Source organism: Miscanthus floridulus, chromosome 6, assembly GCF_019320115.1.
Source record: "Miscanthus floridulus cultivar M001 chromosome 6, ASM1932011v1, whole genome shotgun sequence".
Lineage (NCBI taxonomy): Eukaryota > Viridiplantae > Streptophyta > Magnoliopsida > Poales > Poaceae > Miscanthus > Miscanthus floridulus.
Genome location: NC_089585.1, coordinates 65,937,865 through 66,082,043, shown reverse-complemented (window position 1 = coordinate 66,082,043; position 144,179 = coordinate 65,937,865). Strand labels below are relative to the sequence as shown.

The 144,179-nt window shown below is 43.1% G+C and overlaps 1 long non-coding RNA gene across 1 annotated transcript; it reads left to right on the top strand.

The window, feature by feature from the left end:
* Window positions 1-116,045: 116,045 nt before the first annotated feature.
* Window positions 116,046-118,771, top strand: LOC136458319 (uncharacterized). The gene is made up of 3 exons (XR_010759968.1): window positions 116,046-116,348; window positions 116,766-116,850; window positions 118,713-118,771. It is a non-coding gene; the product is annotated as an uncharacterized lncRNA (long non-coding RNA).
* The last annotated feature ends 25,408 nt before the right edge of the window (window positions 118,772-144,179 follow it).

The following is a 144,179-nucleotide window of genomic DNA, read 5'->3' as shown; positions in this document are numbered from 1 at the left end:
TGCCTAGAACTCCTGACCATCGGAACTCCCGACTTACATCAGAACTCCCAATGAACCAACCCTAAGAACATCAAGAATTTTATCGTGGCTGGGCACATACCGGACACGTCCTATTGCCAAACCTACAAAAAACAAGTTAGCTCTTTTGTCTCTCAAACACTCTAAAACTCACATGGATTGGCATGAGCACTTATAAATGATTATCTATCAACATGATGCATCCCTCTTAATAGTATGACATACCTATTAAACTCAAGATCAAAGGAAAATGAATTTATACCGCTTGAGTTGATCTCGTTTGAATTAATGCCGTCTCTTTCAATCTTCATCAAGTAAGGTTGCCAACATGTTGATATTGATCTTTACACTTGAGCATAGCCATCTTCAGCACGTGACTAGATTCCATTCATCAAATATGAATAACTCCAAATGCATCAAGTCACTTTCAACACTTTGTCCAATATAGATTTGATCCTCCCCATCAATATGACTCAAAAGCTTAACTAAATGCAAGTACTTTCTTCTTCACCCTAAGCTAGGTTCTTCGGCCACCAAGCCGTCACTTGCTCTTCACCCTTGCTTAGTACCTCGAAGCCTTTCCTTGCTATTTTCACCATCTCAAGCCATCAAGTCACATCTTCTATTGAATCATCCTGTTTACACCAAAATTTGGAAGAAGAGTCACAGGGACTCGAAAGCTCCCAAGATCGTGTCAGCAGGGAATCAATTGTGTGCGGATCGAGATTAGCCTGATTCGAATGCAGCACTGGAATCGGCTTTCTTTAGGCAGCTGCTGGTAGATAATGACAAAGGCTACGATCGGTGCCAGGACTGAAACATGATGGACTCTACAAAAAGGGAAATATTAGAGTCCAAGTTATCTTAAATTAGGAATGTTTTCTCTAGGGTCAAAAATTATGATGAGTCGTGCTTAGACAGGAGTCATGCACAGGTCCCTGAGTATAAATACCAAACCCCGGCTATTGTAAAAAGACAACAATCAATCCAATATACAAGTCATTTACTTTTTTGGCTCTAGCCACCCCTTAGGAGTAGGAGCAGAGTAGATCTCAGTGAGTTCTTTAGCAAGTATGGCTACATCGATCCGGTCGACCTCCACTGCGACTCTGGTATAAGTTAGTTATCGATTCTTGCCTAGTTCAAGTACGGCTGCATCGATCTGGACGACCCCCAGTGCATGAACTAGATCAAGGTCAAGTTATCGGCTCTACCTTAGAATGGTAGTCTTTGGTAGATTCATTAAGTTACCAATAATACTTATTGCTTTCATTATTTATCTAAATTACAGCAATATTAGTCTGTCCGATTGAGATTGATCTAGATCGGCCTTATATATTATTTAGCCCATTGTTTGTTAATCTAAAACTAATCTAATCTATGCATTAAACGATGAGTTCACATTTTATCGGTTGTTTTACATCAATCTTGATCGTGCATAGCGTGCGGTTAGAGCATGTTGCAGTCTTGAGTAGATTTATTGGCTAGCGAAAACCGTTCCATGGCCTGTTATCACTGCATGTGTGATTCTACCTCACACCCCACTATTAGCACCGTGGAGTGGGGATCGTTGTTCGGTTGATCTATTCCTAATAAGGCATGACTTTAACTATGCGCTATGCCTGAATCAGCTGTTTTAGCCGATATCGAGTGCTTTCACGAAAAGTTCGCATCACGAGACCATTGAAGTAGAGATAGGTTGAAAGATGTGTTAGCCCCATGATCTTATTATTGTATTATGACCTGCATGATTCTGCCTCATGGCCCCACTAATATTAGTAATGAGTTAGGGTTATTGAGTCTATTGTTATTTCTACGGCCTACTTGATTCTACCGCATGCCCCACTGGTCATAGCGATAGATGAGATCTAACATATTCATTAGATTTATCTTTATTAAATGGTTAAATGGTGTTGAATTGTTTCTTTATATAAAAGGGGTTCGGTTGCTTGTAATCATTGGCTCAGCATAAACCAATTATTGTTGACATCTTATTGTCCATTGATTAATATCTGCTCAAATAATGACATTTATCTTGAATGATAACCGATTCTTCTTATACAACCCAATGAGCTTTAACCGATTTATTCTCATGAATATGCTGGAATCGACTATTTAGTCGATCTTCTTTCATATCGGCTCTCAAAGCCGCACATTCAAGACTATCTGGCAACACTAGCAAGTTCTGCCTCTTAATTACTGATAAGCTTTCTCTCCTTGTCAATTACAGGGTCAAATTGACTGGCATGTCTCGGGAGGAGTACATAGGATTGACTATCCCTACGCTGAAGCTAGGCAGATCTACAGCTCCATCAAGCAGACCCTTCTAGCTTGCTACATGTGTCCTCAACACGAGACGAAAATTATGTGTCGACACATCCATTCATTCGTATTGTTATCTTTTTCATTTCAATTTAGGGAAGCTTCAAATATGAGACCATTCCATATGCAATCCCTCATATCTCATCAACTAATTTTTACCGAGCTTGCTTTCACATAGTATATGAAAATCCCACAATAAATAAGCCTTTGCATGAATTCCATTTGTATTGTTGTCTTGTGCTTGAACTAGATTGTTTATACAACAACACATCATTTTGGCTTTCATTAAGTACCTATGAGATAACCTATTACCTGTCCATACTTAGCAAATGGGTTAGACATTTAATCACGTTGTCATTCAATCATCCAAAATCCACTAAAGGGCTAGATGCACTTTCACGTGGGTTGTGCTCGAGATGCGCGACGGTAGGGGCTACGGTGGTGCGGGCAGGTGGCACGGGTGCACACGGGTGTGGTGGAGTAGAGTAGCACGGCGACTGATGTAGTGGTGGCATGACAGCGGGGAGCAGTGCGGTGTGGGCAGTGGTTGGCTGCACGTGGCACGGTAGCAGTGGACATCGGGCATGGGAGCATGGGCACGGATGCGGTGGTGGAGGCACGATTAGGGCAGCAACGTAGAGGAGGCTGGTGGTTAGGGTGGCGGCAAGGCAGTACGAAGGAATATATAGTGGCCCCCCGTGACAGACAAGGAAAAGGAGTATTAGATCAACTTGATTTCAACTGACCGGACGCACCGGTTACAATAACCGGCCGCTGCCACCCGGAGTCTGGTCAACAACAGAAAGGTCCAAAAGCCCTCAAGTCGTAACTGGACGCATCTAATTTCTCTAGACCAGATGCTGGACTAGAGTCTAGTCGGTCCTGATAGCTCCTTCATTTGACCGGACGTAGGATCACCTTCACACTAGACGCTGGATGAGCACTGTGCAGTGTCCTGATCACTCCTGTGCTGCATCGGTTCACCTCCTATGAACTGATTGGACGCTGAAGGCAGAGTCCAGTGCAGCATTCGATCGCCATTTTCTAGTGAATCTTCAATATTGCTTCGTGCTACCTTTTCCCAATCAAGTCCCAACTTCAATAAGACGCAAATAAACACCAATTGGGACTAATATGAGAGACCTCTCTCAAACCCTCAAAATTTTCAAAATATTTTGCCTTGGGCTATAATTGTTTTTAAGAAAATAGGCAATAAAAGGATAATTGAAAGGAAACGACAAAGCAACACACATGTATATGTAATGCAATACTTGAAAGTAATTCTAGTTCCATGTCAAGTTTGATACAAGGTTAAGCTTCTTCACATGCTTTTCGACGGTTATCTTAACCATCTTAGACAAGCCCTAAGTGCATTACCAAAAATTAAACATGTTTTATATTACAATGTAATGCAAGGGACAACACAAGCTCATTTTTAGTGAAGTTACTAAAATCAAGCACATTGAGCTCATTCCTCAACCGACAAAATGTAGCCTCATCTAGCGGTTTAGTGAAGATATCCGCCAATTGATCCTCGGTCCTTACACCTTCTAGTGATATATCATTTTTGGCAACATGATCTCTAAGAAAGTGAGGACAGATATCTATGTGCTTGGTGTGAGAGTGTTGAACAAGATTATTAGCAAGCTTTACCGCACTCTCAGTGTCACACAAAAGAGGTACATTTTCTAGAACTACACCATAGTCTAGCAAAGTTTGCTTCATATAAAGAATTTGTGCACAACAAGCACCCGCGGCAATGTATTCCGCTTCAGCGGTGGACAAAGCCACACTATTTTGCTTCTTGGAGGACCAAGATACTAGTGATCTACCAAGCAAATGGCACCCTCCGGATGTGCTTTTTCAATCAACTTTGCAACCGGCAAAATCCGAATTGGAATAGCGAACTAGTTGGAATCTAGCTCCTTTGGGATACCAAAGACCAATGCTTGGTGTGTGCTTAAGGTACCTAAGGATTTTTTTAATGGCAATCAAAAGAGCTTCCTTAGGATTAGCTTAAAATCTAGCACACATATACACACTAAACATGATGTCGGGCCTAGATGCGGTCAAATATAACAAGCTACCAATCATAGAGCGGTAGAGTTTGATCAACCATTTTACCTCCCTCATCAAGGTTGAGATGTCCATTTGATGGCATAGGTGTCTTGATTGGCTTACATTAATCCATTTTGAACCTCTTGAGAAGGTCCTTGGTATACTTTTCTTGAGAGATGAAAATCCCTTGTGTCATTTGCTTGACTTAAAAACCAAGAAAGAATGTAAGCTCTCCAATCATTGACATCTCAAATTCATTCAACATCAATTCACCAAACTCTTTGCAATAATCTTCATTTGATGAGCCAAATATGATATCATCAACATATACTTGACAAATGAAGATTTCTCCATCAAGCTTCTTGGTGAATAGTGTGGTGTCGACCTTCCCAATGGTGAAGCCCTTCTCAATGAGGAAATCATAAAGGCATTCATACCAAGCTCTTGGGGCTTGCTTACGCCCATATAGCACCTTGGACAACCTATAAACATGATTAGGATATCTAGGGTCTTCAAACTTGGGAGGTTGATCAACATAGACTAGTTCATTTATGAAGCCATTTAAAAATGCACTTTTAACATCAATTTGATATAATTTCATTTCATGATGCGATGCATATGCAAGGAGGATACGAATGGCTTCAAGTCTTGAAAACCGGTGCAAAGGTCTCTCCAAAATCCAATCCTTCAACTTGAGAGAACCCCTTTGTAACTAGTCTTGCCTTGTTCCTCACTACAACACCTTGATCATCTTGCTTGTTGTGGAACACCCACTTTGTTCCAATGACTGTTGCACCATGTGGTCGCTCTTCAAGAGTCCAAACTTCATTGTGGGTGAAGTTGTTCAACTCTTCATGCATGGCACTTATCCAATCAGAATCTTGAAGAGCTTCTTCTACATTCTTAGGTTCAACACAAGAGACAAAAGAGTGATGTTCAATAAATGAAGCAAGTTTTTGAGATCGAGTCATTACACCCTTTGAAGGACTCCCTATGATGAGATCTTGTGGATGAGCTTGTAGTAGAGGTGAATTTCTTCTATTAACCACTTGAGGGGGAGGTTGTGGAGAAGTCAACATCTTGAGCTTGTGGCCCCATTTGATCATGGGAGACATAGGTATCTTCATTTTCTACTCTCCCATCTTTATCACCATCTTGTGGCACATTTGATGAAGAAGGCGGATCAATCACTTATACATCATCTTCATCATCTTTAGGCTTGATGTCTCCAACCAAAATATTCTTCATAGCCTCCCTCAATGGTTCATCACCTACATCATTAAGATTCTCATATGCTCCTTGGGAGCCAGTTAGATTCATCAAATTCCACATCATATGTTTCTTCAACCAAGCCAGTGGCATGATTAAATACATGATATGATTTAGACTTTGATGAGTAACCAACAAGAAAACCAATATCACAACATCTTTGAAACTTCCCTAGGTGTTGTCGCTTCTTGTAGATGTAGCATTTGCATCCAAACATCCAAAAGAAAGATACGTCTGGCTTCTTCCCATTGAGCAACTCATAAGGTGTCTTGCCAAGAAACTTTTGAAGAAATAGGTGGTTGGATGCATAACGTGCGGTGTTGATAGCTTCCTCTCATAGAGCTTCGGGTGTATTGTACTCATCAAGCATTGTTCTTGCAAGTGTGATAAGTGTCTAGTTCTTTCTCTCTACTACACCATTTTGTTGAGGAGTATATGTTACAGAGACCTCATGCTTGATTCCAACTTCATCACAATATGCTTCAATGTTTGTGTTGTCAAATTCTTTTCCATTATCACTTCTTATCTTCTTAAGCTTCACTTCAAATTCATTTTATGCTCTCTTGGCAAATTCTTGAAACATGATGCAACTTTGGTCTTGTCATGAAGGAAGAACACCCAAGTGTATCTAGAGTAGTCATCAACAATCATAAGACAATAGAGATTGCCTCCCAAACTCTTATAAGTTGTAGGTCCAAATAGATCCATGTGGAGAAGCTCTAGTACTCTTGTTGTTGACATGTAAGCTTTGGTTGGATGAGTGTTTGCAACTTGCTTGCCAGCTTGACATGCACTACAAAGCTTGTCCTTCTCAAATTTCACATTCTTCAACCCTCTCACCAATTCATTCTTCATTAGCTTCTTGAGTGAGCTCATCGCAAAATATGCAAGTCTTCTATGCCATAGCCACCCAAGTGAAGTTTTGGTGAATAAGCATGTCTTCAAGTTTGCATCTTCGGAGGTGAAATCCACTAGATATAGGTTGTTGTATCAAAAGCCCTTGAATATCACTTGATCATCATCTTTCTTAGACACAACCACTTCCTTGTTAGTGAACAAGCATTGAAAGTCAAGATCACACAATTGACCAATGGATAGCAAGTTGAAGCTCAAAGAAGCAACATATAGCACATTTGATATTGAATGATCATTTTATATTGTAACTTTGCCCAATCCTTGAACTTTGCCCTTTGAATTATCACTAAATGTTATCCTTTCTTGACCATCTACTTCTTCATCTAGTGAGGTGAACATACGAGGATCACCGGTCATATGTTGAGTGCAACCACTATCAATAACCCAATGGCTTCGACCGGTCTTGTAGTTCACCTACACACAAGAGATCAAGCTTGTTGTATAGGGACCCAAACTTGATGAGGGCCCTTGACTTTCTCAACAAGTGACTTTGCAACCCAAATTTTCTTAGGCCTATTCTTGTTGGGTAGACCTAAGAACATGACTTTCATTTTTCCACTAGAATCCTTTCTAAGCATGTAATGAGCATTGAAGGCAAAGGGTCTAGCATGCTTGGGCAAGGGTTGTGCTGGTGGAGCTTGACACTCATGGGAAAAGTGACCTTCTTGTCCACACTCAAAACATCTCTTTGGCTTAGGCTTTGACTTGTGTTGTTGTTGATGTTGAGCTTGAACCTTCTTCTCTTGATTTGCCAAATACCTAATACCACGTCTATCCATCTTCATGATGGTGTTCATGGGTAGCTCACTTTGGAGATATTGGCCTCTTGTGAACTTGCTCAAGCCGGTCTTGAGATGTTCTTTCTCCAACTTGAGCTTCTTGTTCTCCTCTCTAAGTTCATCATGATTTTTCTCCATCTTGAGTCTCTTGTTCTCTTCTTTAAGCTTCTCATTCTCAAGAGCTATGTCACAATCATGGTCAAGATTCTCTATCACAATTGTGTTGGTGGTTGAGAGCTTTCCAATATCTTTCTTGAGCTTTTCATTCTCATTCTTGAGCTTGACATACTCATCATAGTTGTTGGCCTCAACCACCTTCTTGCCTTTGCTACTAGAAACTTGCTCAATGCTCTCAACAATCAAATCATCACATGATGTAGCTATATCAATCTTAACAACATGGTTAGTAGAATCATGTGGCTCATTGGATAATAACTCATGAGAAACAACAAGATTATTATGATTAACTTTGAGATTAGGTATACTCATCTTTTAGCAAATTGTAGCTAATGGTGAGCTCATTATGTATCCCCTCAAGTTTATCATATTTTTCTTTAAGCTCCTTTTAGAGGATTTGAGCTCCTTGAGTTTGGATGACATAGTTATATTTTCTTCTCTAAGCTCAACACTAGCTTTTTTGGCTATGTCACATTTTGCTAAGAGTGAGTCATTCTCAAGTTACTAGCTTTTCATTTTTCGCTCTTGTCTTCCTAATGATTTTAGTATATTGGTTTAACAACTTGACAAGATCATATAAGAAGGTGATTCAAATTCATCATCACTATCACTACCACTTTCATCATTGCTAGCATTATCATCACCACTACTATGATCATCCTTTTGTACCTTTTGTTCACCCTTAGCCATAAAGGCCATAGGTGTATATAGGATGATGGCGGCAGGTGTCAATGAAGATAGTGAAGAATCAATTACAATAGTGGCCACCTTCTTGTTCTCACTTTCATCATCGGATGAGTCACTTGATGACTTAATATCCGTGAGCCAATCACCAACAATGTATGCCTTGCCATTCTTCTTCTTCTTGTGGAATTCTTTCTTCTTGCCATCCTTCTTCTTATATGGCTTGTTCTTTTTCTTCTCATCATTATCTTCATCACTTGAGTCATCTTTCTTGCCCTTGTACTTCTTGTATTTGTCTTTCTTGGGTTTGGGGAATTGATGAGCTAGATGACCAAGTTCTCCACAATTATAACAATCCATCTCAGAGATGGGCTTCCTTCTATTGCTAGTGAAGAATTTCTTCTTCTTGCCATCAAACATGACACCGTTCTTGTTGAGCTTCTTGAGCATCTTGGCGGTTTTTCTCACCATGAGAGCAAGACTTGCATCATCAATTTCGTCATCACTTGAGCTATCATGATCAACTCTTGCTTTGCCCTTCTTCTCTTAGCTAGCCTTGAATGCCAAGTCATTCTTCTTGGTGGAAGAAGAGCCATCTTGTGGTGTGATGTGCATGTACATCTCATGTGCATTGATCTTTCCCAATATTTGAGTTGGTGTAGCGGTGGAAAGATCACCTTAATGAAGCACCATCACAATATGCCCATATTTGTCAATGGGGAGGACACTCAAGATCTTTCTTACAATATCGGTGGGTTGCATTTGTGTGAGTCCAAGCCCATTGACTTCCTCTACAAGAACGTTTAAGCGTGAATACATCTCATTAGCACTTTCTCTAGGAAGCATCTCAAATGAATTAAGCTTTTTCATAACAAGGTGGTAGCGTTCCTCACTCTCACTCTTAGTTCCCTCATAGAGCGCACAAATGTCTAACCATAGTGCATGGGCGTCCTTGTTGTTCTGCACACGGTTAAAAACATCTTTGCAAAGGCCTCTAAAGAGGGTGTTTCTAGCCTTTGCATTCTATTTCTCATAATTAACTTCACCGCCTTGAAGGTGTGAGGGATCCTTAGGTTTTGGGAAGCCTTGTGAGGTGGCTCTAAGAACTCCAACATCAAGAGCTTCTAGATATGCCTCCATGTGAATTTTCTAATAAGGAAAATCATCTCCTTCAAAGAAAGGAGGAGGTCTATCCCCATGGGACATCTTTCTCTAGGCGGTTAAGCCTAATTAAGCGAACATGAGGCTCCGATATCAATTGAAAGGATCAAGATGCCCAAGAGGGGGGTGAATTGGGCTAATTCTAAATTTTAGCAATAATTAAACCCTACACTTAGCCCACTTCACCCCTTGTGCCTAGAATGTGATTCTATTGTTCTACCGCACAAAAGTTTTGCACCCTAGGTTCCAATCCTACTCTAGCATGGTAATTCTAGGAATGTAAAGATAAGAAATGAATTGCTCAAATGTGCTCAAAGTAAAGTGAGAGAAAGGAATGCGGCGATGTTTTCCCGAGGTATCAGAGAGTTGCCACTCCCCACTAGTCCTTGTTGGAGCACCCATGCAAGGGTGTAGCTCCCCCTTGATCTGCGTAAGGATCAAGTGCTCTCTACGGGCTGATTCTTCAATACTCCATCATGGTGAATCACCCACAACCGCTCACAACTTGAGTTGGGGCATCCACAAGCTTTGTCGGATGATCACCAAGCTCCCAATCACCACCAAGCCATCTAGGTGATGGCGACCGCCAACAGTAACAAGCACAAACTCTCACTTGACCACGACAAGCCTAATGAGAAGGGTGGATGCACACTTGCTACTCTCTTTGCACTAATGAGGACCTTAATCTTAGATTCTCAAATCTCAATCACCTCACTAGGCTCTTGCTCTCTCTTGCACTCTCAAGGTGTTTATCAGCTAAACAAATGGGCAAGAAACCTCCCTTGGACGAGTGGAGTAAGTATTTATACCCCCTCATTCAAAACATAATGTTTGGAGGTTGAGTCAGCATTATGCGGGGTGATCGGATGCTCCGGTCAGTTATACCCACCACTGTGTCAGAAAGAGCCATTAAGTTCTGACCAGACTCTGACCAGCATTCGGTCAGCACTGACTAGACATGTCTGGTCAAGAAAAACGCTCTCCAGAACCTTACTGATGTTGACCGAACACTAGCACCCTAGAGTCTGGGCACTTCACTATTCAGCGTCTGGTCAGTTACTGGATCCTGACCAGTGTCCGGTCAGCACTGACCAGATGTGTCTGGTCAAGAAAATCCTTCCCTAGAATCTCTCTGGAGTTGACCGGACGCTGGCACCCAGCATCCAGTCCACTTTGACTCAGCGTCCAGTCAGTACCAGATGACTTCAGTTGATCAAATGAACTGATCGGACTCACCCTCCAGCGTCTGGTCATAACCAGACCAGCGTCCAGTCAATCATTTGACCCTCCATTCACTTCCAACTCAAAATTCTATGTGAATGAAGTTTGCTCCAATTGATCTTAGGGTTACTCCTGAGCTACCTAGTGCTAGGTTTGATAAGTGTGCACCACACCTAACCCACTAGACTCACCTAGGTCAAGCTACTAGTCCATACCCCCTTAATAGTATGGCCAAAGGAAAAACAAAGTCCTAAACTACTCTAAGTGTCTCTTCAACACCAAACAACACTTAGAACTAGTCCGTCCTTAACCTTGTCGTCCATCCTTTAAAAATTGAAACAATTTCCATCGACGGGGGCATGACAACCATGATTGCCCAATCAATTGCCATTACCATGACCTAACTCAAATTGCATCTACAAAACACACGTTAGTCATAGTAATCTAGTGCCATCATTAATCACTGAAACCCAACTGGGGGCCTAGATGCTTTCAATGTCCATGCCAGACCTTCCCTATGGTAAAAATATAAATAATGATACCTGGAATACTCCCAGGTGAAGTGCTACAATGGTATATTATTTGTGCGCTTGTAGATTACTTTCATTCATATATATCTATATATTCTTCCAAGTCACATAAAATAATACAGAACTACTTAGTGTCATTCTAGTAGTGATACTATGTAGTACCAACAAGCATCTCTAGTATCATCACTAGGGATGACAACCTAGTAAAGTAACGTTAAGAGAAATAGACATACATTAGGTGACTACTAAAACAAGTGACAAATTAATAAATACCAACAGAGGCGGAGAGGAGCGAGGGTGTCCCCGACGTGAATATTCACGTGAGATGCGGGGCAACCTCATCCCCCAAAATTTCACAGACAGGGTCCATCCTAGGTGGGACGAGTGAGCAGCGGAGGTGCCAGATGCAGATGAGGTCACGGAGAGGAGCTACGCTGAACTAGACATGGAGGAGAAGAGGAGAGAGGAGCCGTGTGCTCAAGCGACTTGTACTACCATGCTCGGTCATGGTGAGCTTCACCTACGGCCTTGCTGTGCATCACCATGCCCTGTGCCTAGCCCTGGTGAGCTCCAGTGGAGGAGGCAACGGCGGAGGAGGCCTGGGCCATAGGCTAGAGGAGACACGGGGTGGACGGTGGAGAAGGCGCAAGGAGGTTACCGGTGGAGGAGCACAGGGAGGTCACTGGCGGATCAGGAGGTGTGAGGGCTCACCGGTGGATGTTGCGTGGCCACGCAGGGAGCTTGCAAGCAGAGGTGGCGCGATCACGAGCGAAAGAGGCAATGAACGGAAGAGATAAGTAGAATAGAAAGAAAAGGAAAAAGAAAAATAAACTGACAAATGGGCTCTAGGTGTCAGTAGCTTATCCCACTTTTGATGTCTCCTGGACAAAATAGAAAACGGGTTCGTCCCATCCCATTTCAACCAAATAGAAAATAGAGTCTTTCCATCCCACAAAATAGAGACAAGACCAACCCACCACCCCACCCCACCTTGCCTCCAACCAAACGCTATCTTATTATCGATACAACCATGCTGATTTTACTCGGAAGGAGTATGAGGACATGTCAAAGCAGGTAATTGAGCTAGCCGCCCAAGCTTGGGTTCCATATATATAAGGAAACATAGCTTTGGCACCTAGGCTAGGCGCTCACTTTAGTCTGGCATCATCCAAACAGCTGAAAAAGAGAGTCGGCGTTGCTCGCAACCCACCCTCATTCCTACTGTCCTAGTATATGTACACCCACACCGACTGCCATAAATTCATCGTCATCTCAGCTGAATGAAGCAGGGACGGATCTAGTAGTGGGGTGGGATGGGGGCTCAAGCCCCCCTACCACCACTGATACCATGGAGCACCCTCCAAGAATTTTTTGCTAGGGTTGCTTTGAGGAGGAGAGGCTAGAGGCTGAAGATGAATTTTGAGCCCCCCAAACTTTCAACCTAAATCCATCACTCGCTGAAGCGATCGAGCTAGTGTGTGTGAGCTTCCAATCAAGGTAGCATCCATTTCCCTGATCTCTCTCTCCTGATCATTTGATCAAACTAGCGGTGAAACGTTTGCCCGGTCGACGCTCCAAATCCAAACATTTGCAGGTTGCATTTGTAGGGTCGAGATGGCGGACTAGAGGGGGGTGAATAGTCCTTTCTAAAACTTAATCGCATCGGCTAACCGAAACAACTGCGGAATTAAAACTATCGGTCTAGCCAAGACTACACCCCTTTATCTATGTTCTCTAGTACCTTGCAAAGATCCTAATTAAGCAACAAAGGTGCCAAGATAGCTAGAGCTCACCTATCCAATTCTAGGAGCAAGGTCACACAAACCTATGCCACTAGTATTTTGCACAATGGGGAGCTCCTACACAATTCTAGTAAGCAAAAGCACAAAAGCTCCTAAGCTCACTAGCAATGCTAAATAACAAGGCAACCAATGACAAATTAGAGAGCACAAATACTTAGCTATACAAACAAAGCAATGTGACTAACAAGGTTACACAAACCAAATTAGCCACGCAAGGGAGCTACTTTTATGCTACACAAGCAAGAAGGTAAACTAGTGAGCTACACAAGCTAACTAATTACAAGAGCAACTACACAAGCATAATGTATATGAAAGTAATTACAAGCTTGTGTAAGGGGATTGCAAACCAATGGGAAGAACAATGTTGACACAGTGATTTTTCTCCCGAGGTTTACGTGCTAGCCAAAATGCTACATCCCCATTGTGTAGACCGCTCACTTGGTGGTTCGGCGGCTAATTGGCATCACCCGCCAAGCCCACACATCGGGCACCACAAGAACCTACCCTAAAAGTGAGGGTAGCTCAATGACACTCAACTAGAGTTGCTCTTCACAGCTCCTGTGGGGCGAGCACAATGCCCCTCACAAAGCTCTTCTCCAGAGCACCGCATAAGCTTCTTGCGGCCTTTGACGAAGACCACCACCAAACCATCTAGGAGGTGCCAAACTCCAAGAGTAACAAGCACCATCAGCTTGCAAGACGACTACCTAGTGCCACTTGATGCAACCTCATAATGCAATTGCACTAGAATCGCTCACTCACTTGATCGGATGAACACTATCAACCTCAAGTGAGTTAGAGGGCTCCCAAGCACACCTACATAAGCCACCAAGGCTCAAGGGTGCTTAGCTTTCAGCAAAATGCCAACCAACACTTCTATTTATAACCCCATGGGCTAAAATAGCCGTTACCCCTTCACTAGGTAGACTGCGCATCGACCTGACGCGTAGGTCCACTTGGCCTGATGCGCCAATCCCTGCGTCTGGTCACTGTCGCGCTTCCACATGTCACTAGCCGTTTGAACTAACTATTGCCACCAATGGCTATCTCCTACGCACACCAGTAGCCATTGATCAGACACGTTGCTCGGCTTGACCTGATGCTGCCCCAAGCCATGTCCGATCGCTGCCAGTAATGGTCTAGAGAACCTTTTATGCGATCAGACGCATCCGCTCCTACACGACCAGACATAGACCAGTGTCCGATCAGCTCTGCGCCCACATGCCAACTCCAGTGTCGCCTACATCACCTGTACATCACATGTGACTAGATGCGCTACCTCCTAAGTCCGGTCATTTCTAGTGAGATCCATGAGCCTCTGTTTTATGATCGGACGCATCAAGTGAGTCACGATCGGACTGTAGCACCTAAGTCCAGTCCTTCACTGCCCGCCATGTGTCAATGCTACACCCGTGCCACCGCATCAGCATACGTCAGAGACGATGGGACATGGCCCTGCGTGTCAGGTCACTCTTCACGCCAGTGTCCGGTCATAAGACCAAGACCGTGCGCTCTTTGCTTGCCACTAGACTAGACATGCTGGTCCTACCGAGGCCAACGTCCGATCACTTATAGTGACCTATTTCACCTCTGTTTCTTCGTTGAGTTGATCTATTTCAACTCCAACTTCTTCTCCTTTGCAAATGTGCCAACACCACAAAGTGTACACCACCATGTGCATGTGTGTTAGCATTTTCACAATCATTTTCAAAGGATTAGCCACTCAACTTGCCATGCCACTCGATCCTAGCAACGATGCAAAGTTGGTTCACTCAAGTGGAACTAGATGACCAATATGCAAACAAGTTTACCCCTCTTGATAGTACGGCTATCTATCCTAAACCCGGTCATCAACTTCTCTACACACCTATGACCGGTGAAATGAAATGCCCTAGGTTATATCCTTGCCTTGCACATTCCATTCCATCTCCTCCAATGTAGATGCAACACATGCACCAACACGATCAATAATGATATGATCCACGTCATATCATCATGTGATCATATTGGTTCATCGATCTTGACTTCACTTGCTCTTCACCGTTGCCTCGGTCCATCGGCACCGAGTCATCACTCAACTTGCCCTTCACACTTGCAACCGGTCCGTCGAGCCAAGTCATGTCTTGATCTTCTCCACTTTGATCACATGACTCAATGTCATGTCTCATGTGCAATGAGCTCCTTCATCATCACATGTGTGAGCTTTGCAACATCTCTGAGCCATTTCCACCTCCATGGCATATGTTGCTCACACACATGTACCTGTGGACTAATCACCTATGTATCTCACATAAACACAATTAGTCCACCTAGGGTTGTCACTCAATTACTAAAACCAAACAAGGACCTTTCAATCTCCCCCTTTTTGGTAATTGATGACAACTCTACAAAGATATGGAAATTAAGCTTTTTTGGATTCATGCTGCTTGCCCAAGCAATTTTACCATGTGTAAATGATTTTGGACAAGTACCACAAACCTAAAATGGTAGTATTAGCTCCCCCTACATATGTGCTAGAGTGTTTGGTTTGAAGATCGCACATATGCATAGATTGGAATTGTGGGAGAGTAATTACTACCAAATGATGCTAAGGTGTATAGAATAAATCTTTAAAGTGTGATACCAATCGGAGTTGCACTTTTAACACCATCCTTAGCACCATGAGTAGCTAGACAACAAAAATACTAGAAACCCCATGAGATCAACATTATAAGCAATGTTCTAGTACCACGTGTAAAATTACAAGTTTAGCTACCATCCTATGCATGCTAGTTATCAAATCATCATTCAAGTTCTACAACTAGCATACACCACACAAGCATGCAATCAAATTTAAAAAATTTATGCAATGCAAGCAAGCACATGACTATGCATATATCAAATGCAACCAATCAAAGTTCATGAGCTTGCTCCCCCTACTTGTGTGCTTCTCTTGTCCAAGAATTTTGATCCTTTCACATCCTTCAATGTTGCTCCCCCTCTTTGTTTATGTCCATGTCCAACCTCTACTCCTTTGTCTCAATCTTTCCTAAAGCTTTCATATCTTTGTACAATCTCTCCCCCTTTGGCAACAATTTCCATAAAAGGTGTGCTTCTCATTGATGCAAAGGTTTGCATTTGGGGTAGATGGTTGAAGCTTGAATCTTGCATTTTTTATGGACATCACTTGATTGTTGGAATGACACCACTTGTAACCCTTGAGATACCACACATAGGATCTTTGACCTTGATACCAATTTGTGGGACACCTCCCCCTATGTCATAGCATGGGTCATCCATTTGAAAAACTTGAGCTCTTGTAGGTAAGGGATGCATTCTTTATTTGATGATCACTTAAAGTTGAGGATCACTTGTGGTACTATCGTCTTGCATGATTGATACCACATGTAGATGTGATACCACTTGAAAGAATTTTCTAGTATGGAACCAGTTGTTGGATTTATCAATAAAAACCATTTCTTGAATATTTGCTATCTTCATGAGTACCACTTATAGGATATCACTTGAAAGTTGATCTAGACACCACTTGTGAATTCTTGATGAAATACTTGAGTCTAGATGCCACTTGAAACAAACAAACTAGATATCCATTTGCATTGTTGTCTTCTGCTTGTACTCTTATCACTATCATGAGCTTCTATGGTTGACTTGAACTACATTGATTTGCCTAAGCTTCCAAGTCTGGTTTGAACCAATGACAAGCTTCTGCACACCTCTTGCAAGGGTTATCTTGCCAATGTTGTACTTGTCACTCATTGGCAATCCAAATTAAATCAAATACTTGGGTTCAGTAGCTCATGAACAAATTCATATACTAACCACTAGATCAACTAATCATTCAAGTAATAGTGGTAGGCTATGAATTTAAACATTTCATTTGTTATGCATGATCCTATGAAGCATGTACTATATGCACTAATCGCATACTAGTAAGGGATGAAATGATCATGCACATTACAATAATACCTTTGCTATGTTGGAGTAGATGATAGTCACATAGATTCTAATTCATTACTCCAATAGCAATATGAAGTCCAATTATAAACTTGGTGAAGACCAATCATGAATAATAAAATCCATTCTTCACCCATATGATTTGAGAACCACTAATATGATCAAGTGCACTGTCTTGTTGTGGTTGGCTTGCTTCATCTTTTGATCAATGTTTGCATGAGAGAACTATTTGGAATACCACTTGAATTTGCATGACTAGCTCTCTTTTGGGTGTTGCTTGCTTTTCTTGATCAAACCTATTGATTGCTTCAACTAAGCATCTCAAATGTTTCTCAGATCACCACTTCCATGTTAGTCTTCTAAGTACCACACTTGGTTTACCTACACATAGGCGGCAAGCCCCTACACTAGGGAGAAGTGACCTCTCTCCAAGAACCATTCTTGACACTTACTTGAAATAACTTGATTGATTGATCCAAGTGATGGACTTAACTTGATGAATAACCTTAAATCCTTCTTTAAGTCCTTTTCTTTCTAATTGTTTAAGTCTTTTTCTTTCTTCCAAATGATCTCCAATCATCACTTAGAACTTAAACTTCATCTCCATCTTGAGTTTGATCTTGATCTTCCAATTTGAGTACCAAATGTATGCCAAGTACACTTCCATAATCAAATGGCCTTTTACTCTTTTCTTGTCATGCTTCTAGATCATCTCAAAACAAAACTTAGCTGCCTCAATTACTTATAAACATGTTTCAACTTGAGGACCTTTCAATCAAAGTGACTCCAAATAAATTCAATAATTGTCACTTTTCTAGCAGATTCTATACTCTTCAAAGAAAAATGCATATCTCCCAAAGTACAAATCAAAATACCATAAAATTTGTTGGAGATCTTATTTACTAAGTTATCTAGCAGCTGTAAAAATTTGAGCTTCATTTGACTTCTAGATTGCTACCAGAGTCAATTCTTCCATCACTGTTATATGCTGAAAACTGCTGCACTATAGCTGACAAGATCCACTCTAAAACCGAAGCATCTCTTATCCAATTCTCATGAAATTTGTACAACATTTTATACCATAAGTTTAAAGCATGTACACTAATTTTTATGCCAATCAAATAAGTTTGGTCACTCAAACATGGCTAAGATTACAGCTCACTTAGATTTTCAATATAGGACAGATTTCAATCACTTGAGCTATACTTCATCAAATATGAATTAAATTTGAAATCAACTTTTTTGAATACTTTCACAAGACATAAATCCATTCAATCCACTTACTAAATGTCATCTTATGAAATTATCCAACACAAATCAATCCAAACTTGATTACTAAGCTATTTATCTATCCAAACATCTCATAGCAAGCAACATTGCATATTTATCCAATTCAATCAACTCATATGTACCCAAATGAAATGATCAATAAGAGATATACCTTGGTTAGATCATGATCATCCAACTAGCAAGCTTCAACTCAAATAATTTTTCAAGCCATCAAATAATCCAATAAATCACCACAACTTGAATATGACACTTGTATGTTGATAGCACTTGGACTTCACTTAATTTTCACTTGGCATTGGGTTTGGATGTGCGCTAAGCTTTATAACTTGACTCAATATGTGATGAACAATGTGAGATCAATTAAATCAAGCCTCCAATGCCATGGTACCTATAATCATTCATCCACTTTTTGATGGTACCCAAATTAGTTTGGGTCCTCTCAAGTTAGGTGCAACATACTTAGGCATATCCTTAGTATGATTAGCGGGATGTTTTGCAATTGCAACTAATGAGGTACCATTTCCATCATTTCTAAGCACATTATTATCAACAATTGAAATAGGCTTAGAATTGTTACCTAGGAGACATGAATATACCATGTGTCCTCTTTCCCAGCATGAGTAGCACTTTCTCTTTGATTGAGCCTTCTCTTCCTTGCTCCTATGGTACTTCCCATTGCCTTGCCTCTCATGGATTGCTTGAGCCTTCTTCTCAAGCTTGGTAGGACAATTAGAGGCAAAGTGTCCCGTATTTCCACACTTGAAGCACTTGATGTGAGCATAATCTTTCTTCTCATCTTCATTCTTGCTCATCATCTTAGCATCTTGAGTTTGCATTGGATGCCTTGCCTTTCTGTCCCTTCTTGTTTTCTTCTTCTTTGTCATCAAGGCACCACCATCTTCATGATAGATCTTGACTTGCTCTTGGGGTGTCTTCTCTTGCTCAACTTGTGCCTTTGGTTGAGGCTTCACTTGTTCCTTCACCAATTGCTTGGTTAGGCCCATTGAGGTAAGATGACCCCAAGTGCGGCACTTGAAGCACTTCACATACTTGAGCCTCTCTTCTTCTTTCTTCAACTTAAGCTTTTATTCATTGGGGCAACCATTTGCAAGATGTCCCACTTCATGGCATTTGAAGCACATGAAATGAGAGAGCCTCTCCTTTTCTTGCTTCTTTATCTTTCTTTCTCTTTTTCTTTCGCCCTTGGTCATGCTCTTCTTGTTGAAGCTGATGCCACACTTGTCACCATAGCTTCTTTGAGTCTTCAACATGTGCTCAAAGGTGACTTTTGAGTTGCAGCACCTCTCTAACTTGTTGCTCAAATTCTTCACTTCATTTTTGAGCTCATTGTTCTCCTTCAAAAGGTTAGTCTCACAAGACATAGAAGTATAACAAGCATCTATATGTGAAGAGCATGGCATATCTAATAAATCATCACAAGAGGCAGATACATGCTTCTTGCCTACATCACAAGGGTTAGCAACAATTTGTGATTGATCAATTGACCCATGTGATGAGCTCTCACTAGTTTTAGATTTTTCATTTGAAAGTTCTTTAGTGAGAAAAGCTTGGTCTTGTACCAAGTTATCATGAGTAACACTAAGTTCCTCATGAGCCAATTTTAGCTCCTCATGTGAACAAGTAGTAACATAGAGTAGATGCTTTTGTTGTTCACATGTGTTCTGTAGAAAAGAGTTTTCAATTTTCAATTTCTCAGTTTTAGCCATCTCTTCTTCTAAAGCTTTGATCATGCAACCATATCAATCTAGAAGCTCCTCATATGAATTAAGATCAATCACATTTGCATTAGATACCTTAGTGTCACCTTGTGACATGAAGCAATGTGATGTAGTTGGAGAGCTTGAAGAAACATCACTCTCATAGCTCGAGCATGATCCATCATTATCACCATCAAGTGTGCATGGAGTAGCATCATCATTGGCATCACTTGTAGCATCATCATCAATCATGTCAAGTGATCTTGTGGTATGATCATCATCATCATCACTTGACCATGAGGTGGAGCAATCTTCCACAATCACCAAATCGTGGTCATGCTCAACACACTCATGCGCCTCCTTCTTGGGCTCATCCTCATCGTGGGAAACCATCCCATATTTCTCATTGAGATAACTCCAAATCTCATGGGCGGTCTTCATGTCAATGATCTCTCTAAATATGCAATCATCCAAAGATCTATCCATGATGTTAGTAGTTTGGATGTGGAGATCTAGGCATTTCTCTTGTGCTTGAGTTAGATTATCTTCATTAAACACATAAGAAAAGCCTACATCTACCATCCACCACATTGGAGGGCAAATAAACTTAAAATTGCATATCATCCAATTTTTCCATTGTGTAAAGTGTGTGCCATAAAAAATATGTGGACAATCAATATCTAGCCCATAAGTTGCCATCCTCTCGGGTCGGTGAAGACCACAAATGAGAGACCTGCTCTGATACCACATGTAGGATCAAGATGGTGGACTAGAGAGGTTGGTGAATAGTCCTTTCTAAAACTTAATCGCGCCGGCTAGCCAAAATATATGCGGAATTAAAACTATAGGTCTAGCCAAGACTATACCCCTCTATCTATGTTCTCTAGCACCTTGCAAAGATCCTAATTAAGCAACAAAGGTGCCAAGCTTGCTAGAGCTCACCTATCCAATTCTAGGAGCAAGGTCACACAAACCTATGCCACTAGTATTTTGCATACCGGGGAGCTCCTTCACAATTCTAGTAAGCAAAAGCACAAAGCTCCTAAGCTCACTAGCAATGCTCAATAAAAAGGCAACCAATGCCAAATTAGTGATGAGGACATCAACACCGATCATACATCCACGCCATCCATGCCGACACCTGCTGGTCCTATTACTCATGCTCGTGCTCGAAAAGTTAATCATCAAGTGAGTTCCTTCTTGAGCTCTTGTCCATCCTATTTAGATCTTGGAGACACGTGCACTCTTGTTTTGATTAGGAATCAAGGAGAAGACCGAAAGGGAAAAGGACTCGCGTAGGCTGGATTCGGACTGCAGCACACCTCCAACTTGCGACGGTCGCCACGGTTACATACGGAGTCGGATTGGGGTGATTCTGGACTTGTTGGAAAGCTAATAAAGTCTACTTTCATACGGATCTGACCTCGTACTCATACCTGCTCAGAAGCGGCATCAACAGTCCAAAAATCACCGAGAGGTCTATTCTGTCCAGGGTGCTGCGCCACCTTAAGTTAGCCCAATGGGCTTGTATCGTTTAGAGTCCAGTAGGGACGCGTCCTAGGGTTGGAGCACGACCCAAACTCTCTTGTGGTCATCCTCCACATGTCATATACCCCTTAGCCGCCACCAGGAACACTTGGGTTTTGTTTAGATCAAGTTTAGCCTTTGCTACTTGCTTGTAGGCGCGCATGCTGATCCAGCCGCCCGTCTCCTTGTCTTCGGAACCCCACTCATAATAAGATTCAGTTTGAGGCTTTCAATTTCATCTTGCAAATTCAGCGCTTGTTTCGTTGTTCTTGCTAGTTCTTCGATTGCTTGCAGGACGGGAGCCCTAGTGGCTGGTTGTTGCGCTCCACAAGATCGTGACGGCCTTTGGAGGTGGTGTATCGGTTGCTAAGGCGCAGTCTTGGAAGGCTGTAGTCGGGCCGTGAACGTCATCTCCATCCACCAAATCGAGTTGTCTCACGCCTCTCATCGAAAGATCACCCATAAACCCTAGCGGGTTCATATCAGTTGGTAATCAGAGCAAGGTTGATCGGTGAGAGACTTCTAGTTCTTTATTGTTTTTAATCTCCTATAGTCCAGAAAAAGCCAAAACAAAATTAGTAGATTAGTTCTCCATAATCCCAAAAACCCTTTGTGCTTAATACTATTACTGCTTAGTTAGGGCTTATTGAATTAACGGGTGCATCGTCATGTTAAGTTGCTGGTCTTAGTTTATTCCCTTAGAGTTTCGAGTTCTTGTCACTTTCCTATCACAACACGCGCTATCATATAGTCTCTCTATTGGCCGAATCCAAGTAGGGTTTGAAGTTTGAATCGGACAAGGAATCGGCTGTTCCTCTCTATTGGCCGAATCTAAGTAGGTTTTCAAGTTTGAGTCGGATCAAGGAATTGGTTATTCCTCGCTGTTGGCCAAGTCCGAGTAGAATTGGAAGTTCCAATCGGACGAGGAATCAGTTCACCCTGTGGTACAAATATCAAACTAACCACGCAGCAAGTATTCATATCTAAACGAGTGGCTTACTCTAGAGAGAGAGAGAGAGACTCCCGTGCCCTTTCGGAAAAAGTGTGTGTGTTGAGTTACTCTTTGGGAGTGTTCTTGTTCATATAATCAGTTTTGAGTGCCCCCTGAAAAAAAAATATATTCAAAAAAAAGAAAAAAAAAGAAAGAAAAAAAAGAGAAAGAAGCAAAAGAAAAGAAGAGAAAGGGGGGCTGATCTTAGAGATTTTTCGTTCACTTTGGGTGGTGTGTTGTGCTCTCCTTTGTGTCTAGGCTCGCGTCTCTAGCACAGTCTAGACTAGGACCAGCACAGTACCGCTGGTTGAATGATTATTCAGCTTGCTTTTTGTAACTAACGTGGTGCTAGTTCGTTCCTTGTTTCAGCCCACCTATAGCTCCACATATTCTACAGCTTGACAGGCCTCGTGCTGTGGCACCGATACACTTCATCCATTGCTGCAGACTTGTTGGTAGACGACCCCTCCTATCGAGCAAGGTAAGAACTGGTAAGAACTTGTGTAATAGGTGGAGAGTGAGCGACTTGCTATAGCTACATCCTAGTAGTTGTAGGGCTTTTATTTCTTCACTTGTCTTCTTGTTGTCTTTGTCTTTGAACCATGCCAGGGTCCGATGGAGATAACCAAATTCCACATTCATCTCGCACAAAGGGCATCATACAACATTTTGAAAGGAAAGTGAAGCTGCACACGGAGGGACTTGATAATGACTTGCAGGTGACAAATGACAAACTTGGGCAGTTGGAGGCTACGCAGATTGCCGCAAACAACAAGCTTGCAGGTTTGGAGAAGTCCATTGCTAGTGTGGACAAAAGCCTTGCTGCTCTGCTGAGGCGTTTTGATGACCTCCACAACAATGATAAAGACCAGCATAAAGAAGAAAAGAAGGAGGAAGATCGAGAGGATGGTAGTTATGATGAAGAATACACAAGTGATACTGAACATGATGATCGAGACACTCGTGATCGACATCGCCTATGTCACAACCGTAGAGGTATGGGTGGCCGCCGCCGACGCGAGGTACACAATAATGATGATGCTTTCAGTAAGATTAAATTTAAAATACCTCCTTTTGATGGTAAATATGACCCTGATGCATACATTACTTGGGAGATTGCTGTTGATCAAAAGTTTGCATGCCATGAATTTCCTGAGAACACACGTGTTAGGGCTGCTACTAGTGAGTTCACAGATTTTGCTTCTGTTTGGTGGATCGAATATGGCAAGAAAAATCCTAATAACATACCTAAAACTTGGGATGCGCTGAAACGAGCCATGAGAGCTAGATTTGTTCCATCTTACTATGCCCGTGATATGATAAATAAGTTGCAGCATTTGAGACAAGGTTCTAAAAGTGTAGAAGAATACTATCAGGAATTACAAACGGGTATGTTGCGTTGTAAATTAGAGGAGGATGAGGAACCTGCTATGGCTAGATTTTTAGGTGGGTTAAATCGGGAAATTCAGGATATCCTCGCTTACAAAGAATACAATAACGTAACCAAACTATTTCATCTTGCTTGTAAAGCTAAACGAGAAGTGCAGGGACGACGTGCTAGCGTAAGGACTAATGTTTCTGTAGGGAAAGCTAGTTCATGGCAGCAGCGCACGTCTACAACTCCGTCTACACATACTCCTACGCCATCATCTAGTGACAAGACTCGAGCTGCCCCCACCAAATCAGTAGCGAAGACAGCGCAAAAGCCGGCTGCGAGTACTTCATCCGTGGCATCGACAGGTAGAACAAGAAACATACAATGTCATCGGTGCAAGGGATATGGCCATATGATGCGTGACTGCCCAAACAAGCATGTTATGATTGTCAAAGATGATGGTGAGTGTTCATTTGCTAGTGATTTTGATGAAGATACACTTGCATTGCTTGCGGCTGACTATGCAGGTAGTGAGGAACACATAGAAGAACACATTAATGCAGGTGACGCGGAGCACTATGAGAGCTTGATTGTACAGCGAGTGCTTAGTGCACAAATGGAGAAGGCGAAGCAAAATCAGCGACACACTTTATTCCAAACAAAGTGTGTCATCAAGGAGTGTTCGTGCCGCATGATCATTGATGGAGGTAGCTGCAACAACTTGGCAAGTAGCGACATGGTACAGAAGCTCGCCCTCACCACCAAACCACACCCCCATCCCTACTACATCCAATGGCTGAACAACAGTGGTAAGGCAAAGGTAACAAGACTTGTGCGAATCGATTTTGCCATCGGGTCATACAAAGATATTGTTGAATGTGATGTTGTGCCTATGCAAGCTTGCAATATTCTACTAGGTAGACCATGGCAATTTGATAGAGATTCGATGCATCATGGTAGATCAAATCAATATTCGTTTCTATACCATGATCGAAAAATTGTGTTGCATCCTATGTCTCCTAAAGCTATTATGCAATCTGATGTTACTAAGGCTGCAAAAGCAAAGAGCGAGAGCAATAAAAATGACAAATCTGTTGTTGATGACAAAGATGAGATAAAATTGAAAGGATGTTGTATGCTTGCTACAAAATCTGATATTAATGAGTTCAATGCATCCACCTCTGTTGCTTATGCTTTGGTATGCAAGGATGCTTTGATTTCATTTGAGGATATGCAACGTTCTTTGCCCCCTGCTGTTGCTAACATTTTGCAGGAGTATTCTGATGTGTTCCCCATTGAGATACCAGCGGGGCTGCCACCAATACGCGGGATTAAGCACCAAATTGATCTTATCCCTGGAGCATCTTTGCCAAACCGTGCGCCATACAGGACCAATCCGAAAGAAACGAAGGAAATTCAGCGATAAGTGCAAGAACTACTAGACAAAGGTTATGTGCATGAGTCTCTTAGTCCTTGTGCTGTTCTTGTGATTTTAGTGCCTAAGAAAGATGGAACATGGCGCATGTGTGTTGATTGTAGGGCTATTAATAATATCACTATTCAATATCGACACCCTATTCCACGATTAGATGATATGCTTGATGAATTGAGTGGTGCTGTTGTGTTTTCAAAGGTTGATTTGCGTAGTGGGTACCACTAGATTCGTATGAAATTGGGAGATGAATGGAAAACTGCTTTCAAAACTAAGTTCGGTCTATATGAGTGGTTAGTCATGCCTTTTGGGTTAACTAATGCACCTAGTACTTTCATGAGATTAATGAACGAGGTTTTGCGTGCTTTCATTGGGAAATTTGTTGTCGTCTACTTTGATGATATACTGATTTATAGTAAATCCATAGATGAACACCTTGATCACTTACGTGCTGTTTTCAATGCTCTACGTGATGCACTTTTGTTTGGTAACCTTGAGAAGTGCACTTTCTGCACCGATCGAGTATCGTTTCTTGGCTATGTTGTCACTCCACAGGGAATTGAGGTTGATAAAGCCAAGGTGGAAGCTATACAAGGATGGCCTGTACCCACGACGGTCACGCAAGTGCGGAGTTTCCTAGGACTTGCTGGTTTCTATCGCCATTTTGTGAAGGACTTCAGCACCATTGCTGCACCATTGAATGAGCTTACAAAGAAGGGAGTGCCCTTTTCTTGGGGCAAAGCACAAGAGCACGCCTTCCATGTGCTGAAAGATAAGTTAACACATGCACCTCTACTCCAACTCCCTGATTTTAATAAGACTTTCGAGCTTGAATGTGATGCGAGTGGAATTGGATTGGGTGGTGTTTTGTTATAAGAAGGCAAACCTGTTGCATACTTTAGTGAGAAATTGAGCGGGCCTATTCTTAATTATTCTACATATGATAAGGAATTATATGCTCTAGTACAGACATTAGAAACATGGCAGCATTATTTGTGGCCCAAAGAATTTGTTATACATTCTGATCATGAATCTTTGAAGCATATTCGTAGTCAAGGAAAACTGAATCGTAGACATGCAAAATGGGTTGAATATATTGAATCTTTTCCTTATGTTATCAAACACAAGAAAGGGAAGGATAATATCATTGCAGATGCATTGTCTAGGAGATATACTTTGCTGAATCAACTTGATTACAAGATCTTTGGGTTAGAAACAATTAAAGACTGATATGCTCATGATGCTAATTTTAAAGAAGTGCTGCTGCATTGTAAAGATGGGAAAACGTGGAACAAATTCATCGTCAATGATGGGTTTGTGTTTAGAGCTAACAAGCTATGCATTCCAGCTAGCTCCGTTCGCTTGTTGTTGCTGCAGGAAGCGCATGGAGGTGGCTTGATGGGGCATTTTGGAGCGAAGAAGACGAAGGACATTCTTGCTGGTCATTTCTTTTGGCCAAAGATGCGACGAGATGTGGAGAGATTTGTTGCTCGCTGCACAACATGTCAAAAGGCTAAGTCCCGGTTGAATCCACACGGTTTGTATATGCCTCTTCCTGTTCCTAGTGCTCCTTGGGAGAATATTTCTATGGATTTTGTGTTGGGATTGCCACAGACTAGGAAAGGGCGAGATAGTGTTTTTGTGGTTGTGGATCGATTCTCTAAAATGGCACATTTCATACCATGTCATAAAACTGATGATGCTACAAATATTGCTGATTTGTTCTTTCGAGAAGTTGTTCGCTTGCATGGTGTGCCAAATACAATTGTTTCTGATCGTGATGCTAAATTTCTTAGCCATTTTTGGAGAACTTTATGGGCCAAATTGGGGACTAAGCTTTTATTTTTCACCACTTGTCACCCCCAAACTGATGGTCAAACTGAAGTTGTGAATAGAACTTTGTCTACTATGTTAAGGACTATTTTAAAGAAGAATATTAAGATGTGGGAAGATTGTTTGCCTCATATTGAGTTTTCTTATAATCGTTCGCTGCATTCTACTACGAAGATGTGTCCCTTTGAGATTGTTTATGGCTTGTTACCACGTGCTCCTATTGATTTAATGCCATTGCCAAGTTCTGAAAAGTTGAATTTTGATGCTAAGAAACGTGCTGAATTGATGCTAAAACTACATGAAACCACTAAAGAAAACATAGAGTGCATGAATGCTAAGTACAAATTTGCTGGAGATAAAGGTAGAAGGGAATTGATTCTTGAACCTAGAGATTTGGTTTGGTTGCATTTGTGAAAGGATAGGTTTCCTGAATTAAGAAAATCTAAATTGATGCCTAGAGCGGATGGTCCTTTTAAAGTGATGCAACGAATAAATGAGAATGCATATAAGCTTGATCTTCCTGTAGATTTTGGGGTTAGTCCCACATTTAACATTGCAGATTTGAAGCCTTATTTGGGTGAGGAAGATGAGCTTGAGTCGAGGACGACTCAAATTCAAGAAAGGGAGGATGATGAGGACATCAACACCGATCATACATCCACGCCGTCCACGCCGACACCTGCTGGTCCTATTACTCGTGCTCGTGCTCGAAAAGTTAATCATCAAGTGAGTTCCTTCTTGAGCTCTTGTCCATCCTGTTTAGATCTTGGAGACACGTGCACTCTTGTTTTGATTAGGAATCAAGGAGAAGACCGAAAGGGAAAAGGACTCACGTAGGCTGGATTCGGACTGCAGCACACCTCCAACTTGCGACGGTCGCCACGGTTACATACGGAGTCGGATTGGGGTGATTCTAGACTTGTTGGAAAGCTAATAAAGTCTACTTTCATACGGATCTGACCTCATACTCATACCTGCTCAGAAGCGGCGTCAACAGTCCAAAAATCACTGAGAGGTCTATTCTGTCCAGGGTGCTGCGCCACCTTAAGTTAGCCCAATGGGCTTGTATCGTTTAGAGTCCAGTAGGGACGCATCCTAGGGTTGGAGCATGACCCAAACTCTCTTGTGGTCGTCCTCCACACGTCATATACCCCTTAGCCGCCACCAGGAACACTTGGGTTTTGTTTAGATCAAGTTTAGCCTTTGCTACTTGCTTGTAGGCGCGCGTGCTGATCCAGCCACCCGTCTCCTTGTCTTCGGAACCCCACTCATAATAAGATTCAGTTTGAGGCTTTCAATTTCATCTTGCAAATTCAGCGCTTGTTTCGTTGTTCTTGCTAGTTCTTCGATTGCTTGCAGGACGGGAGCCCTAGTGGCTGGTTGTTGCGCTCCACAAGATCATGACGGCCTTTGGAGGTGGTGTATCGGTTGCTAAGGCGCAGTCTTGGAAGGCTGTAGTCGGGCCGTGAACGTCATCTCCATCCACCAAATCGAGTTGTCTCACGCCTCTCATCGAAAGATCACCCATAAACCCTAGCGGGTTCATATCAATTAGAGAGCATAAATACTTAGCTACACAAACTAAGCAATGTGATTAACAAAGTTACACAAACCAAATTATCCACGCAAGGGAGCTACTTTTATGCTACACAAGCAAGAGGTAACTAGTGAGCTACACAAGCTAACTAAGTACAAGAGCAACTACACAAGCACAATGTATATGAAAGTAATTACAAGCTTGTGTAAGGGGATTGCAAACCAACAGGAAGAACAATGTTGACACGGTGATTTTTCTCCTGAGGTTTACGTGTTTGCCAACACGCTACGTCTCCGTTGTGTCGACCACTCATTTGGTGGTTCAGCGGCTAATTGGCATCACCTGCCAAGTCTGCACGTTGGGCACCACAAGAACCTACCCCAAAAGTGAGGGTAGCTCAATGACACGCTCAACTAGAGTTGCTCTTCGTGGCTCCCATAGGGCGAGCACAATGCCCCTCACAAAGCTCTTCTCCAGAGCACCGCACAAGCTTCTTGCGGGCTTCGACGAAGACCACCACCAAGCCATCTAAAAGGTGGCAACCTCCAAGAGTAACAAGCACCACCGGCTTGCAAGATGACCACCTAGTGCCACTCGATGCAACCTCATGAAGCAATCGCACTAGAATCACTCACTCACTCAATCGGATGAACACTATCAAGCTCAAGTGAGTTAGAGGGCTCCCAAGCACACCTACACAAGCCACCAAGTCTCAAGGGTGCTCAGCTTTCGGCCAAAGGCCGACCAACACTTCTATATATAGCCCCACAAGCAAAAATATCCATTACCCCATCACTGGGCAGACTGCGCATCTACTGGACACTCAAGTCCACTTGACCGGACGCACCGATCCCTATGTCCGGTCGCTGCCGCGTTTCCACATGTCACTAGCCGTTTGAACTAACTGTTGCCACCAATGGCTATCTCCTGCGCATGCTAGCAGCCACTAATCGGACACGCTGCTCGGCTTGACCTGATGCTGCCCCAAGCCGCGTCCGATCGCTTCCAGTAACAATCTAGAGAAGCTTTTACACGACCGGACGCGTTCGCTCCTGCACGACCGGACGCAAACCAGCATCTGATTAGCTTTGCGCCCACGCACCAACTCCAACGATGCCTACATCACCGTACGTCACCTATGACCGGACGTGCCTCTGCTCCATGACCTGACAAGCTACCACCTGAGTCTGGTCGTTTCTAGTGAGCTCCCCAAGCCTCTGTTTTGCGACCGAACGTGTCAAGTGAGTCACGATCGGACATAGCACCTAAGTCTGGTCCTTCACCGCCTGCCACGTGTCAACGCTACGCCCACGCCACTGTGTCAACGTACGTCAGAGACGACCGGACGTGGCCCCTGCGCGTCAGGTCACTCTTCGCGCTAGTGTCCGATCACAAGACCAAGACCGCGCGCTCTCTTTTGCCACTAGACCAGATGCGCTGGTCCTACAGAGGCTAGCGTCCGGTCACTCACAGTGACCTGTTTCGCCTCCGTTTCTTCGTCGAGTTGATCCGTTTCAACTCTAACTTCTTCTCCTTTGCAAATGTGCCAACACCATCAAGTGTACACCACCATGTGCATGTGTGCTAGTATTTTCACAATCATTTTTCAAAGGAGTAGCCACTCAACTTGTCACGCCACTCGATCCTAGCAACGATGCAAAGTTAGATCACTCGAGTGGCACTAGATGACCAATATGCAAATAATTTTGCCCCTCTTGATAGTACGACCATCTATCATAAACTCTGTCATCAACTTCTCTACACACCTATGACTAGTGAAATAAAATGCCCTAGGTTATACCTTTGTCTTGCGCATTCCATTCTATTTCCTCAAATGTCGATGCAACACATGCACCAACACGATCAACAATGATATGATCCACTTCATATCATCACGTGATCATATTGGTTCATCGATCTTGACTTCACTTGCTCTTCACCGTTGCCTCGGTCCATCGGCGCCAAGTCATCACTCAACTTGCCCTTCACACTTGCAACCGGTCCATCGAGCCAAGTCATGTATTGATCTTCTCCACCTTGATCACATGACTCAATGTCATATCTCATGTGCAATGAGCTCCTTCATCATCACATGTGTGAGCTTTGCAACATCTCCAAGTCATTTCTACCTCCATGGCATATGTTGCTAACACACATGTACCTGTGAACTAATCACCTGTGTATCTCACATAAATACAATTAGTCCACCTAGGATTGTCACTCAATTACCAAAATCAAACAAGGACCTTTCAGCATTGCATGTGGTCGCCAAGGAAAAAGAGGTTTGGAACAAGGCATAAGAGCAACCATAATGTATTTGGACTGGTTAGTCCATAAGGGTGGTTTTTGCGTCAGTAGACTTTAGTTAGTTATTATATTGTTGTTACCATAGTGTTGTAGTCCGTATAAATAGTCTAAACGGATAAAGAATGGGTCCACTAACACATAAAAAATCATTCAAAAGCACAACCAGCCAACCAGCAATCTCCCTCCTCTCCATTAACATTTTTTTTATTCCTTATGGTGTCTATAGGATTATGGGTATCTTTTGCCATGAACTGCTATATGGACTAGTTCCACAATGTTTCAGCTAGCCGGTATAGAATATTTTAAGTCGTATAAACTGCTTTTTGCACACATTGTGGTTGCTCTAAACAAGCTAGCTCGATCAAGTAAGCAGCTCATTTAATTTCTGTAGGGTTCTGTAGTCGCACTCTGCTGCAGTCTATTGATGATCATGCAGAAATCGAAAGACAAGCCATTAGGGATCCCCAACGACATACCCGCATCCCACAGATTTCTAGGGTGCGTTTGGTTGGAGAGCGAGGTAGAATGGAACGGTTCCATTCCTATTTTAGGGGTGGAATGGCTCCATTCTGTTGTTTGGTTGAAAGGACGGAGTGGTTTTCTTGTTTGGTTGGTGGGATGAGATGAATCTGATAGCAGATTTGTTAACACCGTTAGCTATAGGCCCACATGTCATTCAAACATGGTTTCTTCCCCTTTCTCTGTTCTACTACGCAAGTCATGGCCGTACTCGCCGCCGGTCGTAATCCTGCCCGTGGCACCACCGCCCGCCCTGGCCTGCTCGCCGCCGTGCGCCCTGGCTACTCCTCCTCCACCGTCGGACCCCCAGCCCGCTCGGCACCTCCACCGCCCAGCCATCCCCGGCCGTGCGCTCTCCATCTCCTGGTCACTGCTCGGCTCCTCGTCCACTCGTTGGCCCTTGGCCATGGCTCCAGGCCGCGCGCTAGCCGGCTCCTAGCCATGCCCAAGCCATGCGCTCGCCGGCCCCAGCCATGGCTCCTACCGCGCATCCACCAGCTCTGGCCCCGCTCGCCCTAGGCCGCGCGCCTCCAGAAGACGGCGTGAGCACGTAACTCTAGGACGAGCGCGTTCGAGAGTTTTTTTAGAGCGAGCTCATCCCAAAATCTTAGGAAGTATTCCTTTCGGGGAGCCACTCCATCCTCCTGCTCCTCAACCAAACATCACCTAGGATGGAGCCACTCCATCCCATTCCCATCCATCCCACCAACCAAACACACCCCTATGCTGGAGTTGAAAATAAATGTAGGAAAATTGTTTTAAACATTAAAAACCTTTACTATCTACCTCCAATCCTTTTGGTTGATGGAGAGCGAACAATCATCCGTCCACTAATACATATATGTCATTTTCTGTTAATGTTTTTCCTTTCATGATTGGAGTTAATTTTATTTGGCCACAAACGCTCAATGGCACTGTCATACACAAGCATCGTACGCAGACGACCTTAGGCTAGCTATGCCGTGATCCATGTCGTCACTCGTGCTCCTGAACTAGCTAGTTTCTTGCATAAGAAATAATTATGTTATATGTTATACGTTATGAGTCCCTTTCATATATGATCGGAAAATATATAGATAGAGAGCGAGGTTTCGCATAGAACAGATGTGACCTCTAGAGTGATTACTTTAGAGAGTAGTTTGAATTTCTTGGTTTGGAGACAATATATACGTTGTGGTTTGTTATTCTGTTTATTAGCACTGTGGAGGTCGAACGAGTGGACGTTCTATTTGGATACTTTCAAGAAATTGATTTTTCCCCATGCCACTCCTAAAACATGGCCTAACGAAAAGGGGATCGGAACGGTACTTCACTGTACTAGTATTAGTATATATACATGTTATAACTATTTATTATTATGTTTTGCGAACTACTGCATATCATATATAACTTCTAAAAATACCCTGGAACCTGACCTGTCCGTCAAATATGCACAAGAAGGGGAACACTGTTACGCAATTTGGTGGGCATAATTATATTCCATATCCCTCTATTATTTCATTACAAACGTAACATGTTTATAAGAAGGATCTGGGGGATTGTGGTGTGTGCTACTTCTATTTTGTTAAAAAAAAATCGCTTATTAGTTTTCTCGTCTTCGTTTTTTAGTCAATCTCTAGACAACCAATGCAAAATTAAAGCTTCCTCGACGCTGCTTGCCCTATGCCCTATATATTTCTTCCATCCATCTACTGATCGTGTAGTAAATTTTGGTACATTCTAAATTTGTTAGAGCATCTCCAAGAGTTTGCTATCTCAACTTGGCATCCATATAATTTTGGTAAAACAAGAAAAAATAGTCTCCAACAGTTTGATAAAACAACTTGGCATCAATAGCAACTTGACAAATCTTCCCTCCGCGCGCCCAAATATACGCGCACGTATATGGCTTGGCATCCGGGGCTCTTCGTTTCTTAGCGGAGTTCTTCGTTCTTTTAGCGGGGCTCTTCGTTCGCTTAGCGGGCCTCTTCGTTTTGTTAACGGGGTTTTTTTATTTTACCAAGTCAAAAATGCCAAATTCTTGTAGATGGATTATTTTTTTACTTGGCATATAATTGTGGGAGTTGGCAAATTACAAGATTTGCCAAGTAAAATTTGACAAACTCGTGGAGATACTCTTACTTGTACCAAAATGTTGGAAACGTGTAGATAGAAATGCTTAGACGTGAGTAGATGGAGTAAGGGCTAAGGACTTCCATATCCAGATTCACCGGCGGAGCTATATGCAGGCCGAAGGGGGCCACGGCCCCTGCTTGCTGATTGAAAACTCCCTTAAATAACTATTAAACTGGCAATAAAACTAAAAATTATATATATATATATATATATATATATATATATATATATATATATATATATATAAAGTAAGAAATTAGTGCTGATGGCCCCCTCTTTTTTTCTCATCAAGCTCCGCCACTGTCCCGAGTGTATGCTTTTTCTTCTTTTTTGTTCAGCTTATATATTAGGCAAAAACTTGTAACAACTTGGCTGTATGCGTAGAGGCCGGAAGCAATTCCAATTTCTAAAAAAAAGATCAGAAGCCAACGTGCACGCGAGTTGGCTGGGTTCACTAGCTTAAAGTACATCTATGCTATAAAAGAGTGAAGGAATTGATAATATTTTTGTCACCTAAAATACTTACCCACCTTTGATATAAACCCTTAGATAACAGAGTATCCTTAAATCTAACGTTTCATATCAATCCAGCGGTGGACCACCTACCATCTTATACCTATATCTTACATCTTACGTGTTCCTGCCATGGAAAAAGCCAATAGGCCATCCTCCGAGGCGATTTTTTTGTCACTCAGTAATTCCTTTACCCGCTAACCTACCACATCACCGCTGCCTCATCAATCCCACGACGATCCATTGTGTCCCCGTCAATCACGCAGCCAATCCTCCCCGTCTCCTAGACTCCTACACCTCCTCCCATGGATTGTCCCGATTAATGGATCCTCAACCTTGAGGGTGAGGGCTCGTCGCCACATACGGCGCTCCAGGTGACAGCTTGTAACACCCTAAAATTTGCATGGTTTTAAAATAGGAGAAAATGATTTAATTATGCATTTTGTGAGCATTTAAATTTAGAAAAATAATAACTTTGTTAAAAATAAAATTAAATATAGGTCTACATACATGTATGTGCATCCATGCTGCTGCATCTTTATTTAGTAATGCTTTGGTTTGATTGGAATTTACAAAGAAATTTGAATTTGAGTTTAAATTGGATTTGAAAATGTGTTAAGAAAATAGAAAAGGAGTTTTATTATTTTTCTTCTCCCCACTCTTGATTTCGTCCTGAGCAGCCCATTCCGCTTGACCTGCTTTTCCGTGCGGCCGCTTCTTCTCCTCTCGCTCGGCCCATTCGTGGCCCAGCAAGCCGCGTAGCCGCGCTCGCGCTCTCCTCTTTCTTCTCTCACTGACAGCTTGGGCCCGCACGTCAGGGTCTTCCTCTTCCTCCGCTCGTGTCTAAGCCGGAGTCCTCACTGCTGCGGAGTCCGCCTCCACGCCGACTCCACCATGCATGGCGTGACCCACACGCCGAAGATGCCAATAAATAGCGCCCCTGCGTTGTGCTGCCCTCACCTGACCCTAAAGCGCCAACCGTTGCCCTCGCGTTGCGCCAGCCACCGCAACCCTAGCACCACCGCCATCACTGCCCGCCTCGCTGAGCACCACGCCGCTCTCGTTCGCTTCACGCCGAGGTAAGGTACCTAGCCGAGCTCGCCGTCATCTCCTCTCTCTTTCGGTGCCCTTGGTTTGCTGTTTCATGGTCCGTAGACCGTATTCTATGAGCGTCGCCTGCCTCTGGCCATGGCGCCGTCGTCTGGGCTCGTCGCCGTCCTCGTCGGCCGTTTCCCCTCCCCTCCGATCTGATATGCGTCGTTCGATTTCGATCAAACGGTCTAGATCTGAAGATACCCCTTCGCCTGGTGTTTTGCAAAAAGGCCCTTATAATTATTTGGATCTCAACCCGCCATCCGTGCACTTATTCTAAAGAGCCCTTGTCTTTTCTTTAAATTATATCCGCAGTCCCTGGCTCGATTTAAAATCCGATTTTATTTATTTAAATTTGAAAATTAAGTTTCATCTATTTACAAAACTGCCACTACCTTCTGTAGGCCATAAAATCTTCGTTTTAACTCCGATTTGATCCGTTCAACTTGCGTTAGGTTTGTAATTCCATAATCTACATATTCATACTACTGTTAGGTATGTTTTCAACTTTTAAAATTCGATGTTAGATTTAATCTATTATTTTACTAAAGGAAATCTTGTTTAATACATAACTTCTTCGTTTTAGCTCTGATTTTTTATGATCTTCGCATCTATGTGTTCATAGTAAGACGTAGATTCATTTTGCAAACTTTTTATCTTGATTTTATACTGTTGGTGTACTGATCTCATCTATAGCTTTTGTTTGATATGCATGATTGCTTCTGGATGCTTATATGTTGCTATGGTTATCGAGTATAGACGGTGAGCAATTCGTGGGTGACCAAGAGTATTACTTCGACGAGCAGGATCAGCAGGAGCACATTGTTCAAGACAAGTATAGCATATGATTATCCTTGTTTCCTATCAACTTCAATACATTTAATTCATGTTGCATGTGTCACCTTGATATGGATTCCCTAGAATTGAACTTATACCTTGTCTTCTATAGGATATGCATTGGGTAGCTTTGCTAATGGTAAAATAAACCATGATCTTGTAACTTGACTAATGGTAAATGCAATAAACATTAAAACATAACTTTTTAGCAACATGGAAACAGGGGGACTGGAGTGTTTAGCTACTTTCCAAATGCTTCAGATTCCTCTCTCTAAGGACTTATCTGTAAGTGATCATCTAGAACTTACAGTAAGCAGTGAGGGCTACATGGCTCTGGCTTTAGCTCAGTATGAGGACCTTTTCTAGCTTGTTAGTGGTTACCTTTATTGACGTAAGAATGGCCTAACGAATCGGGTATAGTGTGGTCTCTGTCCCCTTGAGTATAGGTTGCGCGTCATTGTGCCATCAGGAAGGGAGGCTCTACATCTGTTTGCCGAGTGAATTTAATGGTCCTAACTTCTTAGACGAATCTTTGAAAGGCTTCATAGTGACCCTTACCTGCTCACCTTGAAAGTGTTTTGGGAGTAATTAACTCGAGCATATGGGAATCACGACTCACAGTGAAAGTGTACAACCTCTACAGAGTGTAAAACTAGAATATCAGTCGTGCTCACGGTCACGAGCTGGCCTTGGAACCCTTATGGAATAGATGATCACTAAGAATTATCCGTTTATGCTATTCATTATTCATGTTTACTTTGATCATGTGTTTACTTTGGGGTTGAAACATCTTGTTGCTACTCTTATGCTAAAATTATGACAACTAAAAGCTGAATGTAGTTAAACCTGTGTCAAGCCTTTTGAGCCTCATGAACCCCATGTTACACTTGTTGAGTACGACACGTACTTACGCTTGTTTATTATCATTATTTGGATAAAAATCCCGAATGGGTAACAGATGGCTATGGTAATGACGACTTTCCTAAAAATTACTAGATTTGTGGTCAACCAGTCGACGTCCCTGTGATATGGAGCATCCACAAGAGATATATCTGTATACTTCCGCTATATTTATGTGAAGACTATGTCTTATTATTCGTAATGTAATAAACACCTGTGATGATACTATTTATAATTTATCGGCTTATGTGTGAGATTGATCTCTGTGCGCACATAAGATTAAGCATCTCATTTTATCCTTAAAATCGGATGTGACACAGCTTCCCTTCCCCGCCTCCATGCTCTTCTCCGACGCCTCCTCTCACACCGGTGCCGCCCGTTCCCCTCCCGCATGCCCCTCACCCTGATCCACCATTGTGACCCTTCTAGACTGGATCTAGGTCGTGAAGCCATACCGTGGACATCCCCTACTGCACTAAGATCTCCTCCACACCTAGGTATGTTCTCATCTCCTTTCCCCTGTGGATTTCTAGCTCACCATAATCTAGGGGTTTGAGGAATTTTTGTCAAATGGGTTACTCATGATGTAAATAGATGAATTCAACTGACCAAAGTTCAATCCATTATTTTGTAAGCAAATTTCTATTGCCAAGTAAGGGGATGCATTGTGCTCATGGTTGTGTAGACTGTAGATGCGTTTTTTTGTTCAACAACATTAATATTTGAAAATTATTGTAGACGCTATGTGCATTGTTTTTTTTTGGGAACTGACGCTATGTGCATTGTTATGCCACTCAACTATACTAACTTTCTGGTACATCCCTTCTCAATGCTTTGTTGATTTGCTTCATAGCTTGGGATTTGGAGTGGCAGATTTGTTAATCAGGATTCAACAATACAGACCAATCTGCCAAAGTGGACTGTTTTGATATTGATCTGTATTATTTTCATAATTGTTTATGTGAGAAGAGCAACTGACTGCCAATAAGTTAGGAGTAACATAGCAACCAAGCAGAATGATAAGCAGCTCCATTGATCTTGTTTGTAGTGACATCTTTTTTGAGAATGCTTTCCAAATTAGTTATGAAAGAACTTAGATGTTACACAGTGTATTATATCTTTTAATAACAGTAATTCAAAGTGGTAGGAGTTAATTCACACTGTGTTGCTAAGACTGCCAGGCTCAAATTTTGGTTTTTACTAGCTGTTTTTGACCGGTAAGTTTTCTCTTGAGAGGTTGCTTTGGGCAGTTTCATATTTTTGGTGCCCCTCAACAGGTGCCAATGTTAGGGAAATAAGCACATTGGTTGCTTTGAAAATACATGAAAAAAAATCTGAAACACAGTTAAGCTAATCTCTTATTTCTTATTAGCCCAGTGAGCGATAATAGATAGGGATATGTAGACCAATTCCTTCACTAACTAATGTGAGTTGTGCACCAATTTTCAACCATTATATTTGCTTCCAGTTTTGAAGTTTCATCCGTGGACTCGATTGAAATTTGTTTCTTCTTGGTGCTGCAGGAAGCAAGGATTAAACAAATTTTTAAATGGAGGGTAAGTGGGCTAGCTAGGCGGAGCACAACATGATTTGCTTCCAGACAAGGTTAGGGAGTTTCCATCCCAAAGGTTGTGCGTGCAGTAAACTATTATTTGTGTTCAAATATGTATTGCCTCACATGATTTGTGTTCAAATGTTTGCTAGATGTATGGGGATCCCAGATTTGTTGTATTTTCTCACATAAATCATCTCTTACGAATGTAACTTGGCATTTTCAGGATCCATACAGGAGGCCACAGGAGAATCGACATGCAATTGATGAATGTGCACAGCTGAAGAATCTCTAGGTTAATAGGTTGGGCACATTAACTATTGTATATATTGTTTACTTGTGCTCTTTCAGTCAGCATATTCTCATTAGAAACCTTTTCTTTTGTTCAGTTGCTCATATGTGTACTGATATTTACTAATCTTTGAAGAAACTTAAGTTAAAGAAGTAACATTAGTTGTGACAATATGGTGCATCCTGTGTGATATAAATTAACATGTGTTAACTTTCTTTTCTTAGAGTTTGGTCTGAGTCTGACAAAGATGTTTGTTTTGGCATCATGTTTCTTTCTTCCCATCCTTTCTATGTTTTAGTGTGACAATCATAAATGGGAGTATCGTTGCCCTATTTTCAAATTATTTTTTATTGATTGGTTGGTTAGTGATCTTTATGGGTTTGTTAATTATTATGATTTAATATGAGATGGGCATATGTTTTGTCATTTTCCTTCTTCCTGCTTCCAGGCGATCCTTTCTCTGTTTTACTATGACAATCATAAATGGGAGTATCTTAGCTCTCTTTTGAAATTATTTTTTATTGATTGATTGGTTAGTGATCTTTATGGGTTTGTTAATTATTATGATTTAGTATGAGATGGGCATATGTTTTGTCATTTTCCTTCTTCCTCATTCCAGGTGTTGGGCAATAATAGCAATTGGCAGGGCGAGGCCACTGGTCTCTAGGCTCTAGCCGCACAATAGGATCGAGTCTGTTGGCCCATGTCGCGGCCTAATTTCATTGCGTGTGGGTTGGGTTTTAGAACCGTTGGTTAGTTCAGTTCACCATGTGCAGGTTCTCCTCTTTTTTGTCTCATGACCAATCTCCTGGACATAATCTAGAAGTTTTTTTAGTTTGATGTAGCTGATTAAATTTTCTTTCATACTTTTAGGCTTTCAGGTTAGGAACAATGAATCCTCTTGCATGTCAAGCTTCCAGTGTTAGGTCATGTAAAAAACTGTTAGTCTCCCTGAAATTCAATACACATATACATTCATGACTTGAACTCAACTTGTTTTTTATGAAAAGAAGTCTAATAGTTTTGGTTGTCTGAATGAAATCAGACAATATGGAGGGACCTAGCTCTCCAAAGATTATAATTGCTATATTAGGCTTCTTATGAATCATGACTGTCAAACATGTAATCCTGTTCTAGATGCAGAATTTTGGACGCTAGCAAATCCGATGATGTTCTTTACGTACGTTTTCAACTGGAAAAAGCGGTAAGCAGTTCTTTACAATCTTTACGTTATTTATGTCTGGACAGAATAACTGACATCATGCTACTCAGCTGAGACCTGAAGTAAAGACAAAGCTGATCAGTGCTCATGCTGAGCTGAAACCTAAAACCTGAGAAATGCAACATGAAACCTATGAAATGCTTTACTTGTACGTTCCTGCTTCCTAATACATGAAACCTGAAAACCTGAAACCTGAAATTTAGTGAACCTCAAAGCGGCAACCTGTACAGTACTACAATCAGTTTTAGTTAATGAGATGTTCTGTTGTCGTTCCGTTTTATATCGAAATCAAAGTGGCAACATGAAACCTATTGTCGTTCTGTTTTATATCCAGTTCCATTTTGGATTCTAACTTTTAGTTTTTGTGCTAAAAAATCAAAAGGGATTGTTGCCCCCTTATTCTCAAAAAGCAGATATACAATGAAGGGAACTTACTGCAGTTCTGGTGACCGCAAATTTGATCTGTGCTATTTAGCGCGAGATATGGCCGAAGAAGTCCTGGTTGAGCCTGTCGATCTCGATTTCGATCTCGCTCTCGCTCGCGTCGGTATCGAGGAAGAACTCGAGCAGGCCGGCGTTCGTGTCCGGGATCACCCGCGCCTATCCTAGCAGCAGCAGTAGTTGGACAGCAGGAACGCGTCTGTCGGTTCATTCCTGACGGCTGGCCGACAAGAATATGTTTCCTCACGTTCTTGGGTGTCATTTGGCGTAGGGAACTCCAGTGGATTCTGTTTGCTTGCTTCCTGTATCTTTATTTACCTTTGTTATCATATATGGTGTAGGGTGGTTCGAATTGCTTGCTTCCTTATTACGTGCGGTGCAAATCTTCAGTTCTGCTAAGTTGAGATCCTTACACTCTTCCTAAGCTCGTCGATAGCATGCTCCAATTTGGCTTCATATCTCATTAAAAAATTAATTTAGAAAACAAATCTTACAAGTACTTTCAACTATTTTAAAATTTTATATATTATAATGAGACGTTATCTATCTTTTTTTTATAATATATATATAAGATGTCACCTATCACAATTATAAACACGCCGCACGTGCATACTCACTAGTACATACAAAAATATAAAGCAATTGACATGGTGGTCTCCTCCATTTACACAGATCACACATCAATTGGGGGGCTTCTTTTCTTTAGTTTCCTTCCCTCAGGATTTTATTTAATTTTTTAAGATAAGGGAAGCTTTATCAATTCAAGTTTATTACGTCAAGTTGATATATAAGATCTTGAAACGCTCCGGAACTATGCATAACTAGGATGCACACAACCTTAAGTTTTACAAGGTTCAAACACACTACTAACACTCAATCCATAAACTGGACTGCTAGCCATGTGTCTGGGTAAAAAACTCATTCGCCACCTATGCCAATTGTTGAGATGTCCCTACAACAAAACGTACCCTGTAAATTGTTGAGATGTCCCTACAACAAAACGTACCATGTAATGTTGGTTTCTGTAGGATAGCCCATGTACGAAGTCAATGTATAACCAAGTACAGTGGCGGAGCCACAGGGTATACCCTGGCATACCCTGTTTGACCAGCAAGTGTACAATATAATATAGGTATTATACATATGTATTTATAAAGAAAAAGAAAAAAATATTCACCTGATCACGCCATCACGGAAGCAGCAAGTTAGAAGGCCCAGGAAGCGGCCCACATAGCAAGTACATACATGTAGCACCTGGTTTTAAGAACAAAACCAGATACACACCATATGTGAGCCCATGAAGTCAAATCTCACATATAGCTACAAATAAGGATAATATCAAAATACAATCCTTAAATACATAGCGTATTAGTAAAAAGAATATAACCTCAGAGTATAGACAGCAGAAACACAACTCCAATCTTCAGGCGAAGACACCAAATCTACAGGGACAACTGACTGGTTGATCACAAGCCTAATTCCTCCAAACTCTAGCAATCTGGTACCCATCCGGGATTTTCATCCAAATATTTGAAAAGTAAAGCAAGCATAAGTACATGTCGTACTCAACAAATATAACATGGGGTTCATGAGGCTCAAAAGGCTGACACTGGTTTAACTGCAATTAGTTTTTAATGAGTCACGATTTTAGCAATTGAGTAGCAACAAGTTCATCACAAGCACATAAACACATGATCAGGTAAGCATGAATAATGAATAGTATAAACAGTAATCATTAATGAGCATATTCATCATCAGTATCATCCGTGTTCATCATCATTAACCATTAGTGATCATCTATTCCGTAAGGGTTCCAAGGCCGCTCATGAACGTGAGCACGGCTGATATACCAGTTTTACACTCTGCAGAGGTTGTATACTTTCACTGTGAGTTGTGATCTACCCTTTCGCCCGAGGTAACTAATCTCTTGACCCACTTCCAAGGAAGGTCGGCAGGGTTCACTATGAAGCCTTTCAAAGATTCGTCTAACAAGTTAGAGCTATTACATTCACTCGGCAAACAAATATAGAGCCCCCCTTCCCGATGGCACAATGACACGCAGCCTATACACATGGGGACAGAGGCCGCACTATACCCGATTTGGTAAGTCATTCTTACGCCAATAAAGGTAACCACTAACAATCTAGAAAAGGTCCTCATACTGAGCTAAAGCTAGAGCCATGTAGCCCTCACTACTGTACTATAAGTCCCGGATAATCACTTATAGATAAGTCCTTAGGGAGAGTAATCTAGAGCACTATAAAACAGCCCAATGCTCTAGCCCCTTTGTTCCATGTTGCTAAAAAGCATCTTTTAGTGTTTATTGCATATACCATTAGTCAAGTTATAAGATCACGGTTGTAGCTGAGCACTAGCATCATACTACCCAATGCAATACCCCATAGGTAACAAGGCACAAGGTAACAAAGCACTAGGAAGTCCTTAGTGGCAGTCAGGGTAGACACATGCAATATGGATTAAGTGATTAAAGATGAATAGGATAACAAGAATGATCTCATTCTATACTTGCCGTAAACACCGATCCTTCAGTAAGCTTTAATCTTCAACGTTCTTCTTCTTCTTCTTGATCACCACGTATATCTCACTGACTAGACGTAATCATAAAGCACCACACAAACATCCATACAATCATGCACGAAGCAAACAATAGATCTAAATTAGAATAGTACACCAAATATAAAATCAAGATGAAAAGTTTGTGAAACGAATCTACGTCTCGCTACGAACACAAAGACGCAAGAAGCACGCTAATCAAAGCTATGATTGAAAAGATACAACTACCAAGAAATCTACTCATGAAAGAAAATCATTAGCTTCATGTGTTTTAATGGTATAAAACATATATAAGATATTTTATAAATAATATAAATTAAGTCAAACTTAGATTTGAATTATAAAACTAAAGTAAAACAAATCATATTTTATTTATAAAACCTAGTTACATAATTGTTATTTAAGATATGATTCAAACCATGAAATTTTAGTATTAGTGACATGATAAACAATGTTACTAATGCGTAGTTTATGTTATTATGAATCCAACACAACTTGAATGGGCTAAAACAGAATTAAAACGCAAAAGATATGATTTAAACAAGATTTTCTTTATTAAAGTAATAGATTAAATCTAACCTTGAATTTTTAAAAGTTGAAAGCTTTTCTAACAGTAGTATAAACATGTAGATTATGAAATTACGAACCTAACGCAATTTGAACGGATCAAATTGGAGTTAAAACAGAGAAGTTATGGCTAAAATAAAATCAGTGGCAAATCTATAAATAAGTGAAAACGTATTTTGGATCTAAACCAAAGAAACTACGCTTTTCAAAGAAGAAAACGTAATTTGTGATTTCGCTATGGTCTGCGGGTTGATTTCAGAAAACATCGGGGCTCTTTTGCAAAATTTCCAGACAAAGGGGTATGGATGAATGTCGGTCGTCGGATCAGACGCGGGCAACCAAGATTGGATCAGCGGTGGAAGAGGCGACAGTGGCCGGCCGGAAGGGAAAATCACGGCGGCGCGCCATGCCCGGCGACGGAGCTCGGCGACAAAACTCAAAAATGACCCTACGGTGCATGGTTTTCGATGGAGAAGACACGGAAGGATAGAGGAGGAGATGGCCAACTTACTGCGAAGGATTGCGGCGGCGCAGAGCAAGCGGAGGCGGTGCGGAGCTTGGCACAGCGGACGGCTTGTCAGTGGCATGGACAGCGGCGACGACGACGACGACGACGGCGACAGCGATGACGACGGCAACAGCGAGAAAAAGAGGAGAAAAATATAATTTACTACACGAGGGATTTCCCAAACTAGGGGCTCCCCTTACGCTAGTTTTGGTGTGCTTTGTCCAAGGGGTTGGTTGATATATATAGGAAGAAAAACTCCCCACATCCACGTCAACTAGCGATATTCTACTAATTAATGTTACACCCTCCACATTTACTAATGGGCCTAAATAAACATTAAAGTCCATTAGTAAATAAATGCATGGGCCTTTATGATTTATTAGGATTATTGCACATGGGCTTTGAGCATTGGGAAAAATGAGAGATTTATTATTTTCAGAATTAATTAATTTCGTGGATAAAATAATTCTAGAAAAGTATAGAATTGATATTTAAGTCACAAAAAATACTCCGAGACCTCTAAAAATTGGGGAAAATTCTCAAAGACACTTTAGAACATGATGAACCCAAATAAAGTATTTAGAGCTCATAAAAATATTGTTGGGAACTTGGAACATAAAGATTAAGGTGAAGGAGGTAGCAATTAAATTCCAGAAAGAAGCTAAAAAATTCCTAGAGATAGATATTCGTCTCCTAAACGTATAAAAACACACATTTTGCACATAGAAACATGAGGTGCGACTGACATGAATGCAACAAACACGTTTCTACCTTATGATAGATTTTAAATTAATGAAAATTTTATTTTCCTATGTTTTCATGAGCACAAAAATTCATAAATAAATCATTTTAACTCTATTTTCAAAAGTGGCAAATTTTGGGGTGTTACAGTTCTACCCCCCTTAAGATGAATCTCATCCTCGAGATTCGGACGACGTCTACTAGGAGATTGGAATACTCTGCCTTTGAATTCTTCTTTACTTCCTCGTGCAGTTCCATCGTCTTGATAAGGATCCCACTTTACTTTGCACACCTGTTGACCTTACTCTAAATAACTTACCAAAAGGATTCTAAGATTCTAATAGATACTCCAAATGATACTCAGGTAATTTCAATCACTAGGCCATCTTTCCTATAATACCAATTCTCTTCCTTAAAATACTTATCTTCCCACAGAGCCTGACGAATCTCTTAGTTAGAAGGAATTTCTACTACCAACCTTTAAAACATTAATGATTCCGGTCAAGTTTCTCAAACTTGGAATACAATTCTTAGCCCTTGGTGTCACCCGAACCTTCTTAACACAACTCTCCTTTACTAAGGGCATCATCGACCATGACATTTACTTCTCCAAGTGATAGCACTTTTCCAAGTCATAATACCTTTATTACTTCAATCCAACAATGATGTCGCAAGCTCATTCCAACAAGGATTTCACAAGCTCAAGACCACCTTAGTGAAGATATCCCATAGATTCTTATGATCCACCGAGATGTCACTCTTACTTCTAAAAAGATAGTACTTCCATGCTTCACAATAGATAACTTCCACATCATACGTCAGATGTTCCATCTCATGTTTTTCTTTCATAAGCCTCTACTTTTCTTCTTGCATAAGGACACATCCCACACCTTGACAAGGTTGTAGATATGAAGCTCTCGTCTGGATCTGGCAAAGCTAACACATAGGTTTGACTTCAACCTTTTCTTGGACTCCTTCAACACTTAGCCGAGGTCTTTTGATCCAAACTAACTTAAAACATCTTCCAGTAGCATTATCAATATCTTGATGATCTTGGTTAAACCTCCCTTGAACCTTTAATCAAACTTCATTGAGACTCTGAGTTTCTCTCACATCATTGAGTACCACCATGCTTCCGCTACGTAAACTAGAACGTAGGATACTTCACATTCCAAATTCTTCAACTTGGCTACCCCCCTTAAGAAAAGATAAACTAGGGGACACTAAAGTATAGCTTGCATCTCCTTCTAGATGATCTAACTAATATCTTGACGTTCCGCCATCCCAATGATACTCTTGTATATGGGCAAGAACAAAAAATCTGGAATTCCTCGCGAGCAGAAAAACAACAGCGGAGTAAAACAACTATAACTCTCATTCTGTTAATCCAATGAAGTTGTAGATTATACCGTGGGAAAGCTTATAAAATTCTCCACAACTTCCTTATAGAACACTTTTCCAAATTCTATAGTTAACTTGGTTAAAATTAGTGCACAACGGACACTGTTCCAAGTTCCAAACAGCACAGATTCATCGCCTTGTGATTTTCGTATCTCCATATCCAAAATAGCTATCAAGATGATTCTTGCGCTCAGAGAAAGATATTGATGTCTACTGTTGTTCAGAATTTTCTCATGATTTATGATTGTCTAAAATCAGATATATAAGCCGAAGAATGCAGACTGCTACGAAAAGACAGGATAGGAAAAACAGAAGAAAATCAAAACCTGACTTTTTATCCCACTAATCCTTATACCATAAAATTATGGGAACACCCAACAAGATCATTGCAATCATTACAAAGATTCAAAACAATCATAAGCATAATAACAATTCAACAAGCAATAAAGGTGCACAATTCAATCATTGACTTAACTTGCGATACTATCGTCCTTGTTGTACTAGGGGTAACAATCCTAAGACTTATCTTCAGATTACGCAAGAAGGTGATGAGAAACAGTTATAAAAGCATATCAAATCAAGGGGTGAAGATGAGAACAAAGACTTAAAACAAGCATCAAGGAGGAGATAAATATCAAGGATAGATATATAGTAGAGAAGAAAATATCAAGATTTATAGAACAAGGATTTTATAGCAATTTCAAAACCTTAAGACGACCAATTTCTAACTAGGCTTGCGTCCTATAGTCAGTATTGCTCTGATACCACTTTGTAGCACCTGATTTTAAAACCAAAACTAGATACACATTATATGTGAGCCCAGGAAGTCAAATCTCACATATAGCTACAAATAAGGGTAATATCAAAAGACAATGCTTAAATACATAGCGTATTAGTATAAAGAATATAATCTAAGAGTATAGACAGTAGAAAGACAACTCTAATCTTTAGGCGAAGACACCAAATCTACAGGGATAACTGACTGGTTGATCATAAGCCTAATTTCTCCAAACTCTAACAATCTGGTACCCATCCAGGATTTTCATCCAAATATTTGAAAACTAAAGCAAGCATAAGTACATGTCGTACTCAACAAATATAACATGGAGTTCATGAGGCTCAAAAGGCTGAGACTGGTTTAACTGCAATTAGCTTTTAATGAGTTATGATTTTAGCAATTGAGTAGCAACAAGTTCATCACAAGCCCATAAACACATGATCAGGTAAGCATGAATAATGAATAGCATAAACAGTAATCATTAATGAGCATATTCATCATCAGTATCATCCGTGTTCATCATCATTAACCATTAGTGATCATCTATTCCGTAAGGGTTCCAAGGCCGCTCGTGACCGTAAGCATGGCTGATATACCAGTTTTACACTCTACAGAGGTTATACACTTTCACTATGAGTCGTGATTTACCCTTTCGCCTGAGGTAGCTAATCTCTTGACCCACTTCCAAGGAAGGTCGGCAGGGTTCACTATGAAGCCTTTTAAAGGTTCGTCTAACAAGTTAGGGTCGTTAGATTCACTCGGCAAACAAATATAGAGCCCCCCTTCCTGATGGCACAATGACACACAGCCTATACACATGGGGACAGAGGCCGCACTCTACCCGATTCGGCAAGCCATTCTTACGCCAATAAAGGTAACCACTAACAAGCTAGAAAAGGTCCTCATACTGAGATAAAGGCAGAGCCATGTAGCCCTCACAGCTATACTATAATTCCCGGATGATCACTTATAGATAAGTCCTTAGGGAGAGAAATCTAGAGCACCATAAAATAGTCCAATGCTCTAGCCCCCTTGTTCCATGTTGCTAAAAAGCATCTTTTAGTGTTTATTGCATATACCATTAGTCAAGTTACAAGATCATGATTGAAGTTGAGCACTAGCATCATACTACCCAATGCAATACCCCATAGGTAACAAGGCCTAAGGTAACAAAGCACTAGGAAGTCCTTAGTGGCAGTCAAGATAGACACATGCAATATGGATTAAGTGATTAAAGATGAATAAGACAACAAGAATGATCCCATGCTATACTTGCCTTAAACACCGATCCTTCATTAAGCTTTAATCTTCAACTTTCTTCTTTTTCTTCTTGATCACCACGTATATCTCACCGACTAGACATAATCATAAGCACCACACAAACATCCATACAATCATGCACGAAGCAAACAATAGATCTAAATAAGAACAGTACACCAAATATAAAATCAAGATGAAAAGTTTGTGAAACGAATCTACGTCTCGCTATGAACACAAAGACACGAGAAGCACACTAATCGGAGCTATGGTTGAAAAGATACAACTACCGAGAAATCTACTCATGAAAGAAAACCATTAGCTTCATGTGTTTTAATGGTATAAAAACATATATAAGATATTTTATAAATAATATAAATTAAGTCAAACTTAGATTTGAATTATAAAACTAAAGTAAAACAAATCATATTTTATTTATAAAACCCAGTTACATAATTGTTATTTGAGATATGATTCAAACCATGAAATTCTTGTATTAGTGATGCGTAGTTTATGTTATTATGAATCCAACGCAACTTGAATGGGCTAAAACAGAATTAAAACGTAGAAGATATGATTTAAACAAGATTTCCTTTATTAAAGTAATAGATTAAATCTAACCTTGAATTTTTAAAAGTTGAAAGCTTTTCTAACAGTAGTATGAACATGTAGATTATGAAATTACGAATCTAACGCAATTTGAACAGATCAAATCGGAGTTAAAACGGAGAAGTTATGGCTAAAACAAAATCAGTGGCAAATATGTAAATAAGTGAAAACGTATTTTGGATCTAAACCGAAGAAACTATGCTTTTCAAAGAAGAAAACGTAATTTGTGATTTCGTTATGGTCTGCGGGTTGATTTCAGAAAACATCGGGGCTCTTTTGCAAAATTCTCAGACGAAGGGGTATGGATGAATATCGGTCATCGGATCAGATGCGGGCGATCGAGATTGGATCAGCGGTCGAAGAGGCGACAGTGGCCGGCCGGAACAGGGAAAATCACGACGGCGCGCCATGCCCAACGACGGAGCTCGGCGGCAAAACTCAAAAACAACCCTACGGTGCATGGTTTTCGATGGAGAAGACACGGAAGGATAAAGGAGGAGATGGCCAACTTACTGCAAAGGATTGCGGCGGCACAGAGCAAGCGGAGGCGGTGCGGAGCTTGGCACAGCGGACGGCTTGTCAGTGGCACAGACAGCGGCGACGACGACGACGACGACGACGGCAACGGCGAGAGAAAGAGGAGAAAAATATAATTTACTACACGAGGGATTTCTTAAACTAGGGGCTCCCCTTACGGTAGTTTTGGTGTGCTTTGCCTAAGGAGTTGGTTGATATATATATAGAGAAAAACTCCCCACATCCACGTCAATTAGCGATATGGTACTAATTGATGTTACACCCTCCACATTTACTAATGGACCTAAATAAACATTAAAGCCCATTAATAAATAAATGCATGGGCCTTTATGATTTATTAGGATTATTGCACATGGGCTTTGAGCATTGGGAAAAATGAGAGATTTATTATTTTCAGAATTATTTAATTTCGTGGATAAAATAATTCTAGAAAAGTTCAGAATTGATATTTAAGCCACGAAAAATATTCCGAGACCTTTAAAAATTGGGGGGAAATTCCCAGAGACACTTTGGAACATGATGAACCCAAATAAAGTATTTAGAGCTCATAAAAATATTATTGGGAACTTGGAACATAAAGATTAAGGTGAAGGAGGTAGGAATTAAATTCCAGAAAGAAGCTGAAAAATTCCTAGAGATAGATATTTGTCTCCTAAACGTATAAAAAACACACATTTTGCACATAGAAACACGAGGTGCGACCGACATGAATGCAACAAGCACGTTTCTACCTTATGATAGATTTTAAATTAATAAAAAAATTTATTTTCCTATGTTTTCATGAGCACAAAAATTCACAAATAAATCATTTTAACTTTATTTTTAAAAGTGGCAAATTTTGGGGTAATACAGTACACGCCTACACGTATTGGCTTTTGGTATTCTATAATCTGGAAGAATTAGAACATAGGATTCTCAAACATCTGGGTTCTAAGGCACATATTGCAGCTCGACAGAGATACATTGGCTTTAAAAATCCCAATGATGCAATTGATTATAATATTGAGAAGTGTTGAAAGGGTATTTTCTGCAATGGTTTTAGTGAAAACAAAGTTAAGAAATAAGATAGGAGATAGTCTTTTGGATAAGTCTAGTCACTTTCATTGAGCGGGATATTTTCTTTGAAGTTGATGAAAATGATATAATCAAGACATTGATGTCCCTTCGAAAGCGTCAAAAAAATAGTTAGAAAAATAGCATTATAAGTCTCCGGTTCTCTTTTATGCCTATATTTCAATTATTGGTACGACTTTTGAACTATTTATACTATATTTAATGGATAGTTTGAACTTAATCCATGAATTTAAGCCTTATTATGTTACTTAGTGCATAGGTACCGAATTACGTTGTTAATTTTATAATTATTATCGAATTGGTAAAATAGATTTACCGAATTGTATATGAATTTTTTTTAGACGGCATACCCTAAGCTAAAATGCTAGATTCGCCACTGACCAAGTATATAACCTGCAAAGAGAAGAATTTCATTTTTTTTTAAAAAAAAATCAGATCATTTTTACGTAACCATAGCTGAATCGTGCAGATGCCTTTGCTCGCTGGCACCACGGATAACTACCTGGGCCGATAAGCTTACTATGACTTACCGATAGTAACTTAGAGAGCATCAATTTTGTCTAGCTATTATTGGATCAGTGAGATGTAAAGGGAAGATACATAGTTTTCAGATGTTAAAAAGATATGTAACTAAAAAAGCAAAACAACTTACAAAGCACAGAGCACCATGGTTGACCACTGACCAAAAACCACAAAAGAGTGACACCACTAGGAGTAGGGAATAAGAGAGTTTTGACCGTCACCCGAACGAAGGGGGTTCACAAATCTACCTCTGTGAGGCACCCTGACAACCTCACTATCACTGGCCTAGAAGGGGCGGTGCCTAGCGGTGAGCCACGATGACGACACAATGGGGAACTCCTTCGTCTCTGCTCCGGCCAAGCCGCCGGTGCAAAGCAGTAGGACAATATAGAGGAAGAGGCACGAGATCGGAGGAGGAGCAGCGACAGCAGTGCGATCGACAAATGGCAGGAGCAAGCTAGAACGGTAGACAACGCCCATCCGAGTGAGCGAGCACCAGGCACGGGTAGTGCAAGAGCGAGGCAGGGAGGCCCCCATTTCATCCACAGTGACGTCACGATCGATGCGGGACGCCTCTCCAGTGGCGAATGACAACCGTCCCCAAAGTAAACCAAACAAATTGTGCTATTATCACTGTAACAAGTAGCACTGGTAGCATCTCTCTATTTTCGTCCATTTAAAAAAAGCAGAAAGTCAAAAGTCTAAGGTGGGATCTAATCTAAGGCGCTGCACAGATTGTGTACTACGTGAAAGGAGCTCCTTTTGAAAAAGCAAGCACTTTCTAGAAGTTGAACACATGCAAACCACAGGCTTACCAACGCTAGGTTCAGACATTGATTTCTGCTACGCTATAGTCTTCCTGGTCCTGCCTTGACTTCATGCATGTGATTTTGCAGTCTGATTGGTTATCGTTAAGCCAGAAGGTGAGTTCTCCGATCCTGATAGAGATTGCACTTGCATGGGTTCCATTAATTGTTGCTCATATCAAAATTTTAGCGAGCGCAACTTTCTTTCGTTTCCGTTTGTGTTCATGTATGCCGTCGTGCTAAGGTGGGTGGGTGGCGGGGGCCATGGCCTCCCATCCATGACAACAATTTTTTTTATTAGTATCAACTTATAATTTTTATTTTTATTTACCCTCCTCTAACATACGACCACAATTTCTTTTATTAGTGGAAGAATACTACAAAAATTGTTGTCATGTATACCTATTATATCTTCTACTCCATGCATCCAATAAAAAGTGTCATTCTCACTTTTCGAGAAGTCAAATGTTTTTAACTTTAACTATATATATATATATATATATATATATAAATTTTAATTTAATAGTTATAGTACATAATTAGTATCATTTGACAGATCGTTGAATATATGTTCATAATAAACTTATTTAGAGATATACATATTATTAATATTTTCTAGAAACCTAGTCAAACTAAGACAAATACGAATTCCATAGCAACACTTTTCATGGACCGAGGGTGCAGGCCATGCAGTACTCTTTCTAGTTACAGGTGGAGTTGCAAACAATCCCTTTCATATTCAGCTGAGATCTAAATATTTACTTGAGATTTTTTCTACATAAAAATGAGAAAACTACATTTAATGTAGCCCACCATCTATCCTACATTCCTGCCCATCAGCCAATGACAGGTGAGTGGGAGAAAATAATGCTAGCCGAAACAATGTATATTCTTTAGCATCTTGCATGTGGATAGCTTATACAAACTTAAGAACCTAAAGTTTTTTTTTAACTTAAGAACCTAAATGTTATCACAGGAGTATGTGGAATTGTGCCCCTACCTTTGGGGGCTTAAAAACTCTATATAACTTATGCTATAAGCCAAAAGAAGACAGCCTTTAATTAATTTTGATATTCCCTCTGTACCTGAATAAATAGACTCTTAGGCCCCGTTCGGCTGACAGAATTTTGGCTGAAACTGTTCTGACTGAAAACACTGTTCTGGCTGAATTGTTGTGAGAGAAAAATACTGTTTCGGCTGAAAAAATAAGCCAAACAAGTCGAATATGGGGTAAGCCGAACGGAGCCTTAGAGTTATCTTAAGTCAAACTTTTTAAACTTTGACCAAATTTCTAGAAAAATCCGTCAAGATTTATGACATTAAATTAGTATCATTAGATATACCATAGATATACTTCGTATTTTCATAATGTGCTCATTTTATATCATAAATATTGTTACTCTTTTCTATAAAGTTAGTCAAACTTAAGATAATTTGACTTACACAGATTCTAGGAATTAACTTATTTGGGGACCGAGGGAGTAAGTCGTTCCACCAACAGATACCATATGGTGGCCCAAATACCAGTTCAGGACACAGATGAACAAGAGAAACAAATTATTACCATAGATGTTACCTCAAGATTGTCATTTCTTTTGACAGTGCCTTGCAAGCTCTCTGCAAAGCCCGCATCTCCTGCACACATAGCCCCACAAGAACAAACTACAGTCAATAGAACCGCCATTGAAATACTCTCCCCGTTTGGATCCTTGGAATTGAATTTATTTTAATAATCATAATTTAGACACGTATTAATTAAGGTAATATGGTTATATATGGATTATATTTGTATATTATTGTTGGCTATATGATAGAGATACTTATGTGTTGCATTTATACCGTAGGGGGAGAGTTGAAGAACGTGTTATAAGTTGCAAAGTAGAAATATAGCATGGTGATCTATAGAATCAATTTTCATATCCCACTCTATAAATTTGAGATAGGCTTATATGTGAACTTTAGAAAGTGGTGGAATGTCAAGTTCCAAGCCAAATAGCCTAGTTTATTAAGTAGATTTTAATTCCTCCAGATAAAATGATTCAAACGGCCCCTCAAAGTAAATGGTGATCGAGGAACAATGTATAACCCTGCAGAGGCTTTCATTCTCCACAGCGAGAGACTGCACTGCACCAGCGTGACTTTTTTTTATTTTTAACACTTTTTTTAAACTATTTCCAAATTTAACATTGTTTTTTTTTATTTTCAAATCTAACACTTTTGGTCGCGTCTATTGCCACGGCATGGCCAAACAACGCTGCCGCACCATGCATGGTGGCACGGCAAAGGCGATGACATGGCAGGGGCATGGGCCCTGACCGACTGACATGGCAGGCGCTGTTGCGCCGCCCATCTTGGCGTGGCAGTGCCACGCCATCGCCCGCGACGTGGCAGGGATGACTTAATGTCGCGCCACGAGCCTCCCTCCCACTCTTTGCCTTACATCGAACAGAGGTGAGAGCGCCCGCGCCGCCCCCCTCCTGCCTCATAGAAGCCTGCCGCCGCCCGGCCCTCCCTGCCCGTCTCCCTCCCTCTCTTCCGCAAGCTTCTCCTCGGCCTCGGTCACGGGAACAATGCTCTTATTTGTCATTTGAATGGTGGATTCAAAGATTATGAATGGTAGCTAGGGTTTGGAGGATAAGTATATTTGGGCTAGGGTTTGGAGGAAAATATTAGTTCAATTTTGTCATTGTTAAGGTTAATTAGTTAGTTAGAAGCATGTTACCATGTTTAGTGTGAGGTATTATTTTAGTTGTAATGCAAATGGTTCTCCTTTACATTAATTTGTGATGTTTTGATTGATGTTAAATTACAACCGTTTTATTATATGCTAGACATGTATCGGGAGTAGTTGTGGTGAAAACAGGGTCGTCCTAGAGAATTGTACCCCGACACATCTAGCAAAGATGCTCCCGTTCCTCCTGACCTCTATCGATGTTTGACCACCGATAGCCTGCCACGGGGGTCCCCGAGCAGTATGTTCGGGCTTCAGCGTATGCAAAACTCGATGGTCAACGCAAGAGACAGTCGATTTATCCTGGTTCCGACCCTCGATCGATGATCGAGTAATAGCCCTACGTCCAGTCGGCGTTAGCCTTTGCGTTGGATTGATCGTAAAGTGTGTTGTGTTGTACAATTGTTCTCTGAACTCCCGATCCAAGGAGCCCTGCCCTCCTTTATATAGTCAGGAGGCCAGAGTCCTAGTCGGTTTACAATGAGAGTTCCTAGTAGGATTATAGAGTAATACTACTACTAAGATTACAGGAAAAGAATCCTAGTTAGACTAGTTCTCCCTTCCGTGCAGGATATCCCGTGGGTCCCGCACCGACAAGCCCCCGAGCACTTCATGGTTGAGTTCTGGAAGCCTTGTCTTGTTCCTTTAGGTCTCGTCGAGCAGGAACAAGCGTCGTCCGAGTGCTTTCATGAGCAAAACCGTGTAGCGCTTCATGAGATCTTTACATGGTGCGTACCTTTTTGAAGGAAAAAGTACTCCCATTTGGATGTAGCCCCCGAGCCTCTTGCTGTTTGGCACAAGGAGCTTGAGGGTCTTTTCTTGAAATCATCCTAATTCTTTGTCGAAAGGTTCCCGAGCATATACCTGGGTTCTTTGTCGAAAAGAGCTCGGATATAGTTATGTCCGGGTTCTTTTTGTCGTGTGGTCTTGAAGTCGTCTATCTTGAAGAAGTCTTCTGAGTGATGTGCGCTTTTTGAAGGAAAAAGTGCACTCACTGAGTGTAGCCCCCGAGCCTCTTGCTATTTAGAACAAAAAGTTGGAGGGTCTTGAATCTTATGTTGTTCAAAAAACTGTTGTCTTGAAGTAGTTGTCTTGGTGACGTGCGCTTTTTGAAGGAAAAAGTGCGCTCACTGAGTGTAGCCCCCGAGCCTCTTGCTATTTGGAACAAAAAGTTGGAGGGTCTTGAATCTTACGTTGTTTGAAAAGAACTGAGAACTTCTCCTATTGCAGCCCCCGAGCATTTATCCAGGTTGTTTTGTTTAGGGAGAACTCGGATGCAGGGTCTTGGCATATTCTCTGGTAGTCTGCTGTTGTCAGATGTAGTCGTATGGTGGTAGTTGAGTGTGAATGATGTTTGTTCACGAGTTATACAGTGTTGGTATATCCTTTCGAATATGCTTGTCCTTGAGTACTGTTCCTTCACGCCTGAGTCCTTTTTCATTGAATTCTGTCTTTTCACTATGTCCTTTGTTAGGCTTGTTTCATTCGTGCTCCTAGTCCACGTGCACCGCTCCTTCAGTCTATAAATACCCTCCTAGAGTGCTGTTTTGATTCATTGAGCATTTTGTTGCTTGTTCTAAAGTCTCTATAGTCATGAATATGGTAGTTTGTGAAGTAGAGTAGCCCCCGGGCGTATTTTGCAATTCTTGTATGTCTTGCCATAGCTGGAGGGAGTCTTGTGATAGGGATTAGAGCTAGGCTAATCCTGTAGCAGTAATGTACCAGGATGTACGTGGCGGTAGTTGGAGGGAGTCTTGTGATGTGGGCTTCGTTCCTTCATCTGGCAGTTCTTGGTTGATCCTCGTCGCCTGTCCTGAGACTGCCCGGTGTAGATCAACACCATATCTAGCATCACATCGGTCTTGGGTAGACAGATGCCTACCGGCCTTCTCTACTCCATGTTGTCCCGCCGTGCTATTGATTTCTGCGTTGGATGCACTGCGTCCATCCTTTGAAGAAAACAGTGTAGCCAAGGGCGGTTTGTCCTTCTGAGTAGCAATTTGGAACACGTAGTCGTCCCAGAGCCTACTTGTTTCTGGGTTCCTTTTTGCTACTTGCCTATCGCAGTTCTGAGTTCGTTGGGTCTTGTAAGATGTGTAATCTTGTATCTTTTGAAGTCATTTGTAATAGAGAGAATCTTGTCTTCTAAGTTGTTATTCTTTATTCTGCTGATGTCCTGGTTGTCTATGAGATTCCCGAGTTCTTTATGTTAGAACTAGGTTGTTATGTTCCTTGTGAGGTAACCTTCCATTGCTTCATGGCTGATGAGTTCTTTTTGCAGCCATATGGTAACTCTACCGTTTTGCTGGATGGATAAGTCTGAAATCTGCCTGTTGAACTGTACCATTGTGTGGATTTATGCCTTCCATCATTTTAGCTGTGTCAGTAAATGGACCGTTGCATTCTCATGCCGTGTTAAAATGGGCCTGGTGGGCCGCATTTTTACCAGTGTAAAATCTATTTAAAGGCCTTTGTCCTCCTTTTCTTTGGTACCCTGCCTTTGCCTTTCGCCTTGAAAAAACCCTAGCCTTTGCAACTCCACTATCGCCATTGCCGCCACCATCTGAGTGCCGTCGTCTGAGCCTTCTCTTTCCCTAGTGCTTTTTGCCTTCGTTGGTACATGGGTAGGAAGAAAGCCACGAGCAAGTCCCAGGCAACCTTCGTGGATGAGGAGTCATCGCTTTTTGTGATCGAGAACCAGGAGTTTGTGGCCATGAGGGTTGCCCTAGAAGTCTTGGCCGGCTCCGACAATGACTGAAGACCAGCTTCATGAGCTTGCCAGCGATGGTCTGATCCAGAGCAAGGGCATTGCTGAATGGAGAGTTCTAGGCGAGCATCGGGTCCCTACACTAGGCCCTAGTGAGATTATTCTCTCCGTCTCCTTTATCTGTGCTAGACTTTGCCTTCCTGCTTCTGCCTTCCTTCGTCAATTTCTCGGTTATTTTGGGGTTAGTTTGAACAATCTTACTCCCAATGCCATTCTCCATCTTTCTGTTTTTGTTCATCTCTGTGAAGCTTTCTTTGGAATTCCTCCTTCTCTTTCTCTCTTCCATCACTTCTTTCATCTAAAGCCTCAACCCCGCCGCAAAACACCAATGTTCTTGGCGGCTATGGGATTTAGTTTCGCCAGGGTCTTAAAAGCAAGTTCTTTGACTATGACCTAGTTGACTCTATGAGGGATTGGTGTGCTGACTGGTTCTATGCCACCAATTTGATTCCTTCTCTTGCCGTTCATTCTGGATCTGGTCCCTCGGTTAACGACCGGTGGGAAAAGAACTCCCTGACATCGGACGAGCTCTAGGCAATCTAGTTGTTCCTTGAGCGGATAAGCACTCTGAAGCAGCAGGGCTTGACCAGCTTCGAAATCATCTTGAGTTTTCTTCGTCATCGTGTTCAGCCTCTAAAGGAGCGAGAGAACTTTGGCTTCGAGTACTCTGGGGCTGAGGATCCTTCACGCATGGTCCCTGCCCTTGAGTTGACCGACGAGGATGTACTCGAGCGTCTCCAGAAAATGCTGAAAGGAGCAAGCGTTGTCCCACTTACCGTCTCTGAGTTCTGTGTAAAGAACCCGCCTCTAGCTGTAAGTTGTTTTCTCTTTGTGTGAGTACTTTTTGTATTTCTTTTTGTTGTATCTATTTTCGCTTAATCTTCCTTTTCTTGTTGTCTTATTCTTTTCGTAGGAATTTGGGCATAACTTTGTTGACCCGATTCCCCTTCACGACCTCCCTGCCATTGTGGGTGCTGGGGGTAGTCTTGCTGGGGCTTCTTTAACTAGTAAGTCGCAAACTGCCATAATGCTTCTTGGTGTTTCTTCTGCAAACCCTGATGTATATGTAGAGTATGTTCCTCATTCAGTTCCTCGAGGCCCTCGTAGTGTCAGAAAAAGGGGGCGAGCTGAAAGTTCTTCTGGTTTGTCTTCTACCAAGAAGTCCCGCCAGTCAAGTACTCGTCTAGGTACTCCAGTTGTAGCTAGCATGCTCTTAGGTGAGCATATTAATATGCTCTGTCCCTTTGTCTTCTTGTTTTTATCTTGAACCGAGTACTTTTGTCCTTTTTCAGCTGGTGTTTTGGCAACCTTGGTCGAGAGTGAGGCGGAAGAGGACGATGGTGCTGCCCTTGTTACTCGTCAGTGAGTTGTTTTCTTGCTTTCCTGTAGTTGAAACCTTCCTTTTGTTCTAACTTTGGTCTTGATCTCTTTGTAGTAAGCGGTCATCGGGTACAAGTTCTTCTAGGGCACCGGCACCGAGTTCCTCTGAGATTCTGGTACCGAGTTCCTTTGAAATTCTGGTACCGAGTTCCTCTGGGGCTTCGGTGTTGAGTTCTTCTGAGGTTCTGGTACTAGCTACACCGCTCCTGCCATAGAGTGGCAGGCGATGTCTTTGCTGCCATAGTCCCACCTTTAAAGTCTTCTTTTGGTTTTATGAAGAAGAAGATAGCTGAGTAAGTGATTCCCTGTTATGCTTCTTTGTTTCTTTCTCTCTGTTTTTTCCTGACTCATATTCTTATTGTCGATTTTTGTTATGATCTTGCAGACCCTCAGCCTCCCTTAACCCTCTGTCGACTTCTTCTCAGTCCTCTGACCCTGCCTCTATGCGCTGAGTCTCAGGGCTTGGAATGTTCGGTCAGTGAGGTAGCTATGGGGGAAGCCGGGTCCCCTGCCGCTACTAATCCTGTTGCTCCAGAGGTGATCGTGGCCACGACAGGTGGGTACTTCTGGGGATGTAGCTGGGGCTTCCCAGGATACAACCCTGGTTTTGTCTTCTTTGCCTGCACCAGCTTCTCCCTCTGCTCTCCTTGGAACCAGTAGTCAGCGTTTGGACGACGATGTGTTGCTACAGTTCGACGCCACCCATCGTCTATCAGAGTTGACTGCTGCTTGGGGGGGCCTTTCATCTTCCTTTGGTGAAAAGCTTTAGGTGAGTTTTGCTGGAGTTCTTCCTTTGGATGTTCGATCTTCGTTTTCTTCTTATGCCTTCTCTCTCTCTCTTTTGTTCAGTCTTTCTCTCGAGATCATACCGGCTTCTTTTTCTCGTCCAAAAATGAGAAGAAGTTGTCTTCTGAGGTAAGCGCCTTGAAGGCCAAGCTTGACCTCCTCCGAGCTAAGTTGGAGACTGAGCGTCAGACGCACCAAAAGGAGGAGAAAACTCTTCGTGCCCGGGTGGTAGAGATAGAGAAGCAGAAGGATGCTACGAAGATCGAGTGCAAAGGTATTGCGGGTTCTTTTTGTTTCCTTTTCTTTCTGGCTTCCCTTTCTGCTGACTTTTTGTTTTTTCTTTTATACTCTGATTTTCCTTTCTGCTGACTTGTTTCTGTTGCCTGGTCTAGCTCTCCGAGTTGAAGAGCAGAAGCTCTCGGAGGGTATCGAGGAGATGAAGACGCTCGCTCAAACTAGCCACAATAAGGCTGAGGAGGTAATTACTCAAGCTGAAGAAGAACTCACGCTTGCTAGATTGATTAGGCGTGGAGCTGACAGAGATCTTGTGTAGGCCCAAAAGACCGTTGAGGACTTGACTGGCAAGTTGGCAACGGCTACTAAAAACTAGAAAGCTTTCTGGAAGTCTTTTCAGTCAGTAGCCGACCTTCTTCGGACTTCAGCAGATGATGGTCATTCTTTGGCTCAATTCATTCCCCAAGTGCTAACCCATTTCTAGGAGTTCGTGAAGCGTTGTGCCCATCTTTGCACCAGGAATGTTCTTGCCCAGGTCCGGGTTCTTTCTCCGGATTTTCCTTTGTCCAAGGTTGCCGATGAAGCCGAGAGCCAAGAGTACTTGGACGCTATTGAGAGGTTGGAGCCTGAGGTTGATGACTTAGCTAGGAAGATTGTAGATAATCTTAACATTGATGTCTCTACTCCTGATGACAATGCTTGAATGTAATCGACCTTTGTACTCTGGCTCTTATAATAGAATACTTATACTCTTTCTTGAATGAAGATCATTTATCTTTGTTGATGTCTTCTTTGTCTGGATGTCTAATCCTTGCTTATTCTTTAAATGTGTTGTCCAAGTGATCAAAATTTTGTCCGAGTAGTTATCTGTTCTGACTTTCATCTGCGCTATATAAACCACTCGGTGACAAATTTTCTTGTTTTGCCGAGTACTTGTCTGGTTTCGTCTATGCCATGTGAAACAACTCGGTGTAGATCGTTTTCTTTATAAACTTTGTGGTCTTGCTAGTACTAAAAAGACTTAGGACCGATGATCTTAGCTTTTTTGCTTAACTTGAGATGTGATCAGCATCTGGTGTAGCCCCCGAGTGCTTCATGGTAGAGCTCTAGAAGCCTTGTCTTGTTTTCTTCAAGTCAGGAACAAGCGTTGTCCGAGTGCTTTCTTGAGCGAAACCATGTAGCGCTTCTTGGGATCTTCTGAGCGCTTGTTGGGATCTTCTGAGTGTAGCCCCCGAGCCTCTTGCTATTTGGAACAAGGAGCTAGAGGGTCTTATCCTGAAATTGCTCTGATTTATGTTTAGGCTTGTTTTCAGTCGTTTTTCTTTTTGGTTCGGGTGTTCGCTTATTAGCTACCCTCATTGGCGGGCTCAAGCATGTTTTCAGCTATTTTTCTCTCGGTAGGTATGCTCAGGCGTCTTTTTAGCCATTTTGCTTTTTTGTTTGGGTGTTAGCTTATTAGCTACCCTCATCGGCGGGCCGAAGCATGTTTTTAGCTATTTTGCTCTCGGCCAATATGCTTAGGCGTCTTTTTAGCCATTTTGCTTTTTTGTTTGGGTGTTAGCTTATTAGCTACCCTCATCGGTGGGCTTAAGCATGTTTTTAGCTATTTTGCTCTCGGCCGGTATGCTTAGGCGTCTTTTCAGCCATTTTGCTTTTTTGTTTTGGGTGTTAGCTTATTAGCTACCCTCATCGGTGGGCTCAAGCATGTTTTCAGCTATTTTGCTCTCGGCTGGTATGCTCAGGCGTCTTTTCAGCCATTTTGCTTTTTGTTTCGGGTGTTAGCTTATTAGCTACCCTCATCGGCGGGCTCGAGCATGTTTTCAGCTATTTTGCTCTCAGCTGGTATGCTCAGGCGTGTTTCAGCCATTTTGCTTAGTGAAGACAACTTCGGAGAAAGTCATGCTCAGGCGTGTTTCAGCCATTTTGCTTAGTGAAGACAACTTCGGAGAAAGTCATAACAAGGCATATGTTTTGTGGAAAGACCATCTTTATTGATCATGAATCGTTGATAAGCCATAATAATACATATGTTGTTGATGAGCGCTATCTTTGTTGATCATGGTCGTTGATCTCTTGTGTCTTGTATACATATTTTCCCTTGAGTTGTTTTCATGCGTAGAATCTTCGTAGCTGATTGATGTGCCATGTATTGTTGACTTCTTTTTCATCTTCAGTTATCAGCTTGTATGTGCCTGGTCCGATGACTTTTGTGATGATAAAAGGACCTTTCCCATGGACTAAGTAGTTTATGGCGTCCGTTGGTTTTTTGTATTCTTCTTAGTACTAGGTCTCTGACTTGTATTGATCGAGACTGGGTATTCTTGTTGTAGTGGCGTCTTAGTCCTTGGAGGTATGTTGCTGATTAGAGGGTAGCGTTTACTCTGACTTCTTCTGTACTATCGAGTTCTAATCTTCGGGTGTGTTCTGCTTTTTCTTCGTCGTATTGTTCTATCCTTGGTGATGTCCAGATCAAGTCTGCGGGTAGTACGGCTTCTAATCCGTACACCAGGAAGAAAGGTGAGTATCCGGTGGCTCTGCTTATTTGAGTCTGTAGCCCCCATACACCCTTAGGTAATTCTTCAATCCATTTTGATCCATAGTCTACTAGTTCTTCATATAATCTTGGTTTTAATCCAGCTAGTATGAGTCAGTTTGCCCTTTCGACCTGTCCGTTGGCCTCTGGATGTGTGACTGATGCGTAATCTATTCTGAAACCGCAGTCCTGTGCCCAACTTTAGAATTCTGTGGCCGTGAAGGGAGAACCCAAATCTGTGATGATTCGATTAGGCATGCCGAAGCGGTGCATAATGTCTTGGATGAACTCGACTGCTTTGGCTGCGCTATATTTTGCGAAGTGGTTTGAATTCAATCCATTTGGTGAACTTGTCAATTGCTACGAAGATGTACTCGAAGCCGCCTTTTGCTTTCTTAAGAGGTCCTACTTGATCTAGCCCCCAGCAGGAGAAAGGCCAAGCAGGTGGTATGCAGATGAGGTTGTGAGCTAGCACATGAGCTTGTCTTGCGAACATTTGACAACTTTTGCATCTTCTGACGAGTTCTTCTGTGTCTTTCAAAGCGGTTGGCTAGTAGAAACCAGTGCGGAATGCTTTGCCGACTAGTGTTCTTGAAGCGGCATGATTTCCATAGCAACCTAAGTGTATTTTGTCTAGGATTTCTTTGCCTTCTTCAAATGAGACACGTTTTAGGAGTACTTCTGATGATGCGGCTCTTCTGTAGAGCTTGTCTCCTACTAGGACATAATTCTTACTTCTGCGAACAACACGGGTAGCTTCCTCTTTTTCCACTGGAAACTTATTCTCTTTGATGTAATCAATAAAAACCTGGGTCCTTTGGCTGAGATTTCAGGGGTTATCTCACCGGTTTGTTTGATAGAGGGAGCTGATAACTCCTCTATGAAAACTCTGGGTGGGACCTTTGCCCTGTCTGATCCAAGCTTGGCGAGGACGTCTGCTGCTATATTAGAATCATGTAGGACATGTAGAATTTCTAATCCTTGAAAATGTTTTTCGAGCTTTCATATTTCTGCACAGTAAGCGCCCATGTTTTCTTTGGTGCAATCCCAATCTTTGTTGACTTGATTGATGCCTACTACTGAATTGCCGTATACAAGTAAACGCTTGATTCCGAGGGTAATTGCCACTCGTAGCCCATGGATGAGGGCTTCATATTCTGCTTCATTGTTTGTAGCCTACCATAATATCTGAAGGACGTACTTGAGTTGCTTTCTGTCTGGAGAAATTAGGAGGACGCCTGCACTAGCTCTGCCTAGCTTGAGTGATCCATCAAAGTACATCTTCCAATGATCAAGGATGATACTTGACATAGGTTGTTGAATTTCTATCCATTCGGCAATAAAATCAGCCAGAGCTTGAGATTTAATTGCCTTCCATGGGGTGAAATCGATATTGAGAGCACTAAGTTCAACTGCCCACTTAGATATGTGCCCTGTTGCGTCTCTGTTGTGTAGGATGTCTCTGAGTGGGAAATCTATCACCACGGTAATCTTGTGGCCTTCAAAATAGTGGTGAAGTTTGCGTGAAGTGATTAGTAGGGCGTTGAGTAGTTTTTGTACATGTGGGTACTAGACTTTTGATTCTGATAGTACTTCGCTAATGTAATATACGGGGCATTGTACTTTATGTACATGCTCTTCTTCTTCTCTTTCCACGACAATCGATGTGTTGATCACAGTAGAAGTTGCCACAATGTACAGCATCATATCTTCGTATTTCTTTGGAGGTGTGAGAATGGGTGAGGATGTGAGATATGCCTTGAGTTTCTTGAAAGCTCAAACTTGTCTGTCTTCTTCTGTCCACTCAAACTTGTCTATCTTCTTTAGCAATTTAAAGAAAGGTAATCCTTTTTCGCCCAGTCTAGATATGAAACGATTGAGGGCTGCCATGCAGCCTATTAGTTTCTACACATCTTTGACACTTCGAGGAGGGCCCATCTCTGTTATGGCTCGAATTTGCTTTGTGCTTGCTTCGATTCCACGATGACCGACCAAGAATTCGAGTAGTTGTCCTGAAGGAACCCCAAATACACACTTGTTTGGATTTAGTTTCCACCTCCATCTTTTCATGTTTTCGAAAGTTTGCTTTAAGTCTTCAATTAGTGTATCTGGATTCTTTGTCTTTACCACTATGTCATCCATGTATGCTTCTATGTTTTCTCTGATCTGACTACCAAGGCATGTTTGGATAGCTCTTTGGTAAGTTGCACCAGCATTTTTTAGGCCAAATGACATGGTTTTGTAGCAGTAGGCACCGAATGGAGTGATGAAAGATGTCTTGCTCTGGTCTTGTTCCTTTAATGCAATCTGGTGATATCCTGAATAGCAATCAAGGAAGGATAATAGGGCAGATCCTGCTATTGAATCAACTATCTGATCAATGCGTGGTAGCCCGAACGGATCTTTCAAGCAGTGTTTGTTGAGATCTGTGTAGTCGACACACATGCGCCACTCGTCCATATTCTTTTTCTGTACCAGAACTGGGTTTGCTAACCAATCTGGATGGAGGATTTCTCTGATGAATCCGGTTGCCATCAGTTTTGCAATTTCCTTTTTAATTGCTGTCTTCTTGTCAGGAGAGAATTGTCGTAGTCATTGCTTTATAGGCTTGCAGCCTTCATTGATATCAATTCTGTGCTCAGCCAACTCTCTTGGGACCCCTAGCATGTCGGTCGGCTTCCAAGCGAAGATATCCTTGTTGTCCCAAAGAAAGTTGGTGAGCGCGAGTTCCTATTTTGCCGATAGGTGGGCGCTGATGGTTGTCGTTTTTGATGGATCACCGGTGCCCAGGTTGATTTGCTTGACGTCGGCTTCTTTCGGTGGTGCTAGGATGCTAGACTTTTTAGTCGGTATCTCTAGCTCTTCTGGGCTCATTTCTGCCGCAACAGTGGTTATTTCTTTTCTTCCATCATTGGCCTGTGCTTTTGCTGCAATTTGGATTGCCTAAACATCACAGTCAAATGCGCGCTTCAAATCACTCCGAAGAGAGAGGACACTGTTAGGCCCTAGCATTTTAAGCAATAGGTACGGATAATGTGGTATTGCCATGAATTTTGCTAGTTCTGGGCGCCTGAGGATTGCGTGATATGATGAATCAAAGTCCGCGACTTCAAATTTGATGAACTCTGTACGATAGTTTGAGGGAGTCCCAAAAGTAACCGGTAGAGTGATTTGTCCAAGTGGCATTGCTGCCTTGCCGGGTACTATACCATAAAAAGGCATGCTTATTGGTGTGATCATCCCGGTGAGTTATAGTCCCATCTTCCTTAGAGTTTCTAAAAAAATGATGTTGAGTCTGGCTCCTCCGCCGATTAGTACTTTCGTGACAGTCATACCAGCAATGGTTGGATCTTGAACCAGTGGGTAATGGCCTGCGTTTCCTACGCTGGTCCATTGGTCTTCTCTTGAAAATTGAATCGAATACTCTGACCAATTGAGATATCTTGGTGTAGCAGGTTCTGCTGCCATGATGGTTCATAACGCTAGCTTTTCTTGATGTTTGCTTCTAGAATCAGGAACCCCGGCAAAGATTACTGCCACTATCCCCCTAGATTTTTGGAATCCCTTGTCTTCGTGGTTGTCATCTTTTTTTTATTGTCTTCTTTATTGTTCCCCTTACTATCTTTTCTTGTGTATCTTTCGTTGAAGGTGTAGCAATTTCCGATGGTGTGCTTTCCATTGGGGTGCAAGGGGCAACGTATGTTCTCAATGTCATCATATCTTCTGGGCTTTGAAAACTTCTTTGATTTGTCAGCCATTGCTACTGTGTTGTCTGGACCATGTTTTCTTTCCTGATGTCTGTTGTTTTGAGGATTTTGCCTGTCCGAGTTGTCTCTGTTGTTTCTATCCAGGAATCTTTCTCGTGTCTTCTCTATAGTAATCATCTTTTCCACTGTTCATCTAAATTCTTCGTTGTTTCTTGGATTTTCTTTACAGAAGTCTTGAAATTACCACCTAGCCATGATTCCATGAGAGAAAGCTTCGATTACTTCTCGTTGTGTGATGTCATGTACTTGAGCTCATAGTTCACCAAATCGTCGATAGTAATTTCTAAGACTTTCACCTTCTTTCTGCTTGAGTCCTTTTAACTCTGCATGGGTGATTGGGTGTGTAATAATACCTGCAAAATTTTCACAGAAAGCTCTTTGCAAGTCCTCCCAATTTCTTATTGATCCTAGATTCAATTTGTCAAACCATTGAAGTGGCATGGTTTCTAGGGCCATGTGAAAGAACAAGGTCTTGATGTCATCGTCTCCTTTGGCCAATTCAATCGATTGCGAGTAAATCCTGAGCCATTGCTTTGGTTCAGTCTTGCCATCATACTTGGAGTGGTTGGATGGCTTGAACTTGTGAGGTAGTCATATTGAAGCAAGTCTATTTGCAAAATAGGGGAATCTATCGTGCGTTGTGGCTTCTGTGTATTCTGATTCAGTGCCCCCTTCTTGCCAACTGTTGTCTTGGTGAGAGTAGTTTTGCATGGCTGTCCGAGTAGGCACCTTGCTTCTGGCCTTTCTTGGTTGTTCGACTCGATCGTTTTGACTATGATTTCTTCTACTTTCTCTGTTGTGACTTCCACTTGGTCCAAGTCTCTCAAAAGTGGATTTCCTTTGATTTTGATCTTCCTGCTCATGAGATGTTGACCTGTTAGGTAGTCTTGAGTGGGCCCTTCCATCGTGCACCCTTAGGACTGTTGATCAGAGGAAGTCCTAGAGCTGTTCTTGTTTTTCATTGGGATGTGAAGTCGCCCTGAGTTCTTCTAGTGCTTCTCGAATCTTATCGTAGGGTGTATTCGCTGCTCATCCTTCTTTGACCTCTCGCTCTGATTTTCTTCTATTGTACTCAGCTAGGTCTGACTCATATTTGATCCAAGTGTCCTTTCGCTGTTTAGCACGACGTTGATGTCCTGGTTTCAATTTGTTCTTTCTCTCTCTGGCTTGCCTCTGACTCTCAATCTCACCATCGTGCCCCTAGATAAATGGTGATATATTGGACTTAGATTCATCTGAAGACCTGACGTCGAGTGCTTCTAGGGGGACCAATGGTGATCGAGGATGACGAATCATGAATACTTCTCTAGCTTGAGTTGTTCTGTCATCGTCGTTGGTTTCCGTACTGCCCGAGCTATTGATAACTTTAGTACAGGTTTCAAAGTCACAGATCGAGTCTCCTTGGTAGGGTAGAGTTGCTGTTGTCGTATCATCGACTAGTCGGGTGCCGTCATCTTTAGGAATGGAACCTGGCCAATGGACGATGCAGTCTTGAGATGTTATAGTTAAGACAAGACCTTCCTAGGCTCGCTTCAGCGGCATTCTAAGCACAAGATAGGTGGATCCTTCGGGCCATGTCTGATAAGATGTTGCCATGTTGTGGAGTCCAAACAGAAAAGGACTTGACTTCTTTGAAGTACTCTGAGTGTACTCCGAGTAGTATTCTTGATAGGTTGACATCGTGTTCTGGAGCTTTGTCAGAAAAGAACTCGGTTCTCCAAAAGAACTCGGATAACGCTCCGTCTCAGAAGCAGAACCTGAGTTTGAATCGGATGCATGAAGTCATGAAATCTGAGTTGGATTGGACATCATGAGCTGCGCGAATCTTCTGGCAAGCTGATCTATCATTGTCGTTGAAATGAAAAAGTCCTGATGATTATCTGAATCTTCGAGGAGATGGCCTTGGAGCTTGCCATCGTCGCTTGCCTCATAGATCCATGAACCGAAGATGAAGATAGATCCCATCGAGAAGATCATGTTGTCGAGGTCCATCGAGCTCTTAGATGCAAAGTCACCAAAAGCCCCTACCTGGCACACCAGCTATCAATGTTTGACCACCGATAGCCTACCACGAGGGTCCCTGGAGCAGTATGTTCGGGCTTTAGCGTATGCAGAACTCGATGATTAACGTAAGAGACAGTCGATTTATCCTAGTTTGGACCCTCGATCGATGATCTAGTAATAGCCCTACGTCTAATCGGCGTTAGCCTTTGCGTTGGATTGATCGTAAAGTGTGTTGTGTTGTACAATTGTTCTCTAAACTCCTGATCCAAGGAGCCCTGCCCTCCTTTATATAGTTAGGAGGCTAGAGTCCTAGTCGGTTTACAATGAGAGTTCCTAGTAGGATTATAGAGTAATACTACTACTAAGATTACAAGGAAAGAATTCTACTTAGACTAGTTCTCCCTTCCATGCGGGGTATCCCGTGGGTCCCACATCGACAACCTCCCTGTCCCTAACTATGACTTTGGTCGTCTGGCCGACGTGTTTAATCGAGACATCTAGACATAGTGGCTCGTTGCTTCTACACATGCAGGCATTTTAATGTAAGTAATTCTTTCAGTATGTTTTTTTCTTCATTTGTGTTACTAGGTTACTAATATTTTGTTGGAATCTTGTTGTGTAGGCCCATGAGAGGTGCTTTTTCTTTTAGTGGATCGATGGCGTAGACAAGTTTGACCCAAGGTACCTCATTTTCAATGATTGTTGGAGAGGGAGACATCCATGCGAGCACTTCGAGCAGTGGGTTCCACCTCCCCCTAACCCTCCACCAATGATGGCTAAGGAGAAGCACTTAGCCATAGTTAGACAACTCAAGGAACCTCCTCTGTGCTATTGCGAAGATTGAGCTATGATAAACCCTAATAATGCGTTGGAGTTTGTGTGCCCAAACAAGCATGAAGTAAGTGGACAGTGTATCTATTGAAATGTTGAGCTATAGGTGTCCATGTACTAATGTCACCTTTTTTAGGTGTTTGCATTTGTGAAGTGTCATTTCAAGGAGTGGCTCTATGGTCCTAAGAATCAATGGTTGGAGCCACCAAAGGAAAAGGAAAAGGAAAAGAAGAAAGAAAGGGTAATTTTCAAAGCACCACCTATCATGTGCGAATGTGGTGTTAAATCCAACTACGGCCTAGTCCCTTTGAAGCTTGGAATATGCCATTATTGCGGCCATATGGTTGACTATGATGAGGTTGGTTATTGTTGTGAAAAACATGAAATTGTATTTTTTTTCTTTTGCTAAGACTTATGATCTAATTTTTTTGTTTCAAAAGAGCACTAGGAAATGCAAATGGGAATCTTATGATGGTCAACCTAGGTTCTTGGATGAGTTGAAGGGGAGCCAAGTGTAGGATCTCTGGTTGGCCTAGAGGGGGGTGAATAGGCCTATCAAAACAAACACTCAAACTTTTATCAAATTCATCCAGTGGCACTGCTGGGCCAGAACAGCGGCACTGCTGCACCTACAGACAACTTTGAATCATAGTTTAAAATCCTTGAACAAAAACTTAGATCAGAGAAATTTTCTAGCTTACTGCAGGTATGACTATCACAGATTAAGAGCTAGAAGTGGTAGGAACACCACACACAAGTAGATTGACTAGAAACCCTAGAAATCACCTAAACCACAATATGTCATGCAAGTAATGTAAATCAAGCACAAGTGACACAATGATTTATCCTAGTGGTTCTGCTTGCCACCAAGGCTTGCCTACCTCCATGTTATTGATGTTAGCCACTAAGGCTTAGGGCTTTCCAATCCTTCCTCATTCTCAAATCAAGAGACTTAACTCTTGAGATGAGGGGTGAGTTTACTAACTTCAAGAGATGGTTACAAACCTCCTAGGGCAGCCACACAAGTTGGCAAGCTCCACGAGCGATGCTCTAGCCAGGCTAGGAGCCAAGCTCCAATAGTAACAAACACAACTGCCAACCAAAATGTGAACTAAGTGTTCTTTAGAGTTGGGGAATCAATGGAGTTGCTCTCTAATCGAGTTTTGGACCCTTTTCCCTCAAGGATTATTGGGAAAATCAATGGATTTGCTTGGGGGCTTGAGGTCAACAATGGAGGGAGAGAGAGAGAGCTCCTACTCTAGTTTTGAGCATGCTGAAGTGAGGAAGAAGAGGCAGAGAGCTATTGGGGAGGAAGGGGAAAGGTATATATACCCTTAGCCCCCAATGGTCACCGCACCCAAGGGGTCGGGCGATATGGAGCCCATGGCCTCAAGGTCGGGCGAGATGGAGCCCACGACCTTGGGGTCGAGCAAGACCTTTTAATATGTCTTGAGCCATCCGGTGAAGTCAGCGTAGGCGCTAACTTCCTTGTGCCATGACTCAAGTGTGGCAGTGCCACAGTACGGTAGTGCCTCTCTTCTAGTGTGGCAGTGCCACACCACGCAAGACAACAAGGGTAATAGTGAAGTGTAGACTATCTTGGCTGTGAATCTGAGGATGCATGTGGTCGTTTGAGCACTTGGTAGCACATATTAACTTAAGCATTGGTCCCCCTTTATAGTACAGCTTTTCCTATACTCAAATTCAAAATATAAAAGAATTTAAACCTCATTTGAGTTTGAAGCCATCTACATTTGTAATTGGGAGCTTCTCCGTTTCGTGTAGCATCCTCGAATATAAATTCCCTGCTTGTCATCTCGATAAATATCATTAGTTCTCTAATTGCATGTTCATTATCACCAAAACCCACAATTAGGGCTTGATTGTACTTTCAATCTCCCCTTTTTGGTGATTGATGACAACCCAATTAGATCTTACAAAAGATATGAAATAAATACTGAGATTTTCGAGCCATGGGTGTAGAGCCTCCCCCTAAGTATGTGAATAGAGAATTGTATTATGAAATTGGCATAAGAAGCCAAGATTCACATTTTAGTGAAAGTGATGGGGCTCCCCTTACATCCATGCTCCTATGAGGTGCTGCATACTGTGTCAGGTATGTAAAACATGATGCAAATGATAGTTTATGCACAACATGGTTTAGTTGTTGTAGCTGGGTGCGAACACTGCCGCACTTGCTGTAATAGCACAGATTAGAACAGATACCACACAACATGTGATACATATAAAGATATACATTCTAGCACAATTGTATCACAAGCGACATCATTGATTAATATATGTTCATATTCCACACATATATAAAGTACTTAAGTAGCATTATTATATAAATAGAGTTTCCAATGGACTCTCAAACTCTCACCTAATGAAGACTACTCTAAACGGATATGAACATGACTCTAGTTGCAGCAACCTCCATGGCATCAAAAAAGTTGTTGACCCCTCTAATTTTGTCCCCTTTGGCATAAAGCACCAAAAAGAGAAGAAAAGAAGAAAGTGGCATGGAACTAGGCTAGCACTTCCTCATTCCAATTATATCCTAAAGCTCATAATATCAGTGAGGCCAAACAACTCATAAGCCTTGATCACCTTATTGAATTCTGGCTCCTTCTTTGCCTTCATCTCCTCCCAATCAACATACTGCATCTTCATAACCTTGGATTTCTTGGAGTTGAAGTTCACATATGCATAGAAGTTGGAATGAAACTCATTCCAAAACCTATAGTCAATCTCCAAATCCTTTGGCTGCTCATAGGGATTGTTCTCACTGTGCTTCCTCCACCATCTTCAGCTTTCCCGTATAGTTGAGCATGGGATGAGCACGTGTGTCAACAAGATGCCTCATGACTACATCCTCAGAATACTCTCTGATGTAGCTCCTGTCAAACTCCTCAAGATGAGGTGGAGTATCTAGGCAAGCACCTAGAGGAATAGTGCGGCTAGCCCTCTCCAAGTTCTCCTCATCCTAGATCATCTGATCTCTCCTCCCCCTGTCTCTAGCAACATCTCTGCCTGCTGCACTACTGCTGCCCCCTATGGTCCTGCCATGACCACGATGAGGCATTTGCTTGTCCTGAGGCTCTGTCATCTTCCTCTTCCCCCTTCGGTCATCATCACCTCTAGAGGCCATCTACGCAAAAACATAGACCAAAATTAGAACTATACAAATGGAGAGTAGGAGTTACTCTATAAAGCAAGTTAAGTAATCAAGAAGAGTCAACATGCAAGCGAGAGAAGCAGCTGATGAGGTACTGCCCCTAGATGTGCGGCACTGCCGCACCTAGAAGCGGCACTACCGCACAAGCTATTTCACCAAGACTGCACTTTGCATCTTCTTGTCTACTGAACTTACTTCATAATTTAACTCCTAGCCCACTATATAATCTCAAAAAGCATATGCATGTCTATGTCATCGATTTATCTAGATATGATTGAGAGAAAACCTAGTAATCATGAATCTTAGCATTGGGTGCTGAGTGAAATAGATAAAGAGAGTCAACCATCGAACCAGGAGTGTAGCATTGCCATCTTTGCCACAGAGGTGTGGCACTGCCGCACTGAGGGTGCGGCACTACCTGCAGCAATCAGTTTGGTTCCAAAGTTGAATCATGATTTCTACTTCAATCAATCCTCAATACACCATACAAACTACTATATACCTTCTAATCAACCATCCTAGACAACTAGAATTGACACATTGCATAGATCGGGAAGGATTTAGGGTTTCACCTTGGTTCACATGGATTGAGGAGGAAAGAGATGAATTGGCTCTAGTCCACGAGCTAGGGCTATTGCTAATGACGAATGTTGAAGAACAGCAGTAGGCCGTGGCAATGCTAGAGGTGGCAGCATGGCTGGATAGAGCGGCAGGTGGTGGCTGGGAGATAGGAGAGGAGAGGAGAGGGTTACCTGAGGCCAGGTAAAATAGGTAGAAAAGATGGTCCCCCATGGTAACTAGCTGATATGGGCTGGATTTCTAGTTGAAATTCAAAGTGCGGTACTGCCGTAGTCCACACGCGGCACTATCACAGTCCCTAGACCAGCAAGATTTAGCTACTAACTAAATACCTATATATATAGGATATGGACACATATCTTAAGCACACTATGATCAGCAACAAATAATCAATACAAACAATGATCATAATGCACTTGTTTCTTATGATAAAACATTTTAAGCACAATATTTATACTTTTGCAATTCATTTCTCCTATCCATGCTAGTTTATCAATCAAGGTGTGCCTATAGTTCAAACCACGTTACAAGAATCAAGTATATTTAGCTCACTACGCAAAGCACAAAACATTGACTCATCAAGAGGCTTAGTGAAGATATCAGCTAGTTGCTTTTCGGTGCTCACATGGTGAATTTCGATATCTCCTTTGGCTTTGTGATCTCTCAAAAAATGACAGTCAGATGTCTATGTGCTTAGTTCTTGAGTGGCTTATGGGATTGTTGGCTAACTTTATGGCACTTTCGTTGTCACACAAGAGTGGGATTTTTGTGAAGTGACATCCAAAATCTTTAAGGGTCTACCTCATCCAAAGTAGTTGAGCACAACATGCACCTGGCTACAACATACTTAGCCTCGACGGTGGAAAGGGCTACACAATTTTGCTTTTTAGAACTCTGAGACACTAGGGACCATCCAAGGAATTGACATATCCTCGAAGTGCTTTTTTATCTACTTTGCAACCGACGTAATCAGAATCCGAATACCCAAGTAGATCAAACCTAGAGCCCTTAGGATACCACAAGCCAAGGTTAGGAGTGTGTACTAAATATCTAAAGATTCTCTTAACGGCCACTAAGTGACACTCTTTCAGGTTAGCTTGAAATCTAGCACACACTAAGCATAATATCAGGGCCTAGATGCGCACAAATAAAGTAGAGAGCCGATCATGGAGCGATATACCTTAGTATCCACGGCTTTGCCTTCATCATTGAGATCTAGATGTCCATTGGTTGGTATGGGAGTTTTGATAGGCTTGGCATTCACCATGTCAAACTTCTTGAGCATATCATGGGTGTACTTTATTTGGCTAATGAAAGTTCCATCCTTCACTTGCTTGATTTGAAATCCAAGGAAGAACTTCAATTCACCCATCATGGACATCTCAAATCTCTTGGTCATGATCCTACTAAATTTCTCACAAAAAGAATGATTAGTACTACCAAATATTATATCATTGATATATATTTGGCACACAAATATATCTTTGCCAACTTTGTGAGTGAAAAGGGTAGGATTGGCTTTGCCTATTTCAAATCCTTGTTTAAGCAAGAATTCCTTAAGGCATTTGTACCATGCTCTTGGTGCTTGCTTAAGCCCATAGAATGCCTTTTAGAGTTTGTAGACATGGTTGGGAAACTTGTGATCTTCAAAGCCCGGTGGTTGCTCAACATAGACAAGTTCTTGAATAGGGCAGTTGAGAAATGTACTCTTCACATCCATTTGATATAGCTTGAAGTTGTGATGAGCGGCATAGGCTAAAGCATTCGAATTGCTTCAAGTCTTGCCACCTAGTGCATACGTTTCTTCAAAGTCCAAGCCCTCTACTTGAGTGAAACCTTGAGTAACCAACCTTGCCTTGTTCCTTGTCACCACTCTATTATCATCTTGCTTGTTGTAGAAGACCCACTTGGTGCCAATGACATTGGTATTGGGTCATTCCACCAAAGTCCACACTTGGTTTCTTTCGAAGTTATTGAGCTCTTCTTACATGGCCATCACCCAATCCAGGTCTCCAAGTGCTTGTTTTACCTTAAGAGGCTCCAAAGAGGAAACAAACAATTAATATTAACAAAAGTTTGCTAAATGTGAACGAGTTGTTACCCCCTTTCGAAGACTCCCAAGGATGTTATCAATGGGATGATCTCGTTGTATTGTTTGCCTTAGCCTTGGATGCTCAATGGCCTCTTGTTCATCTTCTGTATCTTCATCATCATCTTGCTCAAATATAGGGTTGTAGGTTTTGTCCACTGAGTTGGAGTCGAATCAGCTACTGTTGACTATGTATGTGCGGCACTGCCACACTCTAGAGTTGTAGCAGGTGTTTGCTGCAGTGTAGCATCAGGTACGTCAGCGGAAATTGGTGCAGTAGCAACTTGAGGAACCTCCACTTCAGTGGCTTCGTCTTCTTATGGTCTAATATCACCAATTGCCAATTGCTTGATTGCTTCACATGGTGGATCCTCCTTTCCTACAACACTTGAATCAACTTGCTCTACTTGAGAGCCATTAGATTCATCAAATGTCACATCTACCACAATCTCAACTCTCCCAGAGGTTTTGTTGAAGACACGGTAGTCATGCTCATTTGATCCATAACCAAGAAGAAAACCTTCATCAACTTTAGGTGCAAACTTAGATGTTTTGGGTTTGTTGTTAAGTATGAAACATTTGCACCCAAACACTCTAAAGTAAGACACCTTAGGCGTGTTACCGGTTAGAAGCTCATATGAAGTTTTCTTCAACTTCTTGTGTAGGTAGAGGTGGTTGATGGCATGACAAGCGGTGTTGACGGCGTCAGACCAAAAGATGTCCTGACGTCTTGTACTCATCTAGCATTGTCCTTGCCATATCAATGAGTGTACGGTTCCTCCTCTCTACTACACCATTTTGTTGAGGGGTGTATGGAGTTGAAACTCATACTTGATGCCCTCTTCATCAAGAAACTCCTCAACTAGAGTATTCTTGAATTCGATCCCATTGTCACTTCTCACTTTCTTGATGGGAAGACCAAACTCCTTTTGAGCTCTTCTAACAAATATCTTCACCTTCTCTTGAACTTGGCCCTTGTCATGCAAGAAAAATACCCAAGTGAAACAGGAATAGTCATCAACAATAACAAGACCATATTTGTTACCCCTAATGCTTTGGTAGGCGACCAGTCCAAAGAGATCCATATGTATTAGCTACAATGGTTGCTTGGTGGTCATGATGCTCTTTGGTGGGTGAGGTGCTCCAACTTGCTTTCTGACTTGACAAGTGCTACAAATCCTATCTTTCTCAAAGTGAACATTTGTTAGTCCAAGGATGTGTTCATCTTTTAAAAGTTTGGTCAAGTTCCTCATCCCAACATGGGCTAGTCAGCGATGCCAAAGCCAACCCATGCTAGATTTTGCCACTAAACAAGTCTCAAGCTTAGCTTTACTTTTGTTGAAATCAACTAAGTAAAGCTTGTTCTTTAATTGACCCATAAAGACAATAGAGGAATCCTCCTTTCTAAAGACTTCCACACCCTTATCCAGTAAAAAGACAATTGTAGCCCATCTCACACAATTGAGAAAAGGACAACAAGTTGTAACTTAACGAATCAACATGTAATGCATTTGTAATTAAATGTTCAAGGGTTATAGCAACTTTACCGAGACCAATCACATCCCCCTTTGAATTGTCTCCAAAGACAATATTTTCATTTGAGTACATCATCGGGGAATATGATGAGAACATACTTCTTTCTCTGGTCATATGATTTGTACATCCACTATCAAGCACCCAACTTGATTCACCAGAGGAGTATGCCTACAAAATAAGTTTAGTTGCTAGATTTAGGTCCCCAATTTGACTTGGGGCCTTGTATGTTAGTCACAAGAATCTTAGGAACCCAAATAGAAGTATTCCTATATATGTTGGTTTCCTTTCCAACATATTTTGCAACCGCTTTCCCACTACTGTTGTTCCTCAAAACAAAGCATGATGTCAAGCTTTGTCGTGGTGCATAAGTCTTTGGTTGATAGACATACTTATTCTTGGTGGCCCACACTTATTCCTTAGGCTTCTAGAAAACCTAGTTTCTCCTGGACACCTTCTTCTTGGGCTTAGTTTGATCAGGAGCAGAATTGGTAGCCTTTCCATTTTTGCGGGGCGTGGCACTACCGCTGCGTGGCACTACAGCTCAGGGACGCTGCACTATCGTGGTCTGTGCAGGCTGATCTATACCAACTTTGCCCTTTCTCTCAAACTGCACACACTCATAGCCATTCACTATCCTTCTTCCATTTGTATTGGCTCCTTTTGTGTGACTCAGCCCATGCATGATTGAGGGATGCATTTCTTGCTTGAATTGTGGCCCTTTTGATTTATCAACCTTCTTTTCATTTGATTGGGTCACACTTATCCACCCTTTTCCAATGACTTCATTGAGCCCAGCAATCTCCTTTCTCATAGCTATAAGGAAAATGGACCCTAGACCCATTTACTTTGGATTTTGGTATTTGATGACCAACACAATCAAATTGGACTAATGAATTTGCAAGTAATTGTTTTATAGTTCAATAGGCTGCAAGACATGACTTGGATGAAGGCGACATGATGATCCGATGATCAATACCATAAGCAAGACCCTAGAAGCACAAGAGAAGACCCAAGATATCAAGCAAAGTCCAAGCACAAAGATAGAAACCAAGCCGGACGCAAGATCACGAAGAAACGAGCTCAATAGAGGTGACCGGGTGTGGCCCTATCAGGACTGGACACACCCGATCAGTTGCTCGGCAATAGCAGGCATCAGCATCTATGATCGGACGCTGAGCGAAGCAGTAACCGGACACACCAATGACACCGTTCTTCGTCATGGTAATGTTTTCAGTGTGACCAGACGTAGCAGCACTAGATGACCGGACGCACAAAGTGCAGCATCCGATCATGTCTAGAGAGGTTCCAGAGCAGCAGAATTGTGACCGAACATGTTCAGTCGATGATGACCAAACTCAGCAGTGTGTCTGATCTCTATGCATGTGCTCAATGGTCAGGGTGATAGGATGCATCCGGTTAGGACAACAACAGCATCCGGTCAGTGGCAGAAAGCTAGGTTTCGTCCCCAATGGCTACTTTCTCCATGGGTCTTATAAATAGATCCTCCAACCGGCCATTTGAGAGGTGGAGAACTGAGAAAACATACCATGGGTGTTGATACACCATTTTAGTGATCTCCACTTGCATAGTGCTTAGTGATTCATTAGGTGATTAGTGTAGGTGCTTTGCAAAGTGCTTAGGTTGATTAGACCACCGCTTATGCGCTTGCTCTAGGTTTAGGCCTAGTATCTAGTGAGGTTTGCACACCTCTTACCACTCAGGTGCTTGCGCGCACCATTGTTGTACATCGGAGGGGCTTGTAGTCTTGCGAGATCACACCAACCATGTTTGTGGTGTGGCCGCCACCATGTACCGAAGGAACAAGGCCCACTGGCGGTTCGGCCAGAAGCTTGATAGTGAAGACGGCGAGGGAGCATCTGAGAGAGGCTTGTCAGGAAGGGATGTCGGAGACCCACTTGCGCATGGGGAAGGCTCGAGGCTATCCATGGAGTTACCTGACTAGGAGCTTGGTCCTTGCAAGAGATTCCTTGTGAGGGGCTCTAACAAGGACTTGGAGGAAGCTTGCGTGCTTCTCGATACCTCGGTAAAAATACCAGAGTCATCGACGGGAGTTTGTATATCTCTACCTTACTCTTAGCTTCCACATTTACATTGTAATCTTGGTGTGTGCTTTATTTTCCTCAGCTTAGTAATAGGCTAGTTGATAGGTTTGGAACCTAGGTTGCATAAATCCTTTTGTGGTAGAGATAGCAACACACCTAGTAAAACCATAGTTGCACATTTAGATAGTTTATCTTTTGCATAGGTTTTGACTAGGTGAAATTAGAGGCCTTAGTTAGAGTTAGAGTTTTAAGTTGCCTAATTCACCCTCCCTCTTAGGCGTCATCGTCCCTACAAGTGGTATCAGAGTCCGATTGGCTCAATTTGAACCTTTGGCTTCACCGTCGTTGAGCCGACGCTATTTAAAGTGATTGGGATGGATACCTCTAGGCCTCCACACTTTGATGGCACTAACTTCCCCTACTATAAAGCTAGAATGGCTTGTAACCTTGATGCGGTAGATTTGGGTGTTTGGAGAGTCACTCATGACGGGATGAAACCCATTAAGAATCCTGATACACCCACAAAGAGTGAAGAAAAAGAAATTCATTTCATTGCTAGAGCTAAAAATTGCTTGTTTGAATCTTTTAGCATGGATGTGTTTAACCAAGTGTTCACTTTAAATATGGCACATGAAATTTGGTTAAAACTCCAAGAGGTCCATGATGGCACAACTAATGTCCATGAGCAAAAATATTGTCTAGCTAAATAAAATTATGATTCCTTTAAAATGATTGATAATGAGCTTGTTCGTGATATGTATTCTCGTTTGAATCTAATTATCAATGAGCTCTATTGAATAGGATTAACAAAGCTAGATGATGCGGACATCATGAGGAAGATCATCTCTGTGCTACCACAAAAGAAATATACAAGCATCATCACCATCCTTCACAACATGGAGGACTTGAGCACCATGACCCCTGACCATAGTCATTGGCAAGATAGTGGCATTTGAAATGTCATGGAAGATGGGTCAAGAAGAAGCCTCGTCATCAAGCAAAGGACAAAGCTCTCAGCATGTAGTGAGAAAAAAAAAGATGAAAGGCAAGCAAGTTGAGACAAGCTCAAGCTCAAGCTCCTCAAGTGAAGAAGATGATGATGATGATGATGATGTAGATTCAAGTGATGAAGAATCAATCAAACTTATCAACAAAGTGGAGAAGATGATCCAAAGGCATAATGCCAAGGGTGTGCCCATTCAAATTCAAGATTTCATCTTCACCAATCAAAGAAATGAGCAAAGAAAGAAAGGATGTTATGGATGCGGCGAGTTGGAGCACTTTGTGGAAGTTTGTCCAAACAAGCCCACACCCAAGACAAAGAAGGCATGCAAGGACAAAGCCCTCACATCAATAAGGTCATGGGATGATTCTTCAAGTGAAGAAGAAGACCATCACAAGAGGCTGAGGCCACAAGCACTCATCATCAAGCTCTTCTTGTGTGGGCCTTATGGCACGAGGGAATGAAAGCTCATCCTCTAGTGAGAGTGATAGTGATGATGAAATGCCTTCTCTTAGTTAACTTGTGCAAGAAAATCTTAAATATGCTAAGACTTGCACTAGCCAACAAAAGAATCTAAAAATGTTGCAAGAAAAGCTAGATAGTTTACAAGAAGCATATAAAACCTTGCTTGAACAATATGAGACATTTGCTAATCTCAATATTGAACTATCTACTAAAATTGAGCAACTTGAGGCTAGTGCAACAACAAATGCATGCACAATCAATGATGACCAACTTGTAAAGAAAAATGAAAAATTAAAAGAAAAGTTAGCTAGCTCACAAGATGCTTATAAAAGTTTGCTTAAAATTGAGCAACTTGAGGCTAGTGCAACAACAAATGCATGCACAATCAATGATGAGCAACTTGTAAAGAAAAATGAAAAATTAAAAGAAAAGTTAGCTAGCTCATAAGATGCTTATAAAAGTTTGCTTGCTAAAATGGAAACCATGTGCAAACATTGTGATGAGCTAACTAATAAAGTTGTTAATCTTGAAGCCATCGGTACAACCCTCACCAAGGCACCTAAAAAGAAAAGTTCTATCTTTGACATGCCTAAAAAGGATGCTTCTACTTCTTGCAATGATTTGTGTTTAGACTCACCCTTGTGTAACCAAGTTTGTATTGAGAAAGTTGTTGTAGATACATGCACACAAGAGGTAGCAATGGAGAATGAGCAACTCAAGCAAGAAGTGGCTCACCTAACTAAGGACTTGACTCAAGTAAAAGGAAAAATGGAGCAAGCCCAACATCATCAAGATAACATCATTAAGGGAGTGAAGAAGCTTGATGAAGGACAAACCATGGTTTGCTACATGTGCCACAAGGAAGGCCACAAGTCCTATGAGTGCAAGGTAAAGAATGGGGGAGGAGCTAAGATGAAAGAGAAAAACAAAAAGGAAACAAGCAAGCTCTCCAACACCTACACCAACAAGGTGGACAAAAAGGCCTCCACATCTTATCTCTTGAAGAAGAAGAAAAATGACAAGGTGATGGTCATCAAGGTGAACAAGCAAGCCAACAATGGGGCCAAATGCATTTGGGTGCCAAAGGAGATCATTTCCAACATGAAGAGCACCAAGAAGGTTTGGATCCTAAAAGGGAAGTGAGAAGTCCAATGGACTTCGGGGAATTTGGAGACTTGGCAAAGTATGGGTGCATTTCATGGGGTGTATCATTATGGACAAGGTAATTGCCAAGTGGGTTAGTGAATACTATGGACCCAAATTCCCCTTCTCATGTTAGGTAACTAGATTTAATTTCTTGCAATTTCAATGTGCATCTAGTTCCTTTTCATGCCTAGGTTTGCATTTGCATGTTTAATCTTTTGTCTTCCATACACTAGGTATATCTTATGGTAGGCTTGCTCGGTTTCATTCTTAACCCTTGGAGCAAACCTACATGGTTTAAATTGTTTAGGAGCACGGCACATAGCTTGTTTTACAATTGTTTATCTAATATGTGCCAAAGTCCAAATTGTAGATAATTTCTTCCGAATATCACCTTCGAAAATAATTCTCACATTCATGTGATGTCATCTTTCAAGTGGTATTTTTTTATTCTAAAATCAATGTGCACATCTCCTACAAGTATTCCATACTTGTGTGCACAAATTTAGGGGGGTTACTCTACAAGTTGGATACTTTGAGACTAACACCTTTTCAAGCTTATCATGTGTGTAGTAGTCTCATTGCAAGGAAAATGGAGTCCCCGGAGTTAAGCATCATACTTCAAATATCCACCACCTATTGCAAGTGGTATAAATCAAATTAGTTTTCACATGTGGTATTTCTAAACCGATATCAGTCATGTTGATTTCACTTTTGTATTTATATGCTTTCTCCATGCATTATATAGATTAAACTCCCTTGACAATTAATTTACCAATTATGCATAAACTACATTCTCCATCATATGTATGCATATATTTAGGGGGAGCTTAGTCTATGTAATGTGAGAGTCAAATTTTGTGACATATTCCACTCCACATACAAAGGATCACAAAGTTTGACCCTCCCTAGTGCTACTAATGTCTTCATTTTCAGTGTTTGATTCCAATGTGGCAGAATTTGTAGGACCAAAAGCAAGCCCGATCATAATAATTTACAAGTGGTAATGGTCTAAGAAAGGAAGGATAGTGGATTATGTAGTTAGGGGGGGCTTAAATCCATAATGCCACATGGGGACATTTGCTTGCTTTGGTCGTGTTGTCATCAATCACCAAAAAGGGGGAGATTGTAAGGAAAATGGACCGTAGGCCCATTTACTTTGGATTTTGGTGTTTGATGACCAACACAACCAAATTGGACTAATGAATTTGCAAGTAATTGTTTTGTAGTTCAATAAGGTGCAAGACATGACTTGGACAAAGGCGACATGATGATCCGATGATTTGCTTCTCTCTTGAGCCTTCTTTCTTCTTCTTCTTTCCTTTGCTTCTTCTCCTCTAATCATTGCTCCTCCTTCTCTCTTGCTTCTCTTTTTAGCATTCTTTCTTTGTTCCTTTATTCTTCTCAATCTCATTGAGAGCTCCTTCGGCATTGGTAGCCTCAAGATGTGGTAGTGTGGTGTTGCTTGCTATCGACGCGCTCAGCTTGCTGCTGTCTGTGTCAACATCCACCCTCTTCATGCCACTAGTTCCTCCTCCGGGCTCCATACCTCATGCGGTGAAGCGTATATGAGGTAACCTGCTTTGATACCACTTGTAGGATCTCTGGTTGGCCTAGAAGGGGGTGAATAGGCCTATCAAAACAAACACTCAAACTTTTATCAAATTCACCTAGCGGTACTACTATTCTAGAGGGTGGCACTATCGGGCCAGAATAGCAGCACTGCCGTACCTGCAGACAATTTTGAATCACAGTTCAAAATCTATGAACAGAAACTTAGATCGGAGAAATTTAATAGCTTACTGCAGGTATGACAATCATAGATCAACAGCTAGAAGTGGTAGGAACACCACACACAAGTAGATCGACTAGAAACCCTAGAAATCACCTCAACCACAATATGTCACTCAAGTAATGTAAATCAAGCACAAGTGACACAATGATTTATCCCATGGTTCGGCTCACCACGAAGGCTTGCCTACCTCTATGTTGTTGAGGTTAGCCACTAAAGCTTAGGGCTTTCCAACCCTTCCTTGTTCTCAAATCAAGAGACTTAACTCTTGAGATGAGGGGTGAGTTTACTAACTTCATGAGATGGTTACAAACCTCCTAAGGCTGTCACACAAGTTGGCAAGATCCATAGGCGATGCTCTAGCCGGCTAGGAGCCAAGCTCTAAGAGTAATAAACACAACCACCAGCCAAAACATGAACCAAGTGCTCTTTAGAGTTGGGGAATCAATAGAGCTGCTCTCTAATCGAGTTTTGGACCCTTTTCCCTTAAGGATTCATGGGGAAATCAATGGATTTGTTTGGGGGCTTGAGGTCAACAATGGAGGGAGAAAGTGATAGCTCCTGCTCTGTTTTGAGTGTGCTAAAGTGAGGAAGAAGAGGTAGAGAGCCATTGGGGAGGAAGGGGAATGGTATATATACCCCCTAGCCCTCGACAGTCACCGCACCCAAGGGGTTGGGTGAGATGGAGCCCACAGGCCTCAAGGTCAGGCGAGAAGAAGCACGTGGCCTTCGAGGTCGGGCGAGATGGAGCCTGTGACTTTGGGTGAGACAGAACCCACATCCTTGGGGATTAGCAAGATAGAGCCCACACCCAGGGGTCAAGCGAGACGAGCCCACGGCCTCGAGGTCAGGCGAGATAGAGCCTGTGGCCTCGAGGTTGGGCGAGATGGAGCCCACGACCTTGGGGTCTGGCGAGACCTTTTAATATGCCTTGAGCCATTCGAGGAAGTCAGCGTGGGCGCTAACTTCCTTGTGCCATGACTCAAGTGAGGCAGTGCCTCTCTTCAAGTGCGGTAGTGTCGCACCACGCAAGACAGCAAGGGCAATAGTGAAGTGTAGACTATCTTGGCTATGAATTTGAGGATGCATGTGGTTGTTTGAGCACTTGGTAGCACATATTAGCTTAAGCATTGTGTCCTCATTTATAGTACGGCTTTTCCTATACTCAAATTCAAAATATAAAAGAATTTAAATATCCTTTGAGTTTGAAGCCTTCTACATTTGTAATTGGGGCTCCTCTATTTTGTGTAGCATCCTCAAATATAAATTCCCTGCTTGTCATCTTGATAAATCTCATTAGTTCTCTAATTGCGTGGTCATTATCACCAAACCCCACAATTATGGCTTGATTGCACTTTCAGTAAGTAATTGCATGGAAGAGGGGATATGGACCTGAACTATGTCGACCTATTCAGTTAAATAGCAGAAGAAGGACATGTGTGAGTTTGCTAGACTAGAGCGATATTCGTAACCCGATCGGTGTCAGGCTTGACAAATGGGGGTTGGAGAGATGGAGGGCGTTAGAGGAGGAGAGGGCAAGGAAGGCTACAATGGAGAAGGAAAGAGTATAGATGCAGGTCTTGAACGACCATGTTGATGCATTGTGTGCAACTGAGTCATTGGAAGCCTTGTTATTTTCGTTGCCTACTTTTATATGTAACATAATCGCATTGATAACTTGTTGCACTATTATACATGAAGGGATTGGATGCAGTAGAGAGGATGCCACAGAGGTGGCCCATGCAAGGTATGTGGAAAAGAAGTTACATGAGCATAGAACAAGAGCTGGTCATAGCGTTCTATCTCCGATTGTGTTGGACAATGAGGGGGACGAGGATGAGGATGACACTGCCAGGTTGAGTGATCTCATTGCTCTAGTGCAGAAGAATGAGGACAACACTTGTAGACAGAGCGAACTCATCGCTCTAGCAGAGGCGGGCTTGCAGGCAAAGCAGGATGAGGACATGTTCTTCTCTCAAGCCATAGAGGTCATGGATGGAGCGGAAGCCACTTACTATAGGTGATAGGCAGATCAGGGCAATGCAGGTAAGCATAGCCACATAAATGAGGCAGAGGAGAATGTGTTCTTATCTTAGGACGTAGATAAAGCGGAGGCCGCTTACTATAGACGATAGGCAGATCAGGGCAATGCAGGTGAGCCTAGCCACAACAATGAGGTTGTGGTAGAGGATTGGTACTCGGACGATGAGTTGCTTACTCAGTATATTTCTAACTAAGGATTTCCATGTTTTAGTAATGAACAATGTTGTATTGTACTAGAACTTTCATTGTGATGTCTTGTGTTTCATTTGAACTATTGATGTATTGTACCCATGTAACTTTCGTTCTGTTGTCTTGTGTTGTCATTCGCCACAAAAAAATGTGGTGTAAAGGTGTTCCTTGCTGAACCTTACATAGCTACTCCCTCCGTCCCGAAAAATAAGGCATGCACGTATTTTAAAATTCAAATTTTATTATGTTTGACTAATAATTAGCCTAATTACATCAAAAGTTTGAATTACGAAAGTAGTTAACTTATATTTGTATTTAGGAATAATTTCTAATGATCAAACTTTTGTTCATACAAATTTTATAATATAAGAGAAAATATAGGTCAAAATATATTCTTGAAGACTGCACCAAGTCATATAAGCTTTGTTTTTATAGAATATGTTCTTTGTTAAAAAGAAATGACGACTTGTAGTTACTCATTTGCTGGGGCTTTGTACCAGCTTCTGCCACGCCACAGAGGACGGCACGTCAAGGCTGACGCGCCACAGGGCTATGGTGCAGCAAGGCTGACGCGCCATGACTAGCAGGCGTGGCAAGTTGACGCGCCATCAGGCACGGCGTGGCAACACCTAGACTCCTTTTCGAGCAGAACCTGCCCGAGCAGCAACCTCGAACAGTTTTGTCGATACATAGTTGATGCAGCTGCGCCTGGCTCGATGCAGTTTAAATAGATTTGGACATGAGTCAACTTAGTGGACCAAGTTCATCGATGAATACATAAAGTCAATGGATTTGCGCATGATAAGCTTCGTTTGACAGTAAGTTTGACATGATTCATTTGACATAAGTTTGACATGATTTGCATACATAAGTTCATCGATACATTAAGTTAACGACTTAATTAAGGTTACAAGTTGGTCCAGAGGTCTTGAACCACAAGTGCAACTAGTACATAATTTGGGTTACTCCAAAATAAGGTAAAGGCATGAAGGATGAATGTCTTGCTGACATGATCCTTCAAGATCTTGAGCATCTAAAGGTCTTGTTATCGGTATACCTACGTTATCATAACAAGGTCAAGTAAGGAGACAAGACAACAAGTTTTCCAATTCAGGAAACTTATAAAAAACATGGACTATGCTAACCTAGACGCTACTGTCCTAGGAGTGAATGGCTGCCTCAGATGCCTTGGTCTCTTTGGATTTGTAGGCACCACATTAGGAGTGTACCCAACGTCCATGCGGTCGCATTGGCGGGGCTGTCGGTGCAACTGTTGCACATCATTGGGACCCTGCAAGTATAAGATAGGCAAGATTAGTTACAATCTTTAGCATTGTTAGTTCATACATGCTAGGTATTCAAAAAATGTAGCTTTGTTAGTACCTGCTTGTCTCCATGGGTACCAAGCGAGGCACCACCTAGCTGAGACATGCCAATCTCATCCGCGTGCCAAGGGTCCCGCTGGTGGTGGTGTACGTGGAAGCCTAGGGCGTAGTCATCAGTCTTCATCGTCCTCTTCTACAGGGCCCTTCCTAGCGCTATGGTGGGGTGGTGTATGCACAGCGGAAGTCGCACCTATCATTGGCTTAGAAGAACCGGCTGGTGTCCTCAAAGAAGCCGAAGCCGTGCCACCCGACCACGTCGAGTAGTGGGGTTCCTCCCACGAAGTATCCATGCAGCTCAACTTTTGAGCTAGCTTCCTATAGCTCTTCTTCACTTTTTGCATCAACATAAGGTTAAAGAAAAATTATTCACCAAGTGCATAGAGACTAAACGAACATTTTCATAATGGACAACTTTCTATGTACCTCCACAAAAGCCAGTAGAACGCCTGGCCCCTGCCCTCTAACTCGTGAAATCAAAATGCTGTTTTGTTGGACAACTTTGACAATTGTGTGGCCTGGGTACAAAAACGAGGTTGGGCCATTTTAGTACATTTAGTAAATGCCAAATGGATAACAATTTGTATCATTCGAATATCTTACCATGTATCTCTGTGGTTGTGTCTCCTCCCTAGTGGCAATATCGTACACATCTTCAATGACATCTTCCTCTGAATCATCGTCAATTGCATCCTCAGTGTAGGGGGCTTGATATGTGTCCTCGTAGACCTATAAAGCCACCATAGGTACTCATCGAAGATGGTCATGTGGTGGATCTGCATGAACCGGTATCTGTTGCCTGGTCTCCCATAGTTGGATGAACTCATAGTGCTTCACGCGCCAATCCTTGTCCTTGTACCTCTATGGTCATACCTACAACAAAACGATGGTTAGTTCTACCACACACATAGCTTGATATTGTAGCTATGTTATGAATCGATAATGCACCTGTGCAATTTTTGGTTGGTGGAGTAAAGCGGTGGGGGGTAGCCTATAATTCTTCTGAACTGCCTGCAAACACCTGATGGGCAAGTGGATCTCGACCATGTGGAAGAAAATAAGAGGGATGTTGCAGCTGATACTCGTTTGACTCTTGCCTAGTGATAGGACTCAGGTAGTTCTAGAGCTCTGGAGCATCCCAAGGACACCAAGTCACCTGAAACATTTCATAATTGAGTTAGCTTCTGATAGAGTGCACATCCATAAAGACACACATATGTTACCAAAGAGAGTGTAACCTGGTACTATATCAGGACATTGAGGTAGTCTGTGTACTCCCTGTACTTGCGCCAGTAGATTCCCTTGAACTAACTTTGCTTCCTTCTAGATATATAGAGCAGTAGGTAGTGTATCCTGGTCGTTCCAATGCTGCATTGAACACGACAATGAATTAGGCAATCATAAATTCATGATATGTAACAGCTTCGAATTAACTAGTGAACCAAAGTACTTATAGGCAAACCATCAAGAAGGGGCCTCCCAATGGGCCATCTTTCCCAACACCAAACCTAGAGTAGGTAGGAGCAACCACCAAGGCTCAGCAAACCCTAAGGTGCGAATGGTAGGCAACGCATATCTATCATTACGTCCATGCCAGGACCGCGCTGCCCTAGCTGTACATGTCGCTATGTTCTCCCATGGCTGGCATAGTATGTTAAGGAAAATCCAGCTAATGGTATTGCCTAATGCTGTTGGGGAATAGGAAATTGCCAAGGAAGTGCCAGAGCCACACTCTAGCGAACCTATCGATCTCAGCCTCATCAGCTTGTGGGGGCAAGTTCTTCGAAGCGCACTATGATCCACATCGAATGAAACACCAGAAGTTTTCTTGAAATTCACCGAAGACAATGAGACGTGATGGATTCAGGAAAGCAATGCAAGTATTAAATAGGGTTGAATTGCTTACTTTTTTTTGAATCCTTATCATCCAATGGAAGAAAGCCATAGAACTGAAGCCACCAGCTCTCTAGTGATCAGTTGTCAACTATACCTGTCACTGGAAGTCCCCCCAACCAAAGGCCAAATATAGCCTTGACATCTTGTATGGTGATGGTCATCTCACCGCAAGGTAGGTGGAACGTGTGGGTCTCAGGCCTCCACCTATGAGGTTGCATTACGAAAATAGAACGACTGTAAGTTACCTCAATTTCGTTATAAGAATGTTTACGGAGAATGAAGGGACTCGCACCTGTCTATAGCTATAGTGAGAAGTGTGGGGTCAAGGGCCAGAAGACCGTAGTTGACAACATAGACAAACTCGAGGAAGCCAGCATGCCGTATGTACAGCGCATAATGCTCATCCCACTGGTGTGCCCTGTTATGCGTGCGTGGCCTCAACGGAGGCAAGGACACCTCTGCATCGGTGTCGGTCAACATGTGAGCTCGGTGCTCGTCGTAGTACTCCACCTCAAGAAGGGGGTATAGCGGATGTTGCGTGGGATGGGCCATCCTGGTTGAAATTGACAAACAAAGGGTTAGAACAAACATTATGAATAATACATTAAGTACCATTGCAAAATTTCAACTACATGCTATGCAACATGGAAAAAAATATGAAAGAACATGCACATATTGAAAGTAACATTAACAAACATATGAATCAACTTTACTAGGAAAAAACAAGTTCTATGTATGGACCTGTTGCCCTCGTCTTCTATGCCTGCTAGCCTTGTGACCAGGTTCTTTGTAAATAGAGCAAAGATTCCTACCATGGGTCTCGTTGAAGTCTCCCCCTCCGTACATGTCCTCGCTGTAACACCCTCGGTGTTACACTGTATAATCTTTTGCTAAAACACTGCATGAGCATCATATTTATGTGTAATATAGGTTGTAAAGCAATGTACGTAACTTGAAATGTTCATCGAAAACGTGAAACGAAAGTTATATTCAATGTCGCGTTATGTCACTTAGGGTTGTAAATGAATTTTTACTAAACGAAATTGCTATAGAATGCATATACGAAACTTTAATAAAGTTTGTAGTTTAAGCTTCATAGGTGATGATGAAATACTTGCGGTCGAGAATGGAATTCACTTAGCTAGCATATCGAATAGCTTAGAAATCGAATTCGACGTGAAACTATTTGAGACTTAGTCGAATTTCCTAAGTCAGACAATGCTTTGACGAAGCTAAGTTCGGCAATTTTCGTTGGAGATTTGGGTTAAGTAATGGTGTGGTATTAGGGCTTGTTTTAGTAGTTTAACATACCCTCTTGAGTATAGAAAAAGTGATTTGGCATTTGAATCATCGAGTTTGATTTTTGGAACACTTTAAAAGTCATGCGCATGACGTTTCTAGCTAGTTTCATCATGTGGACGCGGTCACCACTGCCCTATGTCGTTGTCGATGCACTGACCATGCACGTGTGTGCCTAGGCACATGTGGCTGGCCACGGTGGCCAGCTGCCCAGGGCATGCGGCTGCTCCTTCCCACTGCCACAGCGTGCGCTCCTATCAATGTCACTACTGGTGCGCTTGGGCAGCCCACATCGCATCATTGTCGGCCCTGCTCCGCTGGCCACCATCGTGTTCGCCTAGCCACTCTACCACCACCACTATCGTCGTGGGCCCAATGCCCTGGTCGGTCCGCTGTCGTCATCGCTGGCACATGTGTGTGCCTCTGCATTGCGTTGTCACCTTGCTTATGCTCGCGTCACTTGCATCGCGATGTCGCTACTGCTGCTGTGCGTGCCCGCTGTGCTATCACATGGCATGGCCACCGTTGTCTTGCGAGTCAAGGCGCTGTGGTTGCACATTGTAGTGCTAGTCTCGTACGCGCACGTGGAGCCATCACCCGTTGCGCTGTCGTCCTCTCCCAATTAGTGACTGCGCCACGCCAAGCTCCTATCATGTCGCCTTGAATGGTGTCGCGTCGGCCGACCGAGCATTGCTAAGGCCAACCCGCAGAGCTAGCCCCATCCTTGTAATTGTGCATGTCTCAAGGTTGATTTGGAGTCTAGCTTCATGCCAAGCTTGCCACTGCTACAGTCGTACGAGGTCAGGGCATCAATTTGAGTTTTTCCCCATCGTCGACCCCCTTAAGTCCGAACAGCGTCATCCACCCAATTATCCTCGCTCCGTCAACCTCCATCAACCGCCAGTCCAATTAGTTGTGCACCCAACTAGCTCTAGTAGTTAGCTCATGATTGGAATCGACCCGATGAGCTTTCATCCTCCAGTGAGATAATGCGGGGCATTTTCCTCGCGGCAGTCCGCCATGGCCATCGAGGCAGGTGCTCGGCTAGGGCATCGCTCTATGCTCCTGTTGTCTCAATTGAGTAGTGCTTCTGCATCTCCTTGACTTGGTTGCCTCGCCCAATGTAGCAGTTTCACCGATGGAGCAGTAGGTCACCGGGGATGTCATCGCCTGCGCTTGCCATGAACCGGAGCACTCCTACGTACATGGTCAACCACCTTGCCGAGCCTCACAACCGCAGATAGTCTATCCTACATGTCTCTGGTGAGGCCCTCTTGCTCCTAGGGTAGGTGGTTGAACCAGTTGGGGTCTAGGTCGCTTGGGACATGTTCGCTGCCGCCGGCGAACTGGGTTGGATGTCGTTCCCATGGCCGGTGTGTTTGAGTGTAGTAGCGATTCAAATAGGACTTCTATCTTGTTGCTCATAGTCTATAGATGGATAAAAGGGTAGCAGTAGAGGCATTGGGCTAGGTGATTTTGCCGGTGCCAGTGTTGCTGTGGCTAGACCCCACCATGGCGCATGGCCACGCCTTCGGGCTACACCATTTGTGGCGTTTGATACCTCGATTGGTTGTGCTTTGCACGTAGAGTGTCATGGTGGTGTTGGTTGATGCCGGGGAGGTCCATGCTCATTGGCGTTTGTCCGGAGATGCCGTGGCCTTTAGTAAGTTTTGGCCAGGGACCTTGAAAATGGGAATTCTAGTAAGAGCAGGGTGCTAGATGCAAAGACCATGACTTAGTAAAATAGTGTTCGAGTGAGCTTCGCGAATAGGAAAGAGAATAGGGGTTATTTAGCAAAAGAGCCAGCTCACGCGTGAGCTCCGCTGTGGGTCATGTCCGCGCGCCACGCACATGGGTTCGTGCCTATGGCTCGTGTTTGCGCGCATTGCAGGAGAATGGGCCGAGCCGCGAGTAGTGGGCCATGCGGTGAAGTTTAGTTTCCTTTTTTCCGATGAATTAACAAATATTTATTCAATTTAGTTTTTAGCTGATCTTGGTAAAATTATAGTAAATTCTATAGGTGTCCAAAAATAGTGAAACAAAAATTAGTTAGTTTCACAAAAATGCTATCTATCTATTGGTGTAGTTAGTTTATAGTTAGCTATTATAATGATAGATTCATAAACTCAATTTAGAAAGCTTAGTATTAGTTAGCTTAATATTTGTAGGAATTTTTGTGGCAAATCTGTGATAGCTTTAGCCATGGAATTTTTACTAGTAGACTCATTAGATTATTATGTGCTCACTATAATTTTTATAGCCCTAGAGTAGGTTGATAAATAGAATAGCTAGTACTCCATGTTTTATCATATATAGAGTAAATCAATATTAAGAATAGGGATTCCTATAGTTGCTAAGTTAATACATGAAATGTTGCATACCTGTTTAGTGAGAATGATAGGTAACATAGCATCTTAATCGGTAGAGCTAGTTAGTAGCTTGACAGATGTATTTTTATTTTAAGAGTTGTTGTTGTTGTATTACTAAGTATTACATTATCATTTCATGCATGTAGATCATGAGTTGGTAGAGTTCATGCATGCGAACTGAACAGGACTAGAGGATATTATTGAGGAGTATGAGGAGGAGGTTCTCGTATAGGAGGGAGCCCTAGAGCCATTCGTTGTTGACTTTGTTGACCCACCGCCTGCCCAAGGCAAGCCTCGGTGCATAACCCCTATTTTTGAATGATTACTGAATATATATATATGATGTGCATTTACTGTTAGGCATTTTATGAAAACTACATGAATAGATATACTTACCTATAAGTCCTACTAGTATAGGTCAAGTAGCTGCTATGCTCAGGGTATCGGTAGCGTGAGCAACCTACCGTTACTCACAATAGGTGAAAATTATGATCACTCATGATAAAATGGTGGAAAGGAAAATAGAGACCGGGCAGGGATATGGTTTGGGTATTGGTGGGTGTAAGAGATTATGTCCTATGGCCAATAGGGCATAGCTTGGTTACATTTTATCCCGGTCTATGTCGGTTAAGGACTGGTCGTTGCATTGGTCTCTAGGCAAGTCACAGATTTATTATCCTGAGCACATACTTGGGTATGGGCGTAGGGAAGACTTGTTGCTCTCTTGTCGTGGGTTCTGGCCCTTTTCGGACCGACTAATTGGAGGCAGGGATGGTGGAGGTCCTTGCACCACACTAAGTCCAAGACTTAGGAGCGAGGGCTTAGAGTCCAAGTTTGGACGGGGACCTAGACCCCGTGATACGAGGGTGATGGGTTTGTCCTGCTTGTGCCTGGGGTATAAGCGGGGCATGTGTTTTCGGGGTACCTAGCTGGGGGCATTGATTCAGTGAATCACCAGGCAATCCAGTATGGCTTATCTACTGTCCAGCACCATAGTAAGAACTGAAAGATGAAAGGTGGTGAAATGGAACTGATTGCTCAACTTTTGCTTGAAAGTAGAATAGGTGCTTACATAGAATGGCTAGATAAAGAATTAATCATGACTGCTAATAATAACATAAATAAGGCTTCACTATTAGCATTACTTTCTACAAAAAGAAACCCAGCAAACCATAAAGCTTATCATATCTCTTGTAGTCAGGGAAATTATTCCCACTAGTCGGATAAGTCTTGCGAGTACATTGTGTACTCAGGGTTTATTTACCCCTATTGCAGGTTCAACTTGAGGAGTACCCGTTGTATAAAGGATTCTTCTGGTGGGCATAGATGGATCCTTGTTCATTATCGATAGATATTTATTATCATTCCGTTGTTTAATATTTTACACTCTGAATTTGGCAATGTAATAATGAATTTCTAAGAACTCAAGATGTATGAAATGGATTAAGTATTGTAACTCGTTCTCATTATTGGATCCTTAGGGAAAATGTGGACTATTAGGCTCTCCCTTGGGGTGTGTCCGACGAAACCCGCCCGCTGTAGCTTGCTTTTGAGGTGCTTAGTGTCTAGTGGAAGACGAAGCGCCTCTGTAAGTGCGTTATTTTAGGCGGTTCTGCCACACTCGACGTATCCTATCATAGCGTCCATGTCCCCTTGAGTCGCTTCTTCTTCCTCCTACCCTTCCCTACCTTCATTAGGTTCAGATTCAGCACGTAGTCATAACCATGATAAGGTGGCCACTGTGTTAGGTCAAGGTATGGCTCGAAGCTCCTCTCCCAAATACTAAGGGTGTTCAAACGGAAGTACAAGGGTGACATATATGGCAGACCCTCGAAGTCATATCCACGGACCCTGTAGGTCATGATCATGTGAGAGCAAGGGGCATGCATGATCTGAGGGACGTTGCAACTATACTCTACTTTGTCAAGATCAACTCGGTAGTTTCATCCACTGTAACGTTCGCCACCCAAGCTTGTGCCACCCTTCCTCCGTACACTAAATACATGCCAGCGAGGTCCATACGGCTTGGCGATATGCTGCTTGGCCAATTCCTTGGCCTCCTTCAAATGTTCTCTTTCGGCCTTTCCAAATCACCCATGCTCAGCTATATTCCTCTGGGCAAGTTCCCAACTCTTGACAAAATATTCGTTGCACTTGTGAAATGAGAACCGAACAATTCCAGACATAGACAATGATCGAACTCCTTTGAATACACGGTTGAAAAGACTCTGATGAGTTGGTGGTCATGATGCCATACCTAAAACCACCCTCATCATATGCTAATGCCCACTTAGCCTTCCGTTCCATCTAGGACTCTAACCAGGCCTTACCCGCTTCGTTGATCATCTTGTCTAGATCTCTCTTTGTCTCCTTGAACTGGTGCTCTATACGTACACAACATAAAGCCTTTACCTTATCACAAACCTTGTTCCTCTGACGCCGCCAGAAATTAGCGACAAAGTGCCGCATGCACCATCTATGCACTAGACGTGGGAACCCATCGATATGTTCATCTACAGCATTAAGAATCCCTGCGTGACGGTCCGAGATCAAACATGTAGTGCAAGATGTGCCAAGCACTTGTACACGTAGAAGCCGCATGAACCATGACAACAATTCATTGTTCTCTCCCTCTGCCAAAGCAAAAGCCATGGGTACTATCTGGTCCTCCGGATCAACAACAGCAGCCATCATCAAGGTGCCCTGTACTTTCCGGTCAGGAAAGTGCCATCAATAAGTATGACTGCTCGACAAAACTGGAATGCATGTTGTGTCTGCGCGAATAACTAGAACACACGATGCAGGACATGCCTCAATGGGTCCTCGAAATACATCCCTCCGGTGTCTACAAACCATTTTAAGCCAGGGTTGTAGTAATGCATTGCACATAATATTCAGGGTACCCTATTGTATGCTTCCTCCCAGCTACCCCAACGAATCGCCAGGGCAATTTACTTAGCACGCCAAGCCTTTTCATACTTCACATCATAATTAACAAATCCAGATATGGACTGTTGTAACGAAGACACTAAAATATTGTTATTGTCATCAACGAGCCCTAATATACGACGGGCAAGGTAACATGCAGTGAGCTGCTGATGATTTTCCTTCCCCTTATTTGATAGGCAAATGTGGGGTTGGACCACTTTACTTATCCTCCACTTGCCATCACTCTGTCTCTTTCGTGCATTTAACCTCCACATACAACCATTTTTGCATATCACGTGGTACCTCAACTCCTGGTCTAAATGAGTGACGGTGTATGGCCTATGGTGATATATAGCATAGTCCTGAAGGAACAACTTTATCTCTGACCTTGTATTGAATATCATCCCCTTGCTAAAGATTTCATTCTCATGGTCATACAATGATTTCCTACACATCTGCAGACCGGTGTCACAAACTATCATATCCGTCATGCTGACATCCCTATAGTTTGGAACGCCACTGAAAGGTACATTCATTGACCTCAGTTGCATAAGCTTTGTCGTTGTGTAAGGTGGTGGCAGAACGTACTGCTGTGCTTCGCCAATTCTACCCCATGAATCATAGGGGGTACCATCCTCTGGCAAATCTATGACTAGTCTACCCTGAGCCAGCATAGCATGACATACCTTAGTTAGTACTGGTAATGGTATAGTATAAACCGGTACTAGCATGGCATGAACCGGTGTTGGCATAACATCTGTACCTCCTTGGTCATTATTAGAATAGTCTAATCACTGCTAACTACATCATCGATCATGTCCTCCTCCTCCTGCTCCTCCTCTTCCCATTTGAACTTGTTCACATCGAAGTCATTGCTTATACAGCCTACTGGAGTTGAATGAAACTGCTCCTGCGTCAACTGACCATCCAAATCCATGTTACCTTGAGTTGCTTCCCTTCGACCCCCAATTCTTGTTCATTGCGTCCAACACCATCAATGGATGGCCCATCCTGAACACCCTGCATCACGTACCCATTCTCCACCACCACCTCAGCCATGGGCACATTAGAACCTTGGAGCACCCTATTGTAGCAGGACCAGTGAGCAGGGTCGCGCAAGGGCATCAGGACATAGTGTGCCCTAGTCCTCCCACTATCAAACCTCCCCTTCATTGTGAAATCACCACCAAACTTTGCATTCAAACAGACACAAAGGTCGTCGAAGCTAGGAGGTTTATCAAACCATTCCAATTCTTCTTCCATATCCTCAAACATACCATCTTCTTTCCTAACACTTCCTCCATAAAAAACTCAGACACAACTATCCATCTACAAAAGCATTTGAGGAAACTTCATCAAGTCGTTGAAATTATCGTATCACGCACTACTAAGTACCAACACATGAAAACTAGTATCTATACTAAGTACCATTACTACTACAAACAAACTAAACCATAACTACCTAACCAATCCCTAAACCCAAAGTCCTAACTAACAATAGCCTAAACCCTAAACCCCTAATCCTAACTAACAAAAACCTAAACCCTAAATTACTAACCAAACCCTAAACCCAATATCCTAACTAACAAAAACCTAAAGGCTAACTACCTAACCATACCCTAAATCCTAACTACTTAACTATACCAAATCACTGACACTAATCAATTGATTCAAAAATTAATCACCAAAATGAGGGTCTTGGAGGGGGAAATACCTTCCCAACAAGGGGGAGACCTCCCGGGGGTCAGCCCCGATGACGATGAGGGCCACCGGCGGCGGTGGCAGTGGTCGAACGGCCAGCCACCAAGGGAGGCGGCACGGGCGACCAAGGGGCTGACCCCCCACCTAATTAGCAGGGGAAGGGGGAGAGAGGCAGGTAGGGAGGCGCGGCTGGCGGTGGACGAGCCAAGGGAGGGGGCGACGGCGACGGCCGACGGCGAGCACGGGCGACGACCACGGGCGGGTGACTGGCAGCGGCGTCTGGCGGGCACGGTGAAACGAAACGAATGGAGAGAGAGAGGGAAGAGGAAGCCGCGTCGTGGGCCAGTAACTGGGCTTGCCGCGCGCATGGGCGATGGTGCGACACTGCCGCGCCAAGACATGCGGCGCGGCAGCGCCTGCCGTGGCAGCCGATCAGGGTAGGCCCGCGACGGTGGTGAGCACGGGCGACTGGCAGCGGCGTCTGGCGGGCATGGGTCAAAGGAAACGATTGGAGAGAGAGAGAGAGAGAGGAAAGAGGAAGCCACGTCGTGGGCCTATAACTGGACCTGCTGCGCCATGGGTGATGGCGCGGCACTGTCGCAAAGATGTGCGGTGCAGCGGCCTCTACAAGATCCAAACGACAAACCAAATTAAACCTGGTGATAATGAGGTATATCTTTATTATCAGTACTTTTTTGTGGCTTTGTCCTTAAGATTCCACTTTGTGTTTGCCCTCCTCCCCTCACCCTTTCAAACACAGACAGATCCATGTGACTGTGTGCTGTAATCATGACTTCTAACACATATATGATCATGAATCCAGTAATTACTACCAAATAAAAGGGTTAGGTTATGGTAGATAAATACAGCTGGCGGCATGGTCCCGTGCTCGGGTACCACCGGCCTCAGCAGGAAGGGCAAGGAGGTGGCGTGGGCCATGGCGATCCGGCGGCGTCGACGTAGAGGGTCGTGGAGGCGCCGTGGGCAGGGCGGAGCGTCCGATGGGGCGGCCGCACAGGGCTCTGAGCAGGACGCGAAGAGGCCAGCAGGCCAGCAGGTCTGGTCGAGATAACGGCGATGTCGACCGCCGACGGTGGCCCTCCCGTGCCAGCGAGCAGAAGCGCCCGCATAGTATCCTCCTTGGGCTCGCCGATCACCTATGCCACTGCCGCGATTGCAATGCGCCGGCGGAGCAAGACCACCACACGGCGCCGCCGCCGCTGCAGTCCACATGGGCGCTGGCGCAGCAGGCGCGCCGGGCGGCAATGTGCTGGCATAAACGAGATGATGTGCCCGCGGCCCCAGCAGCACGTCGGGTTCTCCATCAGCAGCCCCCCTATTTGATCCCAAAAAATCAAGTGTTACCAAGCAAGCTTGAGACCTCGAACCCAAGGTGAGGTCACCCAGACCAATCCCCTGCACCTGTTTGTTGTTTTGCCCAAGTGAATTTTCAGTGCTGCTTTTCGACACTTAATTTGCTTTGCTGTACACACGATCCACGATCTACGATTTTTCATCGATTCTTTAGTTCCACTTTACTGTCATAAGATGTTTTGACACATTTGCTTTGTTAACTGACGCTGTGAGCAGGACACAGATTACATGTTATAATACTAAGGCCCCGTCTGGTTTCTACAGGTCCTCCTAAAATTCCTATCACATCGAATATTTAGACACATACATGGAGTATTAAATATAGACTAATTACGAAACTAATTACACAACTTGCGACTAATTTGCGAGACAAATCTTTTAAGCCTAATTAGTCTATGATTAGACAACGTGGGGCTACAGTAAACATATGCTAATGACAGATTAATTAGGCTTAAAAAAATCGTCTCGTAAATTAGCCTCCATCTATGTAATTGGTTTTGTAATTAATCTATATTTAATGCTCTTTATTAGTATCTAAATATTCGATGTGACATAAATTTTAGGAGCGACTAAAGAACCAAACACCCCCTAATGTACTTAAACCTGTTTAAAAAGTTTTTCACCGAAATGGCCTTAGCTTACATTGGATATACAGAATTACATTCATTTCTAATTTTTTTCACAACTTCTGAATTAATTATAGTAGTATCCTCAATAGAATTCATATTGTTTTCCATACTTCTATTCTATTTTACAGATACCTTAATTTAGATGGACACTTCTAGATTAATATGTATTATTATAATGCTACTTCTAAGAACTATGAGAGTTCATCACTGAGATGAGAGAGGTTAATTTGACATGTTGGTTTGGCGGTTCCACCAAAAGATGGCAGCATTGATGGCACAAGACTGAAATAGAAGGATAATGGCAACATCATGGGGCATTAAGCTACCGCCTTTTGCATCTCATCAAAGTTCATTTGTTATACTGTGTTTATTACTGGATTCTTAATTTCAAAGTACTTATAAGCTCTGCTAATTCTTAGTGAAGTATAATAATCCTGTAACAAAGCTATGCATTATCTGTTTGTCATTTGAAGAACAAAAGAAATTCGTTTTTTGCAAACTGATCTCCTATTGATTGCAATACATCTGATCCAGATAATTCCAAGTACCATGAAAACTGAGATGAGAGAGGTACCAGTGGCAGAATGGCAGCTCCATGACACCCACCAGGTACCTGATCAAATGCAGGGAGCTGTCTTGATAGGTTTATATGCCCAGGTCCATAGTTATATACTCCATTAGCCATTGTTCATCACTATGATGTTATTGCTTCTCAAGATATAATGTATGTGTAACTAAACTTTCCTCGAAACCAAGTTACATTCCAACTACAATGGTTCATATATATCTCGCTCTAAATTTACAATGATACACTTGACAAGGGTGCAGCATAGGATGTGTGTTCCATTTTGAGTGCATTTACACTGAAAGGTTCTTTGATGTTCACTTATGCAATTCCAAGACGGGCTACATATTATTTTGACATTTTTAGCAGTAACCACTGGCCATAAAGAATTGGAAGATGTGCAAACTTCATCAATTTTTGGAGATGCGCTGCTGAAGGACAGTAGAAGTCAAACAAATATATGAACTCTATAGGAACAGATCCAAGATTTAAAGTGGACAATTTGAAAATTGGTTACCTATTATTGCAGCTCACATCCAGAACAGGTTGATTACATTAGGTCTTTAGCATATTGGAAGGCTTCAAACAAATATGAAATAAGTTCCAAGTTGGTCCAGTTTTGCAGTTTTCTTAACCTTAGTTATTCTAAGTTGGTGGCAGATGAGAATACTGAATCTCCACTATCCCAAGCCTTTACTTCTGTATAGATCTTGTATGGTTAAATTTAATTTTCCTATGGAAGTGGTAATATTAATACCATATAACAAAGAGATGCATCTTTATTCTTTAACAACTTATCCCTCAACTTATATCAGCCATCAGTTAAGAATGGCGAGCAGACGATACAGACTTTGGATGCAAGATCGAGCCTACTGACTAAGCAACCAGAGAACATCACCCAAACCTAAAACAAACAACTTTGTTACACATCACAGGTTCTTAACTCCATCGATGAATTCAATTACCATGTATCCTGTAATACCAGTTTACGAAAAAAAAAAAACTACACCATTGGCAATGACCAAAGGCTCAGAGCCACAAAGCGCAATCGCTGCAAAAAAATCCTCTCAAACGACGACTACAGACGTAAATTCCATGCAATTCAAGTTTTAAACCTCACACACCAACTAAAACAACTATACTAAATAAGAAACACTGGCCTAACCTGTCGTACAGGTGCGGCAAAGCCGCGCCAAGGTTTCTAGTAAGATTGATATTGACACCATCATCGATGACTTCGCATCAAGGAACGTTAGAAGAAATTTTTAAGGTAATTTAATATGTATATAAATTATTTCATATGAATATTGCTTTTGCATTCAGCTGCTTATTAGTAATATTTTGTATATGTGTGTATATATACTATCAATGGGTACTACTAGTAGTATTATCATGTTCATATAAAGGGACCCAAAATTTTAGCTTCGTTGTAGGTCAAAGAAAACTCAGGACCGGCCCTGGGACCACCGGCGCTGAGATCTGAACGTCGCGGGGAACCACCAGCTCAGAGGTCAGAGCTTCGTGGTGATTGCTTTGCTTGTCTTCGCTTGCGCTGCGCGGCACCAAGCGAGTTTCCAGTTTCCTCTTGGAGCACAGCTGTTCCTTGGCGTGCTGCATGGACGGAGGCCTGTATTTGTTTAAAGAGGAGGCAAAAAAAAAAAGGATCGGTTTGCACTGGCGATAGGTGCATGAGTGTCTCATCATCCTCTGTGCTCTCAGCTTGTTATATTACCATAGTTAGGTATCTGCTGTTTAATTGGAAACCGATCGTTCAACTAATTGTTGGGTGACTGAATAGTCAAGATTATCTGCCAAGCCTGTCGCTAAATTTCGGTAGTACGCTGGAAGGGTACAGAGCTGAATCGTGGGTAGCTGGGTACCACATACCAATTGAGAACAAACATTGTAGGCCCGTAGAAATGTGTAGAGCAGAGAAAATAATATGACTGCCAGATTAATTTTCACTCTGTCGATTATGCATCCATGAAGAGATATTGCAATACACTCTAGTTCTCCAGTTATGTCTGGCGTGGTTCATCATCTGATCCAATACACTTCAAACGCCTGTGCATTTATGCCTTTGGTCTTGCAGCCATATGTTGGGCAATTTGGAAAGCTTAAGCCCTGTTCGCTTGGGCTTGTTTGGCTGATAAGCCATGGCTGAAAGTATTGTTGGCTGATTTGGTGTGAGAGAAAATTAATGTTCGTTGGCTGAAAAAGTACGGCTTATAAGCCAAATAAGCCCAAACGAACAGGGTACAAAACAATGCTTGCTTTCAAAACAAAACTATAAAACACACTGCTGAAAATTTACTAGTCGTGGACAGGTTTGTACAACAGTGAAAGGCAAGTGCAGGTGGCAGAGGGAGTCATGATCATGTTACAAATGGCATACAGACTAGTGGTTTCTCAGGCGTAGGTTTCTTCATGCAAGTTCCCTGCTCCAACTTCCAGGCATCCAGCGGATGAATGACCAAGACATGGACAAGATGGGCGCCAACTGGTAGTGTTTCTAAGGCAATGTCTTTCTTTTCTCGGTCGACCTCTTGTTCAATGGACATGTAACAATCAGTATGATGTCCGTGATGGATGGTTCGTTTAATTTGTGTAAGCATGGGGTCTCAGTCTAGAATAGTAGTCACATAAGTCAAGTAGGGTAGTCCTAGAGTGATCGTCACTAAGAAGTTCTGCCTATAGAAACAAGTCACATCATCCCAGAAACAGAGAAACGCCGTTGTGTAACTTTTTCATTCTTGTGTAAACCGGTACACAAGAAGACAAACAATGAGAGGGACAACTGAATATCGATTCATATTGCAGCAACCGCAAGAGTCTGTATCTATCTATATACACAATTTCCCTACCATTCTATTAGCTGGAAGCCTGGAAAGAAAAAACAACACGAGAGCTGGAAGAACAAGAAGAAATCAAGAGCCAAAACTGTCCTTCGTCAGTCATGCCACCGGATCAGCATAACGACGCATCAGCCTTGATCTCTGCTCCTTGAGGGCTTTGCCGAAGCCTTCTCACCTTGTTTGGCTGCCAAGCTTCATCCTGACAAATGCTCACACTCTTTGAACACAAGTCTCAAGTCTGTATCTAATGTTGGCGTGGCTGGCTAGGAACACGACAACAGCTCAGTGATCTTGGCACTTGAACCTGGTGTGGGTGTGGCTGATCCAGTTTGCACTATGCTAGGAGTTTATATAAGAAGGGACACAGGCAGGTGGCAATGGAAATAATGAACAAGAGGAGACTAAACTATGCACCCATCCACTTGCACCATGTCAAGAGTGGCAGCCCACACACTATATGTACTTGGACCATCAGACAAGGGAGTGAAAAACAAGTATCCCACTGACCACTGTCTATCTGATCATGTGAGCCTGTCTTGTCCCTCATCTCACAATAATCTACTCCACGCGTGCTCAACTTTGGCCTTTCAGGCATCAAGTTAATGGCAAAGTCAGTCTTGACCTCTCAGGAAATGGAAGCGTGCCCGCCAACCCTGAATGGCCCTCCATTGCGCCTGATGGACAACCTGACCGATCTCGCGCACACGCTTGGATGGATTGCATGTGTTCTGATCGGACTACAGCAAGGATTTGCCTGGATCTAGCCTTTGGTGTTCGCCCCAGATCACGAACAGCTATGTTCTGTATCTCTGTTCCGGGTAGACAAGATAGTAGCGCATTGTTTTGTAAAACATCTCGACAAAAACTGTGATAACTGCAAAATTTGTGTATGATGAGAATTCGAGTTTCTGAATGATATATGGGAAAATATTATGTGCAAACCCTCAGCTCAGTGTAATCGTGAAAACTCTTTAGAAAAACTTAGGATGGAGTTTTCTACTGGAGGTCTTAGAGCCATTGGGTTTCAGCAGAAAATGGCAAGACTGGATTGCATCTTTACTAGGAACTGCTTCTTCGAAAATCCTAGTTAACAGACAGCCAACTCAAGGGATTAGGCATTCTCGTGGTTTGAGACAGGGAGACCCCCTCTCCCCACTGTTGTTCATACTAGCTATTGATCCACTTTAACGCATCATCGAGAACGCGGCTCAAAAAGGATTACTTATGCCGATCCTCCCAAAAGCGGCAAATCTACGTTGCTCACTTTATGCCGATGATGCGGCTATCTTTGCGGAACCATCGGCCTCGGAGTTAGATCAACAACAACAACAACAAAACCTTTAACTCCCAAACAAGTTGGGGTAGGCTAGAGTTGAAACCTAACAGAAGCCATCAAGGTTCAGGCACAGGAATAGCTGTTTTCCGAGCACTTCTATCTATGGCTAAGTCTTTGGGTATATTTCATCCTTTCAAGTCTTCTTTTATTGCATTTACCCAAGTCAACTTCGGCCTTGGAGTTAGATCGACTACACAAAATTTTAAATTTTTTTGGTGATTGCTCGGGGCTGAGAATAAACATTTCTAAGACAGAGATCTTTCCTATACGAGTGGATAAAAATACCGTTGATCATCTCCTCCGGAATTTTCCTGGGAAAATATGCAAGTCCCTGGCAAGTATCTTGAACTTCCCTTACATATTAGAAAGTTGCGCAAAATCGAAGTTCAACCTTTGATAGACAAGATTGGGGCAAGATTGCCGGGTTGGAAGGAAAGGTTCCTATCCACGTCGGGTACAGAAACTTTAGTTAAGACAGTCTTCTCATCACAACCCATCTATCACATGACAGCTTTTCCTGAACACAAATGGCTAATCAAAAAGATCGATCGTTCGCAAAGGAGTTTTCTGTGGAGGGGCGAAACTCCAGACAAGGTTTACGGTGGGCACTCTGGTGAACTGGCCAACGACATGCCGCTCAAAAACAAAAGGCGGGCTTGGGATTTTAGACCTAGAACGCTTTTCGAGGGCGCTAAGATTAAGATGGCTATGGTTCCAATGAAAGCACAAAGATCGTGCATGGAATGGACTAGAGTTACCTTGTGATAGCAGGGACCGTGAGTTGTTTGCTGCTTCCACGGTGGTGACGGTAGGGGATGGAAGGGCAGCACGGTTTTGGACATCATCATGGATAGACGGGATGACAGCAAAGTCTCTTACACCGTCTTTGTTCCATAAAGCAAAGAAGAAGAAAATATCAGTCCAAAAGGCACTTCAAGATAATCGGTGGATCTCACACATCCTTCCCATTCAAACGGCATGAGAAATCCGGGAGTATGTAATATTATGGGGAATAGTACATGGAGTTACACTACAAGAAAATAATGATGGTTCCATACGATGGCGTTGGACGGATGATGGGGAGCATACGACTAAGAGTGCATACCAAATCCAATTTGAAGGCTCATTTAGCAAACTTAGACTCACGCCAATTTGGAAAGCGGGGGCAGAGCCTAGATGCCATTTTTTTGCTTGGATACTCCTTCACAAGAAGATACTCAATGCCAACAACTTATTGAAGCGCAATTGGACACATGACCCAAATTGCAAACTATGTGGGGTCGAGCCAGAAACACCAAATCACCTATGTAAAGATTGCCCCTTCTCGAAGCAAGTTTGGGCATATTTAAAACAATGGCTAAATCTTTCGGTGCTCAACTCGGTGAGAATGAATGGATCACTACACAATTACTGGTGCAAATGTCGTGCCAAGTTTCAAAGAAGACAAAGGAAAAACATAGATGGAATTATGATCTACTTTTGGTGGAATGTTTGGAAGGAACGAAATAGAAGGACTTTCCACCAAAAATCTCTACAACCGTTACAAGTCGCTCTTCTTTGCAAAGAGGACATCCAGCAGTACCAGTTGGCAACAAGGCCCGTCGTCAATGCAGAGTAGCAGTTTGTTTGGTTTGGTTTGGTTTGGTTAACTAGAGAGTTGATTTTCCCTTCTTTGTTCCCAACATGGCCTTTTAATGGTGTTGTAGAGGGTCTGTGCACGCTTGTCTTTTCAGCCGTACTTTTTCAGCGAAAGAACAATGTTTTTCTCTCGTAACAAAACAATGAACAGTACTTTTCAGCTTGTCTTTTCAGCGAAGCGAAGTAGTTGGCCATCGTGCCTTAGTTGTTGAGTTGTTATTGTTTCGTGTAATTTTGCTATAAATAACGTTGTATTTTTTCCTTTTTATTCGTCTAATAAAAATCCGGCAAAGCTTTTGCCGCTTTTCTAAAAAAAAACTTATGTCAGAGTTTTTAAATTTTTTGAAGTTATGAACATCCATAGTGCATCTATAGATGTACATGTAGAAAAAATTGAGATTCAAATTTGTTTTGTAAAATAAATTTTATTTTCTTTGCCCTGGAGGGTTGTTTCCCTTGTACATAAAACTCTCTTTTCTCCATCTTAATTGAAGGGCAGAGCTCCTGCCGTTACATTCAAAAATAATAATAATAAATTTTAGGTGCATATGCTGATATGCACAGTGAGTATTGGTCTTCTAGTGCATATTCACCTGGAATTTGTTATTTTTATATGGGTTTGAATCCTTAAAATTTGCTACAATGTACATCTATAAATGCATTGTAGATGTGCATAGTTTCAACATTTTTCAAAACTCCTACTTATGTTTTTCTAAAGGGCCAAGATTTCAATGAGTAGAGGGTTTGCGCTGAATATTTTCCCGTGATATATAGCCAAAATGAACAACGAAATATTACATTGATGTTTTGTTACGCACGGTTCGCTTCGCGTGAACATCATTCTAGCATTTTTCTAGTATTTTTTTAGTGTCTGCTTAGCTAGTTTAGTTCATTAATTCATCGAATTTTAAAATTACATCAAACCCAAAAATTTGGAATTCAAGTGAAATGATGCTTTTGTGGCATGTATTCCATGAGTTCACCAATACTTCTCTTGAATTGTTCCAGAATTTCACTTTTTTGGGCTTCTTAGTGGATAGAGAATTCATACATTTATTGGAATGTTTCCAGCTAGGCTTCACCGTTTCAAGTATTTATCAGATAATGTCGCAAAAGTTCCAACTTTTGTGTATGAAATCAGCAAATCAAATTATTTCCAAAAGATGTAATCACTAGAATAGGATCGCAACAGTTTCAGATCAGAATGTAATGGAAACAGTCTTTCTGATTAATTCCACTGATGACATCTATGAAACATAAATTTAGATCGGCTTCATCATTATGCTGTTGGTAAACCCGCGATTCATGTGCATAAGAAATTGTGCAAGCGAATGAGAGACAAATAATAAGAGAGGAACAAATCTGAATATTGATTCATGTTGACTGCCTCTATCTATATATACAATTGCCCTATCTATTTAGTAGCAGAAAACACCAAGCAAGAACTGGGAAAAGAAAACAAAAATCAATAGCAAAAATTGTTTTTCGTCAGTCATGCCACCGGATCAGCATAACAACACACCGCGAGATGATATAAAGCCTTGATCTTTGCTCCTTGAGGGCTTTGCTGAACCCTTCTGTCCTTCGGCTCCCAAGCTTCATCCTTACAATCTGAACTGTCACACCTTGGACAGAACTCACAAGGCGTATGTAGAGCTGGTTTGTGTGACTAAGAACACCACTACTGTATGATTTTGCTCTTGGTGTGGTTGGTCCTCAGCAGGCACAATGCTAGAAATTTATATAGGCAGGGTCAGGCGCAGGTGCAGATGGTTGTTATAAGAGACAGAAAAGCATATAATACACCCACCTGCATAATGGCAAGACTGGCAACCACACAGCATGTACTTGGACCATCCGACAACAAGGTAAAAATCTAAGAGCCCAATGTCCATCTGATCATGTGAGTATGATTCATCTCATCTTACAATAACCTGGAGTTGGCCTTACAGGTATCAGTTTATTAGCAAAGTCAATGTTGATCCCTGAAAGGAGATTGGGGCGTGCCTGGCAACCCAAGATGCCCCTCCGGTGCGCCTCACAGATCCACAACCTGACCGGTCTCACCCTCGGCACGCTGAGAAGGATTTGCGTGGAACGCATGTGCTGAGATCTGACTACAGCAAGGATTTGCCTGGATCTAGCTAGCCCTTGGTGTCTGCTTAAGAACATGATGAACAGCCATGTATATCTCTGTCCCTGGGGATAAAATAGTACTACTGGAGTGTAGGGAGCTGCGCTTAACTTTGCTTTTGTGATGGCAATGTGAGCTTTGGAGAGGCATAGAGCATGCCATATATGGTTTCTAAAGAAGGGAGAGTGACCAACATTACAGCCTTGGTTTAGGTAATCTCTTCTTGTTTGCCCCCCTTCACTAGTTACCTAATTTTGAAATTGCATTGACCTGACAATATAATTCGGAGTTCCGGAAAAACATAAGTATTTTCATTGCATTTTTATTAGTTCATTTTTTTCGATTTTTCTTTTGGTTGGAGCTCAGATTGTACACCATGAGCCTCTTTTATGAATGCTTCCAAAAATGGGAAATGCTGGTGAGAAATAAATTAATTAGTTAAACCAACCCCCTACATGCTCTTTTTAAGTTTTGAGATTAGGCTTTGCCTGAAATGCATGCTAACGCACATTGGATGAACCCCCAAAAATGTCTTTACTCCAAAAAAGCAATCAATGAAGAAGGACTCTCTAAAAGGTTTCTTTTTTGGTTTTTCCGACATGAAGTCAACAAAAAAGATTACTTAGAGGCAAAAAATTGACCACAAGAATGATATTTGTTGTAGATTAAAGCTGAAAGAAAAAGGTTAAAAGTAAAATTAACAAGGGAAGAAAAATGTACAGGGAGGCTATATGTTGGATTTATAGGGAATCGAAATAGTAGAAGGGAAAATATTCATTTGTAGGGAATTTTTTTCCATATGATTGTATCCGTGCCAACGCAATGAGAATGACCGGACTTGCGGTCATCAGAAGTCTGACGAGGCAAATGTAAATGCCACAAGGATGCAGTTGGTGGAAGACCAAAAAGATGGAACCAAAGGAAATGTGTAGAACCCCAAGGAAGAGAGGGAGACCCAAATGATGCGTTCGGCTGGTATAGTTCTGGCTTGTTTCAGCTTATTCTCTCTCCCATGGCTTGTTTCAGCTTATTCTCTCTCCCAAGATACTATTCAAGACCAGCCAAAATCTACTGTGCATCGGACCATCCGAGCCAGCTGAAAGATGCAGAGGACTTGTGCTGTTCCTTTAGAAGACTTCATTTTCCATTTCTCTCCTGGTACAATTCCTGAGGAATTGTGGAGTCCATAATAAGGCCTTCAGAATCAGAAAATAGCACTCAGTCTGTTGCCTTAACCTTTTCCGTCAGTGGAAGCAGTCGTATACACTGCAGATTCAGATGTTCTGGTTTTCTGGCAAAGAAGAGGAAAGCAATCAGGTCAGAACGTCAAACTGCGTGGATCAACGTGTGTACTCACTACTCAGAGGCACCCGTGAAGGCATTGTGAGCGACCCATTGGTTGTTGTTCTCTTGTTCATTGATTTGGCATTCCACACATGATTGATGTGATTACACAATGACACAGTAGACACTGATGAACACCAGAGCGAATCCTACTGCTACCACCTCTATTTGTACTACACTATATTGGCCCTTGGCCCTCTATGTACAGCAGCTGGCAACCATTGTGGCACCAGCACGACACCCCCAAAACTTCGGCACCCGATGATGAAGCATCAGGCCAAGACGGTCGAGCTCGCCCGGCGGATCCACCACCACCAGTTGATCTTGGATGAAGCTAGCTTCGCCATGGCATGGATCCCAGCGGTGGATGGATCAGTCGTGCCAGCGCAGGAGCATGACGACGCAGCGCTGGATGATGTAGAGCCTGGCCCTCTGCTCCTTGAGGGCCTTGCCGAACCCCCTCTGCCTCCTCTGGCCTCCAACGAGCAGCTTCATTGTGTTGTGGGTTGGAGGAATTCTCCCAAGTGGGCAATGGGGAGGAGAAGCTATAGGTGTTGTTGGCTCAAGTAGCAGGTGTTGAACTTGTATCACCACTCCAATGGGTGCCGTATATATACAGCAGAGCAGGAACCTCAGCAGCTGATGATAGTGTAGGTAGCAGAAGAGGAGGAGAAGGCAGGCAATTGATAATGCGGTGCGAGCGGGCCAGACGGGGCGTGCAACGGCAGGCAGGCGCCAGTGAGACGGCCAGCGCGGCGAGATTCCGCCTGTCCCCCGCCTGCCCGTGCTCGGGGACCGCACGCCCACGCCCACGCCCGGGTGGTTCGCCCGTCGTGCGCGGCGCCCCCAGCGGTGCCGGGCCACTGTTTGCTGTTTGCCTATGGAAAATGTGTCGGGGGCCCCGGCTAGGGCAGGCGGGCGTGCGGCCGGACGGGGCGGGGGCCTCTTTCGTGCTCCTTCCTGCTCGTGCGGTGCGGGTGCGGGTGCGGCGTCGCTGGCACTGGCAGCCACCACGCCCTCCTCCCTCCCGTAGTCCTGTACTCCTGTCCCGTGTGTGCGTGCGCGTCTGACTGACCGAACCGACCGCCCGTGCGCGCGCGCCGCCCGATTGAATCTTCTGATCATGAGTTGCTTCATTCAGCTTTTAATGGTGTGACTAGTAGACCCCCGGCCAAAAGTCCTTTTCTTTCGGCGTTCGTCGGGGTTAAGCTTTCGTCCCCATTGCCCAGTCCCCACAAAAAAAAAAACTTCAGAATTCAAATAACGACAATGTTTGAGTTAAGACGTGCAGAACCGACGGACACCTCGCTCGCTCACTCTCGTACTCAGTCCCTCGTTTCCTCCTCTCGTGTCTCGTGCCTACTCTAATGCGCGGCCATGGTTGCCTCCCTAGACGGTGGCGACGCGCTCCCCCACCCCGACAGCATCCCTCCCCCCACCCGACGTCCTCACCGCGGATCCGTTGTCCCTCTCCCCCACTCTAGAGAGATCCAAACAAACCGCTGACCCTCCCATACCCCGGCTGGCGGCGCCCTCCACAGATCCGACAGCGTCTCCTCTTCCTCGCCCGACGACGGGCATGGGGGCGTATGGGCGCGCACCATCTAGCGAGCCCGCGCCACAACAGTTGCCCACCAGGTAGGTCATGGGCGTGCGGCGATGTTGTGTTTCAAGTGTTTCTAGACGTTTTTTCAGACATGTTGCAAGTGTTTCAAATGTATGTTTCAATTGTTTCATGTAGATGTTGCAAAAGTTGATCGGGATGTTGCATATGTTGCAATGGTTGTACACGTATGTTGCAAGCATCTATCCCCAATGTTTCATGTGTTTTTTTGTACATGTATGTTGCAAGTGTTTTAGACGCATGTCTCAAGTGTTTCACATGTCTTCTTTTGTATGTTGCAAGTGTTGTATCTGGATGTTTCAAAACTAGATCGGGATGTTACACATGCTGCAATGGTGTATCAAGTGTATGTTTCAAATGTTTCATCTGTTTTAGACATATGTTACAAATGTTTCATCTGGATGTTGTAAAAGTATATCAGGGTGTAGCACGGCGCGACCGGTGGCTGTTGCTGCTACTGGGGCGTAGCCGTGGGTCAACCGATGTGGGTTTCCCTGTGCGGGCCGTGGGTCCCTATGACGAACATGGGCGCGGGTGCTAGGGCGGGACACGGGACACGGGGTGCGGGGTGGGATGCGGACACGACGTCCCGTCCAGACGTCCGAGCGCTAGGCGTTTCGTTTAGATAACTGTTTGAACAAACAAGTAGTCTTATATGTGTCATTTAGAAAGAACTGTTATATTTCTAGTGACACATATAACTAAATATCATCGGTTGTCATTAGAATTTACCCCTACAATCCTAAGCATAACCGTGGCAGGGGACAGCGGCCACATCACCCCGAAATCTCCGGGCCACAAGTTCCTGCGGTCCTAGTCTGCAAAAATATATCGCGGCTCTTCCCCTCCTCATCCCAATTCGCAAAAAAAAATCTTCCATCGTCTCCCTCTCTCGGTCTCTCCCAAGGCTGCGCCCCTCCTCCTCGCGACCTGCGCCTCCGCCCCTGTCGTCCCTTCCTCTCTCTGTCCCTCTCCCTCTCTCTCGACGTGGCGGTATGCGTCCGCAACGCTCGCCTCCTCTCTCTCTATCTCTCCGTCTCTACTCTCCCCTTCCCCTCTCTCTCTCTCTCTCCCTCGCTCTTACGGACAGCTGAGTAAAGAGGGGGCACTGTGTGTCTAGGACTCCAAGGATGCCACACCATGCTAATGACTCACCACTGCCCTGTCATCATTTTCTGGTTCCGCTCAGCGCGCAGTGGCGGACCCGGTGCGTGTGTGTGCCACGGATGAAGCGCGCACACTGGATCAGGACGTTAACAAATGAACCACTTATACTTGGGGGTTAGCGGGAGTGCATGCATGGGCGGAGCCACGTGACGGCCATAGGGGGCTGCGGCCCCCCCTTGGTCAAGGGAGTTTTCTGAAGAGCGAAACGTGAGCAGCTATGACGTATGTTATTAAGTGCAATATGCTTGAGTGAATTCTTCGTCTGGTGCTATCCCAGCACCTCTTGCCGAACTCAACACATGGTGCTTCGATTAAAAAATTGACTTGCACCACTATATATGCCCCCTAAAGTCTTTGAACTGCTCTCCTCCCTCCCTCCTTCCCTCCCTAGTCTACGTGTAGGAAGGTGAAAATTGACTTTTTATTTGTTACTAATGCTTGATACTTGATATGCTGGACTTCATGCTAGCTTGGTGCAATATGTTGGACTGAAATTTACTAAGATATATACATCTTTGACGTGGACTGTGGCTAGCAATACCTTCTAATCTAAAGGATGCAACTGCTATTAGGCACTATAGATTTTTTTAGCTCCCATGACAGTTGGCTGCTGCTGCCTACAACGATTGCTATACTACATAAAGACAATATATATTTCACAAGCATTTCTCTTCTTAAAGCATTGGCAGGCATTGTATTGAATGATGTTGGAGCTCATCCACGATGTCATCAAACGAGTTTTACATATGCAGTGCCAGCCCTGAGGGTGGGCCAGGAGGTGCGACGACCGAGGGCCCTCGTGGGATTGGGGCCCAAGCCCAAATATATAATACTCCATACCCTTTAACTATAGTTCATTAGAATTAATAAGAAGATGCAGTGGCCCATCAGCAAAAGGAGTCGTCGGTCTCTTTCTTTCCACGGGGCAAGGAGCCGAGCCGCCAACACTTGCACACGTGCACATAGCGATCGCGAGTCGTGACTTCCGGACTTCTGGCAAGACGGCGAGACGCGAGACTGTGAGAGACGCAACGCCGATCACCAGTTCACCACACGATCACCAGCGCAGATCACCGAGAAACCGACGCCCGAGTTCCAGTCTTCCAAAAGCCAGACGACGACGTTCCAGACGACGACGGCGACCATGCAGCTGAGGCAGGGCTCGACGAAGACGACAACATCTGATCTTGGTTATTGCCTTCTGCTCTTTTTGTGATTTGTGAATCTTAGTTCTGAATAAGTTTATGTCCAAATTGTCTAGGCCCAAGTTTTTTTTCCTTGTTCAATTTTTGTCTAGTACTTTGTAGTCATGTTTTTCTTGTAATTTAGGTCAGGTGTTAGAATTTTAGAATGTTACCTAAGAAACATTTATCGAGAGGGACAATCGAGACGAGTTCGTCAGAGGGGCCTCAAAATCATAGGACCGGCACTGTACATATGCACAAGTACTTCTGGCCTGTTCGCTGGTTGGTTTCTGGGCTGGTTTGGACTGGCTGGTGCTGATTTATTATAAGAGAAAAATACTATTAGCTGATTAATTTGGGCCGGCTGAAACCAACCAGCGAACAGGGTATTCATCTCATTTTTCATCTTACTTGCTGGCTTCTCTTGTTCACGGAGCAAGTGCAAGCCGGAAGGTACTGGCATCTATCGGTGTGGCATGAGCTTATGGAACTGGCCCCCTCCTGATTTTAGCTCAGGCTCCGCCAATGAGTGCATGTGCGCGTGTCGGGCATGGGATGGGCCCATGGCATCATGGTGGGCAGTGGCGGGTGAGGTGAGACTGAGAGGCGCCGTGCATGCTGTCAGCGGTGAGAGGAGAGGACCAGGACCATCATCGGAGCATGCACACAATACTGTACTGCTCACGCTGGTTGCCTGATTGGCCTGCTCTGATTACATTGATTCATTGGCTGTTTCACTTGGTGTCCTAGCGCGCCCACCGATTCGGTCAAGCACTCAAGCCCCATGGGACAGCGCATGTGAGTGATTCGTAAGTACGACCTGCATCGAGATTCACGGTTTTCTAACGCTTTTCCTTTTTTGTTCGGTTTTCGACGTCTCTCATCTGTGAGCAGTGTGCCCGTGTTCAAAATGAGCAGAACTAGCGTTAGTGATCCTTAGGGCAACCACGGTACCGTGAGCCGGTTACCGGCTCTAAGACAACTTCCCAATTATATTAACTTTTAGCACATAATTAACTCATAACTTGAATAGACTAACATGACATTCTTACATATAGTCTTGAAATATGTGAAAGAAACTAGATTTTAATCAACAGCTAGCTTTTCTCTTTTCTATTAAAATATAAAATAATATGATTAGAGTTAACTCATACCATAGGAGCTAGCCTGAGAAGACTAAGCTTAACGCTGAAATATTTATAGTAAAGGTTACAGGGGATATACTCATTAGCGGAGCCAAGATGAGCACCTCGGGGGGCTAATCAATAGAGATTTAGAACAAATGTCGAAAATTAACGGTGAAATCATGTTTTTTCTACAGTAAATACAAAGGAAAATCACTCTCACAAGGGGGGCTGCTGCCCCCCTAGCCCCCTGTGGATCCGCCACTGGATATACCAAGACACATGTATGTGCAGCTTGTATCATTATTTCCAATACGTGATTGAATCAGACTCTATACCATGACGGGATACACACTATTTAATTTAGGCAATCTCAACTTAAAACTATTGGTAGTTTCTATACCATTTAATATGCTATCACAAGTCAACCAAAAGTACAACGTGCCAAGTGATTTAACATGGAAAAGAGAAGAAAATAATTTCTCAGGAAACATGGTTTCGGCATGGTTGTCTGGTAACTGAAGACACCAACAATTTGACGTTGAGGCCAAGGAGTTATTTCTTCCACGAGCTTTGTAGGGCCCATGGCTTCTTCCTCACCATGACAAGCCCACACCCGTCCTCGGTCGGCCCTTTGCGGCTAGCCCATCTGCGCCCATGCATGGGAACACATGGTATATGCCCTTTTATGTCAAGTTGTGATGAGTGATTGTCAGGAGATGATCGGCTTTGGTTGAGTTTGGAAACTAACCATTGTGTGAGTGTGTGTGCAGCATGTCTCTTGGCTATGTTGATGTGTAATGCAAATGTGGAGTACAGAGACGGTCAATGTACATGGACAAGGTCAAGTAGAGATATGACGTGTCAATGAACTAGGAGCGGTGAAGGACGGACGTAAGGCTTAGACCGAGGGACCAAGATGGCCGACCTTTTGCTTGTTCACACTTGTGGACATCAACAAGCAAAAGTACATGAGGAGGAGTAGACCATGTTGACCAAGTCAAAACGATAGTTGACCATGTCAAGTGGAGACGCTGGGGGACTTGGTGATCGAACGGTCGAGAACGACGGTGACATGTGTCGAGATTATGGAGGAGGCGTAGCGGATACGCTTCTCCAAAGGGTTTGGTGGTTTGGGCCTCAAAACCATCGATGGTCGGTTTTCGGGTTTGGGTCTCAAAACCCGATTGGAGTTTCGGCGGGAATGGGAGGAAGCACGTGGCGTCATCACGAAGCTTGCGTCGAGACGAAGCAAAGTCGTAAAGAGCCCATGGCCATCGAATGCACAAATCTTGAGTTGGACCAATTTGCCCCTGAGGTTAAGTGGTTCAGCCTAAATATCTAAGGGCATATTAGGGATTGTGTAATAGCTCTGTAAATAAGAGGACGTCAGCTCCTAACCAGATGTCTGTCCAGTATTTCATTTCCCGCACTTCTATTTAGGTGTATAGGTTGGTAGTTTTCCAGATCTAGTTTTCTGTATTTCGAGAGAGCCTAATACCTCTGGCTGTAAACTAGTGTTCCATCACTACTAATGTTATGTGTACTAGTGTGTGTTCATCAGTGTAAGACGAGGCCTTGTGCAACTTGATCTTGCTGCAATGAAGAAGCTGACCTCTTCTATCCTTGTGCCAAGATCTTTTGATTCGCATGTTTTTGTTTTTTCCCTCCCGGTTCCCTCTCTTTGCTCCTTTGATGGATTTTGGTTTCCTGAGCTTTTGAGGCGGATTGGTATGGATGGGTACGTAGAACAGCGTCAGCACTGTTCTATGTGAGTCAACCCGTCCAATACTCATAGCCCACCGGCCTCACACCAAACCAGCCAGCAGTAAATAATCCACGATCGTTTACGGCCTCCCGAACAGGCTGCTGATACTTGATGGTTATTCAGGAACATAATGGATGTTGTGCTCCCATGAGCTCGAGCACCCACTTGCAATCCTGTCGGATGCATCCTTTTTTGTGGATGGCCTTGCTGAGTGGGAAAGAGGTGACTATGTGGATGTGGTGCCAATCAAAGTTGTTCAGCATCTTACGTTTGGCGATCAGCACTGCATGCAGCAACTTTTCGATCCGGAGGTAACGAGTCTTGGAGTCGAACTCGCTAACAAAGTAGACCGGCCGCTGAACTTTAAGCACGTGGCCAGGCTCCTCGCGCTGTACCACCCATGGCGGTACTTACCACCTGTATGGACGTCGCGATGTAAAGGAACAGTTATGTAGAAAAGTTTATCGGTTCCTTTCTTTTCAAATATTACACCACAAGTAAATCATTATACTATCAAGTTCTCTCGGGTTTTCTTTCTTTATCCTGCATCTTGTTTTCTTTCAATGTCTATAGTGGAGCCCGGATGGTCCATCTACTCTTATTAAAACAGTTTGCTTTGGCCGATGCTCAGGGTGTCCAGGTCAGTAAAAAAAATTTACAGCGTCCGATCGTCTTTCCACGGTCCAAATTTATCCCACCGTTTGTACATTACAACACTTCAGCTGGTAAAAAAAAGAACTCCCTCGTCCTCTCCACCGAAGCCTCAAGGGCCGCATCCTCACGCCGCTTTCTGCCCTCGCGCCCACCACGCTGCCCTCTGTCGTCACCTCCGCCGCCCGCCGAGGCCGCCACCGCGGAGCTCCGCATCCGCCTCTCTGCCCTCCAGAGCAGCTTGTAGGCCTGGGCGAACGGCCCCGGTGCCGCCGCCACGTCGACCTAGGGTTTCGACGCGGAACCGGACCTAGCCCTGGCTCAGCCGGCGTGCCGGCGCGGGTGGTCGCGCTCCGTGGCCGGCTCACCGTGCGGCGTGCTGCTGGGCCGGCGGCACCCCTGGTTTGCTACGCCCTTGCTCCGGCGCCTCCCAGCGCCGCCCCCATCGCCCCTCCGCCCCTGCTGAGCGTCTCTTTCTGGACATGGCCTAATCAACGACTACATAACCAGGTAGCCGCATCAATTCCTGATTTATCTGTCCATACTAAATTAGCTTCAACATCTTATTTCTTCTAATATTAAATTTGGGATAAAATAAATGTTGATAGTATTTTGCTCTTCAGAATTTTACCTTCCTGTATTCTATGGTTGTTGCCCCAGAAGGCAAGTTCAACTCGTGAGGTCTTACGGACCAACCATATTTGATTATTTTGTTTTTAAATTATTCTTGACACATGCATATTTGCCGTATTGGCTTCTTGTCTTTTTAGATCTATGATTCAGTGTGCTTTGAATTAACACATGCATATATCCCGTGCCAGTTTTTTTGTTTTTTTTGTATGATTTAGTGTGCTTTGCATGGAGAAATATTGATGTTGTCGCATCACCTAGAAAAACTCTTACCAATTTCTCTCTTTTTTGGTGTAGCGGAGTAATAACCCAAGAATAAGATACTAGGCCATTGATATTTGGCAAGTTCATCCTAAAGCAAATTTCTCGATCTGTTTAGGGAGTAAGTTCTGTCATGTTGTTCTCACATCGATTAAAACTCTTATCAGTTTCCTTCTACTTTTGGTGTAGTGGAGTAAAATTGAGTACCCAAGAATAAGATACTCAGTAATCATCAATATAAGTACTGTGCATCCACTCTTAGTTTAAAGAATTGCTGGCAACTAACTTTCATATGGACTCAGTTCTGTCAGGATTGTTCTACAACAGATATCCTATTTAGATCAATACGTTTTATGGTTCGAATTTTTATACCTATATTATCTGATTAGATGTACCTAATATCGGAGATCTTTCCTATAATTGTGGTGTCTTAATTAACATGTTCGCTAAGAAAATTGATTTTCCATGAGATTAAATTTGAAGCATTATATTAATTTGCTAATTTAGTCCAGAACACGCAAAAAAAATTAGGGAACATCAAAGGGAGGTGTCCCAATCTGTTATGGGAGTTGAGAATTCTCTTATGTTACCTGCTTGATCTAATGATGTTGTTTACTCCACACCATTGTATATTCTGGTACCTACATTCGCTAATTACTTCTGCCTGTTATTGGAGTTTTTTTGTTCAATTAAACTTCCTACTCATCCAGTTAACTGCTGAGCTAACAAACATGGTGTCGGATCTTGTTTACCCCAATCCACTGTCTATTTTGATTTCTACAATCGCTAATTAGTTTTTCTTGTTATTGGACATTAGTTAAACTTCCTGCTCATCTGGTTAACGGTTGAGCTGAGCTTAAAACCCATGGTGTCGTATAACGTTGGCTGGATTGAACCACTTTGTCTTCATCCCTCAGTAGAACCCATTTTGGGAGTAATACTAGGCTAATATTGGGTGTTTAGTTAGCTGCTAATTTAAATTAGTTGGCACTGTTGTCCTTACCTTCTTCTGCTCCTGGTTCTGCTGAAATGCATTAATCATTAGGTTGTACTCCAAATTGGCCCTGCTCTACATAAAATATGATGTTGGTTCTACTCCAAATTGATTAGGTTCTGCTCCAAATTTGTTCATAGCGGTGTCAAAGGGGTCTTCTTTAGGTTAAACCTCGCGGTTCTACTATTTGGTCACATGAAGTTTCACCTTAATTTGGCCAGGTGCCTCTCTTTTTTGGCATTGTTTTTCCTGATTCGTCTTTTTAGCTAACATGCCAGATTAGTTGGTTTTCTTAAGTTGTTTTCCACCTGTTCTACCTCTATCCTATGTTTGAGTAGACTTAGATATGCTCATTTGGGACATAGGTACGTACTACTATCTGATACAAGCATTTGCTATAGGGAATTCATTCCTACATAATATTTCATACTTTACACCCTTTGCAGATTTCGGTGCTCCCTCTATGTCCAGACTGCTGCTTTGTCCCTAGTGCCTGCTGCAAGTAGTGAAAATGTTTTTTGTTGTTATTTTATCCCAGATCGCTTTACTTTTTTTGCTTTTGCTTCTCCTAAATATTTAGTCCATCGGCAAGTTCAGTCCACATAGAAAAAAAATATGTTCTGAGCAAACTTTAGTTAGTCAAGCAAATATTGTAGATTGCTAAACATAATGTGTGTGTTTATATTACAAATTGCTCTAACATAATAGCTTCCTGTGACTGCTCTACCTGCAGCACATTTGGAATACATTGATATATCTGAACATTATGACTTCCTAACCTCAGTGTCCAAATAAGAACGATGTGTTTGAGTATCTTTCTTGCTGTCCATATATTTTTACTATATGTGCTTAGTCAGTGATTTCTTCTTTCTTCACATTTTGTACTGTGGCCATTGGAAACATATTGATTGGAACACCACATTCTACAGCTTGTGTTACTTCCTAGTGCTGCTATTTATTGAGTTCTTAAATCCTTTTTTGCTCTGCAGTACACTTTGGAGTGCCATTACAGCAACACTAGCTTTGCAGACCTATCCACACGCCACAGGTTAGTGCCTATTTGTAGATTCATATTTGTACATTTGTTGTACACTGATTGGAAAATTAGATTTCACTGCGCCTGTTACTTATTGATGGTACTATTTATTGACTTCTTAAATTCTTCTTTGCTCTACAGCAGGTTTTGTGCTTCCATCACAGCGAGTAAAGCTTTTCCAGGTCTTTCCATACGTCGCAGGTTGGTGTCTATTTTTGGATTCATGCTGTTTGCGTTGGATATGTATTGATTGGAAAATCAGATCTTATAGCGCCTGTTATTTCCCGCTGATGTATATTAACACTTGTACACTTGATTATGCAGTACCGAATGTTCATGCAGTTACAACCTCTCTATTTCGTTCTGTTCATAGACACATCTATATCTGCCCTTGATCAATTTTAGCTCTCTTCTTTAGTAACCTCTAAGTAATGTTAGATGACAATATGCAGTCATGATTATCACTCTTTTATGATATTTTTTTTCTCATTTCAAGTGAGGCATTGCCATATGTCAAACCATTCCAGCTACCTACCAGAATACCCAGGGAACTTATTCTGTTAGAGATCCAAACAATGCTACTGAGGGTATCTGTAAATACTTTTTTCTTTTGCAAACTGCATGGTCGATGTTTATTTTCTAGACTTCATTATTTGCAGGTATTTGTTTTTGGTCTTGACCTAGGTGTGACAGATGAACTTCTGAAGTAAACCTTCAGGTCCATACAAACGACTTCTCTATGTCAAAATATCTGTACGAAAGTGTTGTTGATGTGTCCAATATTCAAACAGGTATGAAGAGTATCCTCTTCTGTGTATTATGCAGATCAATTTATAGACCAGTCGATGCTCAGCAGTAATGCCATCTTCGGTATCCATTCTATGTTGAAACCTTTTTTGTGTCAATATTTTACTGCCAAAATTAGCACCCAAGTGGTTATAGTAATTCCACATTAACTGAGGAGTGTATTGTGTAAATTTAAACCATATGACAAGTCATTCGAAATTTATAGTGAATGCTTCTATAATTTTCTAAACCACATACTACTATATGGATTTTATCTTCTTAAAAAAACTATTTCTTTAGAGCATCACCTAAGGAGGCCAAAAAGGTGCTAAATGGAAGGCACCTGCGAAGCCAAAGCATGAGGCTCTCATGGGGTGGTAACCAGAGGCGGAGCCAGGATTCAAACTTAGGGGAGGGCCATGGTGTCCGCGAAGATTTAGGATCCAAATAACATGGGAGCCGAGGTGTCTACGGAGATTTTTTAGAGGCTCATAGCCAACAATCTTTAATTATTTGCCCTCTGTTCCAAATTATAGGACGTTCTGGCTTTTTTAGATTCATAGCTTTTGCTACGCACCTAGATAGACAATTATGTCTAGATACAAAGTAAACACTATGAATACCAAAACGTCTTATAATCTGAAATAGAAGGAGTAGTAGCCACGTTGAATAGAAACCATAAGAGTGAAAAAATATGCCAGCAATTAAGTAACAAAGGAAAATGAGATATGTATCCAATCCAGAAAGTACGTTTATCTAATGTAGAAAAATTCTAAGGTATAGAATTATACATGTAACTGGATATCCATTACCATTAGTGATTCATAGCCTTTGTGCTACATCCCATTGCATAGCGACAGAGCGGCTGACAGTGCGTGAGACTGCGCGGATTGCATTTCCAATTGACTGCCGACGCGCGCGAGGACGCACGTGATGGACTAGTATTCATTAAGCTCTCCAAATTAAACCATAGGAGGATGATATTCCATACTTGTCTAGTGTAGGAACAATCTTTTCAAAGAAGCTTAGGTGTTTCTGGGTCATTGGAGCAAACCTTGTAGATTGGATCATTCAGCCACCCTCTTTTTTTTTTTTTTGCAGATTGTTTGTCGATAATATCTTTTGGTGCATGAGTGTCCATACGAAGAATCTACATTTTGGTCCTGCTTTTACTTTCCGTATTGGACATAATTTAGGAAGTGAAACTTTTCCGATGACAAATAACACTTTAATTTCCAATGGCAAATAAATAATTTTCTTAGGTATTGGTTGGAGTACAACACTAGAGATTAAAAGAGTTGTTTCTGGATTTGGGTGTGCTTGGTTGTCTTCTTCCAATTATCATTTTCCTAGGCATGTATAGCTAGAGAACATAATTGACTTTGGGTGGGACATTGACAATTCTGGTGATAAACTAAAATAGTGTCATACTGGTTCTGATAAGGTTGAATACTTGAACATACTACCAGATCGGCTTATGAAGATGAGTGTAATATACTATATAAAACCGAGACTACATAAAGAAGATGCTGGATAAGGCAGCAATACATAGATGGTTCAATAATGAGATGTTGAGATGTCTTTGTTTTCAGATTCAATCATGACCAGGTGTGCTAACAGATCGAATCGCTTGATGAAAGCGAACAATTCTAACTTTTGATTTCATCACCAGACACATGGCATAAGGCAAACAGAGTTTGAATATCCTAGGGACAAAACACATAGACAACTTTTGACAAAATACAACACATAAGACTTGAAAGACTCAAAAAACAGTTTGGCGCAAGAAGTAGAAATTACAAAATCATTTATATGTACGAACTACGAATGCATGAGTCACCTGTATCCATGAGCAATTCACTGTACTGCTTGCTGCAGTGGGTAGGCAAGATATGTAGCTCTTCCCAACCAGCTGTATTGACGCCCTTCATCTCTGTGTATATATAACCAAGGAGAAGAAAACATGCATGTCTGAATAGAAACCTGATGCACATTTGTGCCATTGCTCGGGGAGACAAGCTAAGAGGTGGCACTAGAATTCTTAGATCGGTTCCCCATAATCATATATACACACAGCAAGTTGCCAGATCGATGAAGAAGCAGGTGCCCACTTGTCTCGAGCTTGATATCAGGCACTTGGGATTTGCAGGGAGGTTCATGCTGGGTGTGCGGGAAGCATGTGTTTATGCTTCTGATACGATCGGGATGGCCGACAGGACACCGAGTCTGCTGCTAGCTCATGCAAATTGGTCTGAATTCAACCACGTCGAGTTGACTACAGCTGACATGTCTCTGCAAATCGGCGTCGCATATAATGAAGGCTCCAGTAGTGCAAAGGTTTAACATAATGGGAACGTTAATAGAATGGGATTTTGTTTTAGAAACATTGGGGATCCTGCTATTTTGATAGAGGGAATTGAGATCTCTAGATGCTTGGTTCGATTTAGTCCAATATTGTCAAAATTAGAAGAAGAAAAAAAGATGCATCATAACCACCTTTTTCAGTCATTCAGGACCTAAATTTGAACACTTATACGTAATTCATGAAATGCTAGAAAATAACAAAAACATAGGATCCAGGATTTGGTCGAAATGACAGGTTCATGTCATTATGAGGACAGAGAGTCTAACTAGATAGTTAGGTACTGAACAAATTCCGGATGGGATACCCATTAACTAGGCAGTTTCATGCTAGATAATAACAAGTTAGGCCTAACTATCTAGTCCTGCAAACTTCGTTGCAGTGTTTTTTTTGGTTTTAAGTTCTAGCTAATTATACTCGGGCGATTTGCTTAGTTGGCGCCACATCCCGTTTTGGTGGCTCAGAGTGAGATGTTGTACACATAGGATTGATCTGCAAGTTGCGTGTGCTTGTACCAGCACTCCAGCAGACCAAAAGATAATAGTATACATTACCATGGTTCCATCAAAGCACTAAAAACAACTTGCTGATTCATGTTGTCCTCCCCACCGATTAGTTTATGGCAATTCTCTTGGCAGTTGGCTCACAACATGGGAGTTCAGACAGTCGCTGGAGTGAGTTGAAAAAGATGAAACCTAGCTCAGAGGTCAGATGTGGCCTCTCATGCATCCGTTTCGTCCTATATGCTATGATCCCGACCCAACCCTAGGTTCACTCGATGAGGCACATGCCAAGGATGTATTGTAGGTTGAACTGTTGAAGGTCATCGCAACGATTTGAGCACACCTCCCACATTTGTTCTCCCTTAATAACCATCTTTGTTTGATTTACTTTGGCTACTACTAATCAGTTAGTTCAATCTGTTGATGCTACAAATGTATTTCAAACCTGAAACGTAATCAACCAACTATTCATATCTACGTGTGCACCTGAATTTTTGTTCATCTAATTTGTCACTTTGCGGATGCGAGGCACGCCACGAATACAACCCAGATATAAGAAAATAGGCTACATACGGGGAAAGTGAGTTTTATGAAACAAATGAACCCTGGGAGTATATGCAAAGTGACAACTGAAACATGCCACATAAATATACACTTGTAAAAGGACAAATACCCCACACATAAAAAATAGCAAAAGCCGGTAATATAAGTTCATCTTGTAAACTACCCACTACGTCAAATATGATTTTCAGGGGCGGCTAATGAGCATTTGTAGGGGCGGTTCGGCCAGCCGCCCCTACCATACCGTCTCTACAAATCATGCATTTGTAGGGGCGGTCGCTGGTGTTATCAGCTGCCCCTACAAATCGATTTGTAGGGGCGGCTACAGTACCAACCGCCCCTATAGTGTATTTTTACGCCAAAAAAAATTAAATTACCAACACGTGCTCCCCAAATCATCACATGCGTTGCAACGGAAGAAAAATAAATCAATTTAGCTGAGAAATAAGGTGATGAGGACCATCAGTTGTAGTGGTCTTCAACCGGAATGCCAAACACAATTGATAAGGGGCTAATTGCAACTCCATGTCTCCATCAACCTTAATCAGAGTTCAAATGATACAACTGTCAATGTTCCAAATAAGGAAACAACTGAGGATCTAATAACCACCATCAAACTTTGGTGATACAAGCTAATAATTGGAATCCCCAGACTTCTTACACTACTCAATTCATCATTCTGGGGAAACATCAGTGCCTTCTCCTGGGTGAGGTTCTTGAACAGGCTCTTGGCGGTGATCTGATAGAATCACAAAAGTACCAAATAAAATCAATAATATTTCATTTAGTTAGTGGCCGAGCAACAAGCCGAGCATAATCAACAAAGAAGTGAGAGAGGAAAGACTAACAGTAGACCCCTTGTATCTTATAATCAAAAGGAACATGGGGCATCTATAAAGAGATTGTATTGATGAAGCCAAATAATCAGCGTAATCTAATGATCTTTCTGTTGTCGCTGCAAAGCTCAAGCTAACCAGGAAGTAGCAGTTCCAATTAGGACCAATACTCTACCTTAGAACCATAAGAGAACAGACCTGGAAGTAGCAGTTCTGATCCGGGCCAATATTACTCTACCTTAGAACCTGGAAGTAGCAGTTCTGATCCGGGCCAATATTACTCTACCTTAGAACCATAAGAAAACAGACGGAGCTAACATGGCTCTTCTAGAAATGCTAGGCATTGGTAAGGGAACACATGAAGAGAAAAAAATGTCTCACGAAAGCATACTCAAAAGAATCTACTCACCAATGACCACATGAACTGGAATCTCTAAGAACTAAGCAGGTAAGCTACTTTACCACAGATTCTGGAAAGTCAGAAGCATGATACCTTTTGATACTGGATGGATGTGGTCTAGTGCCGATTTCCACAAGAGCAAAAAATGAAAAGATAGAAATGCTCATCGCCAAGTAACTGGTGTGATTAGCTTGGACAATTTCTAAAACCTCCTACATCCACAATCAGAAGCAAATGGAAACCTTTCTTCATATATTTAAACACCAACTAATAATATTGTGAAACATGTACCACCCAAACATTTAGGTCCAACAAACTAAAAGAGTTAGCACAAAAAGGGGAAGGAAAACTAAGTATCCACCTTGCCTGTTTTCCCCTATCAAAACCAGAGGGTTCAAACCATTTGGACCCGAAGAAATGAATCCATTCTTAGACCACACCAAATTTGGTTGTACTTTCCTTTGTGAACCTTTAGAAAGCACTTCAGAAGGTAAAAAATCATTACAAAAGCCAATAGCAAAGAGGTAACAATCAGAAGCAAAAGCCCAAAAGTTGCAGCTCAAACAAATATAGAAATAGAGGACAAACTTTCTATTAAAAACTCTGCCCAATCCCACCAGTGGCTACCCCACAAACAAGTGAATCAAACATTCCAGGAAGCCAGCAGCAGCTGGTTACCATAGCTATGCTACAACATATGTCAAAATGGTTGGTACCAAACATACAGTAACAAAAATAATTCCAAAGGTAATCACAAATATGGTATGAGAACAAGATGACAGCAAGCACTGTATGGACAGACCAACAGATTCCCCACTAGTCATCGGGCTTCTCCCTTTGAAAAAGAAGCTCTTGTTGAACCCAATTTGGTGAACTGATACTTTATTGCACCAGCCAACTGGTCACAGCCAACCAAGTTGAACTCCTAGGAATAACCTTGCTAATATTAACCGACTGAGGTGATGCATGCTCCTAAGTATAACTTTGGTAATATTGATAACCTTCTTAATACTAACCAACTGAGGTGATGCCCCTAAGTATCAAAATGAACAATTTTTAACAAGCATTCACTTTAAATGCCACAGCCTTGCGAGAGTAAAGAGACTACGACCAAATGCAAAAGTAGCATCTGCAGCCAATAGGCAGATTATAGCATGGGCAAAAATACTATTACATTCCTCAAACAACTTCATATTTAAAACATCATTTTGATTCCTAAAAAATATAACTATACTATCCATCACTGGGCAAACATGAACCAATAGGGGACTGCATTAAAGTCTTGACTGCTGAGTAGCATGTTAAAATGTATTTACAATAATAAGAAAAGCTGCATAAGTGCACCATACTTCCAACTGATAAGTGTCAAACAAAGCATACTGTAGACTTATGACAGCACAAAACAATCATAATTATGACTTAGGAAGCATTGCCATAGCTGCCTTATTCTTACTGAATCTAGGGCAAAAGTTGACATTGTAATAACAGTGGCTAATCAAATCAAGCTCAGTAACTGTTAATCTCCTAAGATATTTTCACAAGGAGACATTCAAGCAATACCACTTAATTTTTTAGATGGCATAAACTTCTTGAGCAGAAATGAACCTTAAAACGCAGATTCTGCAGAAAGACTTTAAGCTCTTCAACATTTTCTAGATAGATGATAGATTATGAACTGATATTCTATGAACTAAGCAAATAGTATGTCCCAATAATCTAGCCATTCCATTTCTCCAGGTTTCCATAACCCAGAAACTAGTAGTAAGACCATCGCTCACTTGACAAAAAGGATATACTAGCACTCATATGCATTCTCTTGCCCAAGCTTTAGTAATCAACATGAAAACACAATAAACAGAACTCAACAACTGTAATAACACTTACATTACGCGCATCGCCGTTCTGTGAATCCCCGTTAATTGATAGCTCCCCCTTCTTCTTCTCATGAGATGAGATTTTCTTACCCAGCTTACTCACATCACCATTCTTCCCAATTGCATCGACATCCTCAAACCTCCAGCGCTCCCGCCTAGGCCTCTCCTCCTTGGGCGGAGGCGGATCTACGGATGCCCTGACCCGCTTTCCCCCTTTGCGGCCGGGCTCGTCCCCGTCACCACCGTCCTTGTGGCCCTTCCGCTTCTACGACGATGACCGTGGCTCACGGTTGGTGGAGTCACGGCGCTCGACCGACTCCCGTGGGCGGCTAGACGAGCGGTCCCGCTTCGACGAGGGTGGCGAGGACTCGGATGGGGAAACAGACCGTCAGTTCCCGTGGTGGCGGTCGTCGTCCCCGCCGTCGTGGTAGCGGTGGCTACAACTGTCGTCTTTGTCGTGATGGTGACAGTGGTGGCAGTCATCCTCGCCGCCTCCGCCCCCGTCCTTGTCGCGGTGGTGGCGGCGGCGGCGGTCCTCGTCCCCGCCGTCGCGCCGGTGGTGAGCGTCGGTGTCGTGGCGACTGCGGCGGTGGTGTCGGTCGTCGTCCCGGTCGCGGGATCGGTGGTGCCCGTCGTCGTCGCGAGTGCGGCGCGAGGAGCGGTCGCGATCCATGGGTGGGGATTGGCAAGGAGAGGGGTTAGGGTTTGAATCGATTCGCCAACGAGGGAGGGAGGGCTGAGAGGAGAAAGAGACGAAGGATCTGCTGTCGGCGTCGCGTGTGGGTTCCGAGTATTTATTTGTTGGAGCATTTGTAAGGGCGGCTGGTTATTGAGCCGCCCCTATAAATAGTAATACTGAGGGCGGCTGGTGAGTGAGCCGCCCCAATAAATCCGACCTATTTGCAGGGGCGGCTCGTATCACCAGCCGCCCCTGCTGTTCTATTTGTAGGGGCGGCTGGTCTCTGGGCTTCCGAGCATGCCACTGTAGGGGCGGCTCCATCACCAGTCGCCCCTAAAAAAAATTGTCCCGTTGCTACAAACAGTTTTTCACGTAGTGACCATAAACCCAGAAGGTTCACAGAGAAACAATCTTAATATTACTGATTATTGGGGGCCTACAACAGGCTCCTCACATTAATCATTACGAGACGCTAAAAAAGATGTAAACTAATTTAGTAAACTTGAGATGCTTTAGTTCTCAAGAAAGTTAAAATGACTTATAATTTGGGACGGATGGAGTATGTTCGAGAACATTTACATGAACTATATGTATTTTCTTTATAGTTTAAATTAAATATAAATCCAACTTGGCCGTTGGAGCTAGAGATGAGGCAAACAGGCCTAGGTTGCAATGACCTAGCTAGCTAGAGAGAGAGTGCACCGTGGAGATATGGACAAAATGATATGTTCAGTTAAAGAGATTTCAACCTGGGAGGGATGGCATGTTGAATCTCTAGCAGCAGAGATTAAAGAGAGTATAAACGTGGACTAAATTCACTTATTCACATATGGCTTGGGCCCTGTCCTTGAATATGAAACAAGGCCCCACAAATTAGGCAAAGAAATGGAGGGAATAATCGAGTGATCAAGTGGATAGGCACAGTTAGTTCATATATATACTAAGGTACCATTCAATTAGAAATATCCGTATGTACATAACTATGACTAATTCTCTAGCAATATATGGTAGTCAAAACAAAATTAGAAAGAAAAAGGAGATAGAGAAGCTAAGGTGGTGTTTGGTTGCCCCTCCTAAATTTTAGTCGCTGTCATATTGAATGTTTGGACACATGTATGGAGTATTAAATATAGACTAATTATGAAACTAATTGTATAGTTTACGACTAATTTATGAGATGAATCTTTTAAGCCTACTTAGTTTATGATTTGACAACGTGGTGCTACAGTAAATATGTGCTAATGACGGATTAATTAGGCTTAAAAATTTATCTCGTGGAGTACTGACAGATTATGTAATTTATTTTTTTATTAGTATCCAAACACCCCATACAACATTCTCCCGACACACCTCTTAATTTTTAGTCACTGAATCCAAACACCACGTAATAAACTGAAAGAAGTAGTAGTCCGGTGTTGAAATATTCATCCTCTAAGTAGATAGGGGCCTTGTTTAGATCGCTGTTAGAAATCAGTATTTGGTACTGTAGCACTTTCGTTTGTATTTGATAATTATTGTCCAATCATGGTCTAACTAGGCTTAAGAGATTCGTCTCGTAATTTACAATCAAACTGTGTAATTAATTATTTTTTTATCTATATTTAATACTCCATACATGTGTCAAAGATTTGATGTGATGAAGAGAGAGTGAAAAAACTTGGAATCTAAACAAGGCCAGGAGCTGCAATGCCGGAAAGGATACTTGGTCATGTTCCTCCTATATGGTGGCTAATTAATGCTAGCTACTAGTCGTGCCAGCAGAGGAGCATGACGACGCATCTGCGGATGATGTAGAGCCTGGCCTTGTGCTCCCTCGAAACCTTGCTGAGTCCCCCTCCTCCAGAGTCCCTCTGCTTCTTCATCATCTATTATATGACAGAAACGAATCTTCTGGCCGGGTTGGGGGAGAGGCAGGTGAGGGAATGGAAGAAGTGAGAGTGGCACGCTTGGATCGCTTGCGGAAACTGAGCTCGGCCTCCACTTATATAGAGCTAGACTAGATAGCGGTAGGCAGGCAGTGTGATACATAGTCCATGCCAATATGCCATTGCCATGCCAGCTGAGCGAGTGAGCTCTAGGGCTCCAGCCTGTGTGTTTGCACTTGTACTGCTGTACACGAGACGAGGCGACAGAGGAGACTTGTACAGTTGTACTAGTCCTGTAGATCGTGGAAGAAGAAAGCGAGGACGTGTGGTCCCGCCTTCACAGTTCACACCATGCGTGTGCGTCGGAACGTGGGTACGGGCCCAGCACCCACACGGGCACGTCCGCGCTTTCAGCCTTGGGCCGTTGGGCGGATTGGATTCCCTCTGCCTTGGACCCGACCTCCTCTCATGTCATTTCGGCTCGCCCCAACCGGGCCGGCCTGCCCCCCACGTCGTCGTCTTAAACTACTGGTAATCATGGCGATCGCCTCGGCTACGCGACCTCCACGTCAGCTCCACCAGCTGACTGCTGGGGACATATGTAGAGGGCCCACGGTGGCGCACGCGTGCACTCATATAGATCATTGATGGCGAGCGTGCGGGATGGCCCGCGCAAGGATCGATCGTCGATCGGGGTCGGGGGCTCGGGGCCCCGCAGCCTGCGTGCGTGCATCTCCGACTCCGAGCTACTCCAGCAAGTCAGGGCGCGCGTTTGATTGTCTGGACGGGGCCAGAGCATGAGGGCTAGCTGCAGCGCCCCTCGTTGTTTGCCTCAACGTTGCCGGACTGCACGTTAAAGCAGCTGGGAGCTTGGCGCCCAGAAATTCATTTCTCGCGGGCTCGGTCCGGTGCTGGCTCTGGCGGGCTCGTTTTCGGTCTTTTCCGGACGCTCCCTCTGTCGCACGCTAGGAGAAAATGTCCATGCCCTCTTTCTAGGGTTCGCCCTTCTCTTTCATCCCCCGCCGTCGCTCCCTCTTCTCGTTCTCTCCGGTCTTCACTACCCCTCCATCCCCACTCTTGCTGCGCAAGTGCCTCTCCGTTCTTTCCTCGGTGCGTGGTGGCGGAGGGGTCGTAGGTGGGCCTTGCATGGCTCGCATCAGTTGCTCCTCTTCGGTCTTGCCAGTTGACAAGTGCGCCTACGCTTCGCCGTCATCTTCTTCCTTGGGCCATCCATCGACGATACGCGCGGCGGCAGTGCTTGTTGTGTTTGTGTGCTTGGACGTTGGCCTATGGTGGATGCTGCTCCAGCAGTCCGGTCGTCTTCCTCGCCTGATCTACTTCCTCCTCCCATAACCTATGTTCTTTGTCGCTGCTTCCCCTCTGTCCTCCAAGCAAGGTGAAATCTTGACATCTTGCTTGTTACGTGACCCGATTCGGTGGTTTACCTGCTCTATTGCGTTGTGATGCTCGGATTTTTGGGTGCCTCAAGGCATTTGTTGGCCTAATATGTGAGCTCCCAATCGATAATATTTTCATGATTTACTCTGCTTGTGATAATCCAATGTGTGGCAGAACCGTCCGAAATAACACACCTTCGGAGGCGCTCGTCTTCCACCAGACACTAAGCACCCCGAAAGTAAGCTACATCGGACGGATTCCGTCGAGCACACCCCAATGAAGAACTCGAATAATCTACGTTTTTCCTCCAGGATCCAACAATGAGAACGAGTTTACAATACTTAGTCTATTTCATACAACTAGAATTCTTAGACATACTCCCTCCATACCTACAAAGGAAGTCGTCCTGGCTCACACCACCGATTTCGCAAAGTTTGTCGTCTTGGCCGCGCGGTCGTGGTTATGGACGCGTTTGCCCCTGCATTAATCACGGAGTCCATCGTTCGGCGCATGTTTATCGTTTCGCGAGCGTGCACAGCGGCAATAATCGTGGCCGCTTCGTTTCACTCGACACCGGTTCGCACGCCTCCCTTAAACGCCGCGCCGCTTCATCTACCGTAGCCTCGCCGCGCGCCTTCATCTACAGCATCGTCTCGCCGCTCTTCGTCGAGGACTCCGTCGAGCCATGGACAACGTCGAGGCGCTGCTCTCTGTCAAGGACTCCGTCGATTCACTGCTCTCCGTCGAGGACTCTGTCGAGGCGCTGCCGGCTTCCGTCTACGTGCCAAACTCCATCGTGGAGGTGCAGCCTGCCGTCGAGGATTCCATCTATGTAGAGGTGTCGGCTTCCGGCGAGGCGCCGCAGGAGGTGCTGGTCTCCATCGTTGAGGTGCCAGACTCCGTCGAGGGCAGGCAGTGTGCTCGCTGCGGCACGTTGCACGCCGGCGGCGTCTTCTCAGAAGCTTGCTTCCATGCACGACGCAATGCTCGTAGGTGTGCACGTTGTGGACTCATGCACGAAGACTATGACCTATCAACACAGATGTTGCATGACCAGGTGAAGTTTGAGTGTGAGATCTACATTCCTAACGTGCACAAACTTCAAATGGATGGTGAGACCATTATTTTGCCCGAGGAAGTTATCAAGAAGTTGGACGAGCACATTCACTCAATGGCAAACAAAGATCATTAAGGTACAATGATTTAACCTAAGATACATGCATCTCCATACTTGAATGTTCTAATCTGCATAAACTAACTTGATCATTCTAAGTTTCAGGGACAGTAGCAATGGCTTCAGCAAGCAATGAAAGTTCACATCCAATTTATAGTGGCAGCCTATCTTCCCTCTCTAGTTTGTCCTTGTGCATGTGAGGTATCTTGAATTTGTTGCATCCTTTAACCTTCATGGCTTCCTTCAAAACACTTTGAAGTGTTACAAATATCCTATTTGCTTTCCATGGGGAGTACTCCATGAATGCCTATGTAACATGTGTTGAAGAAAATCAATGAATGAGTACATTTTCATGTTAAATAAACATTGCAACATGTGAACAATTGATCTTTTTACTTGTTGGACGGCTGGAACTAGATTTTCTATTGTTTTTGCATCTTTCTTGTATTGAAATGCTTGAATAGCCCAAAAAACCCAAGTCCAAAATGTTAAAATCCGGAGAATTGGGTGGTTGACAAATGAGTCTTATGTCGTAGCCTTCTTGCTTAGCAGCCTCAGAAAACTCAGGATCATCCAATTTTAAATGTGAAGGGGCATTATCTTGTTGAATGAATATCGGCTTGCTCACATCTTCTCTAGGCCATTTGGCTCTAATGGCGGGCAGCACTTTGTTTAACATGAAATCCCTAATCACATCTCTTGTGATTGAAGTAATTGGCTTGATCACTAGTTCTCCACGAAGACGGTTTTGACTTCTTCTAACAGCCGGTTCATAAGTTACCAAGGGAAAACAACCTATTTTGCCATCAAAAACACACTCTCTATTCCTAAACCTTGGCCGAGCACAAACACACAAGAACATGAGCCTAGGGATGTAGTTCTTGTTCTTACAAGTGCGATGAGGGTCATCTTCCTCGGGTAGCAAATAATATTTCTCGGATTTTTGAGATAAGTAGAACCATTTTTCATCAATGAACACACAGTCAAAAAATCCTTAAACCTTGGATCACCAACCAAACCTTGCTCAACCATATCAACACACCACTTCAACCTAGTCATCTTGTTTGTATTAGTGAGGTACGGTTTGATGCTACTTGAGTGGCGCCTAAGCAACCCTTTTTTTAAATACCTTTGAATCCTAGACTTGCTTATACCAAGTTTGCTAGACACATCTTCTACGGTCATTCTTTGTTTGAGTGGAATGCTACGCAATTGTTCCAAGTCTAGAGGGATTGCCTTGTGACCACATCTACCCCTCTTTTGACTAGCAACCACAACCGGAATGTCATTGGCAAGTTGGTCTTTACCTCGCTTCCATAAGCGTTGTACAGTTCGAATGTGGAATCCAAAACGATCAGCAACAATGCTTGTATCTTTCTTGCCAAGTTTCCCATTTTTACTCCTAGCTAACAATGCTTGGTACACTTGTTTTGTTTGTTGTTCGGCCATGTCCTTCCTTCGGCCATGTCCTTCAATCGGTACCTCAACAGCATGTTCTAGTAAAACAAAAAAAATGAATAACATTCATCTACTTAGCCGAGAGCATAACGAAAGGAAAAATAACCCGAGAGCATTACCAGCAACGTTTGCAACGTAACCTAAGTCAACAACGCCAAATTCATCCAATGGAAGGTTCAAATCAAATCCTAAAGATAAGGAAACAACAAAATGAGAAATTTGCATGCTATGAACATCATAAAAGGAAAATCCAAATTGAGTAACAATAGGCACAATACCAGCATTGCCGTCACCTTCTTCTATGCGGATGTTGAGATCAAAGGCAGCATTCCTTGGATCAGCCATTTCATTTGATAGATGGAAACAGAAGCTAAGAAGAACACCGGACAGTGGTAATGTGAAGCTAAGAAGGAAAGCAACGTTTCTTGCCTTTAAATAGATGGCGCAGACAAGCAGTCCAAACGTTTTGCAGCGATGAAATCGGGTCGTCGTGCGCGCCAGCAAAAAAAAAGTGCGCCACACGAACGTTTCACAGTGAAGAACAAAAATTTGGAAACGAACTACGCGCGCTTCAAAAATTTTTGGCAACGAACGCATGCAGCGCGCGCCATGCAGCAGCAGCACTCCACAGCGAGCAGCGCACGAGCCAACAGTGCCATGCAAAAAAGATTCGGTCGCAGCAGCCATAGGCAAAAAAGTTCGAGTCCACGGGGTTTCGAACACAGCACCACCGGACTCGGGACTAGCTGCGCTAGCCAATAAAACTCAGGAACTTTCTCCTATGGAATGCAGCCACAGGCGTATTTATTAGGGACAAATAGGGAAAACTCTACCATAACTCTACCCTAATTAATCATTCCTTGATAAACACAATCATGTCCTAAATGACTTTCTTTGTAGGTATGGAGGGAGTACACTATTACAGTACCAAGTTCAGAGTGCGGAATTTAAACAGCTGAATTACAATAAACATCTAACGGTAGAATACAAGGATCCGTCTGTGTCCACCAGAAGAATCCTCCACACAATAGCCACCCTTCAAGCTGCACCTGCAACAACAGGGTAAATAAACCCTAAGTACACAATGTACTTGTAAGACTTATCCAACTAGTGGGAATAATTTTCTGACTCCAAAGGATATGATAAGTTTTATGGTTTGTTGGGTTTCATTTTTGCAAAAGCATTACTAGTAGTGAATCCTTATGTATGTACTTTATTAGCAGTCATGATTAGTTCATTAGCTAACCATTCTATGTAAGCATCTGTTCTACTTTTAAGCAAGAGTTGAGCAAACAGATCCATTTCACCATCTTTCATCTTCTAGTTCTTACTACAGTGCTAAATCGTAGATAAGTCGTATTAGATTACCCACCGATTCGTGAATCAATATGCCTAGCAGGGTACCCCAAAACACATGCCCCGCTTGTACCCTAGGCACAAGCAGGACCAACCCATCACTCTCCTATCAAGGGGTCCAGGTTCCCGTCCAAACTTGGACTCTAAGCCCCCATATCTGAGTCCCGGACTCAGTGTGATGCTTAGACCTCCACCGTCCTCGCCTCCAATCAGTCGGTCTAAAAAGAGTCAAAAACCATGACAAGAGAGCAACGAGCCTTCCCTGCTCCCATAAACAGGTATGTGCTCAGGATAATAAGTCTGTGACCTGACTAGAATCAAATGCAACGACCGATCCTTAACCAACATGGACAGGAAAAACAGTGTAAACAAGCTGTGCCCCGTTGGCCGTGGGATACAACCTCTTACACCCACCAATACCTGTACCATATCCCTGTCCGGTCTCCATTTCTTTTCACCATTTTAGCATGAGAGTGATAATAATAATCACCTATTGTGAGTAACGGTAGGTTACTCACGCTACCAAAAAACCTAAGCATAGCAGCTACTCGACCTAAGCTAGTAGAACTCATAGGTAGGTATATCTATGCATGTAGTTTTGATATAATTCCTGTAACGTAAATGCACATCATATATATATTTCTAGTGATTATTCAAAATAAGGGTTATGCACCGGGGCTTGCCTTGGGTAGGCGCGGTGTCAGCTCAGTCAGTCCATGGCGGCTCTGGGACCTCCTCGTACTCTTCAATCACGTCTTCGTACTCTTGCTCGCCCTCGGTCACGAACTCCACCAACTCGTTTTCTACATGTATGCAATGATGATGCAATGCTCAATATTAAGGCAACAACAGTTCTTAAAATAAGAATACATCTACTAAGCCACTAAGCTAGCTCTAATGACTAAGATACCAAGCTAATCATCATTCCCATCAAACCAGCAGGGTTTCAACTACAAGTGCTACTTAGCAACTAAAATATATTCTTACTCTTATTAACGATTTCCTATATACTACAACAAGGAGTACTTAGCTATCATATTTTTCAACCGATTCTAAGCCTACAAAAATTACAGTAAGCACATAATAATACAATGAATCTACTGTAAAAATTTCATAGTCAAAGATATTACCAATTTGCCACAAAAATTCCTACAAATGCTAACCTAAATAATACTAAACACCCACAAATGATTTAATAGCTGCTGGTATCAACAAATATATATATGAACTAAATACACTAACAGATAGAGCACAATTTTAGGAACCTAACAAAATTAGTTGCACAATTTTTGGACACCAATGCGAATTGATATTAATTTTAAAAGTTTCACTCAGAAATTAAAATATAAAGCTATTTCTAATTCCTTAAGAAAAAGGAAAAACGAATTCCACCCGCGGCCCACCGCCGCATGGCCCGTGCGGACGCGGCCCAACGCGAGGCGACCCACAATGGGGAGGCCCGCGCGCACGCGACATATATGCAAAAACACCCCTAAACTCTAGGCAAACTAACTCGCAGTCCATGTCACTATTCCTAGAGATAACAACTATGCAACGAAACCCTCAGAAACTCACTCCTTTACAACAGCACGGTCCTCGGCAACCCGCGTGCGCGTCGGCGCGGCGGCGATGGCATTGGACGGCCATGTCGGCTAGCTGGGACCTGCCTGGCTCCACTAATAGGCCGACCCCCGTCTACAACCCTAGCGCCTACACTAGCCTAGGTTATAGGAGCGGCGGAGCTCCCGAAAGTGGTGACCATGGCGTGCGGCCATGCGCGATAGCGGCGTGGCCATGCCGGCCACCCTAAGCCACCGCGGGGTGAACTAGCTAGCGCTATAGCATCACTATCTTACCCTAGTTGCAGCTATGGTGGTGGTTTGGCCAAAGGTTCCCCGAACAGGGCTGGCCACGTGCAGGTGGTGAGATGCGATGGCGCTCCAAGACGGCGTTGCCACGTTAATGGCTACAGCAAGGCGGTAGAGGTGCAAGTGAGGTGCGTAGGGTGAAGTGGAGGTGGAGGCAGAGTTCGTGGTGTAGATGGATTGATGAGGGGTGAAGCGATGGGTGGCTGCCCTCGGCCATAGCTGGTCCCAGTCTTAATGGCATGGCGGAGGGGAAACTCCAAATTGGAGCACATTGTGATGCAATTCAAGGCGGGATGGGGACAGTTGGCACCCGAACACCGGCGGAGACATGAGAATGTGAGATTTAAGGCAAGCTCCCGCACTTTGGCTCACTGGGGTCACGACGTGATGGCGGAAACAGAGGTGGTCGAGCGCATAGAGGCAGACAGGGGAGAAACGAGAGGACAGTAGGCGGTGATGACGCGTTCGTTAGCTGGCGAGCGCACCATGGCGCGATGCAGCTAGTGCAACCAGTATGGCCCACAGCTAGCGCTAGCTGACGACACGCGCTCGAGGTCAGCGTGGCCTACATGTTGTAGTGCCATAAATGTCATGGCAACAGCGGTCCGGCCCTGTGCGCACAGCGCCTAGGTGGACTAGAGGCACAACACGGTGCAGCGATAGGCGAGAGCGAGACAATGATGAGACGGTAGCAGCAGCGTCGCAGCGTGTGGTGGGGGCAGCGTGTGGGGTAGTGGCCGCAGCGCTCGGTTGTGTGAGCAACAGCAAGGCAGTAGCGATGCAATGCAGGAGCACATGGTAATGTTGTGGCCGCGAGGCACGGCGTAGTGAGCAGGCGTGCAGCGCGGTGACGGGATGGCGGCGGTAGCATCACAGCGTGGCGGGTAGCCAGACGTAGGGGGGAGGGGCGCGGCGCGACGGCTCATGTTGGCGGCTAGCTGGCGCACCTGAGCGGGCAGCATGCGGCAGCAGCGGCTGGCCAATGTGTTGCCACGCATGCGCGTGCTCACACCGACGTCATGACGTTAGGGCAGCAGGCTCGGTGACCACGCACAGACTGGGAAGTCAGCCGAGAACGCGTTGTGCACGGTTTTAAAGCGTTTGAAACCCCTAACTAGTTGCTCCAATCCCCAAACCCACTTCGCTACACCATAGGGGGTCCATTAGGCTACTACAACAAGCCAAAATACATCACTATTCCTTAACCCAATCTCTCGTGATAAATTGCTAAACATAGCAGCGTCTTACAGTCGACAGACTTAAAAATTTCTAAGTGTTAGAGCTGAATTGGATTTCCAAATGCGATTTCTACGCTAGTGGAAATATTAGCTAGCAAGATCATTTTTCGACCGTGAGTATTTCATTGTCATCTACAAAGTTTGCACTTCAAACCTTATTTAAGTATCACATGCATATTCTATAGCATTTTTGCTTAATAAAAATTGATTTTAAACCCTAAGTGATATAACATGACTATTGAATTAACTTTTGCTTCGCACTTCCGTTGATCGCTTTGAGTTACGGAAATTGATCTACACTCTTTATTACATGCATTAACACATAAACATGATGATCATGACATATTTTAGTAAATGATTTATAGTGTAACACCAAGGGTGTTACAAATCTACCCCCCTTAAACAAAATCTTGTCCCGAGATTTCATGTGCCTACTGTGGGAAAAGAGATAAGAAATAAATTCTGATTTAAACAATTACCTTGATGAACTAAAAAGAAGGTGGGGATAATGCTTCAAAATATAGCTTTCTTGCTCCCACGTTGCTTCGTCCTTCGAGTGATTTTGCCACTAAACTTTGTAAAACTTCACCACATTGTTTCTAGTCACTTTTTGTTTTTCGTCCAAGATCTTGACAGGATGCTCAATATAAGATAAGTTGGGCTATAGGGGAAGTCCTTCCACTTCCACCACTTCATCGGAGACCCGCAAACATTTCTTTAACTAGGAAACATGGAAGACACTATGTACTGCTGACAAAATATATGGAAGCTGGATACGGTAGGCAGCAGAACCACACCAGGCTAAAATCTTGTAAGGTCCAACATAGCGAAGGGCTAGCTTCCCACGGACACCAAATTGATGTACACCTCTCATGGGAGATACCTTGAGATACACATGATCACAAACTTCAAATTGCAAGGGCCTTCTTCGCTTGTCCGCATAAGTTTTCTGACAACTTTGAGCTGCCTTTAAATGGCTCTAAATAATACTGACTTGCTCTCGAGCTTCTTTGATAAAATTAGGCCCAAAATATCCACGATCACCCACCTCAATCCAGTTAAGAGGTGTTCTACATTTCTTACCATACAGGGCCTCAAAAGGTGCCATACGAATGCTTTCTTCATAGCTATTGTTATAAGAAAACTAAGCTAGAGTCAAGCATGCATCCCACTTTTCAGGAAAAGAAATGGCACAAGCCCTCAACATATCCTTAAGTACCTGATTGACTCTTTCTGTCTGACCGTCAGTTTGCGGATGATAAGATGAACTTCTAAGAAGACTAGTACCAAGACATTCCTGGAGTTGCTCCCAAAAGTGAGTGACAAAGACTGACCCTCTATCAGAGACTATGGTAAGAGGAACTCCATGCAAGATTACAATCCGGTCAAAATACAACTTGGCATACTTCTTGGCTGAATATCTGGTATCTACTAGGAGAAAATGAGCAGACTTAGTAAGGCGATCCACAATGACCCAAATAGAGTCATACCCCTTTGCCGTGCAGGGCAAACCCATAAAAAAGTCCATAGAAATATCCTCCCATTTCCAAATAGGGATAGGCAAGGGCCGCAAAAATCCCAGTGTATGCATATGGTCTGCCTTAACCCTTCCATAAGTGTCGCACTCCGCGACGTACTTGGTGATATCCTGCTTCATATTTGACCACCAATACAAGTGGCGCAAATCATGGTACATTTTGTTACTTCCTAGATGGATGGATAACTTAGAATTATGAGCTTCATCCAAAATTTTTCTTCTAAGATCCTCTCTTGATGGAACAACCAATCTATTCTTGAACCTCACTACACCAAGATCATCAACACTGAAATGAAAACCACGCCCTTCGGCAATTAACTTCTTGATATGCGGGATTTCCGAAACATCTTGCCTTTGCTCTATAATAATTTGATCAAGTAAATCCGAGACTTGAGCAATATGGGCTAGCACCTCAGTATGGTTGAGAGACAAGAGTGCTTCTTTAACTTGATACGACTTCCGGCTCAAAGCATCAGCTACCACATTAGCTTTTCCAGGATGATAATAAACTTCTAAATTGTAATTCTTGATTAGATCCAACCATCTCCTTTGCCTCATATTTAACTCGGACTGAGTGAAAATATATTTGAGGCCTTTGTGATCCGTAAAAATATGAACCTTGTTTCCCAACAAATAATGCCTCTAAATTTTTAGAGCGTGCAGCACAACAGCTAGCTCTAAATCATGGGTGGGATAATTCACCTCATGCTTTTTCAGCTGGCGTGAAGCATAAGCTATCACACGTCCATCCTGCATAAGCACACATCCCAACCCCATCTTCGAGGCATCACAATATACATCAAAAGGTCTATCAATATCCGGTTGGGCAAGAATAGGAGCAGTGGTAAGGAAATACTTCAGAGCTTGGAAAGCTTCCTCACACGCCAGACTCCATACAAACTTGACGTCTTTCTAGAGTAACTTAGTCATTAGTTGGGCTATTTTGGAGAAGTCAAGAATCAAACGCCAATAATAATCAGCAAGACCATGTAACTAACGAATTCGGTGCACTAACTTGAGAGATTTCCAATTTAACACATCCTGCACCTTGCTTGGGTTTAGAGAGACACCTTTAGATGTCAGAACATGTCCCAAAAACTATACTCGATCCAACAAAAACTCACATTTGCTAAATTTGGCATACAACATGTGTTCCCTTAATCGAGTCAGTACTATCCAAAGATGCTGTGCATGCTCTTCTTTGTTCTTGGAGTATATCAAAATATCATCAATGAACACCACTACAAACTTATCCAACTCTGGCATAAAGACTAAATTCATGAGATACATGACGAATGCAAGAGTATTGGTGAGACCAAAAGACATGACTAGGTATTCATGTAACCCATACCTAGTAGAGAAGGCTGTCTTTGGTATATCTTGTGGCCGGATCTTAATTTGATGATACCCAGAACAAAGATCAATCTTTGAAAACACTTTGGCACTAGCCAATCGATTGAACAAATTATCAATATGAGGTAAAGGATACTTGTTCTTAATGGTTACCACATTGAGAGGGCGGTAATCCACACACATCCGTAGAGTACCATCCTTTTTCTTTACAAAAATAGTTGGACAACCCCATGGGGAAGAACTAAGATGAATAAATCCCTTCTCCAATAATTCCTCTAATTACTTCTTCATTTCAGCTAGTTCTTTAGGAGCCATGTGGTAGGGACATCGGGAAATAGGAATAGTGCTAGGTTCTAACTCAATAAAAAAACTCCACATCTCTATCCGGTGGCAACCCAGGTAGATCATCAGGGAAGACATCTGAGAACTCACAGACCACATGAATAGAGGCAATATCAGGAGAAGCTTCAACATGAGCAACAACTGGTAAGACTATATATGAGGGCATAAGAAGAGATATCCTATCCTCGAAAGAAGGAAGCTATAACTCAACAACTCTCTGCTCAAGGTCCAAAACTACCCCATAAACTCGCAACCAGTTCATACCTAGAATTGCATCAATGCCTTGCCCAGACAGCACCATGAACTAGAGGCGGTAAGTGTGAGTGGCTAGCACTAATCTGACTATGTCTGTCCGAATATTAATGCACAACTACGCACCCAGAGTACTGATTCTATAGGCAACAGGTATAGCCATAAGAGATATGTTGTGCCTTTGTGCAAACCTCATGCTCATGAATGAATGTGATGCACCATAATCAAACAACACATATGTTGGGTGGGAATCAATGGTAAACAACCAGCCATCACCGGTTCATTCTGCAAGATTTCCTCAGCCTCAGTGAAGTTGACTTGCCCAGAGCGACTTACGGTCACCTTCTTCTTGATGATCATCCGCTTGATCAGACAAGAGTTAGCTGAGGGCTGAGCAGACTATGCAGGCTGGTTCTGCGGACACTCCCGAGCATAGTGGCCCTCCTTGCCACACTTGAAACACACACCAGACTTGTTCCCCTATCCCTGACAAGGTGGGGCCTATTGTCCCTGTGGCTATTGTTGCCACCTGCTGAGTAGGTGCACGGTACTAAGTGGGAGGTGCCTAGTAGGTCTGCTGAGGCTGCCAAAACGACTGCCCACCCAAAGACTGATAGGGCATCTGCCTGACAACATGTACCTTCTAAGCCTAGGGGTGACTAGAAGACCCAGTAGTCACCCGCTTGCACTTCCACTTAGCTTGAGAGTCATATTGAAGTCCTTCCATGGCAATAGCAGCATTTATCATAGCACCAAAAGTCTGGTAGTTCCTTATGTATAGCTCCTTCCGTAGACTGCAAGAGAGGCCACAATAGAAATGGCCCCTCTTCTTCTCATCAGTATCAACGTGGGTCCCAACATACTATGATAGATGGTTGAACTTGTTTACATAGTCCATCACAGACATGCTCCCTTGCCTCAGGTCTAGAAACTCCGTCAACTTCCTGTTCAGTACACCAGCAGGAATGTAATACTCTCTAAAAGTAGTGGTAAACTCCTACCAAGTCACACGGTGATCCACCGGCTGCATGGCATTGAACGTGTCCCACCATGCACTGGCAGAACCCAACAGCTACTGTGCTGTAAAGTGCACCTTTTGCTCCTCAGTTACAATGAGTAGCAGAAACTTCTGCTCTAGAATACAAAGGCAATGCTCCGCATCTAGAGGCTCAGCAGTCGGCGTGAACGTGGGTGGGTGCGTCTTTAAGAAATCCTAATAAGAATAGGGTCCCTCAGGACCACGGGCACCACCCCTGTTCCCGCCATTGCCTCCATGGCCACCACAGGCGAAGTCACCAATGGCCTAGGCAAGCATCTCCAAGGCATGAGCTGACTCGCACCGAGTAGCTAGCATCTTTGCCATAATCTCCGCATGGGTCATCGGAGGTGGCGGTGGCGGAGAAGGAGGAGCCAGAAGTGGGGCCTCGTGGCTCTCCCCATTGGTGTTGCCAATGCCCTCACCATGACCATTATCACCTAGGTCTGCCCCAGCGCTGGTACTCCCATGACTAGACCTCAAGTTTATCTGTAAACAGATAGGAACCAACCATTAGGGACAACCCTCTAGATTAGGAACAAGAGATTATTGAAATGATAAGACTTTTATTAAAGTATTCTTTTAGGTTATCCTATCAATTCACTAATCCAAATTATACATATAGGGGGAGTTTAGTTTAAGCAAGATTCTCCTTTCATGATGCATGCATCGGCCTACCCGTTCACTCAAGCCAGAATATAGCGGCATTCGCAAAAAAATTTGGCACCTCGCACACTCACTTTCCGCTTGCTAAACGATTCTTACGCAGCGTAAGTTAGTGTACCTGTAGAAACTTGATTAGATAAAACCAGTGCCGATATCCTAGATAGACTATATTGCTAGGGCTTAACTTATTTACATAATTTTATCGCATCCTACTTTTTGCACCAAACTTTTCCATCCAAATCTACAGTAGGGCATTAGCTGCTCCATCAGCTAACCCCATATCATACCTAGGGGCGATCACCAACTCTCGTACGATGCCCTAGCAAACTAGGAGACGATGACGAAGACCACGGCGGGGACCACATCGCATAGGACGCCTGGTGAACTACCATCATGCCTACAGTGTCGCCACGGCCAGCGCAGTAGCACCATGCCATGCCATGCCATGACGTGGCCACAAGACCATGACGACAGCCATACCCGGACGTGCTCCATAAGATGGCGTGGCTTGCAAGCTAAGTTAGCTAGGCCCTCCCTTAGGCTTATGACCATTTGGTCCGGAGAACCTATTGCTTTGTATGCGCCCTGTCCCCAAACTTTATATTAGGGCCGCCAAGGCACCCATCTCAAGAGATCCGATCCATCCTCTACCATTTCATTCATTCCCCATAGTAGTAGGGCTCCTAAAGCTTCCCTTTAGGTAGCCCACCGCGTAGCTTAGATAACCTCTTCCACCATTCTTGCACCCCACATTGTAAGAACTTCAGAGCATTCAAGCGAGGAACATGCACTCGATACATAGGGCTCTGGCCTGAACCAATATAAATCTTTGTGTCTTTTGGATGCTACCATTGTCTTCCTAGAGCAGCGCGGTGATCGTATAAATTTACTAGTCCGGTTTACAAAACATTGATAATTGGCGTGCCAGGTAGGGGATAGTCGTGCACTCTCAATTGTTGAGAAGGAAGCGATGGCTCCTTGCACCGCCGGTGGACTCGCTCGTGGAATGGCCCATGGTGGCTACATCCACCGTGAAAACTACGAGTTCATCAGCGTCAAAGGGCCATCGCCCGCGTCTGCCTTCAGCCATGGCCTGGACCTCCGCCCCGAAGATTTGGATCCCATGGCCCACGGTGAACACACTCCTAGAACTACCATCGGGGGCTACATCCTAGAGTTCACCAACATAGGGGGCCTAATACCCTCTCCCATCACTGGCCAAGGCCAAGACTTCCACCCAGGAAGCCAGAGGCCTATGGCTCATGGTGAGCTCGCCCGAGGAATGGCCTGCGGTGGCCACATCCTTCTAAGGAATCATGAGATCGCTCGAACCAATGGGTCAATGCCCGTCACCGGCTCCTACCCAGTCCAGACTTACCACGTGGGAAAACTCGACTCCATGGTAGAGCCATGCCCTGGACAACATCTTCGCCGTCAGCGGGATGCAATGAACTAGGGCACGCACGAGCGATGAAACTACCCACCACCATGCGCCCTCAAAGCCAGCTCCTGTAGCAATAGGTCACGACATCTCTCCATCGAAAGCAGAAATTGCACCTAAAGGCGGAGACATGGCGGCAACGACGTCGTCGCACTGAGAGGACTCAAGCTCTAGAACGCATGAGCTCTTCCATCCAGAAACTACAATAGGTCGGACACGAAGAAGTCATCCCCAGGGCTTGCGAGCCCTTTGAGGACATCAAGCCGGTAGGGACCGACCCATGGCTGCCCAAGAGGTCAATCCACGCTAGCTACGACTGCTCAAAGTAGTCAAGAAGCAACCCCATCAGCTCACCATCCAGGGACTAGAATGAATCCATCACGAGCAAGCACTCAGGGGCTCACAGCGCCATGAACAGTAACTCCGCCATGAGCA